Raw genomic sequence first — 144,179 nt, forward strand, 5'->3', positions numbered from 1 at the left:
CTATTTATTTATTTATTTAGAACTATTTATTCATTTTTTCTACTTGTAATTATTGGCACTTTAAGAGCATACTCATCGATTGTCATTTTAGGGCCATATATACGCTATTTATTACTACTATTACTTTATTACTTTTTTATTAAGAATTTTTATAGCATACTTACCTATTGTTATTTTATGGTCACATATTTACCACTGGATTTCATTGGATTAATTTTATATATTTTTTTAGCACTTCACTTTTTTATTCACTTCTTTTTGCACATTATTGTACGTATGAAATTTATTTATTGATGTTATGTATATAGGGTTTTATTATACTTTTTATACATAGACCCACTTTGGTTTCACACAGGTTTGTCATATATCAGACTTTAAGTTGATGATTCACTGATTCCAATATCAAATTACTACACATGCCTCTATAGGATATCTTACTAGAAGCATAGTATCCTACATATACATTCCCATAACACCCCACCAGGCAGCGCCAATCACTTCCCTTCCCCTTTTATTTCTACAAGTGCTCCCCTTCCAGGGTCGCATTTTTGAAGTGGGCAGCAGCTAGGTGCGGTGTTCTATTGTACATATATACCCCTCATCCTAAGCGCGGAACTACATACACCCTACTAAAGAGTTCAATCTTTGTTTCATCAGATCAGAGAATTTTGTTTGTTTCTCATGGTCTGAAAGTCCTTCAGGTGCCTTTTGGCAAACTCCAGGCAGCTGTCATGTGCCTTTTACTAAGGAGTAGCTTCAGTCTGGCCACTCTACCATACAGGCATGATTGGTGGAGTTCTGCAGAGGTGGTTATACTTCTGGACAGTTCTCCTCCCTCCACAGGGAGAAACGCTGGAGCTCTGTCAGAGAGACCATAAGATTCTTGGTCACCTCCCTGACTATGGCTTCCCCCCCCCACCCCCTCCGATCACTCAGTTTGGCCACGCAGCCTGCACTAGGAAAAGTCCTGGTGGTTCCAAACGTGTTCCACTGTGGAGGCCACTGTGCTCACTGGGACCTTCAATGCTGCATACATTTTTTTGTACCCTTCCCCAGTTCTGTGCCTCGATACAATCCTGTCTAGGAGGTCTACAGACAATTCCTTGGACTTGATGGCTTAGCTTGTACTCTGACATGCACTGTTAACTGTGGGACCTTGTATGCGCCTTTCCAAATCATGTCCAAACAACTGATTTTACCACAGGGGGACTCCAAACAAGTTGTAGAAACATCTCAAGGATGATCAGTTGAAACAGGAAGCACCTGAGCTCAGTTTTGAGTTTCATGGCAAAAGGGTGTGAATACTGATGTACATGTGATTTTTTTTTTTTTTTTTTTTATAAATTTGTAAAGATTTCCAACAAAGGTATTTCACGTTATTATGGGGTATTTTCGTTGGATTTTAAGGGAAATAATGAATTTAATCCATTTTGGAATAAGGCTGTAATATAATAAAATGTGAAAAAGTGAAGCACTTAAAATGCTTTCCAGATGCACTGAATATGTAAGGATATAAAAACCGTAAGAGTAAACAGACACACAAATAGCTTAAACAATTAAAAACCTTTACATACCCTAAGACGGACACAGCCTCTCCGTGATCCTCTCATCATTTTGTCTTTCGACTGTAAAAAAAAAAGGAAAAAGGAGTATTAAACAATCATGTTATGAATATTCCATCTACACAGCCAGTCTGTTACAGGGCCAGTGTATTTAAATAGTACAACTCCGCTTACCAATCAGATAAGATTACTCACCCACTTATCTGAGGTCAGGCATCACAAGCCAAGATCTCTCATAATAAAGATTACATCATGCGTAAGGTGCCCATGGGTGAATATTGGTAAGATTAGACAGTCAAGACTCAATTTGTACTTCAAGAGGAAGTAAACCCTCTGACACTTTTACCTATAGGTAAGCCTATGATAAGGCTTACCTATAGGTACTGTAAATATCTCCTAAACATGCACCGCTTAGGAGATATTTACCTTACATGCAGCCAGTGACGTCACTGGCGCATGCGCACTGAAGGAACGGGCGCTTGTGCCGTCCCTTCAGAGGCCCGTGACGTGACCGTCGGCTCCCGCGCACGTGCACGGGAGTGACGTCACCGCAGCTCCAGCCAAATCAGATGCCCGATGCCGCGATCCCGGAAGACGGGCGACTGGACATGTCGCCCGTCAGAGGTAAGGGGGCGGCACGGCAGGGGCTTGTTCTGAGGTAAGAATTTCATAATGAGCTAGTATGCTATGCATACTAGCTCATTATGTGTTTCTCTTGCAGGTTGAAAAAAAAAAATGTGGGGTTTACAACCTCTTTAATATGTCCATATGTGGTAAGAATATGTCCCTAAACAGAATCTTCCTGGATAGTTAAAGTGTACCTTGATGCAAAAGTATTTTTTTTTTTTTTTTTGTTTGTTTTAAACAAAGGAGCACCGCATTATCCCACACATGTGCAGTGCGGAGCCATCTGCGATTCCCCAGGAAGTCAGTTTCCATATCCAAGATGGCGGTGCTGAGGACCAACAGCACTAAGTAGAACTGGTTTTCTGTTGAAAACTTCAACTTGCCAAAATCTCCAACCACGTCACTTCCAATGACTCTCCAGCAGCAATAAATAAAGTACACGATATAATGAGTGGATTTTGTTAAGTCCACCCGCTAGTAACCAACAACATGGCTGCCTCCAAGGCAGCGACAACTTTTTTCCTCCTTACCCGGTATGCTGTCAAAACAGCCAACTCGTCATGTACCGTAGTGTATACGCTGCCGCTGTTTTGTGAAAACACCAACTCACCGAAATATCCAACTATTGCTGCTGGAGAGTCACTGGAAGAGACGTGGATGGAGATTTTGGCAGAGTACCGGCAGTGGTAAGACAGTGCTGGACAGAATTTGTAGCTGCTGACTTTTTTTTTTTTTTTTTATTTAAAAAGGACTGAAGGTTCTCTTTAAAATGCATGCCTAAGCAAAAAATAAAAAAAACACATTCTAATTTTGCATTAAGTATGGGAGAGCTTAAGGGGTGACATAGCAGACCTTTAAATAAGACCGGTGTAACGTGAGAATTACCTACCCCGTGAGAAAAACCTACCCCTCGTCACTTCCGGCCAGGAACAGCTGAGCAGCGCAGCAGTGCGCATGCTCACAGCCCCGGATACCTAATGGAAGAGCTGAGGATCAGACTAGTGCGCATGCGCACTAGTCTGAAACGATCTCGGTGTCCGTTAAAAAAACCTACCGACGCGGCGGTGACATAAAATAGCTGTGCTGCACTATGAGTCATCTCCGCACCTGTCCCAGTCACTTCCCTGATCTTGGCTAGTAAATATAAAAGCGGCTGGCGGCTCCGTGATTTATCTTTTCATACAGCCGCCGCCGCTTTTATATTTAGTAGCCGAGAGCAGGGAAGTGACCGGGACAGGAGCGGAGATGACTCATAGTGCAGCACAGCTGTTTTAATGTAACTGCTCGCGTTACACAGACTGCCGTGAACCGGAAGTGACGGGGGTAGGTTTTTCTCACGGAACACCGGAGTTCCAGCCTTCCCCTATTCTAATAAAGAAAACCATTTTATTTAGGTAGCTGTTCGATAGGTCTCCTCACTTCCTGTCTGGTAAAACTTGTTAGCCGAGCAGGGAAAGATGGAGAAATATATTTAAACCAAGGACTCAGTCATGGCCCTTAGGCTCTGAGGAAGAGGCATCGCCTCGAAACACGTCAACCTTTCGTCTTCACGAGACATTGGACTTGTAATATGGACGTTGCACTACGGAATTGATATGCTGGATTTTATCACATGTTTGTGAATAGTTATTTTTAATACTTCTTTAATAAAAGCCCACTGAGGATAATGCGCTAGGCTGGTGCACCCTTTTCTTTGTTTAGGTTTGCAAGATGGAGAAATCTCTCTGGGACACAAAAAGTAGTAAAACTATGAAAAGAAAGGAAAAAAAAAAAAAATAGCTGGACAGTAATTCCATTAATTCATAGAAAGGACAATCTAGTCAAAGGGGAACTTCAACCATATCCTAAAAGATTACAACAAAAGCACCTTCAAAAATATTAAATGTTGGGAATATACATGCAGATACCTATGGATAACTGCAGTTTTTTTGTTATAATTCCATATTTATTATTTTCAGAAGTATACAGAAAAAAAAAGAAATTGCTCCAATTAGCAAAGAAAAAAGGATTGCCCATAGGTAGTCGTCCAGGAATATGCCAGAGAACAGACATTTCTGACATGTAGGTTAACACGACAGAATAGTAATCATGAAAAAACATTCCTCACCCATGACAATTGCATGTTTTAATTCTAAACATACCTTATTTTTCAATTCCTCCTCATTCTTTCAAACGGTGGCCATTTTCCCTTTGGGCAGATGAATCCCTCACCCTATACTTCCTGGAACTCTGCCCAGAACTTTGAGTCTGCCTCCTGGAACATGTGACATTATCTGAGGACGGTTGCACTGGTGATGTAGCCTTCCCAGGATGCATCTGTGAGGCCAGGGCTAAATCACCAGTGCCTCACTCAACTAAGCAGCAAAAAAAAAAAAAAAAAAACACACACACACACACCAAAAATAGGTTTAATGAATGCAAGATGTTTTAATATAGAGTAACTCAGATAGTGGATGCATGATAGCTGCTGAGTAAAGTAAATCAACAATTTGAGGGAGTAATTTAAAGTTAAATTAAAATATTTCCTACAATAATCCCACTTTTCTGGTAGGGTGGAGCCCAAACTACGAGCAGAACAACCAGGATATAGCCTTGCTCGATAGATGCCTAAAAACAATTCCAGGGCTATATCCTGGTTGTCCTGCTCCCCGTAGTTTAGCCTCCGCCCCGCTAGATGTATGGGATGAAAGTATAGAAAAAAAATTATGTAGATAAATATTAAAATGATATATAAAAATAAAGTATATACCCCCCCTAATCACTAAGGTTTATAAACGCACACCTATTGATATGGTTTGGTCTTTGTATGCAATGTTTTTTGTTATTAATACATGGAATCTTTTTTTCTTACGTTATTTACGCATTATATTTTTCTGTAAATGTGTTTTATTTACATGCCTGCATGTACAAAAGGCGTGGATCCTGAGGAAGTGAACCTCCCGCGAAACACATCAATCCATAATGAAATAGTGTAAAGGCAGCGCTAAGATCCCCTATATTGTAAAGTGCTCCACTGTGTGCAAGTCCCCATTCACACTAGCGCGACTTGTCAGGACACTTGGTCGCCGGACAAGTCGCGGTGGGTCGCCTGCCATTGATTAGCACCGGACCCGTTCTAACAGCAGCGACACAAGTCGATCCGACTTAGAAAAAGGGTCCTGTACTACTTTGGGGCGACCTGGAGGCGACTTGCATTGACTTCAATGATATGAAGTCCGTGCATGTCGCGCCGAGGTCGCGGTGCACCGCGACTTCACAGGTCGCCCCGGCAAGTCCTGTCGCCCCTGTGTGAATGGGCTCTAAGTGCTGTGCAAAACTGCAATTACATATTCATCAAAACATATTGAATGGGCTATGAATAATACGTGCAATCCAAAAAAAGTGCTAAGTGCAAAAAAAGTACTCAAGTGCCTCAGCGTACTATGTAACTAATACCAGTTACACATATATCACCGTCTGATATAACCAATAAATAGTCCACAAGAGTATAGGATATATATGTTAGTCCCAAGTGCAAGCACTCATTGTGACAGTAAAGTGTGCATGCAGTGATGGTGGCACCCTCCGAACACTGCCAGACAGGAGAAAAAATGCAGACTCACCAGATGGAGTTGATCTTTGTTGGCTCATGTCAACAAAAGATCATGCAGCCCTTAAGATCTCCGTGGGCCGGTATGGCTTATCCCAGGTGGTGCGATTCCTGTGGGTGGTCTCAGAGGACAAGACAAGGAAAAGGACTCCTCATGGTGTAGTAAAAACCATTCTGTGTTTATTTAAAAAATATTAAAAACATGGCGATCACAGCAGACACAATTCAGGTTCAGGTTCAAATTCCAATTTATAGACCCACACTGTTTGCCGTGCTCTTACGGGGTCCCTCACGGTCTCCCGCAGCCTGTGTGGAAAGTCGCTCTGTTCCCGGAAGCAAGGTAAGCCACAGCATTTGCACATAATGGAGCACCTACAATATATATATATATATATATATATATATATATATATATATATATACATACATACACACATATACATACATAAATACTTACGATCAATCCATAATGCCAATATATGTACCAAACGGATATTCAATATGCATGTTACACACAGCTGTGGTTTTAATAAACAAATAAAGATTGCTGATCTGTACCCCTTTGTGGCATAATCTGGATACACAAACTATACAAATTTTCTTTAGATTTTTTTTCCTTTGGATAAAAAAAAAAAAAAAAAAAAAAAACATAATATGAGGTCAAACCTTAAAACATTTAAAGAGGTTGTACACCGAGAAAAAAATTTTTTCTCTTCTTTACATCCTGAAAGAGAAACCCATAATGAGCTAGTATGCATCGCATACTAGCTCATTATGAAATACTTACCTTAGAACGAGCCCCCGCCGTGCCGTCTCCTTACCTGTATGACGGGCGACATGTATAGTCGCCCGTCTTCCGGGATCGCGGCATCCGGCCATCTGATTGGCCGGAGCCGCGGTGACGTCACTCCCGCGCACGCGCGCGGGAGCCGACGGTCACGGCACGGGGCTCTGAAGGAACGGCACGATCTGCCGTTCCTTCAGAGCGCATGCGCCAGTGACGTCACTGGCTGCATTAAAGGTAAATATCTCCTAAACGGTGCATGTTTAGGAGATATTTACAGTACCTATAGGTAAGCCTATGATAAGGCTTACCTATAGGTACAACTTCCTGAGGAGGGTTTACTTCCTCTTTAATTTGTATGCAACCAGGCAGGCCCTTGCACTACAAAGTTAAAGGTAAATCTAAAAAGAAAACAAACAACAAAAGCCGAATAGTGTGTATCCAGCTATTAAGTCCCAAGTCCCCCTATTTTCCTTCCTCCCCTAAGTGTGTGTTCAGGGGGAGGGGGTGTTCGGGGATTTATTTGCTGCAAAGAAATGGTGACCTACAGTGTACAAAATTCACCAAGAAAATTAGGCTGGCCCCTAGAATCGATGAGACTCGGATAGGACAACTGATCAGAAATACAAATGGGTCTATATTGTTGCTTTTTAGTGGTTCTAAAGGCTCATGATTTTTTGCCGTCATGCATTCGATGCATAAAAGGTAAAAAAAAAACAAAAAACAAACAAACACACACACACACACACACACACACACACACACCTTTCCTGGGAAGCTCCCACTACAGCCCTCCCTAATACTTACCTAAGCCCCATCACGAGCCAGCGATGTGCACCAGAGCAGCGGCTCTCTGGGGACTCTCCCTCCTTATTGGCAGAGACAGCAGTGGGAGCCACTGCCTCCAGTGAGGAGAGGGTGGGGCCGATCCACAGCAGTGGGTGTGAATGGACACGAAGAGCAGCGGCTCGGGAGCGAGCCTGCATGGGTGCCCCCTGCTTGCTCTGGGGGGACTCAGGAGGGAGGAGCCAGGAGCACCAGCAGGGGACTTGAGAAGAGGACTGGGGCTGCTCTGTGCAAAACCACTGCTTGGAGTGGGCAAGCATAACATTTTAATATAAAAAAAAAAAAATTGCATTTATTATATCGCTTTAATGGCTGGTTCAGGCCACAGAAACAGTCCAAATGTGTTGCGGATGCATTTAGAAATAAGTGTTTTAATTGCGTTCCAATGCATTTTTGATTTGTTTTTTCCCCCCAATGTTTTCTAGTTTTTTTTTTTCTGGGTTATACCCTTTTGATGCATTTTTCATGTTTCAGTACAGTTCTATGTAGAAAGAAAAAAAACAAAAAAAACAAAGAAAGAAAGACCAACTGGACTGCATCTGGCGTCAACCAACCCTCAGAGAAAAGTTAAAGCAGAACTAAAAAAGCAACCCCCCCTCTATTTTGGAAACCTTGTCAGTTTTTGACAGATTTCCTCTAACTTTCTGTCCTATAGGCAAAACAGGAAGCGACAGGAAATCCCTGGCTGTCAACAGGATAACTAGAACTAGTATCACTACTGAAAGATTTCTCTTCTGGTGATAACCCAAAATAACTGGATTTTTGTCTTACCGTAAAATCCTTTTCCGAGGTTTACTGACGGACACAGCTGCTTATCTTCTTCACCTTTGGGTTATGCTGTCCCCTACAGGAGTAGGACACTAGGCAGGAAAAAAAACAAACAACACTTGACTACGCCTATGAGGGCAGTCCCTGGGGGGTATACTCCCACTTTCAGCTATAGCTACTCAGTTCTGTTACAAGCAACATCAGATGAAATCCAACTCCATAGAGGGGTGGGTACTGTGTCCCATCAAGGAAACTTCAGAGAAATTGATTTTACGGTAAGTCAAAAATCCCCATTTTCTCTCTTTCGTTCATGGACGGACACAGCTCATTATCTTCTTCACCATTGGGATGTTCCAAAGCAGGGGGTGGAAAAAAGCAACAAAAATTTCCAAGGCTAAACCGTAGCCAACCAGGCAACATGGAGTTCAACTATAAAACAACTGGAGCTCATCTGAAAAAAAACAATACACCCTCAAAGAGGACCAGGTCCTCTAAACAGCAACCCGCAAAACCTTGCGGCCAAAAGAAACATCCGCAGATGCCAACACATCCACTTTATAAAACGTTGTAAAAAAGTGTGCAGGATGATCAGGTGCCTGCCTTGCAAACCTGCATCACTGATGCCCGATGACGGAAGGCCCAGGAGGCACTAAGCGCGCCGTAACAGGTAAAGGAGGAAACTGACCCTTAATAGAATAGGCTTGAAAAAAAATCCATCTGGAAATGGTCACAGCAGAAGCAGCAAACCCTTTGAGGTCCTTCCATGAGTACAAATAGGGAGACTGACTTCCTAAAAACAAAACAAAAAAAACTCCATAACTGCCAGGTACACCTTGATTGCTCGAACAACAATTTCCTTAGGATGTTTCAGCCTGGGACACAGGGAAGGCATCACAAGGTCTTCATTCAAATAGAAATCAGAGATGACCTTTGGAAGGAATGACGGACAGGGACGAAGAACCATCTTATCTCTGTGAACTACCAGGTAAGGTGAACGTTAAGACAACGCCGCCAGCTCCGTCACCCTGCACGCAGAAGTAATAGCCACCAAAAAGGCCACCTTCTGGGACAACGTAAGTCGGGGAACTTCCCGAAGACTTTCGAAGGGAGGTTTCTAAAGCACCAACCACACCAAATGGAGGTCCCACAGCGGAAATGGAGATTGCACTGGAGGAGCCAAGTGTCCAACTCCCTGGATAAAAAAAAAAAAAAAAAAGGTACGCACCAAGGAATGTGTGGCCAATGGACGTTGAAAGAAAACGGTTAAGGCCCAAACCTGGCCCTTGATGGTACCCAAGGCCAGGTGCTGCTCAACCCGCCATTGGGGAAAAGCCAATATCCGAGCCACCGAAAAGGAGCGAGGGTGAACCCCAAGAGATTCACACCACGCAATGTACGTGTAACGGAACCGCAACCCCACAACGCGCTTGTGTGCTTCCGTCAGAATACTGCTTCCTTCAGTCTTGAACATAGCAGATATTCTAGCCAGCCACATACAAAACTAGCCTAGAATAGCTTGTATAAGATCTGGAATATTTATTGAACAAACTCACACCGAATATATACCCCACCAGGTCAGGTACCCAATTACATTATCCTATGCAGATGAAATTCTGTACAGAAATATTAACATATCTAAGGAACAAACAACACAAACAGTATTCTACTTTCCCACTACCAACCAATAGATGACAGTGATTAAATTGACTGGAGTTAACTAGCAACTTGCCGTCATCGAGCTCATGAAGCACAATACTCATTATTATTAGTAAACACATCCCCACAGTAGACAATAGGTGAGTTAATCAGCACAATCAACAATGTGTGGAAGACAGGTGGTTTAGCTGACAATTAGCATCTGCCATTAGTCTGAATGTGCGGAGCAGTCCCCTACTGGCAACAGGCAGCTACAGCATCTCACAAAAGTGAGTAAACCCCTTACATTTGTGCAAATATTTTATTATATCTTTTCATGTGACAACACTGTAGAAATGACACTTTGCTACAATGTAAAGTAGTGAGTGTACAGCTTGTATAACAGTGTAAATTTGCTGTCCCCTCAAAATAACTCAACACATAGCCATTAAGGTCTAAACCACTGGCAACAAAAGGGAGTAAACCCCTAAGTGTAAATTCCCAAAATTGGGCCCAATAAACCATTTTCCCTCCCCAGTGTCATGTGACGTGTTATGCCCCATACACACGTGCAGATTATCTGCAGACTTTTGTCTGCAGACTTACCAAAACCATATAATATGAGGTCAAACCTAAACACTTTCAATTTGTATGCAATCCGGCAGGCCCTTGCACTACATAGAAAAGGTAAGTCTGCAGACAAAAGTCTGCAGATAATCTGCACGTGTGTATGGGGCATTAGTCTTACAAGGCACCAGGTTGGACTAGGGAGCAGGTGTGTTAAATCTGGTGTTATCGTGCTCACTCTCTCCATACTGGTCACTGGAAGTTTAACATGGCACCCCATGGCAAAGAACTCTGAGGATCTGAAAAAAAGTATTGTTGCTCTACATAAAGATGGCCTAGGCTATAAGAAGATTGGCAAGACCCTGAAACTGAACTGCACTGCAGCATGGTGGTCAAGACCATACAGTGGATTACCAGGACAGGCCTCGCCATGGTCGACCAAAGAATTTGAGCGCACGTGCTTAGCATCACATCCAGAGGTGGTCTTTGGAAAATAGATGTATGAGTGCTGCCAGCATTGCTGCAGAAGTAGAAGGGGTGTGTGTGGGGGGGAGTCAGCCTGTCAGTGCTCAGACCATATGCCGGACACTGCATCAAATTGGTCTGCATGGCTGTCATCCCAGAAGGAAGCCTCTTCTAAAGATAATGCACAGGAAAGCCCGCAAACAGTTTGCTGAAGACAAGCAGACTAAGGACATGAATTACTGAGACCACGTCCTGTGGTCTGCTGAGACCAAGATAAACCTATTAGGTTTAGATGGTGTCAAGCGTGTGTGGCGGCAACCAGGTGAGGAGTACAAAGACAAGTGTATCTTGCCTACAATCAAGCTAGGTGTGGGAGTGTCATGGTCTGGGGCTGCATGAGTGCTGCCGGAATTGGGGAGCTACAGTTCATTGAGGGAAACATGAATGCTAACATGTACTGTGACATACTGACACAGAGCATGATTCCTCCCTTCAGAGACTGGGCCGCAGGGCAGTATTCCAACATAACGACCCCAAACACACCTACAAGATGACCACTGCCTTGCTAAAGGTGATGGACTGGCCAAGCATGTCTCCAGATTTAAACCCTATTGAGCATCTGTGGTGCATCCTCAAATGGAAGGTGGAAGAGTGCAAGGTCTCTAACATCCACCAGCTCCGTGATGTAGGGGCGCTACTAGAGTGTTAATGGACTCCATTCAGAACTTCTGTACCTACACAAAGCAGTTTAGCGCCTTGAGATCCAGAATTGGACATACCTTGCCTTCTTTCCTTGGAACAGTGAACAGGTTTGAGTAGAACCCCTGAAAACATTCAGACGTCAGAACTAGGACAATCAGCCCTTGGAGTAACAAGTCTTGCACTGCCCCAAAGAGAACCCATAGGCGATCTGGGGACAAGCACAGGTGGAAAGGGAATAACCTCTTCGGAGGATAAGACCGAAACTCGATCGTGAAACCAGACCGAATTACTTTGTGGACCCACTTGTCCTGTACCAGGGAGGTTTACGGATCAGGAAACCAGCAAAGACATCCCCCCCACCCTAGATATGGGTGAGGGCGCCCCTCCATGCAGAGGAAGACTTGTCCGCAGGTCTGGAAGAGCCCTCTTATGGCTTGCCAGACCAGGGGCCACTTGGAACCTCTGGCGGATGCCCTGAAGGGCTTGGATCCCTGGTCTTGAGACCCTGAGGGACAAAAAAAAAGCCTCCTATGGGCCGAGAAGAATGCCCCCCCCCCCCCCCCGTCTATGACGGGGCTTCTTACCCTTGGAAGCCTGCAGAAGAAGAGTACTCTTCCCTCCGTGATGCCCTTAATGATGTCATCCAAGGAAGCGCCAAACAGGTGATCCCTCACAAATGGGAGATTAGATAAGGCCTTCTTAGATGTCTGGCCCGCCGACCAGCATTTTTGCCAGATAATACGCCGAAGGATTACTACTGAGACCAACAGTCTAGAAATCAAGGGAACCACATCAAAGAGGCATCACAGAAACTGTAGCCCCTTGACCAACTGATCCGTTAGCTCCGCAAAAGCAGAAGGAAGTGGTTTCCCCTCCAGGTCCCGGCGTAAGTTTGGCCAAATCAGTCAGAGTTTGCGACACCAGGGCAATAGTAAAAACCGGCCAAAGCGCTGACCTGGCCACCGTGAGCATGTGGCAGGTCAGAGCCTTCGATCGCCTATCAGCCGGATCCTTAAATGCCAGGGACCTCACCACCGGAAATGAAGGTTGCTTTATTTAACCTGCGAGTCCACTACAGGTGAAACCATCCACTTTTTTTTTTAGCAGGGAATCCTCATAAGGATACCGCAGCACAAACCGCTTAGGGATTGCAAAAGTGCGCTTTGGACAACCCCACTGTTTTTTTTACAATATTGACAAAGTATGCGGGAAAAGGGAACCCCTTCGCCGCCTCGGAGGACCTGTGGGTGCCAAAAGAGACCGGCACCTCCGCCTATACCCTTTAGGTTTCCATCTAAATTATACACAGTTTTTTGCGTAATAAGCCAGTTAAGTTATCAATCATTACAAAATGTCCTCTTTAAATGGCACTGCACAAACAAGTGAAAGGATTTCCAGGCAATAAAATAATCATGCGATAAAAGCTGGGATGACACATCACATGGAACACTGAAGGGAAATGATTTTTGGAACAAATTCAGCCACGCAGATCTGAAGGATACACAAGGAGTTATTTGCTAGCAAATTAAATGTTAATGCAGAACCAGAAAACATGCTCCAGCCTCTGTTCTTCAATTCATCTGATGTAACACTAACATTACTGCAATACCCAGCAGTGACTTTCATCATTGCAAATCCAACAAAATAGATATTCTTGTGACATCTTCCACCGTAACTTCCAAACATGAAACCACTGCCTACAAAAGTAAGTAGGTTGTACTGGGGCAGTAACAAAATCGACTTAAAAGGGTCTATAAACCTCTGAAATGAAAAATAAACAAAGCATATCCCTCGAAAATGTATACTTGACTCAATCCTTTTTAAGCTGTGCAGTTTGTTACGTCAGATCCCATTCCCTGGCTTCTGGATATGTGTGTTTTAGACGGCTGTAAAGAGAGGGCTACAGATAAACAGTATTTGTTTCAGCTCTGTATCATTTGAGGCCAGTCACTTCACTAGGTATATGTAGGGGTTTGCCACCACTTTCGCTCAAACTTTCAAGGATCAATGCATAAATAAAGCAACCAGCAAAAAAGTATTCCCTGTATAGAGACAGAGAGGAAAGAGGCTATTTTGGTGACAAAGAATGACAACTGGGATACAAAATAAAATATTAGGTTACTTTATTTCAATGGAAACCGTTATCAAAAGGTTTCCCCGTTTAGCGTGATACCAGAACCACATCCATTGTGCATGTTAAACATACAAAGACGAAAAACACAAACACAATACAACATAGATAACCAGAACCATCTGGATGCCAGGCGATCATAACACACAGGAAATTACCACGGCAAGCCAACGCCGTACCCAAATTACTAAAAATGAGAAAGTGCGCAAGCTCAGCCCAAAGTTAGGACCAACCCTTTCCCCTGCCGCCAGGCCATTCACAAAACGCAGCGCACTTTCCGCATACGCAGTAGGGAACCGGCTGTGGTGCCACAAGGCCTTTGAAAACATCTTCTGATGACGAAACGCATTAGGAACGTCACGAAGCACGCACACGCCGTGGCCATTTTGAGATAGGTCTGAATTCTTTTGCCGACATGTGAGTGGTTATTTTTATTACCTTTAATAAATGTATTGCTTATTACACTATCGGAGTTCCCCCTTTCTTTTGGAGGATCTTTCAGTGTGATTGTTGGTGATTGCTAATGGACCTTAAGGAGGATATTGGAGCTGGCATTCTGTTACCATTTGTGAATGTGAGGAGCCGGGTGATTGCTACATACAGTGTGGACCCAAGGAGAACCTTACCACATGCCTGTCTGACCACTCTTTAATTAGAGGGTCTACTTGTTTCGGTAAGCAGTTTGTCTGTGTGGAGTGACCTTTGGGCTTAGATCCAATCCTGGGAGTGGGACCTCTCCTCCATTCTCCTATATCTTACTCACAGAGAGAACTCCCTTCTGGATATACTCTTCATTGGACTTAAGGACGGGCTGTCACATTTCTCTGGAAAGATCATATGCTTTTGAGCACTTCCTTTTATATATTGACTGTTACTAACATCAATTTGTGGCGCTGTACCCCTTTGTTGTAACCTCTCATCCTGGCACTTATATGGGGACTAACTCAACTTATTACATCACTAATAAGTTGTCCTCTGCCCCCCTTTACAACACCCCCACGGTAGTATCCTCTGCCCCCTTCAATGGTCTATCATTAACTCCAATGGCCAGAAAAGTTTAATATTCATTAATATCCTAACCAATGGAATCCATAAACGCTCTACCACTTGATGCACGTGAATGTGTGTGCAAGTGCAATATGCAGGCTTAGAGGCATTTAAGCTGCTTTTTCCTGCCAGGAGTAAAAGATGTTCAGGAGAAAAATTCGAATGACCTGTGTGCAAATTCTCCTTAAAGGAGAAGTTCACTTTCAGAACATGTTCCAGCATCTGCATCCTGGGAGTACACACATAAGAGTACTATGAGAGGTCAGTGTGTGGGAGGAGTACACACACAAGGTTACTATGAGAGGTCAGTGTGTGGGAGGAGTACACACAAGGTTACTATGAGAGGTCAGTGTGTGGGAGGAGTACACACACAAGGTTACTATGAGAGGTCAGTGTTTGGGAGGAGTACACACATAAGAGTACTATGAGAGGTCAGTGTTTGGGAGGAGTACACACATAAGGTTACTATGAGAGGTCAGTGTGTGGGAGGAGTACACACATAGGGTTACTATGAGAGGTCAGTGTGTGGAAGTACACACATAAGGGTACTATGAGAGGTCAGTGTGTGGGAGGAGTACACACATAAGAGTACTATGAGAGGTCAGTGTGTGGGAGGAGTACACACACAAGGTTACTATGAGAGGTCAGTGTGTGGGAGGAGTACACACAAGGTTACTATGAGAGGTCAGTGTGTGGGAGGAGTACACACACAAGGTTACTATGAGAGGTCAGTGTTTGGGAGGAGTACACACATAAGAGTACTATGAGAGGTCAGTGTTTGGGAGGAGTACACACATAAGGTTACTATGAGAGGTCAGTGTGTGGGAGGAGTACACACATAGGGTTACTATGAGAGGTCAGTGTGTGGAAGTACACACATAAGGGTACTATGAGAGGTCAGTGTGTGGGAGGAGTACACACATAAGGTTACTATGAGAGGTCAGTGTGTGGGAGGAGTACACACATAGGGTTACTATGAGAGGTCAGTGTGTGGAAGTACACACATAAGGGTACTATGAGAGGTCAGTGTGTGGGAGGAGTACACACATAAGGGTAGTATGAGAGGTCAGTGTGTGGGAGGAGTACACACATAAGGTTACTATGAGAGGTCAGTGTGTGGGAGGAGTACACACACAAGGTTACTATGAGAGGTCAGTGTGTGGGAGGAGTACACACATAAGGGTACTATGAGAGGTCAGTGTGTGGGAGTACACACATAGGGTTACTATGAGAGATCAGTGTGTGGGAGGAGTACACACATAAGGGTACTATGAGAGGTCAGTGTATGGAAGTACACACATAAGGTTACTATGAGAGATCAGTGTGTGGGAGGAGTACACACATAAGGGTACTATGAGAGGTCAGTGTGTGGGAGGAGTACACACATAAGAGTACTATGAGAGGTCAGTGTGTGGGAGGAGTACACACATAAGAGTACTATGAGAGGTCAGTGTGTGGGAGGAGTACACACATAAGGGTACTATGAGAGGTCAGTGTGTGGGAGCACACATAGGGTTACTATGAGAGGTCAGTGTGTGGGAGGAGTACACACATAAGGTTACTATGAGAGGTCAGTGTTTGGGAGGAGTACACACATAGGGTTACTATGTGAGGTCAGTGTATGGAAGTACACACATAAGGTTACTATGAGAGATCAGTGTGTGGGAGGAGTACACACATAAGGGTACTATGAGAGGTCAGTGTGTGGAAGTACACACATAAGGGTACTATGAGAGGTCAGTGTGTGGGAGGAGTACACACATAGGGTTACTATGAGAGGTCAGTGTGTGGGAGGAGTACACACATAAGGTTACTATGAGAGGTCAGTGTTTGGGAGGAGTACACACATAGGGTTACTATGAGAGGTCAGTGTGTGGGAGGAGTACACACATAAGGGTACCATGAGAGGTCAGTGTGTGGGAGGAGTACACACACAAGGTTACTATGAGAGATCAGTGTGTGGGAGGAGTACACACATAAGAGTACTATGAGAGGTCAGTGTATGGAAGTACACACATAGGGTTACTATGAGAGATCAGTGTGTGGGAGGAGTACACACATAAGGGTACTATGAGAGGTCAGTGTATGGAAGTACACACATAAGGTTACTATGAGAGATCAGTGTGTGGGAGGAGTACACACATAGGGTTACTATGAGAGGTCAGTGTGTGGGAGGAGTACACACATAAGGTTACTATGAGAGGTCAGTGTTTGGGAGGAGTACACACATAGGGTTACTATGAGAGATCAGTGTGTGGGAGGAGTACACACATAGGGTTACTATGTGAGGTCAGTGTGTGGGAGGAGTACACACATAAGGGTACTATGAGAGGTCAGTGTATGGAAGTACACACATAAGGTTACTATGTGAGGTCAGTGTGTGGGAGGAGTACACACATAAGGGTACTATGAGAGGTCAGTGTATGGAAGTACACACATAAGGTTACTATGAGAGATCAGTGTGTGGGAGGAGTACACACATAAGGGTACTATGAGAGGTCAGTGTGTGGAAGTACACACATAAGGGTACTATGAGAGGTCAGTGTGTGGGAGGAGTACACACATAGGGTTACTATGAGAGGTCAGTGTGTGGGAGGAGTACACACATAAGGTTACTATGAGAGGTCAGTGTTTGGGAGGAGTACACACATAGGGTTACTATGAGAGGTCAGTGTGTGGGAGGAGTACACACATAAGGGTACCATGAGAGGTCAGTGTGTGGGAGGAGTACACACATAAGAGTACTATGAGAGGTCAGTGTATGGAAGTACACACATAGGGTTACTATGAGAGATCAGTGTGTGGGAGGAGTACACACATAAGGGTACTATGAGAGGTCAGTGTATGGAAGTACACACATAAGGTTACTATGAGAGATCAGTGTGTGGGAGGAGTACACACATAGGGTTACTATGAGAGGTCAGTGTGTGGGAGGAGTACACACATAAGGTTACTATGAGAGGTCAGTGTTTGGGAGGAGTACACACATAGGGTTACTATGAGAGATCAGTGTGTGGGAGGAGTACACACATAGGGTTACTATGTGAGGTCAGTGTGTGGGAGGAGTACACACATAAGGGTACTATGAGAGGTCAGTGTATGGAAGTACACACATAAGGTTACTATGAGAGATCAGTGTGTGGGAGGAGTACACACATAAGGGTACTATGAGAGGTCAGTGTGTGGGAGGAGTACACACATAGGGTTACTATGAGAGGTCAGTGTGTGGGAGGAGTACACACATAAGGGTACTATGAGAGGTCAGTGTATGGAAGTACACACATAGGGTTACTATGAGAGATCAGTGTGTGGGAGGAGTACACACATAAGGGTACTATGAGAGGTCAGTGTGTGGGAGGAGTACACACATAGGGTTACTATGAGAGGTCAGTGTGTGGAAGTACACACATAAGGGTACTATGAGAGGTCAGTGTGTGGAAGTACACACATAAGGGTACTATGAGAGGTCAGTGTGTGGGAGGAGTACACACATAAGGTTACTATGAGAGGTCAGTGTTTGGGAGGAGTACACACATAAGGTTACTATGAGAGGTCAGTGTGTGGGAGGAGTACACACATAAGGTTAGTATGAGAGGTCAGTACACAGCTATACACGCACACACTGTAATGGTTTTGGAACTTTTAATGGAAAGTACAACATGTATGGTCAAAGGTCTGTCCATACTTAGATACGCCCACCAATGCCCCCGTCCCAGGACACACACGGGGCTCCGCCCACCGGCAGTCCAGTCACCTGACCGCTCTCTATACCTCAGGCTTAGCACTTCCACAGCTGGGCGTGTCCCACATTCACTGGGTGCGGCCAGCAGGACACAGAACACGTTGGCTAATACCCGCCCTCACGCTCATTGGCCAAGGCACATAGGAGGCGTGCCCTAATTGGCTAATGCCTCAGCACAGCTCTTCTCTTATTGGCTGAAATCGGACAACTCCGCGACTGTTACCCAAGAGCTGGCCGCTGTGCAAAGAGAAGAGAGTGCCCACCGGCGTGCCGCCAGCGCCTTCTACTCACCGTGTAATAGGAGAGGAGACCGGCGTTATAGTCCAACACGAACCAGCGATACTGCCAACCTTTCATCACGTTCGTCCATTTACTCAGCGGACCCTCCATGATAGACGCCATCTTGCAGTCGTGAAATAACAACACACGTCTCGGACGTACGTCTCGCGTCAGCAGCACAGAGGGCGGGGCAATTAGGAAAGTGGGCGCGGTTTTAGAATCCCCGGGTGGAGTCTGTGGGCGTGTCGCAGTGGTACAGGCCGTTGCTAGGCGATGCTCGGATGCTGTAAAGAGATGAGATGCTGAGATTGTTCGCTCAGTCTAGAAGAGAGACACGACATTCTGCTGACGAGATGTGACAATAAAAAGTCCTCCTTATCACAGGGTTCATACGGTCCTGGAAATCCTGGAAAAGTTTTGGAATTTTTAGATGACACTTTCCAGGCCTGGAAAGGTCATGGAAAATTAGGAAACACACTAGGTTTTGGAAAAGTCATGGAATTAAATTACTGTTGAGGAGTGGGGAGTGGATGCTTAAATATTTTATGATAATTATATTGCCACATACTGTATTTACATTTCGCTGTATTAGCGTCCTTCCGGGTCCGCGGTATGCGCGTGCTGTCATTGGCCAGCAGCAGCCGAAAAGATGACCCAATCAGGCAGCGGGGAGGGCCGGCCAGTGACTGACAGTAAGGGCAAACTGCGGACCCGGAAGGACACCTACCTGTACCAGTGCTATACGCTGAATGTAAAAATGCCCCCCCCCTCAGTGCTCTTTAGCCCCCCTCAGTGCTCTTTAGCCCCCCCCCCCCCCCACAGTGTTCTTTAGCCCCCCCACAGTGTTCTTTAGCCCCCCCAGTGTTCTTTAGCCCCCCCAGTGTTTTTTAGCCCCCCCGTGTTCTTTAGCGCCCCCCCCCCCCCGTGCTCTTAGCCCCCCCCCAGTGCTCTTCAGCTCCCCACAGTGCTTTTCATCTCTCCCCCCCTCAGTGATTTCCAGTTCCCCCCAGACAGTGCTCTCCAGTCCCCCCTCTCCCCCTGTGCTCTCCATCCCCCTGGTTTTCCATGCTCATCCCCCCACCTTCCAACAACCCCTGCAATGCTTTCCAAACCCCCTGCCCTTCAGCTCCTCCAGTGCTCTCTGCTTCCCCTGTGCTCTTCTATCATGTCTGCAGTCTCTAACCTTCTCTTGAATCATGTCTGCAGTCTCTAACCTTCTCTTGAATCATGTCCGCAGCCTCTGACCACCTCCTGTATCATGTCCGCAGCCTCTGACCACCTCCTGTATCATGTCCGCAGCCTCTGACCACCTCCTGTATCATGTCCGCAGCCTCTGACCACCTCCTGTATCATGTCCGCAGCCTCTGACCACCTCCTGTATCATGTCCGCTAAATGTACAGTGTGTGTCGTAAAACGTTTGACATTTCGAACATGGGAGAGGCAGCGTTGTCTAGCCACGCTAAGTCTGCAGCTGCGTGCTTGACAGCTTCCAATCCGATCGCTGGCTTTTTCACCCATACGCCTGAAGTGACACCGGCTCCCAGCTGCGGCAGCGGTGCTTCCATCTCATCCACTGTAAAACAAGGGACCATTTTGAGTCACGCTGTATCCAGAAACGAAACCCTGTACACTACAAAGATTGTCATTTATTTTAGTAAAAATATGCTGGGTGTGACATGGATTTTCTTCTTATTTAACATGTATACATAGACATTTCATGAAACATTAGGTCATGAATATTTACGTGAAGTCATGGAAAAGTCATGGAATTTTATTGGTGAAAATGTGTATGAACCCTGTTATCATCATTATTTAACCACTTCAGCTCAAGAAGATTTACTTTTAAGACCAGTCCATTATTCGGCACTGCGTTACTTTAACTGACAATTGCACAGTCGTGTGACGCTGTACCCAACATAAAATCGATGTCCACTTTATCCCACAAATAAAGCTTTCTTCTGGTGGTATTTGATTACCTCTGCGGTTTTTGTTTTTTGTGCTATAATTAAAAAATGACCGACAATATCGAAAATAAAACAATTTTTTACTTTTTGCTATAAAACATATCTAATAAAAATGTAAAAATCTAATTTCTTCATCAATTTAGGCCAATATGTATTCTGCTACATATTTTAGGTAAAAAAAAAAAATCCCAATAAGCGTTTATTGATTGGTTACACAAAAGTTATCGTATCTACAAAGTATGGGATATTTTTATGGAATTTTATTTTTATTTTTTACTAGTAATTTACTGCACTCCTAGCTCCTGTCGATTGCCCCCAGAGCAAGAAGCTTGCTTTGAGGGCACCCAGGCAGTCTCACTCCTGAGCTGCTGCTCTGCGTGTCCATTCACACACAGGGCTTTGCCTATCTCCTCTCTCTCCTCATTGGCTCACTGGCTGTGATTGACAGCAGTGGGAGCCAATGGCTCCAGCCATTGAGGGGAGAGAGTCCCCTAAGAGCCGAGGCTCTCATGCACATTGCTAATGGAACATCTATTTCAGGTAAGTATTCATGGGGGGGGGGGCTGCTGCACAGTGAAAGTTTTTTCCCTTTATGCAAAGGATGGATGAAGGTAAAAACCCTTGAGCTTTTAGAACCACTTTAAGTCTAGGTGTAGAGAAATAAGCCGTCCTAATTACCTTATTCTTTACTTTGGTTGGCTTTCACGGTCCCATCTTTTCTCCAATTCTCCCAGTTAAAATCAGGACCACGCCTCCCTATGTACAATGCAGGACTGTTTGTTCTGCACAGTTCTAGATGATGACAGCACACAACCACCAGCTGCAGCGCTGAAGAGAAAAGTCTTTGGGAGAACATTCGCACAGCATGGACACTAGGAGCACTTCATGCCACTACAAGGAATGAGGAAAATAATACAGCTTATTCCTCTAACCCCTAGACCAGGGATATGCAAACAGTAGCCCTCCAGCTGTTGCAGAACTACAAGTCCTATGGAGCATAGCAAGACTCTGACAGCCACAAGCATGACACCCAGAGACATGATGGGACTTGGTGTTTTGCAACAGCTGGAGGGCCACAGTTTGCATTTCCCTGCCCTAGACCTAAAGCTGAACTGTGGGGAAAGCAAAAATCCTCCCTATTACAGTGGGGCTGCCCCTGCACTACAAGGGTTAAATGCTCATTTAGTTCTAGGGTACCGAAAAAAAAAATTGCTTCCCTGATCCCTCACTCCTGCAGGCTCCCTACATGCTGCTAAACCAGTGCCTGCAGCCCCTTCTCCCTGTGCTCTAGCAGTCGCAGGTTCTTTAAAGGTTATGAAGTACAATGCGGGTCCCATAGCCCTGTATTGCACATGAGGATGCTGAGGTAGAGTCCACAAGCCAGAACATAGGGGAGAAAGGGTGAGCAGCAGCTTCCAGGGTTTAGGTAAGTGGTGGGAGGGGGGGGTTACTGCAAAGGTGATTGTTTTTACTTTTAATTGTTTTGCCTAGTGTGGACTTTAATAGAAGAAGCTTGGTTTATATGTTGATTATGCTACTGGTTGTTATATAATTAAATGGGTTTGCAGTGAATTGTAATTCTGTATGATGCTGTATAAGTTGATTCATGAACAGAGAAAGGCTGCCAGACAATCTGCTAATAGATTTAAAAATAAAACACAATTATTTAAATGATAGCTCTTTGCATGACAAGATATACATACATATATATATATATATATATATATATATATATATATATATATATATATATATACATACAGTATCTCACAAAAGTGAGTACACCCCTCACATTTAAAAGGAAAGGTGGAGGAGCACAACTTACAGTAAAATCCATTTCTCTAATGTTCATTGACGGACACAGCTCCTGGTATTCATAACCATTGGGTTATACTGCCCCCTACAGGAGTAGGACTATGGGCTACGCCTATGGGCAGTCCCAGGGGATATACTCCCTCTCTCTGCTATTGGTACTCAGCTTTGTTACAAGCAGTGTCAAAGAATTACAACTCCACAGAGGGGTGGGTGCTGTGTCCGTCAATGAACATCAGAGAAATGGATTTTACGGTAAAATCCCATTTTCTCTTTTATTCATTGATGGACACAGCTCCTGATCTTCATAACCATTGGGACGTCCCAAAGCAATGTTAAACATGAGGGGTGGGAACAGCAAAAAATTCCCAAGGCTAAACGGTTAGCCAACCAGGCAAAAAAAAAAATACACCCTCAAAGAGCATCAGGTCCTCTAAACAGCAGCCTGCAAAAATCTTGCGGCCAAAAGAGACATCCACAGATGCCAACACATCCACTTTATAGAACTTTGTGAAAGCGTGCACTGACGACCAGGTGGCCGCCTTGTAAACCTGCCTCACTGATGCCTGATGACAGGAGGCACTAAGCACCCGAGTAGAGTGCACTTGGCAAGGAAAGACGGAACCTCACCCCTGATGGAATAGGCCTGAATCACCATCTGTCTCATCCATCTGGAAATGGTCGCAGAGGAAGCGGACAACCCTTTCCGAAGCCCATCCAACAGCACAAATAGTAAGACTGACTTCGTAAAAAACTCCGTACCTGCCAGGTACACCCTAATTGCCCGAACCACATCCAAGGCATGCAAAGCAATTTCCTTAGGATGTTTTCACCTGGGACACAGAGAAGGCAACACAATGTCCTCATTCAAATGGAAGTCAGACACAACCATTGGGAGGAACGACAGGCAGGGGCGAAGAACCACCTTATCTCTGGGAATCACCAAGTAAGGTGAAGGACAGGATAACACCGCCAGTTCCGACACCCTGCGCGCAAAGGTGATAACCACCAAAAAAGCCACCTTCTGAGACAGGGTAAGTAAGGGAATCTCCCGAAAATTCTCAAAGGATAGCTTCTGAAGGGCAGAAAGCACCAAATTGAGGTCCCAAGATGGCAACCAAGACCACACTGGGGGAACCAAATGTCGGACACCCTGAAGAAAGGTACGCACAAGGGAGTGTGTGGCCAAGGGTCATTGGAAGAAGACTGCCAAAGCCGACACCTGGCCCTTGATGGTACTCATGATCCGGGTCACTAAGAAGGAGCGAGGATGAACCTCAAAAGACTCACACCATGACTTCCATTTATGATGGTAGATCTTCCTAGAAGTAGATTTCCTTGCTTTTAACAGCATTGGAATCACCAACTCAGAAAAACCTCTAACCATCAACACCTGGCGTTCAACAGCCATGCAGTCAAAGCCAGCGATTGTAGAGCAGGATGGAAGATTGGCCCTTGGTACAGCAGATCCTCCCTGGGAGGAAGCTTCCAAGGAACGTCAGCGACCATCCACACCAGTTTGGAGGACCAAGCCCGACTAGGCCAGTCCAGAGCCACTAAGACTACCGAAATCCCTTCTGCCTCGATCCTGCGTAGAAGTCCTGTGCAGAAGGTTGAGAGGAGGGAAGGCATAAATCAGACGATACTGGCCCCACGGGGCCACCGTGGTTCCTGTGGCGTCCGCCAGAGGATCCTGTGACCGAGTCACAAACCACTGCACCTTTCTGTTGAGCTGAGACACCAACAGATCCACCTTGGGGATGCCCCACCGGAAACACAACTAATGAAACCCCTGCAGATGAAGGGACCACTCCCCTTGGTCCAATGCCTGCCGACTGAGGTAATCCGCCTGCCAGTTCTCCACCCTGGGAATGTGTACAGCAGAGAGGGCTGGAATGAACCGTTCTGCCCACCCTAGAATTCCAGCTACCTCCAGAACTGCCAGAACACTTGTTGTGCCCCCCTGGTGATTGACATAAGCCACGGCTGTGGCATTGTCTGATTAAATGCTCACTGGACATCCCTGAAGACAATCCATCCAATGGTCCAGGCGCAGTCTGATCGCTCAGAGTTCCAAGACATTGATCGGTAGTCTGGACTCTTCCAGTGTCCAGATCCCCTGAGCAGAATTGTTGCAGAGGATGCCACCCCAGCTGGACAGGCTGGCATCCGTGGTGACCTCTGTCCAATACAAGAGGAGGAAAGATTTGCCCAGCCGAAGAGCCTAAGAAGGAAGCCACCATATCAGGGACTCCTTTGTTTCCTGTCTCAGCCAGATCTGATTGTCCAGAGACTGCAGATTCTTGTCCCATTTGGCTAGAAGCTCCCTTTTACAGGGACCTCGTATAAAACTGTGCAAACAGAACCGCCTCAAAGGTAAACACCATCAGGCCCAGCACCCGCATGCAAGTTCGGAGGGATGACCATCTGCTCGACAGCAGGTGACGAATTCCAGCCTGCAGTTTCTGGAGTTTGTCCAGAGGAAGGAGCAATCTGGCTAAGGCCGTGTCCAGAGTCAGAACTAGATAGTCCAACTTTGTGGACGGAACCAGAGCAGACTTCTGAAAATTTTGAATCCAGCCGAAACTCCCGTAGAGTTTGTATAGTGATTTCCAGGTTTTCCACCAGAGCAGTGGGTAACTGCGCTCGCAGACGGAGGTTGTCCAAGTAGCCCAGTACCACGATCCCCCGTTGGCAAAACAATGCTAGCTCCAGGGCTAACACTTGTGAAGACCCGAGGAGCAGAGGCGGGACAAAAGGGTTAACGCCACAAACTGATAATTCTCCTCTCCCACGGCAAAGCGGAGGAAGCACTGGTGACCGACATATTGGGATGTGAAGGTAAGAATCCTTGAAGTCGATAGAGGCAAGAAAATCCCCCTGATGCAGGGATGCCACCACCATGCAAATGGACTCCATCCTGAACTTCTGCACCCGGACAAAGCAGTTCAGCGCCTTGAGGTCCAGGATTGGACGCACCTTGCCTTCCTTCCTGGAAACTGTGAACAGGTTTGAGTAAAAAACCCTGAAAACGTCCTGAAGTCAGAACCGGGGCAATCAACCCTTGAAGCAACAGGTCTTGTAGCGCCCAAACAGACCCTGTAAACACTATAGGCAAATGACGGCGGGAAGGTGGTTACATTATCCTGACCGGACGTCATGATGGCGGCAGGATAATGCGCTCTGCGCGCCCCAGCGATCGGTGATGCGGCGTGTCACTCTGACACACCGTATCTCCAATCTCGGTAAAGAGCCTACTGACATAGGCTCTTTACCATGTGACCAGCTGTGTCCAATCACAGTTGGTCACATAGTAAATAGGAAGTGCCGTTGATTGGCTTTCCTCAGTTCTTCCCTGACAGGCACGAGTAGAGGAGAGCCAATCTGCGGCTCTCCTGACGGGGGGGGTCTGCACTGGTAATCAGAGCATTGATTACCAGTGCAGACCCTTGGGGGGGGTGCCACTAGAACCACCAGGGATGCCCACCCAAGACCCCAGGTAAGCCCACCCATGACCCCAGGGATGGCCACCAGGGATAGCAATCAGAGCTCAGGGAGCCCGCCAGTGCCCTCCCCATCAGTGCTGCCCGCCAGTGACCTCCCCATCAGTGCTGCCCACCAGTACCTATCTTTGCCATCTATTAGTGCCGCCTATCAATACCGCCTATCAGTGCCCACCAATGCTGCCTATCAGTGCCGCATATTAGTGCCACCCCATCAGTGCCTGTCAGTGCGGCCTCATCAGTGCAGGAAAAAACTTTTCTATTTTCAAAATTTTATAACATAAACAAAAAAAAAATGTTCTTTTTTTCAAACTTTTCGGTCTTTTTTTATTTGTTAAGCAAAAAAGAAAAAAACCTTGCGGTGATAAAATACCACAAAATGAAAGCTCTATTTGTGGGGAAAAATTACATAAATTTGGTTTAGGTACAGTGTTGCATGACCGCGCAATTGTCATTCAAAATGCAACAGCGCTAAAAGCTATAAATTGGCCCAGATGGGAAGAGGGAAAAGTGCCCGGTATTGAAGTGGTTAAAGGCCGGGGACTCTTCAATCGCAATCAGGGTTGCCTTGTTTAATCTGGAAACTGGAGGGTCCACCACTGGTGGAACAGTCCAATTCTTAATAAGGGACTCCTCATAGGGGTAACGCCTAGTAAATCGCTTAGGGACCCCAAGGGGATGCTTTGGTCGTCCCCACTTTTTAGCGACAATTCTGTCAAAATAGGCAGGGAAAGGAAACACCTTTTCCGCTCTAGATGGCTTGTGAAATCCAAAGAGAACCTGCGCCTCCGTCGCACCTGCAGCTGCGTCCTCCATCTTCAAGGTCTTACTCACAGATACAATCAGTGCTTCCACCAATGCCTTTTCATGCGTGGTTGCAGATGTGGAGGAATCCTCCTCACTATCTGAGGGTTCCGGGAGCGCGGTTGCAGACCCAGCAGGGTGACCCATGTCCGTGGTGGCTAAATTAGATTCAGGGTCTGATGAGGTAGGGGGAGACGGGGAGAGCTTTTTGCTAACACGTCGCCCGAAAGCCACCTCCACCCGGGACACAAAGGACTCCAGGATCGCCGTCAGTGCTCGATAGATGGTTGGGACCCGGAGGGCACTGCAGCCTCAGAGAGGGGATTAGGTGGCGAGATGTGCTCCAAAGACTCCATGAGTCAGCAGGGGGATCCCACAAAAAGAGTAAAACACTGCAAAGGTACAACCCCCACCGCGCTGTCAGCACCACCCAGTCGTCAGGCACAAAGCACCAGCGATCCTCAGCAGAGAGGGAGAGAACCCCACCAGATTCACCACCCAGCAGAAACAGGCACCTGCAGCCACCAGGATAATCTGCACTCCACGTGCGGCGATCAGGAAGTGAAAAGATCCAGGAGTCAGTACCAGGGGAAGAGGAGGGGCTCCCACCACCAAAATCTCTGCCCACAGGCCTCCACTGTCATGGCCGCCATGCAAAGAAAACAGAGGCTACAGCTAAATGGCGGCACCACACGTCTCCCAGGGCCCCAGGAGGGATCCCTATGTCTCAAGGATAGGCCCAGGCAAGATGGGGGGGCCCCGGCAGGAGCCCCCACCAGGTACAACCCCCCCCCGCACCGCCGGTGCCCCCATCGCCAGCATAGCGCCCTGCCCCCACCCCAGGAGGTGGACCACCAACAAAGCCCTAGCATAAGTGGAGGTAGGGTTGGGGGGACAGATGAAGAGAGGTGCCTGATGGGAAGGACGGGAACCCGGTGGTCCGACCATCCCAAGGAGGGGCCCACATCCACCCCAAAACCCTCCAGGGGGAGAGGGGAGGCAGCTACTCACCAGGAACCAGGAGGGCACCACTCCAGACAGAACCCCTCGCTTTTGAAATGGGGGAGCTGTCGGCCAGGAGTAACACTGCAACTTGGGGTGAGACCAGGTTGTATGCGACCTCGCGAGGCCTTTAACTCGCAGACCAGCCCCTGTCCGGTGGGGCTATGTCGCAGCCGACCTAGTACAGAACTGAGGTCTGCGCTGGCCACTAAACACTGGATCTAGATTTTCCAGCCCATAGTCCAGTCCGGCAGGTGATTGTAGATCTCACTGGAGAAAAATTTTCTATCTAAAAAGAAAAAAATTGCCAGGACCAGAGATCCCAGCAAGGAACTAGGTCCTTACTTCTGACTAGGCAGAAAAAAAGAGTACCTATAGCAGAGAGAGGGAATATATCCCCTGAGACTGCTCATAGGCGTAGCCAGATTATTTTTCTGCCTAGTCTCCTACTCCTGTAAGGGGCAGTAAAACTCAATGGTTATGAAGAGCAGGAGCTTTTTTTATTTCAGGTACTTATATAGCGCTGTCAATTTACGCAGCGCTTTACATATACATTCACATCAGTCCCTGCCCTCAAGGAGCTTACAATCTAAGGTACCTAACTCACATACATACACAGTAGGGCCATTTTTTTTTTTTTTATACAGGATCCAATTAACCTACCAGCATGTCTTTGCAGTGCAGGAGGAAACCGGAGTACCCAGAGGAAACCCACACAGGCACAGGGAGAACATGCAAACTCCAGGCAGGTAGTGTCGTAGTTGGGATTTGAACCACAGACCCTCTTGCTGCTAGGTGAAAGTGCTAACCACTACACCACTGTGCCGCCTGTACTGTATATATCCTGTATATCAATCATTCACCCTCCTCCACGCCTGTGATGAGATACTAGATCCAGTATATCTCCCTAGGTATTTATTAGGGAATGGTGTAACTGTATCCACTTACATAATGAAGGGCCACACATTTTTTATTGTTGACATTTAGGGGTTGATTAACAAAAACCGGAGAGTGCAAAATCTAGCGAAGCTCTGCATAGTAGCCAATCAGCTTTTAACTTCAACTTATTAAATTAAGCTTTGACAATAAAACCTGGAAGCTGATTAGTTTCTATCCAGAGTTGCACCAGATTTTGCACTCTCCAGCTTTAGTAAATTAACCCCTTATAGTGTATATCAACTTCTCAGAAAACATCATATATAATACTGATAAATATTAGATCATTTATTAGGTTATCACTGCAATTCCTTAGAGGTGCAAGATGCTCATGCCCATCTTAGACACTTTCTCATCTTTTCTTGCATGCATGTGGTTTGCTGTGATTGGCTGCCTTGGGTCTTCACCAACCTATAGCAGCAAGCCATCTGTTTGAGAATTAGTTTGAGGAGTAGAATCTAATTACAGGTGAAGCCACATGGGTCCAGCACATCACCTGCCTGGATACCTGTTGCTTTCTCGATTCCTCCTGATACATTTCTACAGGTATGCCGGATATTCTATTTAATTCCAATATATATGAAGATCTCTTCTTTTGTTAACATTTATTATCTATGTATCTTACATTTCTGAATGACTAAGGATTGTATTTGAATATTATGGGGCATTTATTTTATTGCATCTATATTTATCTTTAGTGTATATTGTATGTAATGTTTTTGAGTATGTAAAGTATGTGTGTTTTCCATTGTACTGCAATCTCCGTTGTAGCAGTGGACCTTATAATGTATCTGGGGGATCCTCTGTGTCATAAAGTATAATTATCATACTTTATATTTATATACACATTTTAGATGTATGAAATGCTCAGATCTGCTTATATATGTTTGGTTACATTAGGAATCTTGTGTAATTTTCTATCTATACCTCAAGAGCCAATCCTAGGGACCCTCAGTGGTACATGTACTGATGATATAGAATGTGTGGCTCTCTGTACCTATTAGCTCTTTGTGATTTATTAATACTGAACTGGGCAGCACAGTGGTTCCAAGACACTGTATGTTGCATGTTCCTCTTGCGTTTGAATGGATTTCGTTCCACATTCTGAAGACAAGGACAAATTGTACAAATTGACTATGCACATGTTTTATCACATTCTACATGCCGGACCCACGTCCAAGAAATTGGGTAGGGTTCAAAGCATAATTTGGTGACCTACCTTGTAAAAAAAAAAACGCTCAGAAAATTCTATGTAAAGGGCTATCCCTCATATTAGACATGATGCTCAGAGAGCTGACTGAGAGTCATATATGGCTGAATGAACATATGCATACATACATTACATTACTGATGTCCTGCCTTGTATACGGTGTCAGTAGTTCCTTTTTTATGTGAATGATTGCTAAGTATGAACTGCACTAGTACAGAACTAGACAACATACTGCATGTAATTCTCATAGGCAAATATTTTCCATAAAATATGTTGGTACATACAGCATAAAAGTATTATTATAAATGGCTTACACCACTTTAATGGAAATAAATCCAAAGATAAAGACCCATTCACCCCTTTATTTATTTCCTAAAAAGTGAGCAGGTGATTGATACATAAACACAGTATATATTGCATTGCTGATAATTTACGAAGCATTATGGACAAACATAGAGTACTTGTAATCAAACTACATGTTAAAACTAGCTTCAGATAAAGTGACCGTACTATGGATTATTTGATAAATTATGACTTCAATAAAGTATTACATATTTAAATAAGGTTGCTAAACATTGTAATAACTGGTAACCATACTTCAGATTCCACTATTTATTAACTTAAATCAGTTAGAATAATTAATGGGTATTTTGGTTGGTTGATGTGGTTTATGTACTTTGCTTTTAGACTTAGTACATAAAACATTACAAATTTAACTTAAAAAGTGAAGAGCAATGTGTAACGTTCATTAATACATAGCATTCTGTAAACAGTAACTGTTACGTGTTCTGAGTGCTGATAACTGATGAAAGGTAAAATCTGAATGGTTGCTCCGAGATATGGCACTATGCACATCATCATTATTTTTTCACTTCTTTATTATAATGCTACTAAACCCACAGCAGTAAAATCAGCCTGTATATGCAGTAAAGCATGCTTGTTATACTTGCTGTGGAACCTAAGGGGTTAACCGTCTGCATTGTGTATAAAGTCTGCTTGATCCTGTCTTCTCTGATCCTCCTCTTCTTCCACTGACTCCAGTCCATTTCCTGATAGAACAGAGCATTAGGGGACAAGCTGAACATGCTCAGTTTGGTGTGTATTGCTAGAGAGTTTTTTTTTTTTTTTTTGAGAGTGCATGTGATCAGCACAGGGCCAATCAGCACTGTCCAGACAGAGGGTCAGAGGTCCTGCAGCCTCATAGAACAATCAGGGGAGAATGAAAACTCTTTCAACAAGCTTTACCCAGACACTGACAAAAGTCACTAGACTGCTATATACTGCTGTTGAAAAAAGGGTATTTAGCAGTTTATATTTACTAAAATAATTACATTTCCATCTTCTGTGTACTGTGCCATAACTGTGGGATCCTGGTGGATGCTGAAAATCGCTTTATTAGACATCAATGAGCGGTTGTCCTGCTGCATTATGAACGCAGGAGATTGCTTACTCGGCATGGATGCCAATCAGAGAACCCTTTGCATTTTCTCAGTGAATGCAAAGTGCTCTCTTATTGGACAATATGGGTTCCAGCTTCCATGGGGATCCCAGAGTTATGGCACATATGAAAAAAATTGACATATCGAAACTTAACTTTAAAAATGTTTGGTGGAGGCAGGCAATGAGTACACACAAAATATATTTATTTTACAGAATACATTATAGAAATTGTTTAGATTTAACTGTGCTGCAGCTTGTACTGTTTTACCAGAGAAAGCAGAGCGCATTCCTGCACGATTATAAGTAGCAGAGTTATCAGCTTTTGATCTTTCCATATGCTGTATATCTTTGTTTCAACAATTACTAAATCCTTGCTCATTACTACTAGCAAAAGGTAAGCAGCACACACGTATCACAATCTAATGATGACGTCACCACTGGATGGCGTTGTCAATTATATAATAGTATATTTTCATTCTGCTTACCAAGCAATTCAGTACCAGCTGTTACTCATATTACAGTAAAGCTATCATTATAAATCCCTCTTGACATGCTGTAAATCAACGCGTCAGCATTTGTTTATTTTTTAAATTATTCATTACACTTTTGCCAGGCACAGATATTGGTTTTAGTGGTAGACTCCTATTTTATACCTAACACAGGTTATTTTGACAACATATTTTAGAGACTTTCAAGTAATGTCTCCATCCATTGAAACCTTAAATTTAAATGTAAATAAATGTAAATGAGAATTAAATCTTAAATTAAAATTAAACTGAAACCTTATATTCAGATTTTTATGTGACATGATATGGCATTCCTATCTTGGATAGAAGGTTTATCTCATATTATATTTTTCTACTTCTTTCTTGCCCTGAACAAAAACATGCTGCTCTGGGATTTATCATGCCAAACATGATTTGGTCCCTGACTACCAGAGCAGAGCAAGTTCAAAAAGAGAACTGTAGGAGGAAGAGGGTGCAGGAGATGTTGAGAGGAGTCATAAGACACTCATAGGTGTGCGCAAAGGATATGCCAAGTGTGCCTGGGCACACCCTAATTACCCAGTGTGGCTCATATTCCCCCTGATTACACCCCTGATTTTTCACCAAATAAAATAAAAAAAAATCAAATTTTTTATTTTTTCTGCAAAACAAATATTAAAAATAATAAAATTGTAAAAAATACCCTACTGACACTGACACCAATCTCTGCCCTTATGACATTGTCCACTGCTCTACTGACACCGTCAGTATATATACACAAACACACATATGTATACAGTATGTGTTTGAGCTTTGGGGTGCACACCCTAATACAATAGGCTGTGCACACATATGAAGGCACTTTATAGTTCAGGAATCTTGAAACCTTCTCTGCTTCCTCTTGTTCAGTTGTCTGTACAAATAAAAGGTAGCTCTACACATAAAGTAGACAATATGCTGCCTCCAACAGCATACAGTGGGTACGGAAAGTATTCAGACCCCCTTCAATTTTTCACTCTTTGTTATATTGCAGCCATTTGCTAAAATCATTTAAGTTCATTCTTCTTCCTCATGAATGTACACATAGCACCCCATACTGACAGAAAAACACAGAATTGTTGACATTGTTGCAGATTTATTAAAAAAGAAAAACTGAAATATCACATGGTCCTAAGTATTCAGACCCTTTGCTGTGACACTCATATATTTAACTCAGATGCTTTCCATTTCTTCTGATCATCCTTGAGATGGTTCTACACCTTCATTTGAGTCCAGCTGTGTTTGATTATACTGATTGGACTTGATTAGGAAAGCCACACACCTGTCTATATAAGACCTTCCAGATCACAATACATGTCAGAGCAAATGAGAATCATGAGGTCAAAGGAACTGCCTGAAGAGCTCAGAGACAGAATTGTGGCAAGGCACAGATCTGGCCAAGGTTACAAAAAGATTTCTGCTGCACTTAAGGTTCCTAAGAGCACAGTAGCCTCCATAATCCTCAAATGGAAGACGTTTGGGACGACCAGAACCCTTCCTAGAGCTGGCCATCCAGCCAAACTGAGCTATCGGGGGAGAAGAACCTTGGTGAGAGAGGTAAAGAAGAACCCAAAGATCACTGTGGCTGAGCTCCAGAGATGCAGTCAGGAGATGGGAGAAAGTTGTAGAAAGTCAACCATCACTGCAGCCCTCCACCAGTCGGGGCTTTATGGCAGAGTGGCCCGACGGAAGCCTCTCCTCAGTGTAAGACACATGAAAGCCTGCATGGAGTTTGCTAAAAAACACCTGAAGGACTCCAAGATGGTGAGAAATAAGATTCTCTGGTCTGATGAGACCAAAATAGAACTTTTTGGCCTTAATTCTAAGCAGTATGTGTGGAGAAAACCAGGCACTGCTCATCACCGGTCCAATACAGTCCCAACAGTGAAGCATGGTGGTGGCAGCATCATGCTGTGGGGGTGTTTTTCAGCTGCAGGGACAGGACGACTGGTTGCAATCGAGGAAAGATGAATGCGGCCAAGTACAGGGATATCCTGGACAAAAACCTTCTCCAGAGTGCTCTGGACCTCAGACTGGGCCGAAGGTTTACCTTCCAACAAGACAATGACCCTAAGTACACAGCTAAAATAACGAAGGAGTGGCTTCACAACAACTCCGTGACTGTTCTTGAATGGCCCGGCCAGAGGCCTGACTTAAACCCAATTGAGCATCTCTGGAGAGACCTAAAAATGGCTGTCCACCAACGTTTACCATCCAACCTGACAGAACTGGAGAGGATCTGCAAGGAGGAATGGCAGAGGATCCCCAAATCCAGGTGTGAAAGACTTGTTGCATCTTTCCCAAAAAGACTCCTGGCTGTATTAGATCAAAAGGGGGCTTCTACTAAATACTGAGCATAGGGTCTGAATACTTAGGACCATGTGATATTTCAGTTTTTCTTTTTTAATAAATCTGCAACAATGTCAATAATTCTGTGTTTTTCTGTCAGTATGGGGTGCTATGTGTACATTCGTGAGGAAGAAGAATGAACCTAAATGATTTTAGCAAATGGCTGCAACATAACAAAGAGTGAAAAATTTAAGGGGGTCTGAATACTTTCCGTACCCACTGTATGCTAGCTTTTATTTCTTAGTCACATGACAAAAAATCATACAACATAAAGAAATAAATCTAAAAATAAAAAAACATTTAAAAAAATCACATGATAAAATATGAATATAAAAAAAAAAAATCACATGACATCACACAAAAGGGAATCAGACGATGTGTCTACAGCATCATATAGAGTGGACCCATCATAAAGTACTTGTATGTAATTTCAAACTACAATATGCAGGTAAATATACATATCTGTAGCTAATTAAAAAAAAACTAAATAAATCCTAGTATAAAATTGAGGCAATAGTCTTGTGCTCTATAAGTGTAATGTCTGGTACACACTATTAGATCATTGGACGAATGATCGTCCTATTTTATTTTTTGTATGTTAGTCTCATATCGAAAATGAAGAGTTTACTAAAGTGGCAAAAATTCTTGTACAACACAGTAAAAATTTGAAAGTGATGTAATGTGTTGTAGTGATTTATATTGTGTTTTCGAACGACAACTGTACTGATTAAACGAAAATCAAAATCTGGTATTGTACAAGAACATTTTTCGTGCTTGTCCCATCCGATAATATATGATGAACTGTCATGATTGGCTCCCGAAAGTTGTGTTCTAACAATAAGATTATCGTACGATTGCTTTGAACGTGGTATTTTTCTGATCGTGTGTATGGACCTTAAAGGAGATGTACAGCCAAAGCTTGTTTGGCTGTATGACTCCTATGGATCACAGTAGTGTAGTCTGCACTCCTGTGACCCGTTGTCAGCAGAGAGCGGGCTGAAGTCCCCTCCCTGCTTACGTCACAGAAGTCAATCCAGGCTCCGCGTGATCGCCACAATGGAAGTCGGGATCCGCCAGGTGCTTGGACCGACACCCGGCTCAGCCTCTCAGCAAGCAGCTGAGAGTCTAAGCCGTCCGCTCTGCCCCCTCCACATCCCAGAGCTCCAGTGAGCCAGGAGGGGGCATAGCAGAGAGCCGGTGACTGACAGTCAGCAGCTCTCTGCTCACAAAGCTGTCAGAACTGAATAATTGGCGGTATTCGATCGCTCAGTTCTCAGTGTAGAGGCGCCGGGGGACAGATGCAGCAACCCAAACATCCCTTTTAAGTGACCAGAAGATTATTGTTCATTTCAGTGGTAAAGCAGTTACTATCACAAGTAAAAAGTCTGTCCCCCACTCTGATGTAGTGGAGCCAGATCCCTGTTTGTGTGTAAGCAACGGTCCTCACTCCTTGTGAGTTAGAGATGGAGTCTTCCACCCAGCAGGAAACAAAAGCTTACTGAGTGGAGGGCTCTTGCTCTGACTCGTAAATGGAATCCATTCACACTTGTGTATTGCTGCAACGCACGCTAAAATGCACCTGTTAACTTTTGTTCCACAATGCATGTCAACGTACCTGTTATATGTGAAGTGTGTTGTGGTGCCATGTATTGCGTATGAAACCCTAATGCACTGTGCAGTACAGTTAGAGTGCTGAGTCTCTACATAAACAACCCCCCCCCCCCCCGTTCCAGGCCATCAAGCACAAAATTGCCATAGTCCTGGGAAAAGGCATCCACATTCCGATGCAGGCTCCAAGGTTTATGCACCACTTCATGGTTGCTGCTTTATACCTATCATAGTCATCTTGATCTGGTCCCAAAACGCAGTACACTTTTTAAAACTTTACTGGCAGAAAGGGCTGTACCAATCTAGTCCTGCATACTCTAGGCCAGCCCTGAAATTTTCCACTCGCCTGCTCGCATTTTGCGAGTGGAAAATGATCGAGGGCAAGTGTGGGGCTGCCTCGGGAGCTGTTCTCCCAGCGATCGCCCCCGGCTCCTTTGACAGACAGAACACTGTTCCAATGCCAGGACGTGTGACGTCTATCCTAGGAGCCACTCCAAGAGGCGGGACTGTGTGTGACGGCGAGCATCCGGCAATTCAAATGAAGGCTGTTACATTGGGGCGATCCCCGCTCTGTGATGATCCGACTGACTTTCCTCTTCCTCTCCTCTCTCTTCCCCTGCACTGGTCAGAGTGCATTGATGGGCACAAGTGAGGCTGCATTGATAGGCACAGGTGAGGTTGCATTGATGGGCTCAGGTGAGGGGGCATTGAGGAGCACATGTTAGGCTGCTTAAAGAGTACCTGTCACTGCATATTGCTATCACAAGGGATGTTTACATTGCTTGAGACAGCAATAAAAGTGATCAGATTTTATTTTTTTTTTAAAAAACCTGTGTTAAAGTTAAAAAAATAAATAAATAAATAGGAAAAAAAATAAAAATTTTTAGCCGCCCCCGTCGCCGTTAGCTCGTGCACGAAAGAAAACGTATATGGAAGTCGAGCCGCGAATTAAATCACTGTTCAAACCACACATGTGAGGTATCACCACGATCGCCAGAGCATGAGCAATAATTAAAAAAACTCTAAACTGGTAACCGTTAAAATTTTTTAAAGCATCGCCTATTGCGATTTCTATTGACCTTAGTTTGCGCCATTCCACGGGTGTGCGCAATTTTAAACCTTAACATGTTGGGTATCTATTTACTCAACGTGACATTGTCTTTCACAATATACAAAAAAATGGGCTAACTAGTTTTTTTCAAATGCAGTGAAATGTGATTTTTCGCAATTTTTTTAAAAAATGGTGTTTTAAAGACCACTGCGCAAATACCGCGTGACAAAAAATATTGCAATGACCGCCATTTTATTCTCCAGAGTCATTTCTAAAAAAAATATATATAATGTTTGGGGGTTCTAAGTAATTTTCTAGCAAAAAATACTGATTTCAACTTGTAAACAAAAAGTATCAAAAATAGGCCTGGGGCTTAAGTGGTTAATGGGCACAGGTGAGGTGGCATTAATGGGCACTGATCAGGCTGCATTGATTGGCACAGGTGATGTTGCATTGCTGGACACTGGAGAGGCTGCATACATGGGCACTGGAGAGGGGGCATTAATGGACACAGGTGAGGCTGCATTAATGGGCACAGGTGACGCTGCATTGATGGGCACAAATGAGGCTGAATTGATGGGCATAGATGGGCCCTGATCAGGCTGCATTGATGGGCACAAGTGAGGTTGCATTGATGGACACTGGTGAGGCTGCTTAATGGGCACAGGTGAGGCTGCATTGATGGGCATATGTGAGGCTGCATCGATGGGCAAAGGGGAGGTTGCATTGATGGGCACAGATGAGGCTGCATTAATGGGCATTAATGGGCACTGATAAGGCTGCATTGATGGACGGGCACAGGTGAGGTTGCATTGATGGCCACAGGTCAGGTTGCATTGATGGACACTAGTGAGGCTGCATTCATGAACACTGGTGAGGGGGCATTGATGGGCACTGATGAGGTTGCATTGATGGGCACTGGTGAGGCTGCATTGAAGGGCACTGGTGAGGCTGCATTCATGAGCACTAGTGAGGCTGCATTCATCGGCACTTATTAGGCTGAACTGATGAGTCTGCAGTGATGGACACTAGTGAGGCTGCACTGATGGGCCCTGGTGAGGTTTCACTAATGGGCGCTGATGAGGCGACACTGATGAGGCTGCACTGATGGGCACTGATAGGCTGCATTGATGGGCACTTATGAGGCTGCAGTGATGGGCACTGATAAAGTTGTTATTAATATTTATTTTTGTAACTTCTACATTCATGCAAAAACATTTAACAGTTTAAATTTATGAGATAATTTATGAGGACGTGTTTAGGGGCGGAGCAAGGTAGGTGTTGGGTGGGGCAACTGGTGGCGAGTAACCCTTAAAGCCTGGCTAGTAGCTCAGGACTTGAAATTTTGAGGCCACCCTTTAAAGTAAGCAACATTTTTATATTCCGCCAGAAAGTCCTCAATATGATCGTTAGGTAACATCAGCTGTATAAAGTCACCAGCACAGATCTCACCTTCATTGGCATAGAGAACAGTGAAGAAGCAGAGGGTTGTGTTCCAAAAATTGGCCTAATCAACATCCCAATGTAGGGAGTTAATGAAGTTTGTCCCTGAGAGTATGTAACTCAAAAGTTGAGTCCTGGTCAGTGACTGTTGGACAATATAATACCAGAAGAAGAAGATATGAGGTGGCAAACCGTGGTCTGTCAATCTCAAAAAGAGGACCAACTAAGGGCACTGAGGACTGAAATTGGTATAAAATGTAAATTTTATTGGGCACGTATGCCTAGAAATTCAAAAATAATTAGAAAAAGATATCAAGGTGGTGTGGGGGACACTGAATGACAATACAGTATAAAAACATTAAAATACACAAAAGCACATGTGCTATAAGGACTCAAAACATGATATCTGAACACATTGGAGGAACATCAATAAATGCAATGATAGCTCAATGCGGCTTGTAATAAAGGCCAGCAGGCACAACTTATTGCATAATGACCCAATGTGTAAGAGATACAATATCACAGGACCGAACATGCACCAACACACTCTGTGAGTTGATTGCCGTGTACGGTGATGTGGGAGGACCTCTCAAATATGAACTATGAGCTCAATGTCCCACTATCTCTGGCTGATCCAAAAATAAAGGTTCCATGAGATGAAAAGATTAATAGATGACTCTAATGAAGAAACATGATAGTGCTTGTTGCTGGAGCAGACAGGATCTGTGATGGATCCAGAAAATGAAGTGTGGTCACAGCACCAATAGTTCGTAACGTGGGGACCCCTCTGTAGAGGTCACGGATCACCGTGGAAAACACAATAACTGTTTGGGGCTTCAGAAGAGTCAATAAAGTAGTTGTATATAGGTCATAAAGTAGCTGGATCCAGTATTAGGAAGGCTTCAATTAGCTCAGATTCACAATCCGGCAGGGGAGCCGTTGTGGTCCCAATGGCGGGACCCAGTCCCCAGAGTGAAAATTCACAAGCGGCTATTACCTGCAACGGTGATGACTCGATGAATCAGATGAATAGAGCCGCTCGGTCGGGGATAAAAGCTGCGGCGGTCCGTGATTTGGTCCGGTTGCCCAACTTGTCCAATCCGTGGTGCCGTCAGTACGGCGTTCACCCCGTGCATTGAGCTACACCGGCACCGACGGATAGACTTCCAGGTCGAAGGTGACCAACTCACGTCACATCCGGTTTGTCGGTTTGCCGGGTGCATACAGGGGAACAGCCCAACAAATGAATAGATGGAAATCCTCAGACATAAGGACAGGCAGTAGCACAATGTGCGATGTGGTGGACGCTAAATACTGACGCGTTTCACCGACTACAACGTCAGTTTCAGAGCTAATGTGGACCTGGGTGGCGCCATATTTTATAGCAACCATAATTGGTCATAATTAGTTTGTTAAATACTGATGTGCATAGTAGGCAGGTCTAATGGAGTAACGATTACATCCTTCCTCCACCAGATGTCACTGCACCAGCAAATCAAGCAAATATACCTTTATGGCGTCATCCATTCCACCAGCGTCATGGCCACATCTCCGCATAGCTTACAACAATATATACATTTGTTTACTTCTTAGAGGTTGACAACAGGAGTCATCTTGCCCCTATGAACACCATATACCATGCGCAGAGGTGACCATAATATTAAATACAAAACAGTACAAGCTAAAAACGCTGCAACAGTAACAGAACATGATACATGTACACATAAAAAAGAATATATATATAAGTACATCGCTGTTTCCATCGAGGCTATGTGTTCCTTGGTAGTAAGTCAGAACCAATTGTTCCCTATAAACATAGGGGCCATACATAGAAAGATGGAGGAGTCCATAGTTGTGAGAAGCTCAAAATGAACACAATTATGGAAAGGACCCAGAAGAGCACAGGACAGAATATAGTGTACAAAGATAAAGGGAGAAAAAGGTCCCAGAGGTTCCCCCGAGGGGGATATGGGAACTTGTTGTATATTTGCCCTATACCTGAAAAGGACGTTACAGGAATATAATTAAGTCAAAGAGGATCCATGGGGATAATATAGGAAAGAAATATAATATGGACCAAGGGTTCCATAGAGGTAATATACCATGTGTAAGACCTCTGCATGTTAGATGGTAAAGTCTGTACCCCCTCATCTCTCCATTCTCGATACAGCAAGAATAACACCCAACCACGAAAGTCACGGGATTAAAAAGGGTTGTAAACTAAACTCAACGATTAGTCCTTGGGGCACCAAGAATCCCATTTTGTAGATCCACATTTTTTCTTTTTGTAAAAGGACATTATCAAAATCCCCTCGTCTTGCTGGTAAATTTAAGGCATAAATGCCTCTTACCCTTAGGCCCTCGGGGTTGGCATTGTGGTGTTCGAGAAAGTGGAGGGGCACAGTCTTATTGTCCACCTTCTTTTTGATATCCGCAATATGTTCCGCAATACGTGTCTTTAACTGGCGTTTAGTCTTGCCAATATAAGATTTATTGCAGGGACATATTAACTGGTATATCACTCGTTCAGTCTGGCAATTGATGAAACTATTGATTGTGAATTCCTTTTGTCCATCACAGCTCCTAAAGGTTTTGGATTTGATTATCGATTTGCATATGGAACAGCGCCCACAGGGGAACATCCCTTTCAATCGAGGCATAGAAGTCAACCAGTTTTCACCACTCTTAGATCGAACAAATTCCGAATGACATAAAGTGTCCTTCAAATTCTTGGCCCGTTTGGCCGTTAACAGGGGCCGTGGGCCCACTATTCGCTCAATTAGTGGCGATACAGTTAACACCTGCCAATGTTTTGAGAGGACTGTTCTCACCTGTTCCCATTGGGTGCCGTAGGGAGTTATGATGCGTGGATATGTTGTTTCACCAGAGCATGAACTTACTTGAGCACTGTCCTGACCACCCAACAGGCTAGATCTTTGTTTAAGGGCAACCTTCTTACGTGCTTTTCTTATTGTTTTATGTGTATATCCCCTTTCTCTGAACCGTTTATGGACCTGCTTTGCCTCCGTCTGATAGTCTGCAGGGTCGGAGCAGTTTCTTTTCAAACGAAGAAACTGCCCTACACGTATACTTTCGATAAGAGGTCTGGGGTGATGACTGTCGGCTACCAACAATGTGTTGGCAGCCGTATCTTTACGATAGGTCGTGGTTTTGATCCTTCTGTCCTCAAGTGAGATTAACAGGTCCAAGAATGGTAAATGATTTGGGGTTACAGTATAGGTAAGTTTGATGTTCTGATCATTCCCATTCAATTCATTAATGAATTGATCGAGTTCAGAGGAGGTACCGCCCCAGAGGAGCAGGACATCGTCAATGTACCTCAGCTACATGAGAGAATGGCTGAGGTACATTGGGGATGGATATACTACCTGCTCCTCCCAGAGTCCAAGGTGGAGGCACGCGTAGGCCGGAGCCCACGGAGCCCCCATCAAGGTGCCCCTAATCTGTTGATAAAATGAGTTTAGGAATTGGAAGTAATTATGATGTAACAGAAACTCCAGAAGTTCCACAACAAACTCGTTGTGAGCCCCATTTCTAATCCCGCAAACACCTCAAGGGACCTAAGTCAGTTTGTGCAGGTTCACACAACTCTCGGGACACATCATCACTATACCAGTTCTGCAACACAGTATCAATCACTTCATCTGGGGTTTCTCCTTTTTGGAGGAGGCCCTGAACCTTTGAGCTTTTGAATAAGCAAGTCCCAAAATATGGGCAGTCTCACCCAAATAGCAAGTCATGAAGCAATCCTGGGATCACTCCAACTCTTAATGTAGCAGTTCCTGCTGATGTGGACAGGGTAATACAGGCCATTGGATAGTCTTTGACAACCCCATGTACAGAGACCACCCCAATCTTTTTCCTGGGTATCAGCTTTCCCCAGTAACAACACTCCCTGAGTCGAGGATTGACACCACATTTTGTCTAATAACCCGCACCACACACTCAAGCGGACTTAAATTGTTTATGGGACCAGCGACAAAAGCATACATGGAGCCGCATAGAGCCATGTCACATTCCATTGGCTCCCTCCATTGGCTCCCTCCGCTTAGGACACTGGGCCATATGGCCCAACTGGTGGCAGGACCAACAGCGAACCTCACGGGTTTGCCTTTCCCCCTGCCAACTCTCAGGAGGGTTTGATTCTAGGGTGTTTCTGGCGGGAGTGTCATGCACCCAAGCAGACACCATGCGTTCCACATGTGCTATCTTGGCACTGGAATGCGCCTGGTCTGGCCCAGCTTTCTGGTTGCAGAAGCACACTCACATAAGCTTTCTGCGCAGCTGTACTATTCGACCGTGGCAGCTATCTCATCCAGGAATTGGGGTTCCGACTGAGCCACCTATTGGTGCAGGTCCATGGGAAGACCATGCACCACATAGGCAAACTTGCACCACAATCTTAGCGGGTGTCATTTCCTCAGGTTTCAGCCAATCCTGGAATAGGTGCATTAGATGATACAGCTGCGCACAGGCAGGCTTAGCCTTGTCAGAGCGCCAGCCAAAAACTCGGCTCACCCTTAAAGCAACAGTCACTCCCAGCCTGGCTAATATTTATGCCTTTAGCGATTTATAGTCCAGTGCTGACTCTGGGGTCAAGTCACAGCATGCCTGTTGGGGATCTGCAGTCAGGAAAAGAGCCAGCACATCCGCCCAATCTTTCTCAGGCAGTCCTTCCCTTGTTGCAATCCGCTCAAACATCGCCAAGTAAGCTTCCAACCCACATCCAATTCGCAACAGTGTGAACCCAGCGTCAAGACAGCGCAGTGAGGCTTCCATACAGCATTCAGGTCTCCTGAGAACTGATAGCAAAACAGCCATCAACCAGTCTCCCTGACCAGCTGCTTAAAACACAGGACTGAAGGGAAAGTAGCTGGCCTCTTCATTAACCTTATATTAACCTACCCCAGGCTGACTCTACAGTATTTACTCGGGTTATCTTTGTGTCATATTAAAAATAGTTTGATGATCCGAATCATTTAGGTGTTGAAAATATGTAAATAAAAGAAAAATCAGGAAGGGGCAAATACTTTTTCACAGCACTGTGTTATATATATGTATATATATATATATATATATATATATATATATATATATATATATATATATATACATACTGCATATATATATATATATAAACAATAATGTTTGTTTTTTAGAAATATGTTTCCTTTCGTACTCTGTATTGCTTCTTCGATGTATTTTTTGAAAGAATATTAAATAATAGTCACAAAAGTAATTTTTCATCAGTCTTTCTACTATCATGTTTGTAGTGTTTTTATTCATATATAACCTGTATGAGTGTATTTTCCTTAGGTATCTGGGATCCAGAATCTTCCTTTCATACCATGAGGTGGTGCATGCTGTTGACAGCTGCTGTCTTGGCTGTATCTGCAGACCCTATAATATATTTTCGAGAGCAGTTTGAAGATGGAGGTAAGAGGTATTTCGGGGAAATTCAGTAAAGCCCTAATGGCACTTTTCTGGCGGTATGGCCCTTTAATATGCACCAAACAATACAATCCCTTCCACCAGTTTTTTAGCTTTACTGAAATGTACTTCATATTCAAGTAGTTCTTAAAGCGGAGCTCCACCCACAAGGGGAAGCTCTGCTTGTTTGCACTCCCCCCCCCCCTCCACTGCCACATTTGCCAATTTTTGGGGGGGAGGGGGAGCAGGTGCCTGGTTTTGACAGGTACCCGCTCCCACCTCTGGGTAAGATCACCGTGGCAATCTCCAAGTATTTCCGGCCCCTCCTCCTTCCACCATTCAGAAAGCGCAGTGCGACTCGCACATGTGCAGTAGAAAACCGGCTGTGAAGCCTGAAGGCTTTACTGCCGGTTTCCCTTAGTGAAGAATCAGCCTGGGATGCCAACATCGCTGGATCCCTGGCCAGGTAAGTGTCCTTATATTAAAAGTCAGCAACCACAGTATGTAGCTCCTGGCTTTTCATTTTTTTATTGCCCAGGCTGGAGCTCCTCTTTAAAGTAGAACTATAGGCAAAATTTTTACATTTTGGATAGAGTAAGGGAAGGTTATAACCCCTGTCAGATTTTTTTTCCGCCATCTGTGTCCCATTGCAGAGATTTCCCTTCACCTCTTGTCCCATAGCCAAACAGGAAGTGAGAGAAGAGGAAATCCCTGCAAATTAAGAGAATTTCTAAGGGACCCCCAGGGCACCAGAACTAGTGTCCCCATTGGAAGATTTCCCCTCTATCACTTTTCTGGGGACAACCCAAAAAATGGGATTTTCTTTTATTTTTACTTTTATTGATAATGGTATACAGGACAAAGAGAGAGGGTGAATCTCCTTAATGAAGGCACACACAGCAATACAAACTGGCAAGCAATCTAATCCCTCTCCACTCGATCCAAAACTAAAAAAAAGGTTTTTGCCTTTAGTTATACTTTAATGTCACCACTTTCACAGTGTGGTTCTATTACTGCACCAACTTCAAAGGGTATAAATCTAGTCATAGATAACGAAATTGGAGATAATTAACCGCTTGCCGACCAGCCGCCGTAGTTCTACGGCGGCAGGTTGGCTCTGTCCCGCGAAATGATGTACCTCTTTGTTTCATTGCGGAGCTTTCCCTTCACTTCTTGTGTCGTAGCCACTCAGGAAGTAAGAGGAAATCCCTGCAAATTAAGGGAATTCCTTCTGGACCCCTAGATCACCAGAACTAGTGTCCCCATTGGAACATTTTCCCTCTTTTACTTTTTCTGGGGACAACCCAAAATTTGGGGATTATCGTTTACTTTCACTTTCAATGATAACGGTAAACAGAATAAATAGAGAGACTGAATCCCCTTAATGGGTACACATGCAGAAAAAAAACCTGATAGGTGTTCTAATCCCTCTCCACTCTATCCAAAATTTAAAACAAAGTTTTGCCTTTAGTTATAATTTAAGTTGGCATACAGAGATTGGCAGAATGTCTGTCTCTGTATGCTGTGTAGCAGGTGGCATATTTGCCCCTGGTACTTCTTCAATACCTGTTGCTAAGGACACTGTTAGCTTCAAAGCCAACAGCCTCCTAGCAACTGTGACACTGGCAGTGGGTGGAGCCTGACTGGGAAGTTGCAACACTAGTTTACCATCAGGTCCGCTTTCTCCTTCTGATTCATAGTAGGCAGCGGGTGGATTCTATAGCCAATAACAGGCTGTCTATTAGTTATGGATATGCCCACTCTCTGCTGTTGATCCCAAGGGGAGTGAACCTGATGGGGAACTGGGTTCTGTGGATCCCATCAGGCTCTGCCCAAGCATCTGTAAAAATTATCAGCCATTGAGCTGTCTTCTCGACAGCTGCAGTTACAGGAGGAGGTTTAGTTCCACCAAAGATGGGCACCCAGTGTGCCTTCTCACAGGTTGCATACCCCATATTAATTTACTTGTTTAAAGGGTAAATACATTTTTTGGCCACACTGACACTTGTTAAGGCACGATGCAATTCTAATGAGTGTCTTAGATGCTCTTTATAATTTTCCCTGCCTAAGTTATAGCATATAGCATTGTACCAAATGTATCACTCTGTACAGTTGTGCAAGCCCACATATCTATTAATATTAAATCCAGATGGATGGTGGTCCTATTTTCCAGCCGTCGGGCGGATCGAATAAAAACGGACAGGTGGTGTGTCTCCACCCAATTTCCCCAAAAAGGAGAGCGAGGCTGTGTCCGCTCTGCACAGCGGAGCCGACAAGACCTGTCATCCACCTGCTCAGCGGGGACCCACCCCCCCGCTGAGCAAGCAGAATCCACAAGACGGAGGCGCCCGTGTGAAAAGGGCCTTAGGCAATTCCCACAGACTGCAGTTTATCAGGTACAATGTAGAGGTTACTGTGCCTGCACACTTTGTGAGATCTGGCCATTCTTTGATATCTATGCCATGTTTAAAGTGAGCCTGTCAATAATTTTAACCTTTAAAAACTTTTAAAAGTTAATGTTCTTCTTAAAAGGCATGTAAAAACTAGCAATGAGTCATTCTTTTTTGCTCCTTAAGGTCCTGTAAACTATTGGAAACTCTTTGTTATATCTTTTTGATAAGTGCAAAACAATTACCTTTTGATCCTGCTAGAAATCTTGTCAAGTTATAACTGATTGTGCTTTCTGCCTGTGCTGTAGTCTTATTAGTTATGTTGTTCCTAGTTATTGCTGAGGACTACAGAACCCTTCCACTCTATGTTATGGGAAGAGAGGGGGAAGTTTCTGTTGTCGTCTCCTACGGTGACAACACTGTTTCTCCTTAAAGTTAGATGAATAAGCGCTGTCACCCTAGGACAGGAAGTGTGTTTCTGGTAAAAAAAAAAAGTCTGAAAAATGATAAGTAATACAGCCACTGCATCTAGGAACTCATAAACTGTAATATATTTCATTTTTGTTCCTGGGTTTAGATATTCTTTCAGAGCACGCAAGCTAATATGTTTGTTAGCCAGAAAAGATAATATAATTTATTGTCATTTTATACATACATCAAAATTTATCAGAATACTCTTTACAACAGCAATAACATATTTCTCAACACAACCACACATACATAATTCTAGCACATGCCCACATACCTGTTTAAATATAAAAAAATATATACTGTAAAATGTTTTTTTTTAAAAAAAATGAAAATTCCACATAAAAATTTCTAAAACGGTGTACTTGGTGGGTTTATGAACAATACAGCCCTAGGGAAAAAACAATACTTTAAGCGATTAGCCTCCTGTTTTTGAATTTATGAATTAGTTTCATATTTTTAATAAGAGTTTGACTTCAGGAATAAGCCCTGACAAGCAGGGGGAAGCCACCCCTGCTGGGAAAAGACACAGTAAATATTGCTTGTGGCTATATTACATGAAAAAATCGGACATGCTGGTTGTACCCAAGTTGATTGATTGACCAATTTGGGTACAATTAGCCTGCCCATACATGGTTCGAATCTCGGCTGGTCCCTGCTGGCCAGCTTTAGAAAGATGGGCCAAGTACATGTAATACTTTGTCTTATTGGTGTAAGGTTCTGGCACTCTCAGTGCCTCCTATCACATTATTTCCGGGTGATTTCCATCTACCTAGATAGAAGAAACACATATAGGTGTGTTTCCCTTTAAGACTGATGCTGTCATCACTCAGCGCCGGACTAGATGGCTATTTAAATCGCCGGTTCTCACTCACATGTGTTCGTTCAAACACCCTTACCTGGATGCTAACTTGGCTTGAAGCTTTCGTGCTTGCAAGCATACCTCGCTGACGGAACCTCGCTGCGCTGATCCCTGTATCCCGCTTCTGGATCATCCGCTCCTCCTGAACCAACCTTCGGCTGTATTGCTATTAGTGCTAAGTACCCCGCAGGGGAATCCTCTATAAACTTATACTAAGCTTACACTATCTAGCTCTGCATAGTAAAGACTATTTATCACATCTGCATATCTAGATTGCTAGCTCTTAAGACTACTGCTACTTATTCCTGCACTGGGTTGATCTCTCTTGTATGTCCACCTTATACTCTGTCATCTGCTACAAAAAGGGGGGTGGACCTGGCGCACAACTAGGGAGGTGTGTGTCCAAAAAACTTCTACAAGCTCCAATGACAAACATGTACTAGTCCACTGAGCACAATAGCTTTATGTTATAAATAGAAAAAGTCCATAAGAAAAGTCCATCTACATACGTCTCCGTGTACCACACTCCGCAGGCTGCTCTGCAAGCAAGTAGAAGGGACTTGTGATGAGCTGCAGGGAGAAAACAGGCGCCACACTGAGTGCAGTATATCAGGATCATACGTTTAATAGACACAGTGAACAGGTACTCACACATCCTGAATCCGGACATTGGGATCATCATTCCACTTTGCAATACTGCCATGTTGTTTTTATTACACCGCTTGTGAGTACCTGTTCACTGTGTCTATTAAACGTATGATCCTGATATACTGCACTCAGTGTGGCGCCTGTTTTCTCTCTGTCATCTGCTACCATACATGATTGCTAAACCTACCTGCATCCATCTGCTACTGTCTTATCTTCAAGTGTCTGTCACCTACCACCTCCACTCAACCTGTCTCTTAAATCTTCATCACTGTGTTACTACATACATAAAGTCACTCTAGGAACCAGCTTGTTGAGTGTGTGTATTTACTAGCTGAATTAAAACCTTCCACACATGATGAGTCATTGAGGTTGGGAATGGTATCTCAGCATCTCTCTTACATGACTACTGAAAGTGGAATATTTCTGCAGCTGAAAATCCACACCATACATGAAACGCAGGAGCGTTACAATTGGTAAGTTATAGGTGTGAAAAAATGTAAAGTGATACTTCCTAAATGTTGCCTATGGACCAGTCTGAACTATCCAGGCATCATCAGATGGAGGATCAGTCAACCACACCTCAATGAATCCTTAGCAACCTCTGGAGGAACCCTAGGGTTCCACAGAACCCTGGTTGAGATTGAGAATAGCTGCTCTACACTGTAGAGCAGCGTTTCCCAATTGGTGTTCCGCGGACCCTGGGGATCCACGAGAACAAAATTGGGGTTCCGCGACGGGTTGCCACTTCCAAGATGGCCACCGCCCGCTGTTACCAAAAGGTTGGAAACAGCAGAAATCGCGCAACCGCGATCTCATAAGAAATCGCGGGAGCAGCATCTGAATCCAGCCATGACGTCAGCCCTGCATTCAGCCAGCCCGCCCGCCTGCACTAGTGCACACCCTGCCATGATCAGCCAGCCACTTAGAACGTTCATCCATGAGAGAGCCCGCTCAGCAGTCAGTCAGCCCTGCCATGATCAACCAGACACTCAGAAAGTTCATCCATGAGAGAGCCCGCCCAGCAGTCAGCCAGCCAGCCCTGCCATCGGCCATTTACTATCACTCGTGGTATAGGAGTGATAGAGAGTGAGGTTCATTGCTAAAGCTCAGTTAGCTTCATTATTGTCAGATAAAAAGGCTCTGTCAGTGTCCAGGGACATTGAAATTCTCTGTTGGGGGCATTGAAATTCTCTGTTAGGGACATTGAAAGGCTTTGTTAGGGGCATTGAAATTCTCTGTTAGGGACATTGAAAGGCTCTGTCAGGGATATGGGACATTGAAATTCTCTGTTATGGACATTGAAAGGCTCTGTTAGGGACATTGAAATTATCTGTTAGGGACATTGAAAGGCTCTGTCAGGGACATTGAAATTCTCTGTTAGGGACATTGAAAGGCTCTGTTAGGGACATTGAAAGGCTCTGTTAGGGACATTGAAAGGCTCTATCAGGGACATTGAAATTCTCTCTGTTGGGAACATTAAAAGGCTCAGTAAGGGACATTGAAATTCTCTGTTCGGGACATTGAAATTATTTGTTAAGGACATTGAAAGGCTCTGTCAGGGACATTGAAAGACTCTTTGGGGGGCATTAAAAGACTGTCAGGGGCATTGAAGTTTTCTGCTCGGGACATTAAAAGGCTCTGTAAGGGACATTAAAAGGCTCTATCAAGGGCATTGAAAGGAAAGACTCTGTCAGGGGCATTGAATGACTCCGTGAGGGGCAAAAAAAATGTTAACTGTATTTTTCAAAGTGTTCAAATCTTTTTACTTCACATCCAACTATAAAAAAAACTGGCTTAAGTTCAGTTCTTTCTAAGAGTGTTATCAAAATCAGCATCCTTTTCAGTCAGGTTGTGAGATCTGTATTTTTCAAAGTGTTATGGGGTTTTTTTAACAATAAACAACTATGAATTTGGAAATCTGGTTAAAGCAGGGAACTCTTCAGAGAAAAATTATTACTACTTCTACCTGTTCAGCAATTATAGAAACTGAAAAGATACAACTAAAAATCCAGGAAACATGCCTGAAATAGTTGTATCCACTGTTCCTCTAATAGCAGCAGTGGCGGTTCTACATTAAATTGCTCCCCGAGCAAGACTCCCTCCCGGCGCCCCCCCCCCCCAAAAAAAAAAAAATAACATGACAACATAACAATAAATGCAGAGTGCCACAGCATTGCCCCCAATAAATGCAGAGTGCCACAGCATTGCCCCCAATAAATGCAGAGTGCCACAGCATTGCCCCCAATAAATGCAGAGTGCAACAGCATTGCCCCCAATAAATGCAGAGTGCCACAGCATTGCCCCCAATAAATGCAGAGTGCCACAGCATTGCCCCCAATAAATGCAGAGTGCCACAGCATTGCCCCCAATAAATGCAGAGTGCCACAGCATTGCCCCCAATAAATGCAGAGTGCAACAGCATTGCCCCCAATAAATGCAGAGCGCCACAGCATTGCCCCCTTTCAATGCAGAGCCCCACAGCATTGCCCTCTTTCAATGCAGAGCGCCACAGCATTGCCCCCTTTCAATGCAGAGCGCCACAGCATTGCCCCCTTTCAATGCAGAGTGCCACAGCATTGCCCCCTTTAAATGCAGAGCCCCACAGCATTGTCCCCTTTCAATGCAGAGCGCCACAGCATTGCCCCCTTTCAATGCAGCGCGCCACAGCATTGCCTCCTTTCAATGCAGAGTGCCACAGCATTGCCCCCTTTCAATGCAGAGTGCCACAGCATTGCCCCCTTTCAATGCAGAGCACCACAGCAATGCCCCCTTTCAATGCAGAGCCCCACAGCATTGCCCCCTTTCAATGCAGAGCGCCACAGCATTGCCCCCTTTCAATGCAGAGCGCCACAGCATTGCCCCCTTTCAATGCAGAGCGCCACAGCAATGCCCCCTTTCAATGCAGAGCGTCACAGCAATGCCCCCTTTCAATGCAGTGCGCCACAGCAATGCCCCCTTTCAATGCAGAGTGCCACAGCAATGCCCCCTTTCAATGCAGAGCGCCACAGCAATGCCCCCTTTCAATGCAGAGCGCCACAGCATTGCCCCCTTTCAATGCAGAGCGCCACAGCATTGCCCCCTTTCAATGCAGAGCACCACAGCATTGCCCCCTTCCAATGCAGAGCGCCACAGCAATGCCCCCTTTCAATGCAGAGAGCCAGCGTTCCCCCCGCGAGACCCGTCCGTGCACTTACCTCACTTCTCTTCCGTTCAGTCCCCGGATTCCTCGCGTCTCCTCAGTCCTCCCGCGGCGCCTCCTCCTCGGCCAATGGCGTGGGGTTTGCCTTTCGGCCAATCAGGAAGCAGGAGGACCCTCTCCCTGATTGGCCAGGAGGAGGATCAGTGTGACAATAGCGAATTTTCATTCGCTATTGTCACACAATGGGCGGGCTCGGGGGGGGAGCAATGCTCTGCGCCTCGGCTTGGCTGCGGCAGTGGCGGTTTTAGGCATGGGTGAACGGGGCTCGGGCGGCCCGGTACCATTTGATCCACGGACCGGTACCGGTCCGCGGCCCGGGCATGCCGCCCCCCACGTGTCATGAAAAAATGCCGCCCCGGGCGGCTTCCCCGTTCGCCCATACCTAAAACCGCCACTGAATAGCAGAGACAAGTGACAAGTCCAAAAAAAAGAAAAGCACACAATGCTAGCCTATCATCTTCTCAAACAAAGAAAGGAAAATATGATGATAACTACTTGTCATTTGGATTCACAAGTGCCAGAAATGAAGATTGTCCTGAAGCACAATGCGTACTTTGCAATAAAATATTGCCAAACAGTTCATTAGCACCTGCTAAATTACGCCGTCATTTTGAACAAAACCACGCAGAGTACAAAGATAAAGACATTGACTTTTTTAAGCGAAAGCTAAAGGAGTATCAGAAGAGTAAACAATTTATGAGCAAAAAATTTCAAAATGCTAATTAAAAAGCCACAGAGGCTTCTTACAGAGTGAGTTACCGCATAGCACTTGCAGGAGAAGCACACACAATTGGGGAATCACTAATAAAACCATGTGCAAAAGAAATAGTGTCATGTATTTTAAGTGAGAAGTTGAGTAAAAAAATTGAAGCTGTGCCACTTTCCAACAACACAGTTTTGCGCCTTATTCATGATCTTGCTGATGACATCCATACTGAACTAATTTCTCGACTGCATCAATGTGATGGGTACTCACTACAATTAGACGAAGTCCACAAATGTTGCAGGACTTTCAATTTTGTTGGTTTTTGTTAGATATCATTTTGACAAACAGATTAAAGAAGACTTGCTTCTGTGTGAAACTTTGAAAACTCATACCACTGGTGAGACCATATTTAACTGTATTCAGAAGTTCATGGACACACACGGGATAAATTGGGACAAATGTGTAGATGTGTGCAGTGATGGTGCCAAAGCATTGGTTGGGATAGTGGCAGGTGCTGTGACACGATTAAGAAATGTTGCAAAAAACAGCACCAGTTCTCACTGTGTTCTTCACAGACATGCACTGGTAGCTAAAAATATTTAAATCTCACTTAAAACTGTGCCAGACTAATCAGTCCAGATTATTAATTTCATTAAAAGTCAACCATTAGAGTCACGACTATTTAAAATTATAAGTGAAGATATGGGTAGTCACCACTCTACTCTGCTTTTGCATTCAGAAGTCCGTTGGCTATCACAAGGTAAAGTCCTTGATAGAATGTTTGAATTGCGTCAAGAGTTGTTTGCATATTTCCAGGATCACAAATTTGGATTATCTGATTGATTAATAAACACTCTGTGGTTATCCAAAGTAGCATGTCTTGTAGACATATTCATAAAATTAAATGACGTATGTTTATCACTCTAAGGAAAAAACACAAATATTTTTAATGCAAGAGATAAACTATTTTCACTGTCTCATAAGCTGCAGTTTTGGACCTCATCTGTTGGGCAAAATAATTTGAACTCTTTGCCAACACTTAAGGATTTTCTTGAAGAATCAGAAATTGAACTTGAGCTTGCCCTAATATCTGAAAATCACATTTCTCGGCTCTGTAGAGAGCCCGTTTATAACACAAGACAAGAATGCATTATGCTCTTTACTTTTTGCTCTTACCTCAGTCCTGTAGACTGCAGTTGGTAATGCATATTTCTTATATCTGAGTTGTACTTCATGATGTTCCATGTTGTAACTTTTATTGTTTACTTATTATTACTGTTCTTCGGGCCGTATTTACGGTCCAGTGCTGTGCTGTTTATGTGCCCTATTATATAAATAAAGAATTTGAAAAAAAGAAATTAAACTTGAGGATGAAATTTGCGAATTGTAGATCATCTTCGCCATTTAATCACATCTAATATTCAGTATTTTCCATTCTTGAATGAAAACAATAATGACTGGGTTCAAAATCCATTCATAAAAGACAAGCCAGACAATTTTTCTGATGTAGATTTTGAGAATCTGATCGATATAACTTCTGACAGTCAACTAAGCCAAAAATTGAAAGAAGTTACCCAGAATTGTCCAAGCGGGCAATCAAAGTTCTGTTGCCATTCGCCAGCACATACTTAAGTGAAACTGGATTCTTGCTTTACTCTGCAACAAAAACATAGTATCGAAATCGACTTGATGCAACTGCAGAAATGCGAATACAATTGTCAACAATTGAACCAGATATAAAAAGAATTTGCCAGCAAAAGAAAACATTACACTCTGCTCATTGAAAGGTTTGCGCTGGGCTGCGCTGCATCGCGCTACTCTATGGCACACACACCCACAGGTCTGTGAACCAGTCAGCCAGCCACAGGCCCTGCCTGACTGTACCAGCTTGCCAGCCACAGGCCCTGGGCCAGTACCTGCCAGCCACACATGACACAGGGTGCCAGCCAGCCAGCCACCAAAGGGTGCCAGCCAGCCACCAAAGGGTGCTAGCCAGCCACCCACCCACCACAGGGTGCCAGCCAGCCATCAAAGGGTGCCAATTGCCAGCCACCCACCAGTGTGCCAGCCAGCCACCAAAGGGTGCCACTCACCAAGGGGTGCCTATCACCCACCAAAGGGTGCCAGCCAGCCACCCACCCACCACAGGGTGCCAACCAGCCGCCCACCACAGGGTGCCAGCCAGCCAGCCACCAAAGGGTGCCAGCCAGCCATACACCCACCACAGGGTGCAAGCCAGCCGCCACAGGGTGCCAGCAAGCTAGCCAGCCATCAAAGGGTGCCAGCTGCCAGCCACCCACCACAGTGTGCCAGCCAGTCACCAAACGGTGCCACCCACCCACCAAGGGGTGCCAGCCAGCCATCCGCCAAAGGGTGCCATACAGCCACCCACCACAGGGTGCCAGCCAGCCACCCACCCACCCACCACAGGGTGCCAGCCAGCCAGACACCCACCAAAGGGTGCCAGCCAGCCACCCACCCACCCTAGGGTGCCAGACAGCCACCACAGGGTGCCAGCAAGCCAGCCACCAAAGGGTGCCAGCCAGATACCGACCAAAGGGTACCAGCCAGCCACCCACCACAGGGTGCCAGCCAGCCACACACCCACCACAGGGTGCCAGCCAGTCACCAAACGGTGCCACCCACCCACCACAGGGTGCCAGCCAGCCACCCACCCACCACAGGGTGCCAGCCAGCCAGACACCCACCAAAGGGTGCCAGACAGCCACCACAGGGTGCCAGCAAGCCAGCCACCAAAGGGTGCAACCAGATACCGACCAAAGGGTGCAAGCCAGCCACCCACCACAGGGTGCCAGCCAGCCAGCCACCCACCACAGGGTGCCAGCCAGACACCCACCAAAGGGTGCCAGCCAGCCAGCGACCCACAGGGTGACAGCCAGCCAGCCACCCACCACAGGGTGACAGCCAACCAGCCACCCACCCACCACAGGTTGCCAGCCACCCACCACAGGGTGCCAGCCAGCCATTAAGCCACCCACCACAGGGTGCCAGCGAGCCACCCACCACAGGGTGCCAGCCAGCCACCCACCAAAGGGTGCCAGCCAGCCACCAAAGGGTGCCAGTCAGCCAAAAGGGTGCAAGCCAGCCATCCACCACAGGGTGTCAGCCAGCCAGCCACCCACCCACCAAAGGGTGCCAGCCACTTATCACCGCAAGGTGCCAGCCAGACATTTTGTTTAAGCCTATATTAGTGTCTTTTTCAAGTTTCAATGGAGATGGATGGAGATAGAAAAATTAAAAGTGTGGTCTGGGACTATTTCTCTTCTCCATCTCCAGCAGCACTGTTTAACATCAGCAGCACTGTGCAATACTTGCAAAAACAATGTAAGCATGGGATCAATAACTGCAAAAAACAAAAATACATCTAATCTTTGGGCCCATCTAAGAGCTCATCATGTTGAATTGTATAATGCAGGACAGAAAAAATTAAACGAATCACAAGGTGAAACATCACTATCCCAGGCAACAATAACAGATATGTTTCAGGAAAAAAAACAGGTGGCTAAAATCTGATGGAAGATCCCAACTGCTGGACAGAGTAATCACAAAGAGGATGGTCACTGATAACCAGCCATTTACAATAGTGTCTGACTCTGGATTTAAGCGGTTGCTGTCCATACTTGATCCAAGGTACACACTGAAGAGTGACAAATTTTATCAAACTGAAATGCTGCAAAAGATTCACCAAAAGGTCGTTGACAAAGTAAAGACTATGCTGCAACCAGAGAATGCTGGCAACTCACTCTCATTCATGACTGATTGCTGGTCAGGACAAATAGAATCACTAATGAGTCTTACATGCCACTTCATTGACAGCGGATGGACAAGAAGGCATTTGGTGTTGAATACAAAAGTGATGCAAGGATCTCACACTGGGGAGTACATTAGAGAAATGTTTCTAGGCATGCTAGGAGGATGGGGAATCACCAAAGACCGAGACAGCGGAGCGAAAATAGTTAAAGGTATGAGACTTGCTGAAGTGTCAGACCTCAGTTGCATGGCACACACCCTCCAACTTGTGGTAAATGATGGTCTGTCAAACCAGAAAGCTTCGCTTGACATTATTAGCATGCTGAAGAAGCGCGCAGGCCATTTTTCACCATTCTATTCTTGCCAAGCAGCGACTGAGATGCATTCAGGAAGACCTTGGCCTACCCAAAAACAACTTGATACAGGCTGTTCCAACACGATGGAACTCAACACTACACATGTTACAAAGGATGCTGGAGCAGAAGCAAGCTCTCACTATATATTCTGGTGAATATGGACTTGGAGAACATTCTTGTCCTACTGCTGATCAGTGGGACATAGTAGCCAACATTATTGAGACGCTCCTACCCATTGCGGAAGTGACACTAGAGGTGAGTCATTACGATTCATCTGTGTCCTCTGTCATCCCATGTGTGAGAGTGCTGAAGATGCTTCTTCAGCAGAATGAAGGACCCAACACACGTGGCATTAAAGCATGTAGGCAGGCCATGAGGGATTGCCTCACCAAACGGTTTGAGAAGCATGAGGAGAATAAAAATGTTGTGCATGTCTTTTGGATCCTCGATACAAGAACCATTCTTTCTCTTCTGATAATGTATTGGCCAAGGCAAAACAATGGCTGACAGAAGATTTTCAACAGAAGGTGCAGGAGGTTCCTCCTGACGTAAAGAAAAGTCAAGAAGAGAAGGTTTCTGATGTGCAAGAGCAGGATGCAGGAGAAAAATGTCCAAAAAGACAACGAACAGAAGAGAAAATTCACTGTGGGCAAATAAATGCCATGTTCAGCGTTTTATTGGGGCCTCATGCGGAGGATTCATCAGAATCGGCAATAATGAGCCTGGATGATGAACTTCATCTCTATTTGAAGGAACCAGTAGTTGACAGAAGTAGTAATCCTCTTCAATGGTGGAAAGAAAATTAGGCACGCTACAAAAGACTTGCTTCACATGCTAGACGATACCTTTCTGCTCCTCCTTCCTCGGTAACAAGAGAGCGTGTTTTTAGTGAAGTGGCAGCAATTTATGAAAAGAAAAGAAGCTATTTAACTGGTGAACATGCTAAAATGTTATGCTTTCTGCATTATAATATTGTTCTACCTCACTGGGAGTATTGATTTGAAAGTGTAGTAGTAGTGTCTGTCCACCAGTCCACTGAGTCCACTCCAATCCGCTGTATAGCTTTTGTCTAGCTATTTTTCTAGCAGTTTTACACTGACTGCACTGCGCTGCAGTCAGTGCAAAACTGCTACAAAAAAGCTAGACAGTGGATTGGAGTCAGTGGACTACTGCTGCAGTAGTGCGCCACTCACTGCTGCAAAAATCTTAAATCACTACTGCCCTCGTGCAGTCGTGATTTAAAATGATTGCAGTGAGTGAGTGCCCTACTGCAGCGGTAGTCCACTGACTCCAGTCCAATCCACTGTGTAGCTGTTGCCTAGCTTTTTTTCTAGCAGTTTTGCACTGACTGCAGTAGTTACAGTGAGTGCCATACTGCAGAGGTAGTCCACTGACTCCAGTCCAATCCATTGTCTAGCTGTTGCCTAGCCTTTTTTCTAGCAGTTTTGCACTGACTGCACTGCACTAGTGATTTAAAGTTATTGCAGTGAGTGAGTGCACTACTGCATCAGTTTATTATGCATTAATGCACAATCAGAATGATGTAAAACTAAATATCCCTGCAATTGAAGTTTTCTTATCAGTTCTCATGCAGTTAAGGTGTGAAGAACGAGCCCTTAATATTAAAAATGTTAATAAATATAGTTTTACATGTGTCGAAATTTGTGTTTATTTTGCAAAATTTTAAATGTACAAAAATATCGGCCAATATCGGCAGTTACCGATATGCGATGGCCAAAATATCAGTATCGGCAACGAAAAACCGATATCGGTTGATCAATAGTTTAAACCCTTCAGTTTCACTTATGCTATTTATGTTTTTTTTTTTTCAGATGAGTGGCAGAAAAGGTGGGTTGAATCCAAAAATAAATCTGATTATGGCAAGTGGCAGCTGAGTGCTGGGAAATTCTGGGGTGATCCTGAAAAGGATAAAGGTAAGCTACACGTGACAATTATTGGACTCAAAGAGCAAGGAGGGTGCGTATAGTGAAGTAGTCCACAAGAACCAATCAGATGTCATTTTATTGTTCACAGTGAAGAATTACTTCTGATTGGTTGGGATGGGTAACACACTTTGGCCTTCACTTTATTACTGTGATATAATTTCGGACATTTTACCTCTTGTCTCTATATTAAAGCCCAACTTCAGCCAAAATGTTTTATTTAGTTTTGGATGTAGTAAGGAAGGGGTAGAGCCTTTTTTTAGGCTTTTATTGCAGTCTCTACTGGCGAAATTTTCCTTCATCGAGTAAGTAATAGAAAATCTCTCAGATGGGGAGACAGACAAAAAGACAATTTTAGGAGAGTGAGGAAAAAAATATAGATTCTGTTTCATTGGTGTCTGGGCCTTCCTGTCCCTTCGATGATGACACTCCCCATTTCTTGTATGGAACAGCTGATGTCTCAATAAAGAGAACCTGTCAGTAAAATTTGAGGGGTGGTGGCTTTAAAGGTAAGTTTAAAAAAAAGGAACATATATAAAGTAAAACAACACAAACAGCGCGCTTGCACAGAAAGGAACCGGCTGTGAAGCTGCAAAGGCTTCACTGACAGTTTTCCTTACAAAAAATGGTGGCGGCAGCACCTGGAGCCGATTGAAAAATTAACTAGGGTGTCTTCATTGCGAGTACCCTGGACAGGTAAGTGTCCTAATATTAGAAGTCAGCAGCTACAGTATTTGTAGCTGCTGTCTTTTAATTTTTTGGTGGGGGGGGGGGGGGGGCTGGAGCTTTGCTTTAAATAGATAACCTGTAAAGGCTTTTAAACCATTGCCTAAGGACAATTTTAGGTACCAAAGTTGGTTGCAGTTTGTTGTAAAAAATTTTTTTATTTTTTTTTAAAAATTGGGTAATATATTAGGTTTGATTTACTAAAACTGGAGAGGGCAAAATCTGGTGCAGCTGTGCATGGTAGTCAATCAGCTTCTAATTTAAGTTAAGCTTTGACAAAAAACCTGGAAGCTGATTGGTTTCTATGCAGAGCTGCACCAGATTTTGCACTCTCCAGTTTTAGTAAATCAAACCTAATATATTACCCAATTTTTTTTTTAATTTTTTTTAGTAAATCAACACCGTTGTGTTCATGTGAACTCAAATTCATTTTAGTGTATTTTTTACTGAAAATTTGCATTTGATAAACATGTACTAATATAATGTGACATAAAAAAACTTCAAGCTACCACCATTTTCATCTCCAGGATCTGTTTTTGCTGTATGAAAATATATAATGTTTGGGGGGGGGGGTTAACTAACCTTAAGACCTAAATACTGTATTTTAACGTGTGCAGAAACTGGAAAAAAAGCTGTTAATGTACATTTAGATCTTCTAAAAAAGAAAGTAATATGCCAGGATTATATATTTTCCATAGCATATCAGAACTGTTGAAACATTTAGGCCTCATTCACACAGCAAGCCAGTCATGGTGTTTCAAATATTTTGAGTCGAACTGGGATCCGAAGTCTGTTGGACAGCCGCAGTCAGTAAGTCTCTACAAAACAATGACAGGCTTACAGTGGCCACAGCTGTCCCTGGGACAAAGTACTTGCATCCAGGTACTATCATCTGTCTGTAACCACAGCTATTTTCTCCCTATGCCAAATACAGGCAAACGCCAGCGGACATCTGCAGCCACTGTCAGCCTGTCATTACTTAGTATTTGCTTGCTGAATGCAGCTGTCTGCACACCCCTGGGAGACTGGCTGCAGTTTTCCGCAAAATACTTGCAGCAGTATGGCTCTTTAAATTAGGCCTTATTCAGTATTTTTTTTATTTTTTTTCGTGTGCACGTAAATATGTGAAAATAATTGTATTGTTAGTTTAGTATTTTTTGCCTTTACCTTAAAAAGCATTGTTTAAAACACAAGTTAAAAGTATACCTTTTAAATGTCATTGCTGCCAGGTATACAGACCACTCAAGACTGGAAGTACTATGCTCTATCAGCTCGGTTTGAGCCAATCAGCAATGAGAACCAGAGTTTGGTGATACAGTTCACTGTTAAACATGAGCAAGGAATTGATTGCGGAGGAGGCTATGTGAAGTTATATCCTGCAGATACAAACCAAGAGCAGATACATGGGGACTCTTTATATTGTATTATGTTTGGTGAGTAGTTCCTTTATGAGAAGAATATGCTTCAAAAGTAAGCTACCCTTGATAGCGTTGAGTTTGTGACATGAGCCAAAAAGTGGCCGTAGGCATGCAAATCCCTCAGCAACAGGCCGTGACAAATCTATTCATTACTAATCAAATGATATGGTTCATGAACTGCGAGATGTTCCTTCTTCTCCATAAAAAAGGTAATGACTGGTCATTGGTTTAGAAGAGAGTGAAAGAAAAATTGATGATGATTGAAAATTCTTAGTATCATTATGCTGTTAATCTTACATAACCAGATTGTCATAAAAATTATTTTAATCTGTTTTACATCTGTCAGGCCATGCACTGCCCACCGGAAAGTAAACCTGGTCCAGCCTAAAAAGTAACAAAATAGTAGCAACAGGGCCAAAGTGCAAGCACCTTGCAGTGCATGCTAGTACCTTTTTTAGTCTTCAAACAGATATAGTTACATAGTTACATAGTTACTGAGGTTGAAAAACGACACCAGTCCATCCAGTCTAACCTATGATGTGTGTGTTTAAAGTTAACAGTATATTGTACATTGACATCATATCCCCTCTCAAGCGTCTCTTCTCCAGAGAGAATAAGTTTAATGTTTGTAGTCTTTCCTTATAGCTGATGTCCTCCATTCCACTAATTATCTTTGTTGTCCTTCTCTACACTCTCTCCAGTTCCAGCACATCCTTCCTGAGGACCGGTGCCCAGAACTGGACAGCATACTCGAGATGCGGCCGGATGAGAGTCTTGTAGAGTGGGAAAATTATCTTTTTATCTCTGGAATCCCCTTTTTTATACATGCCAGTATTGTGTTGACTTTACTTGCAGCAGCTTGGCATTGCATGCCATGGCTGAGCTTGTTGTCTACTAGGACCCCCAGTTCCTTTTCCATGTTAGATTCCCCCAGAAGTTCTTCTTCTAGTGAGTAACTTGCTTTCGTATTTCTGTCACCCAAGTGCATTACCTTACATTTTTCAACATTAAACCTCATTTGCCATGTAGTTGCCCACCCCATTATTTTGTTCAGATCTTCTTGTAAGGTTTCCACGTCCTGTGAAGAAGATATTGCCCTGCATAGCTTAGTATTGTCCGCAAATACTGAGATTGTGCTGCTCATCTCATCCTTTAAATCGTTTATGAAAAAATTAAACAGGATTGGTACCAGGACAGATCCTTGGGGGACCCCACTTTCCACACCCGACCAATCTGAGTACTCCCCATTTATCACCACCTTCTGGAATCGCCTCTGAAGCCAGTTTTCATTCCAGGTACTCACCCTATGGTCCAAACCTATGTACCTTAGTTTGTACAGTATGCATTTGTAGGGAACTGTATCAAATGCCTTTGCAAAGTCCAGATACACTACATCTAAAGGCCTTCCTTTATCTAGATGGCAGCTCATTTCTTTATAGGAGGTAATAGATTGGTCTGGCAAGAACGATTCTTCATAAATCCATGCTGATTACTACTAATGATACAGTTTTTATTACTAAAATCGTGTATATAGTCCCTTATCATCCCCTCCAATATCTTGCAGACTATTGACGTTAGGCTAACCGGCCTGTAGTTCCCAGGGATATATCTCGGCCCTTTTTAAATCTTGGTGCCATGTTGGCTTTTCTCCAATCAGCTGGTTTCATTCCTTTCAGTAGACTCTCCTTAAAAATGAGGAACAATGGTCTGGCTATCACCTGGCTGAGTTTCTTAACCCTCTGATGTAAGCCATCTGGTCCCGGTGACTCATTTATAATACGTTTTTCGAGTCTAGTTCTGAGTCTGTCTTCTGTTAACCATTAGGGTACTTCCTGTGACGTGTGATTAACTTTTACATTACAGTCTAGGTTACTGTATCCCCCCAATTCTTTTGTGAAGACTGAGGAGAAGAATTTATTTAGAACTTCTGGCTTCTCTCTGTCCTTTATAGCCAGATTCCCTTCATCATCCTTTATGGGGCCAATATGTTCTGGCCTCACTTTCTTACTAGTTATATACTTAAAGAATTTCTTGGGGTTTTTCTTACTCTCTTTCGCTATGTGCCTTTAGTATTCTATCTTAGCCGCCTTGATTGCGCTCTTACATTGCAGTTGCATCCTTTGTAGTGCTGGAATGCTGTCAATGACCCCTCTGCTTTGTATTACTTGAAGGCCTTTTCTTTTGTTTTTATATGCATTTTTACGTTGGAGTTTAGCCACCCAGGGTTTATTTTAGCTCTTTTAAACGTATTCCCTATCGGAATTCACTGGCCAATAACTTTATTAAGTATTAAGATTTATTTGTCCTTGTGGAGCCTATAGGTTCCTATCGCAAGTTTCAGACTAAAGGCTCGCACACACGATCAAAAAATTGTATGAACAATACTGCTTTTAAAGCAATCGTGTAATAATCTGATTGCTAGTAAACAGCTTTTGAAAGCTGATCAGGACAGGTGGTGCGAAAATATCAAATGGGACAAGCACAAAAATGTTTCTCGGACGATACTAGATTGTACAATTTTTATTCAATCAGTACAGTTTTCGTCTGAAAATAAAATACAAATATACTACAATACAATACATCACTTCCAAATTTTTATTCTGTCGTACAAGAATTTTCCTGACACAAGCATGACAGCATACACGTATGGGTATAGGCTTATAAATAAGTCGGTTCCCCTAAGGCGACGTTCTCTTTTTGTTCCTCAAATGCTCAACCGGTTATAACTATGGAAACACTATTTTTATATTTGCCCTCACCTTGCTGGATTCATCTGGCCAGCCGCACAGGTTCAGTCTCTCTCCTGTGATGAAGCTCCCTCCATTTGGGTGTAAACCACCTATACAAGGGAGGCCTCCCCCAGCTCCAGGTAATGAGGTGCAAGATACTGGTCTCTGGATGCAGGTAAAACAATTCTGCCTAGTTGTTTGTTGGGACTGATCTAATCTCTCCTCCCTGGTGAGGTATGGCTCCACACACTATTTGTCAGTCTGGCGCTCTGTGGGTATTTTGTTTCCCTTGCAATACACTGGCATTGTCGTTAGGGCTGCTGCCCCCTTCCAAAATGGCTCCTTGTCTACTTCCTGTGGCTGTACTGCAGGCTGCCCTTTTCAGATGGATGTGTGGATGGGGATGGCGCCCGGCAGACTTGCGGTCGACAGGGAGCAGCAAAATGGTGTTGGGATAACTTACGGCTCAAGGTAGTAGCGTCCAGTAGCCCTGGGCGGCTGCCTGGGGTGTATTGGTTGCCACCTGTTCAGGAATCGAGCCTCTCCCATCACTTTAGAGCCAGTCAGGGATGTGTGCTGCACAGGTAGGTTAGCTAAACCATAGGCAGTTATGGTTTGTCATGATTATTATGCGGTTAATATGTCAGGCTGCCAAAGTAGGGTAACTTGCTGTTATAGTCCTGTTTGTTTCATTAATGCCTCACAGGTTTTGTTTTGTCTGCAGTACTGCTAGTGCATGGCCTGATATACAGGTGTTGCTGTGCAAAGTTGAGTGTTTCCTATTAACTCAACGATGCCTGGCTCTGCAAGTTGGATTACTGTTTAATGCTCTAATACCTGGGTTTGCTGTTTTTAACCTTTGCAGAGCAGTGGCCTAGTGTAGGTTATCCTGCCAGAACTATTGGTCTAAGGTATATTAACCCTTCCTTGTGCTTCTTATGATATAGTAATGCTTCAGTATTAATGACTCCCATGCATTGTATTGCTGCTATGCGTTTAAGGTGTGCTTTTGGCTGCTAAATGTTAATGGCTGCTATACGTTAGGGGCTGCTAAGTGTTTAATGATTGTTATGCATTAACCTGTTATGTCTAAATGCTGAAGTGAAGTTCAGTACTCTGCTTAAGTTTACAGTGCCTTAAGTAATTTGTCTATTACACATCTATTGGTAATTATTTTTTTCTTAGGGATTAATCCTAGCACACAATAGCATATAGGTCCATTTGCTGCTTAAATGTCTGCAGATAGATGTGTGGGCGGCCACTGAAAGTGTATTAATGCTAATGTCCTAGTCCTAGCCAGTACTTCCAGGCATTTATTATGACCAAAAACCTGCAGCTCATATCCTTGAGGTATGAGCAGACCCAGAGACCAGCCGTGATCATTAAGGTGAGGGTCAGGTATACTATCCTCAAATAAAAAAAAAAGAGTGCGTGGGCAGTATGGATGGTAAAACTTTCCAGCCCGTAATACCTTCACCACTCCCCAAAGGAAAAGAGGCAATTTGTTCCTTCAACTGGTCCTCTCTGGCTCTGAAAAACACTGCTATACAATCAAGGTGCTGCCAGGAGGGGCAGACTAAAGGAAATTTACAATAAGGACCATCCTGGGCGGCGGTATGGGAAGTGTGGTTAGCTGACTTGCCCACCAAGATGCTTTGCTAAGTTGCATATCAGGCGACCATAAACAAAAGGGCAAATGTTTTAACACTATTCAAACTGACTAGGTGGATCTCTAGTCACTAATGCTCAGGTACTAAGTTAATTGGACAGCTAAGTTTGTTTTAAGGGTACCTCTGCCTCAAAAGCAGCGGGCCAAGGAGCTTTCATTAGATTGGCCAGATGTGTCTTCATGCTAGCAGGGGATGTGAGATTCTTTCTATAAAAGCCAGCTTTACTTCAGAGGCAGTTGGCCAAGTGTAAGGTAAACCGGATTTCCTTCACCAGAAGGCCAGTACGGACTTTCGCTCACACCCGTGCACATTGCACACCTGCACTCACCAATTAGCATTTGGCTCCCAGTGGCCTATTTAAACTGCTCTAGTACTGTGAGCAGTTGCGGAATGGTCTTCAGCTTGTTCCCGTGGTTCTGAGACCTGATCTGTTGTTACTTCTCACCTGTGTATGACCCGGCCTGCCTTTGTACTTTGCCTCTACCCGTGCTCCTGCTCTGTTGCTTACTACCCTGGTCTTGGCTTGCTTAAACGGATCTGATCTGCCTGCTTACCCTGTACCGCGCTGCCCGGCTGTTATCGACCTTGGCTTATCTTCTGGACTTGCTTGCTGATTCTGTACCTCACTGCCCGGTTTCCGCTGGCTACTGCTCCCACGCTTTGGTGCCAAGCTGCCACTGCACCCTGTTCCAAGGACTGCAACTACCAGCTGTACCCACCTATGGAGTGAACAACACCAGCTAGCCGCTACGGCACTCGTGCCACTCCTTGCCTTACACTCTCTGTTCCCACCTTCAGGAGTGTCAGGCGGGAGGAGTAAGAGAGGCCTCCACAACATTCCAATCTTCACCAGGTACGCGATACCAAGGAACCTTCATCAGACTAGTCAGAAGTGCCAGTCTGCCAGCGGATAATGCAACATCCTTTCCAGAGGCATGGGAACAACAATATGGATTTGGAAATGAGGTTTATTCTACCATTAGGTAGTGTTGTGGGGCCTGCGTGGGAGTTCACTTCAGTAGCCAAGGCTATATGGTTTGCAGCAGAAGAGTTGAAGGCAAACTAGACCAGTAATAAGTCTCTGTGGTGTGTGATCCCTGAGTGAAATTAAAGTGACCAGCGATATAGTATGCTGTTCCTTTAGTATTCTGTGTGGTTATTCAAGCCCTATGGCTTAACTCACTCACTGCATATGCCTCTTTCTAAAGAGAATTTACTGCTATTCAAGATGGAATCAGTGATGTATAGATTTGGGACTAATCCCTTAGGCTAGTCACCTAGGCCCAGAACAAAGAGTTGGTGTCAGTGCCTCAGAAGAGCTATAGAAGAAATTGAAAAAAATAGTCTGCTCATCGCTAAGAGCAGCAAAAATCCTGTCACTCAAATTTACCCAGTAGGAGTTATTGCAGGAATTTATCACAAATTTGGGCAGAGGAGGTTTAGGATCAGTGGGGCCTGTGCAGTAGGGAAGTCATTGGAATTTTCTTTCCACTCCTTCAACTCCACTAATTCCCACTATGTTTTAAAGCTTTAGGCAAATTTTACCAAATCTTGTTCCAACAGTGAGCCATTGATCCAGTGTTCTTAGTCGAAAAGCAGATTTAGGCAGGAAATGGAGCGAAGAATCAAAATCCAAAACTTCATATGGAGTTATTGAGAACAATCACTCAAACCATCAGATAAAGCAGCTGTATTTTCCTCTAGATGTAGCTGATGTGTACATACGCTTTTCAGTATACCCATGCTTCTGAGAGTTTTACTTCAGATCCATTCAACAACCTTTGGTCTTTCCACATACTCAAGACATTTTTCCAGAACACTGCTTCCAGTAGTGGCCATCTTGTGGAAGCATGTTTCATAGCTTGACAACAGCCTGCGGATGGCTCAATATCCTCCAGGTCCTGGCAAATTCTGATTCAGACTCAGATCAAATGTGAACGGATTATCAGCTGGGGAAGGCCAACTCATCTCATTATAATAATGACATTTTGGACACTCAGGAGAATAATGTAGAGTTGCCCTCACAGAAGGTGACAGTATTAGGTTCTCACTTGGGGAAAGTCTTAGCTCCATGCCATCTGTTCATATCCCATGGTCTTAAATGATCGAGGAGTAGTCTGCAGTAAACCATGCAGTCGGTTGGACTCACTGGAAGATTGAGAACATTATAATTTAAACTTCTAAGGTAATGGAAGATTTGCTTCCTACTCCAGAGAAGATGACCCCACATATGAGACAGGTCCCGTTGGTGGTGGCTAAAGACAGTTAATCTTTTCAGCTTTCATCAGCTTCCTGTCAAATGAATCATCACAATCTATTTACTTTCTTGGTATTCACCTCAGTGTCCTCCTAGCTTAAGGTCAATGATATATGCTAATGTCTCATAGGTAGACGAGCATACTGATAATTGTTCAATTAGACATCCCAACATGTTTCAAAATCTTGTATAATTTCTTCATCAGGGGAAAAAGGAGAGTACAGGATTATTTCTTCTATAAATATAATACAAATATATTAGTCTTGTACAGCATGCATGTATAAAGTATATTACAAAAAAAAACCTATCCACATGTGAGTTATGCAAACAGGTCAACCATACTTACAACATTGGAGTGTGTCATTGAGAGTATAAATCAGCTGTGATGTTTAAAGAGAGGACATTCTGGAGAGGTCAGATAATCATATGATGCTGAAAAATGTATTGTAAGGTATTATGACCAAAAAGAGCCAATCAGTAAGGTGGCAACAATTTAGTTAAACATAATAGAGCCCATATAGGGCAGTATTGAATCAGTTAATATTGTAAACAGATATATGTTACAAAATGACTATGTAGGTATGTTAAAATGCACCCAACGGTTACTCACGAGGGGAAGGAAAGAGAGAAATATAAAAAAGTATGAAATGTTGTGAGGGCAATGAAGTATATACCCCGATACTCATAAATCACAGAATATGACAGCACAGCTACAGCTTACCTCCAGGAAGAAAGATGGTCAAGAGAAGGATATTGATTCCTCCATAGCCCAACATCAGTGGTCAGCTAGTGGGGAGGGTCCAAAGTAGCTTAATTTACATTAGTGTGGATTAATATTTTCACCTGAAATGAGTAAAGGTCAGATGGTGTGAATAAAAGATCCTCCTAGGGAAATATGAGGCAGTTGGGAGCCATCCTGTTAGTTCTGGGTCTCCCATGGCGATCCCCCGATCCCACGGCTCGGCTGCATGGTGACGTCGACACGTCACAGGGAACCAAGCCTCGAACCATTGGTGAGGTCTGGAATGCAGGGAGGGGACGGCGTCAGGAGAAGACATCGTCCCTCCCACATCAGAGGCAGAATCCTCTACATACACAGGCCCCTCACAGGGAGCCTGTGTGTGCAGGGGAGCAACATATGGGGTGCAAAGCAGCACATAGAATAAAGCAGCCCACAGGGGGGGAAATTCAATTAGCAGAGACTGCGGACAAAGCCATGCTGGCTGCACATATCCTGTAGGGATCATATTATTGTATCCCCCAAGGGTAAATATCGTTTGGGCTTGGGCTGAAAAGGCAACATATAAAACGATCAATTGAATGGCTAAGGTGACACTTGAAATTAAAGCAGTAGGGAGAGTGAATATCAATTGATCTTGATAATAATAAAAAAAATAATAAAAGAAGCCACCCTAATATATATATTCTGTATTGGTTAAGTCTCTCATCCACCATAAAAGAGGAGTGGGAGAGAAGGAATGACCATCTCTCACAAAATGACACACTGCAATAAATAGATAAAAATAGTAAGGGAACTGCAATGGTAGACTAGTGGGTATGTATCCTCACATGTAGATATTACATTGGTGGAAAAATCAAAATATGGACTTATTTAAGGATATAAATAAAGAGCAAATGGACAAAAAGAGGGAAAGGGAAAAATATAGAGTGTAAGATATGAATTGGAGAAATATGTGAAGACACAATTGCATAGTAAAGAAATCAGTCTAGTTATAAAACCCTATTAAAGCCCCCTGAGGTATAGCCTTGGAGGAACGATTTAAAGTTACAGGCCTCATTAAGACCAGGAGGTGAGTTAGCATCCAGGTTGGAAATCCATCGCAGCTCGCACTGGAGGAGAATCTTGTTAAAGTCTCCTCCACCCGGGCAGGGATGGATTCGATCAAGCACAAGGAAATAAAATTGAGGAAACAAGCCCCCATGTACCTGTAGGACATGTTGTCTCAATGGGAGTTCTGAATTATTTTGTTTCATGCTTAGTACGTGGCGGTAAATACGTTGCCACAGTTTTTGTATTTTCTTGCCCACGTAAAAGCAACCGCATTCGCATTGGATAAGATATACTACCATTGTAGTTTGGCAGTTGGCAAAATGTTTTGCAATGAAGATGCATTGGGTAGACGTGCTTGATATCTCCGGTCAATGTAACGGCAGTGGGAGCAAGAACCACAGGGGAAAGTTCCCTTGATCTTGCAAGGATCGCTGCATGATTGACCTAGATATTCACTTTGTTTCACCTTGTCTCTAATAGAAGAGGCTCTCCAAAAAGTGATAAGAGGTATTTTGGGAAAAAAGGGGCCCACAGTTGGATCAGATGTAAGTAAATGCCAATACTTCTTAAACACTAAATTCAATTATTTATGTTCATTGGAAAATGTAGTAATAATCCTAGTCATATTGTCATTCGTAGGTTGAGGTTTGGGGAAGAGGAGATCATGCCTGGGTAGATTTTGGACCCATTTAAATGCTTTTTTGAGGCACTTGTGGCTATATCCTCTTTCTAAGTATCTTTTCCTCAGGGAAAGATTCTTGTGTAGTGAATATACGTTTAGCCTTCGAGTATTGGCTGTATGGAATAGATGTTATCAATGGTCGTGGATGAAAGCTATTGGCATATTGAATACTATTTCCAGCCATAGATTTTCAAAAAAGTTCACAGGAGAGCATTAAATTTACAGTTTTGGATATTTTAACATCTAGGAATGTGACCATCTGTATAAAATATTCCATAGTAAATTTCAGATTGAGTGAATTTATGTTAAGGGTTTTAAGGCAATCCCGTAATAGGTCCTGTGAGCCATCCCAGAGAACGAAGATGTCATCTATATAGCGGCACCACATGAGTATGTGGTCAGCAAATATAGAAAAACAGTTGTCACCAAACAATGTACGTTCCCACTCCCCTAGGTACAGATTGGCATAGGCATAGGCCGGGGCACAACAAGTGCCCATAGCCACGCCCTGTACCTGAAGGTAGTGGGAACCCACAAAAGACAACATGTTATGTTTTAACACGTGTTCCAGGGATGCTAAGGTAAATTCATTAAAAGGGTGTTCACGATCATCAGTTTGGGAAAGTACACGTTTTACTGCCATCAGACCCAAGTCATGGGGTATTGAACTATACAGCGCTTCGACATCTATATTCGCAAGAATAGTATTAGTAGATATATGTATACTGTACAACATCTGTAATAGATGTATCGTATCATGTAAGTAGGATGGTAGGCTGGCCACAAATGGCCTAAGATGTTCATCAATAACCTGACTCAGGTTCTCTGTGATGAATTTCATTCCCTGAAACTATGGGTCTGCCCAGAGGGTTTTTAAAATCCTTGTGGACTTTTGGCAAAGTATAGAATGTGGGCATTTTAGCATAGGTAGTTCACACAAAATCCCACATTAGTTTTGAGATTATATTTTCGTAGTATGCTGTGTCCACTGATCTATAAAATTCAAGATGGGATTTATCAATGATTAGTTTTTCGATTAGTCTATACCAATCTTGGTTGTTCAAAACTCGATAACACATGGCAGTATATTGTTCGTTGTCCATAAGGACAATGTTTCCTCCTTTGTCTGCTGGTTTGATTGTGAGTGAGTGGTTCTGTGACAATGATTGTAGTGCTATTTTTCCTTGTGGGGTCAAATTGCCCCCTTTGTTATGATCAATTTTTAAGAAGGAACTTCCCAGAAGTTGAAGCAGTGGATCTACTAACATCCAGATGGGTCGGCAGGTTAGCCTATATAGGCATCAGACCCAGTGGTCTCCAAGCTCCTCATCAGGATCCTTAGTCGTCCAGCTGTGATGAGGGCAATAATGTCCTGGTGGCCACGTTGCCCTTAAGTACAGTCTTTGGCCGAAGAAACTCCTATTCTCCGTCCTGAGATTTCAGACCTTACACGGTGGGGCCAAGTGTATCCAAACTCATCCAAGTTAGATCTAGCAGCTGGGAGACCAAGTATGGAAGGCTCATCTAGGGGTCTCACCTTTCAGTATTTGAAACCCTGTGGAAGCCAGGGCACCTGCTACAAACTTCAGGTATACTAGAACATGGGAAACCTTGCAGAATTTAGGGATAGAATCCTCTGTTCCCAACTGTAAAGGATATCTGGCAGTCAAGTCTTGGTCAGGTCATCACTTCCTTAGATCCAAGGACCGCCGCACATCTTGGTAAACCAATTCCAAAAGGCCTGTACAGATCATTCTTTCCCCTTAGAACTTGCAGTGCAACTAGTGTTGGGAAGGTTGTCCCACTCCTCCATTCTTCTGAGCAAGACTTCCTCTATATTTTCCGTGACACTAAAGCAGTATTTCCTAAAGCTATCACGTCTGGGAGAAAGTTTTCAGATAGCCAAGCATCAAGCAGTAAACTACCTTATTGCTACCATTATCAAACAAAATAGCTCTAGTTTCTTCTTCTCCATCACCATACAAAGGTCTGCATCCTTGCATCTGGAATAGGACATCGCCCTTCCAGCATGTCCAAACTGAAATGTTTAAGTCACCACAAGCTTGGGTAGTGGACTCAATGTGGAAGAAATACATGGAAGTGGTCCTTCTCTAGAAGGTCAGACAGTGACCTCTTCAGGCCTTGCGGTATCAGAAGAAGACTTTCACTGTCCACTAGGACGATGGCATCATCTCGGGTCAAAGTAGCCTAGGGGGCTTATAGGGCAAAGATGAATCCATAAATCTAGTGCAGAGCCCACATTATCAGATGGGTGGTGTGCTCATGGACAGAATTCATAGGTCCAGAAATATTTTTACAGGATACCAACTAGGTTGATATACTAAAAAACATTTTTAGCCTACTACAAAGTTAATCAAGCAACATTGGAAACAGGGGAGTTGACTTCAGTTCTAAACGAGTCTAAGGATATGTTGATTTAAACACTTCAGCATGGCCCTCCCTTGGCTTTGTTGGCGTGCTACATTCCATACGTGTATGCAGTCATGCTTGTGTCAGGAAAATGGAAAATGTTATACATACCTGACGGTAATTTTCCTTTCCTGATGCACAAGCATGACAACATACAGGTCCCCTTGGGGGTTTCGCATTTAAGTCTAGTTAAGAGAATGCCGCCTCAGGGGAGGCGACTTATTTATATAGTATAACCAGTCCTGATTGGGCGAGGGGCAGAGCCTATACTCATCGTGGCATTTGAAAGCTGAAAAGCAGGGGTGGATCCTAACATCAGGAAGGGGCAGGATTTAATCTCAACTTGGAGATAAATTCCCTGTAAACAGCCTGCAAGGGTTCCAGAGAAACCCAGACATTTAAGTACAAACTAACACAGATTCTTGCAGGAATTACAAGGCTTCTTTTCTCTGAAAGGATGTTTGGAGCTTGCAGATACCTCAGTCATGTAACTTAAAGCTTGTTTGGCTGTACTTCTGTGGATCACAGGAGTGCAGTTCATTCTGCACTCCTGTGACTTGTTTTCAGCAGACAGCGGGCTGAAGCATGAAATTGTCCAAAATGTCTTGGTATGCTTACACCTTAAGAGTTCCCTTCACTGGCACTAGAGGCCAAGCCTGACATTGCTTTGAGCACTGGTTCAAATCATTTGGTGGAGGGGGGATTATGGTGTGGGGTTGTTTTTCAGGTTGGGCTTGGCCCCTTGGTTCTAGTGCACAAAGCAAGGTCCATAAGGACATGGATGAGCAAGTTTGGGGTGGAGGAACTTGACTGACCTGCACAGAATCCTGAACTCAACCTGATAGAACACTTTTGGAATGAATTAGAGGGGAGACTGTGAACAAGGCCTTTTCCTCACCAATGCACTTCGGGGAGAATGGTCAAACATTCCTATAGACACTCTCCTAAACCTTGTGGACAGCCTTCCCAGAAGAGTTGAAGCTGTTATAGCTGCAAAGGGTGGGCCGACTCTATATTGAACCTTACAGACTAAGACTGGGATGCCATTAAAGTTCATGTGCGTGTAACGGCAGGCGCCCCAATACTTTTGACAATATACTGTATTTTGTGCTAGTCTGAACCAATATACTGTCAGTATGCTATAATAATAATTTCTTGAAGTCAGTGCTTTAACACCTCTCGCATGGTTTCATGGCATCATGGTGTTTGGATTATGGAAATAGAATAGATTGGTTTAACAAACTTTCACACCTCCCGTCATATCCTTGAACAATCAGCATCTACCATGACACATACATGCTGATTGGTAATTAAGGTGAGTAAGTTACCAGTGTAGCTGTACATGCTGGGAGATGTTCTTGACATTCGTTAAAACGTGAGAAGAAGCTACTGATGGGTAGAGAAGCATCTTCATTGCTTTAGAGCAAGTCCAGTTGGATGTGACTAAATACTACTTGCTTAACCATGGAAGAAAGGAAATCTTTACAAATCTTCAATTATAATATTATCCAATATAATAAAAATTGAACCGCTTCAGTGCGTTTTTTCCTAATTTTAATTAATATTGTGGCTCCATTATATGTGGCAGTGCCTTCCAGAGAAAACATACTACTTACATGAATCCCTTGCCAGTAGTTCTGATGTCACTAACACAATCTAACAGAAACACATAAGAACTATTTTTGAGCTGGCTATACACGGTTCGAATCTCAGCCAGTTCCTGATGAACCAGTCAAAAAATGTTTAAAGGGTTACCACATCCACCCTCCTCCTGCCCAACATCCTACGAATAAAAACTTGAAGGAGACAAGCAAAAAATTGTCAACTGAACTGTGTCTGCATCCAATCAGACGCAGCTGCTGATCAGGTATTCTAGTCCAGCAGGGGGATATGTCCATTCACTCTGTATAGCATGGAGGTTGGAGGAATCTGTTAGATTTTCTGTGTATATCCAACTTTAGACTTCAAGCAGGAATGTGTTTTTTTTTTTTTTAGTGGGAAAGGGTTTGAACTCAAGCCCAAATGCTAAAATAAAATTGTAATGTAATCTTTGACTCTGGTAAAATCCCTCTTCACTTTTGGGATACGAGAACAGGATATGAGGGAGAGAGGGGTCAACAGGATAAAAAGGCTGTCAGAAATATAAAAATTCAGAGGTTTAGCCTTTCCCCAAACTGATGAAGGCATGCTTTGTACAACACATTGAAAATGAATGATTTTTTCCTAACAAAAATACTTTTTTTAAAATAACTGTCATCCTTCTGGCTCTCCCTCTCTGATAAGTGGAGCTTATTACTTTATTTTTTTAAATGCATTCTGAGATGTCTATGTACTACATCACAGGAGACGGTTTTACTGATGGGTACAAGAGTGTGACAGAATTCAGCATGTGTGCAGATGCGTTGCAGGTTTTTGGGACTCAATGGAGTCATTTAGTACCTCTGTGCATGTGCAGGGGGTTTCCCACATATTCATGCATGTGTCAAGCTCCAGTACCAGAATGTGTGTGCATATGCAGGAGAGTCAAGATGGCGGCACAGGGTGCGGGAGAAGAGGGGCAGGCCGGATATTGGAGGACTCTTTAAACTAATTGTGTGTGTGTATGTATACATATATATATATATATATATATATATATATATATATACAGTGCATTGCGGAAGTATTCGGCCCCCTTGAACTTTTCGACCTTTTGCCACATTTCAGGCTTCAAACATAAAGATATAAAACTGTAATTTTTTTTTTCTTGAAGAATCAACAACAAGTGGGACACAATCATGAAGTGGAATGAAATTTATTGGATATTTCTAACTTTTTTAACAAATAAAAAACTGAAAAATTGGGCGTGCAAAATTATTCAGCCCCTTTACTTTCAGTGCAGCAAACTCTCTCCAGAAGTTCAGCGAGGATCTCTGAATGATCCAATGTTGACCCAAATGATTAATGATGATAAATAGAATCCACCTGTGTGTAATCAAGTCTCTGTATAAATGCACCTGCACTGTGATAGTCTCAGAGGTCCGTTTAAAGCGCAGAGAGAATATTTACAAAAATGTGAGGGATTTACTCTTGTGAGATACTGTAACTGCCATTTCCTAAACTTTGCTCCTAATGGAAATTGAGCTGTAATACCAAGGTGTTGGGCACTAACAATTAGTCTGGAGATTAGGTCCTATAAGTATATATATATATATATATATATATATATATATATATTTTTTTTTTTTTTATGTGAATGAACAATATGTAAGGTGCTGCTTAAATTGTTAGCCCTATATAAAATACCTTTAATACATAAATATACAGTATGAAAATTGATACATACCTTCTATTGTCACATTTTACAGGTCCTGACATATGTGGTACAATCCACGAGAAAGTCCATGTTATTCTGAATTATAAGGAGAAACCTCACTTAATTAAGAAGAATGTTACATGTAAGGTATGGAACTCTAATGTGATGTTTTTAGCTATCAGTAATGATGGCATTCTGATTTCAATCTAAGGTTGGGGAGGAGGCATCTACCCACTGATCCCAAATGAGACCTTACATTTATTTCAAGGGTTTCTCAAGGGTAAACGTTTGAGAAAGGCTGAGGTAAAGAATGAATGAGCCCTAGCAGTTTTTGTAACATTGGGACACTGAGTTTGCCACCTCATCCATTTAAACCAGGACACACATTAATTACACAGGTTCTGTGGCTGATTAACCACTTCAGCTCCGGAAGGTTTTACCCCCTTAATGACCAGGCCATTTTTTGTGATTTAGCACTGCGTTACTTTAATGAAAAATTGCGCGGTCGTGAGACGCTGTACCCAAATACAATTGATGTCCTTTTTTCCCATAAATAGAGCTTTCTTTTAGTGGTATTTGATCACCTCTGCGGTTTTTAGATTTTGCACTATAAACAAAAAAAAGAGCGACAATTTTGAAAAAAACGCCATATTTTTTACTTTCTGCTATAAAACATTCCCAATAAAAAAAATTTAAAAATCTAATTTTTTTATCAGTTTAGGCCAATTTGTATTCTGCTACATATTTTTGGTAAAAAAAAATCCCAAAAAGTGTATTTTAATTGGTTTGCGCAAAAGTTATAGCGTTTACAAACTACGGGATAGATTTTTGGAATTTTTATTTATTTATTTGTTTTTATTAGTAATGGCGACGATCAGCGTTTTTATAGCGGGACAGACCGGGCCCCTAACTGACATTTTTTACACTTTTTGGGGACCAGCGACATTGATACAGTAATCAGTGCTAAATATTATGCACTGTTACTGTATAAATGACACGGGTTAACACTGGGGGTGATCAAAGGGGTTAAGGTGTACCTAAATGTGCTTACTAACTGTGTATGGGAATGGTTCTGTGACAGGCACAAAGAGATCGAAGTTTCAGCTTAGCTGAAACTCCTGATCTCGCCCTGCCTGTCTCACAGAAGACTCGCCTGCATTATTTACATAAGCAGGCGGGTCTTCTGTCAGTTTATCTGGCGATTGCGGGAGGGAGGCGGCCCGCCTCCCGCTGTGTCTAAATACAGCGGGAGCGTGGCTCCGGTGGCACGCGCCGCCGAAACCTCATGCACGAAATCACGTAGTACTACGTGATTTTGCGCAGCCAAGCTGCCCTGTCGCAGTGATACTACGGTGGGCGGTCAGCAAGAGGTTAAGGTGGTAATCAAAATCACTTAGTGCCTTATGTGCATTATATCAGCCTCAGAACCTGTGTAATTAATAAGTGTCCTGGTTTAAAGCGATACGGTAGCAACCGTATGGGAGATGTCCTTTCACTTTCTGTCCCAGAGACACAGCAAATAGAGAGAATGAATTTCCTCGGGGGGCACGAACCGCAATAAAAACCTGACAGAGGTTCTAACCCTTCTCCACTATTCAAAACAAAAAAACATACACCTGATAAAAATGCATTATTTTTTATTTTAGTGCTTTTTCTTTCTTCTGTACAGCATGATGAAAGCACCCACTTGTACACATTAATTATCCGTCCAAACAATACATATGCAGTGAAGATTGACAATGAGGTGGTGGAAAATGGGACTCTGGAGGATGACTTTGGCTTCCTACGGCCCCGTAAAATCAAAGACGTGAATGCTACAAAGCCTGCAGATTGGGATGATCGACAGAGGATTGAGGACCCCAATGAGCTAATGCCAGATGTAAGAAATATAGGAATTATTGTTCTTAAAGCTGTAAAAGCAAATCTTTTAGCAAAGTTACTATATTCCCTGTCCTTCCAAAATGTACTATATTAGCAATAAAACAAATTCTTAGTGTTTAAGCACATGCCATTCTGCAGCACAATTTATGCTGTAAAGCAGGACAATAGAGAAGATAAACAACACCCTTCTTTTTCCAAATAATGGATGCTTTGTAATTCTGTGCAGCCAGCTTTGTCATTCATATAGTGGTGTCACACTGCAAAGCCAGGAATTTGTTATTTCATATAGCAGCTTAGCATTTTCCTGTTTTGTTCAATGCACCATTAATGAACATCATCTTTAATTCTAACCTGTGATCTCCAACCTGTACTTAAAAAAACAAAAAACAAATATACAGTGTGTAGCACCCTACAGGTAGGTGCTAGGTAAAACTATAGTGGGCCTTGTCTGCCCAACAGCAGGGCTGTGATTTATCTAGTTAGGGTGTCAGGGCTTCCAGATGTGCCTGCTGAAGAGAGAAGTAACCCCACTGGCTCCTGTGAGAGGCTTCTCATAGGGCAGTGTGGGAAGCCCAATCAGGGGACACATCCCAGCTTGTAACTACCCCAGAAGGCAGATTATGCTGCATGGGATTCTGGGAGTGGGTATAAGTTTTGGGGGAAGTGCGTGGCACGGTGTCTTTGGCGGGAGCAGAGTCCCAGGAGGGAGAGTGCGGCTGCCTCTCCTCCTGTCTGAGGAAGGTGGATGTCTCGGGGTAAAGGGGGTACCTAGGTTGAGGACCCTGAAGTTGTAAAGGGGGGTACATAGTCAGTGGACCCTGAAGAGTTCAAGGAGTAAAGGGGGCACCTGCAGACTGGGCCCTGAATTGTATTGTGTGTGCCAGTTACAGTGATAGTTATTCGGAAATTCTACAAAATACTACCTCAAGCTGTGCCAGGCGGGGGAAAGTATTCAGAGACTTACAAAGTGTCAGGAGTTCTACAGTTCTCAGTCTTGGATCTACTGGACTATAGGTTGGGGATTCAACACTTCTCCTGTAATACAGAGTGTTCTCAGAGTCAGTGAGCGTTGGCTGGCGCCGACTGGCGTCAAGGAAGCGCCAATGGGGATTTTCAGGATCGAAGTCCCAATTGTAATTAGTTCAAGCCGAATGGAGTATCCCACTCATTCCCTTCTCCCATCCCCTTCATTTATAATAAAAACCACGAACAAAGATGCCGGAGGTGTCGCTGCTTCAGTTGTCACACCCAGGGACTCAGCTCACATGGGCTGGAGAGGATTCCGGTACTAATGGCAGACCCATATCAGGCCATAGGCCTGGAAACCTTGCTACATTTGGGGGCTCGTCCGGGATTTTGCCATTAGCTACTGGGCCAGTTGCCCTTGGCAACGGCACAAGAAAAAGTCCAAAAAATCAATTTTTGTGTCCGGAATTGCTACATCAGCATCAGGCCGGGTGTGAGACTGCAACTGCGGGAGGCAGGGAGAGTGGACTGAGACTAGAGGCCCACAGAGAGGGATGCTTGTGGCAATGCAAATGCTCCAGGAAAGACTGTAAAGTGACTGTTAAGTGATCCATCTTCATATGGATTATGAGATGTATTCTGCTGTCAGGAAGTGGAAAGCAGGAGACAGGATGCGTGAATGCAGTAACTGCCTGATAGCAAGGAGTCCTAGTGTGGACAGTGCAAAGGGCGTCAAGGGTCCAGGGAAGGAAAGAGAAGTAGACGCCGGAGGTCCTAGTGTGGACAGTGAAAATGGAGGCCGGGGGCATGGGAAGGGAGGTGCCAGGGGCCGGGTGGTGGTGCAAGCTATGTGGAAGAATTTTGACCACGCATCTGACAGCGGGACATTTATTCTTTATGGCAGGTGCACACATACTGTGGGGATTGTAGTCGGCCACGCTGAGGAGGACCGTGGAGCTAGTCCCGGAGCCAGTATAGAAGATGTTAATTGCACATGTGTGGCAAGGAAGAGGAGTATCGACCGTGCAGTCGGTGGCGGGATGCTGCTCTTGCCGAGCAAGAGAGGGCGGCGGATGTATGTCTAGCAAGTGACATACTCTGCTTTGCAGCTACTTCCCAAGTGTTTGCAGCGCAGCAGCAAGGCAGGGGAAGAGTTACAGTACTGCGCAGGAAAGCGCGCCACGAGCAGATCTGCCCAAAGGGAGGAGTCACCGCCCAAAATGGAGAATGGGTGGAAATAGCGGGCCAATACTTCTGGCCAATCCGGAGCAACCCAGGGGAGTCTACTAATATCCCCTCTTCCGTGCGCAGCCGTGCGGGAGACACGTGAAGGAGATATGCCGTAGAGTGTTCGAAGAGTGTTCCCACTACAGCTACAACTGTGGCCGAAAATCCTGCGGAGAGTCGAGAGCAGATCTACCCGCCCGATCCTCCGCTAGTTTGGGATACCGGTTTCCGGATGCTGCCAAACGGTGAACTCACGTTGTGTACCGGAGGAGGTCGGGAGTTCCTGGGAGTGGTATGTCCCCAATGTGCCACTATTACTCTGATGGTGCAAGCGTGGGTTCAATGTGGGCAATGCAGTGATTTGCTGCTCAGGGCAGAGAAGAGCGAGGGCCGTCCCAAGAAGCTTGCAGTTATGTGGGAGACAGGCCTCACTCAGGAGATGACGGGGAGTGAATCAAAGTTCCTCCGCGGAGCAGGTAGAGGCATCTTCAGGCTGATGATGCAGATGGAGGCCCTGCCTGCAGTTGGTGGGCTTCCAGTCTGCGGGAAGGGTTTCGGTCGCAGAGCTCCCTAGGGAGGGGATCCGTGTCCACTCAAACAGTAGGGTCCTGGCCAGAAGCACGGTCGGTCAGGGCCATCACGGAATCCGCCCCTATAAGTATTCCCCAGCCTGTCCAGACCGAAGTAGCCCAGGTGTCTTCCTACCCCGTCAGCAGTGAGGGTTAAAATTGCCCCGCTCGAGTGGACTCCCCATCCTTCTATCTGAAGAATGGTTCTGTGGAAGAAGGTATGGATGACTGGGGATCCATTGAGGAGACTGAATGGGAATGGGGATCAGAGACAGGAAGTAGCTCCCAGGTCCCGAAGTTGTTACACCTCTAGACCAGGAAGCCAAGGAGGCTATTGAAAGAGGGGAACTGGCTCAACATTTGGAGTTCTGTGAGGCCTATGTCACAAGGGTCCCAGACCTCACCCCACCGGGAAATATTGCTAGGGCCAGGGATCAGAACACTGCCTATGAGGAGATGATCCAAAGAGTACATACCCCGTTTCTCCACCAGGGAGAGGTAACTGGAAAACCCTCCCCAGACTGTCGAGAATGCAGAGGTGGATGCAAAAGAAAGTTGCCTTGGAGTATGGCTATGACTACCCATATGCTCCAAGGGAGGTCATGCTGTTAGTTGAAAAGTTCAGGGACTGGTGGTGCGATGAACTTTTCTGGGACTATCTTTTTGTCCCCAAGCCGTACCGAGATTCTCCAGAGGAAGGATTGAAAGAAAAATTTAAAAAGGTCAAGGTTCAGTGGTATTATGGGCTCGCCATCTACATAGATAGGGTGGAGGTCCGTCGCTCAGATGGCTCCAGACAAGCCTGGTCCATCTGGGTCAAAAATGAAAATGGGGAATATGTTCAAGTAGTTCACCGGAGTACTATATCTGAGAGAAAACAAACTTACTAGTATTCACCATTGGCTAGAGGAGGAAGGAGAGACTTAACAAGAAAATTTGTGTGGCTGGCTGGCTACCACAACTGACCAAGGAAATCTTTTGTTCATAAAAAAAATAGAGTGCTGAATTCAAGTTGCATCTGCTAAAGGGAAATAGACCCCTTGGGCCATCGGGCCAGTGTCTTTGAAAAAGTCAAGTGTTGTGTTGCTAGACTTTTTGGGACCATCAGGGTCTGGGTCTTTTGAAAGCTAGATTTTGCATGCTGGATCCTTTGGGCCATCGGGCCGGGATCTGTTGTGGATTACAAATGGCTGTGTGAGATTTCACCCACAGTCTACCCAGAAGAAGAAATTGTTGCAAAGTTCGTGAGGGCCAAGAGCTTTGGTGTGGGGTACCCTGCTGGACCCCTGTGATGTTTCCCTGACTCAGCAAGACTGTGGGTCATGAGAGACTGTGACCTGCCCTGTTTCCTCACTGGAGTGCTCAAAGAGACAGCAGAAGGCGCTGTATTTCACTTCAATAAAGAGGACCCTGATTAGACAGCTAGTGTGAGGGGATCAGCTCTTCCAAGTTAAAGGAGGTCCCCGGCGTGTCAAGACACTGGCTGCATGCAGGTTGAATATCTCCTAAACTGTGTAGGTTTAGGAGATATTAATTGTACCTACAGGTAAGCCTTATTATAGGCTTACCTGTAGGTAAAAGTCAAATAAAGGAGTATACTACCGCTTTAAGCTGGCCATACATGTTTATTTTTTTCTTGTTTAGCTAGTGGGTCCTTGCTGAACCAGCTTAATTTCGATCAGTGTATCGCCAGCTTTAGGCTACAAACACATGTAAATACAAAAGATCATCCATTGCCCATTTTACTCCAGCCATGCTACTCTCTCACTGAGAATGCTCTACCAGGGAAGACACAGCTGGAGGAATCAATGCGGCTTAATAGCCGGTTAGGACTGAGCTAGGAATGCAATGCATGGGTCAGATGCATGCAAAGTCACACTTAAAGCAGTTGTATCCTCAAAAAAAAAAAAAAAAGAAACCATGCTGGATAAAGGCATAATGAGCTAGTATGCATCGCATACTAGCACATTATGAAATACCTTAGAACGAAGCCCCGACACGGTCGCCCAGACACTGCTGAGGTAGCTGACATGTTCCCTCGGCATCTCTTCTGGCTTCAGCGGCTCCAGCGCTGTGAGTGGTCGGAGCCGCAATGAGGTCACACCCGTGCATGCACACGGGAGTTCACTTTCCTGCAAGGAGCCGTCAAGGAGCTCTGAAGGTCCGGCAAGATACGCCGGACCTTCAGAGCGCATGTGCCGATGGTGTTAGTGGCTGCATGCAGGGCGAATATCTCCTAAACCGTGTAGGTTTAGGAGATATTAATTTTACCTACAGGTAAGCCTTATTATAGGCTTACCTGTAGGTAAAAGTTAAAAAGCGGAGTATACTACCGCTTTAAAGTGGATGTAAATCCTAACATATACCTAGTGAAGATGAAACAAATATCCCTACATAAGTTTTACATGTATATCTGCAGTCTTTAGCTTGCTATATTCTTTAGAAAGTGAACATCATGTTAAAATGTTTTCTTCCTGTTCAAGCAGTGGGAGCGGAGTCTTTGCATACACTGTGTGACAGCTAATTGGAGGAAAGGCACCCCCCCCCCCTCCACATAAACCAGCTCTCTGCTAATCTATTTCTAGCACCCACCCCGACACAAATTTCCAGCTGCCTTTATCTCCCATGTCGGAGAACTTGTCAGAAGATATAATGCTGATAACAGAAGACCAGAGCAGCAGAAAAACACAGGACTTAGGGCTTTGTAGAGAGATAAGTAAACACTACAGATATATGTGCCTAGGTAAGTTTTTATGAATCGGGTTTACATCCACTTTAACAACTATTCCGATGTGTGTGTGATTGCGCTGGACCGATAGAGGTGAAAGTTGGTTTCAATGGAACTACCGTAAGGTGATTTTTCCTTCTAAGAAGCAGATCTGTGGTTGAAATATAGTAGGTGGACTCATTCTGGTATTAGGCTGCTACCTCTCTGATAGCAAAAAAGGAAGCGCTCGTCAAACGGAACATTTTTGGCTGTGTACTGAAGAGTGCCTTGTACAAAAGTTCAACTCACTTGAAGGACTTTTTGAAACATTTAATGATTAAGAGTAGAGTTGGGCTGAACACCCCCCTGTCTGGTTCACACCAGAAATCTCAAACATTGCAAAAGTTCAGACCCAAACCGTGAACCCTATTAAAGTCTATGGGACCCAAACTTAAAGAAAATCAAAAGTGCCCATTTTGAAGGCTTATATGCAAGTTATTGGCCATAAAAAGGATATGGGGGCCGTGTACTGCCCTGGGGACATGTATCTATGAAAACATTTTTCTTTTTAAAGATTGTTTTTAAAGGAGCAGTGAATTTATTGATGCTTAAAGTGAAACAATAAAAATGAAAAAATCCTTTAACCACTTAAGCCCCGGAGGATTTGGCTGCTCAAAGACCAGGCCCTATTTTGCGATTCGGCACTGCGTGAATTTAATGGACAATTGCACAGTCATGCGACGCTGTACCCAAATTAAATTGACGTCCTTTTTTCCCCACAAACAGAGCTTTCTTTTGGTGGTATTTGATCACCTGTGCAATTTTTATTTTTTGCGCTATAAACAAAAAAAAGAGCGACAATTGTGAAAAAATAACAATATTTTTCTAATTTTTTATATGAAATTCTCAAAAAAAATGTAGAAATCAAAATTTTTTAACATTTTAGGCCAATTTGTTTTCTGATACATACCAAACTACCAAACTATTAAGCTGGAAGATTCACCTGGATTCTTCCTGAAGTAGTATTTTATCTTTGTCTCCCCCTCCTTTCAGATAGTGTTAATTGGTAGATGGCTGCACATTTGAAGCCTTGTATTGAAGAATTATGATACTGCTGAAAGTGCATAGCCAGGGGAGATTCCTCATATTCCCCTGTTATGCTACTTAGATGTTCTCCAATTCTTCTCCTAAACTCTCCATGGGTTTTCCCTATATATATCTTTTTGCAGGGGCATGTTATTTTATATATTATCCAGGCTGAAGAGCAGTTCAGGAAAGAGTTTACTTTGTAAGTACATTTTATTGTGAATCCTGAAACTCTTTAATTTTATCTACATATGGAACAATGTCCACATGTGAACATGCCTTTTGGAAGTGGCTGTAAGTCTGAGCAAGGGGTTTTACTTCTCTTATACTCACTGCAGAGTAGGGTATGTCCTATTGATGGTGCTTTACTAGCAATCATCCAAGGTTTATCCCCTATAATGTTCGATAACCTTCGATCTAGCATTAAGATGGGCCAATGTTTAGTTAATAAACCTCTTAGTTGGTCCCAATGGGTGCCATATCTTGTGACTAGGCCTATTGTGTCCAACTCTTTCTTTCCTTTTTCCTTTCTACCATGTTTTCGTTGTAAAATGTCTCCTCTGTCCTGTTGTAAATCTCTAAGTCTGCTATTTTCTAAAACTGATTTTGTCCTAAACCTGTCTTTTAATTCTAGACTTTCCACATGAAAATCCTTTATTTTTGTACAGTTCCTCCTACTTCTCAGATATTGGCCATAGGTGATTCCTCTAATCAAAGGCCAAGGGTGACGGCCTTTCTAAAAGTAGTGGTTTCCATTTTTCCACCCACTTTTCTCATTTTTAAATCCAAAAATTCCATTTCATACTTGTCCACTTGTAAGTAAGAAAGATATTTCTGTCAATCTCATTTAGTATGGGGATAAATGTAACACTGCTCCTCCACGCCACCAGGACATCATCCATGTACCATGCCCATAATTTAACTTTCTCCTTAAATGCCTGGTTAATGTGGACCTCTTATTTTCCCCACCATCCTAGATGTAAACATGCATAGGTGGGGGCACATGCAACGCCCATCGCGACTCCCCTTGTCTGGCGATAGTATTTTTCATCAAACATAAAAAAGTTGTTACGTAATATAAGTTCCAAGAGTTCAATTAGGAACTCATTATGTGGGCTTGACAAGGGGTGTCTCAATTCCAACCATTCAGGGACTGCAAGTACCCCCATTTGGTGGGGGATGGATATATAGAGTGATTCTACATCCACTCCTGCCAATATGCAATCTTCAGGTAATTAAAGGTCCCTTAATTTCCCAAGTAAATGTCCTGTGCCCAAGATTAAAGGCAGCCACCATTAAAATACATGAGATTTAGGATGCAGAGAGTTTTGGAGCCTAAAGCTACAAGAAGCTTAGATCTGAATGGGGCCTTACAGTGAATCCAATTTCAGAGGGGTGCAAAAAGCACAGTTTTTTAGCTAATGAAAGTAATAGCAGTCATCTTGTTTAACTTGCTCTTAGAAAAGACTTTTGCGTTTACAATTTCAAAGTGGCTGACACCTTCATTTTAAGTAGCTATTGACTGTTCTATTCTGGAATGGATTCTCCCCGCTGTAAGCACTTTTTTTTCTTACATTTTACTGCAGCTGAAATTAGCAGTGTAGGGAGATTTGCTGAGGACAGTGTCAGCATAGCATCCCAATTTACATAATTAACAGAAATGTCCTATTAGCTGCTTACTGTAAGTTTATTCCTTTGTTAGAATAATGTGCAGAGTTTGAAACAATTAGCTACAGTGGAATGTATGTACATATACTGTATATGTATTGTATAGTTATATGAAAATATGTTTACAGTACATTTCCAGAGAGTTCTATTAGCTCTAAGCTATTTAAAAAAAATAACCCATTGCAATTTATTGTGTCTATTTACATAATAAGGAAATATTTTGTTACATTTCACAAGTATTTTGTCAGAGGAAAAATAAAGTGATTCTTAAGGTTCTAATTTTTATTTTTTATTTTTTCAAATAACAAACATATCATATTTACCTGCTCTGTACAATGGTTTTGCACAGAGCAGCCTAGATCCTCTTCTTCACCGGCCCCCTTTGGCCCTCCTGGCTCCTCCCCCTTGACCAGTCCCACCAATAGCAAGCCGTTTGCTATGGGGGCATTGGTGCATGCTCGCTCCCGAGCCCCGCTCTATGCGTCCATAAGAAATATAGAGCCGTGGCTCAGCCCCACCCCCCACTCTCTCCTCATTGGCTCACTGGCTGTGATTGACAGCAATGGGAGCCAATGGCTCCTGCTGCTGTGTCTCAGTCAATGGACCCGGGACAGCCGAGGCTTTCGTGCACATCGCTGGATCGAGAGGGGGCTCAGGTGTGTGGTAGTAGTAGGGAGGGGCTGTAAAAAACCTTCAGCCTTTAAAGCCTACAACCCCTTTAAAGTACAACTAAAGGCAAAACTTTTTTTTTTTGGATAGAATAAGGAAGTCCTGCCAGTTGTTTTATTTTTTTTGTGATTTGTGTCTAATTGTGGGGATCTCCCTTGACTTACTGTCCAATAGTCAAAAAAGAAGTCAGAGGAAATCCTTTCAAAATGAGGGAATAACTGCTTGTCACTAGGGTCACTTGAACTAATGTTCCCATTGGAAGCTTTCCCCTATTCCTGTTCTGATGACAACACAAAATTGGGGATTTTCTTTTATTTGCACTCTCAGTAATATTAAACAGAAAAAGAGAATCTAAAACAAAAGTTTGGTTTAGTTATATTTTAAACTATATGCTGGAAGCTAAACTGTGCTCTCTAATTCCAAACAAGAGATTAAACAGCATAAACATCTGTCATAAGTAGAACAGGATAAGAAAAGAAGAATTCCAGGCGTTGGCATGTTATACAAAGTTACATACAGTAGGTCTAGATTGGACCAATATAACTATGTATATGACATATATGGCCAATGCTGCTGGAAACCATTGACATAGACACCACTATTCCAGTGATCTCCACTCACATCCATGTCCTGCACCAAGCAGCTGCTCTCCTACATTGTGAATACAAGCGGTTAGCCGCTCGGCACAGACACCATGTAAATACCTTGGATTTTTCTTTCTTACTTTTTTTCCGTTTCAGTTTGTTTACACCCTTCTAAAAAGCTTACATAGCCTAAAGCTTGCCATAAACTAGTAGATCTTCAAATGCATGTTTATTACGTACAATTGTATGAAAATATGCAGGAAAATTCCCAGAACATTGGATGACTTGACAAATGTCATTCAAAAGGACTTCAAAATTTACAGTAATTTGCATTTAGCATTTGGTTTTGAAGTGAATAGACTTTACAAAGTGAAAATCACAAACAATGTTAGAAATTTTGTTAGTTTGAGAAAATAAATTCCATCCTGCTCATGATTTTCTTGTCACTGTGGACGCAAAAAACGACCCAAAAAGAACATTTTCAAACTACGTTCTACTAGTGTATGGCCAGCTTTACTGTTTTCTATAAATTTAGAAAGCTCATAACATGTAGCATATACGTTAGGAAAGCCTTTAAAATTTCCACTCACCTACTCGCATTAGGCGAGTGGAAATAAGCTGAGGGCGAGTGTTCAGCTTGGGCGGGAGGCGGGTCTGCTTGGGTGGGAAGGAGGGCTGGCTCAGCTTGGATGGGTCCGCTCGGCTCTGACGGGGAGGCTGTGCGGCTCGGCTTGACATGTCTTACAAGAAGGGGGAGTGGGAGGAGAAGAGGATCCTGCCAGTTCCACAGCAGAAGCTCTTTCTTATCCATGCAGGCTTTTAGCGGGGGGGGGGGGGGTAAGTTGTAGCTGCTCTTTTCCAGCAGGGGTAGGGGTTGGGTGGGGCAACTGGTGGCAAGTACCTCTTAAGACCTGGCTAGTAGCTCAGGACTTGAAATTTTGAGCCCTGCATTAGGATTTTGTATTTTCTGTTTGTGTTTTGCAGGACTGGGATGAGAGAGAGCTGATTGAAGATCCAGAAGCAAAAGAACCCCATGACTGGGACTCTGCCATGGATGGGCAGTGGGAACCACCAATGATTTCCAATCCAAAATACAAAGTAGGCAATTTTATACAGATCATGTGACTTCTAGATAGGGCTCACCAGTAAATAAGCTAAAAAAAAAAAAAAATTCTATTTTGTAAAACTATGAAAAAGTGTTGGTACTAAGTTTTTCACAGGCACTGATCAGATAAAGATCTGTATTGTAAATTTCTATGTGACTGATAAACCAGGGAGAATAGATGGGAAGTTATACAACATAGGATCCTCAATGTACAATCATATTACCATCCTACTGACTCTGTTAGATTGTTTGTAAGGCAGATTACAGAGAACCCAGAGTAAAGTTGGCCATAGATAGATCAAATTCAGACGGTTCTCCGGGGACTAATGAGCGATTTCTCTCAAACTGGCTTGTTGAAAAACTTTCCTTCGCTCAGCAATCTAGCCAATAGGCTACAATGCTGTTCAGTGTATTCTGACAGCAGAGGAGTTCCCACTGTTAGAATACATTAACACAGAAGATTCGGGGGGAATCTGCTTATTTATTTTTCAGCGGGCTGATCAGGAAAATCTGATCCATGTATGGCCAGCCTAAGTTAACCAAGTGATCGTTCTGATTTTAGCCTAACTGCAGCAATTACTTGATGCCATTGAGCTCACTGATTGCTTTCACCTATTGGCCACAGTTGTGCTGTAGGCTGGGTTAACACTGATGGGAATCAAATGCGTGTTTCTCCGCATCCAATTCAAATGACAGGAGAGTGTGACCGGCTCTCAGTGGAGCCAGCTCACACAACTCCGGGGGCCCACGCTCTGCATTGGAAAAGGGTCCTGTGCGTCTTTTGCTCAGTTTCAGGTGTGAATTCTGGCAAAAATTCGAACTTGATTCGCACCTGAATCAGTGAACAAGGACACACCAGACCCCCTGCTGTGACCCGCGGCCGCATCAGTGTGAACATAGCCTTAATGTTCAATCTTGACTAAAGAGAACCTTTAATGTTCTGCATCTGCTGGGACAGAGATAAGGGATGTAGCCTAGGGGGGAACTGAGCCAGGGGGAAGGGGGCATTCACCCCCTGAGCTAGTAGTAAGATACACTATATTGTCAAAAGTATTGGTAAACCTGCTTTTACACGCACACAAACTTTGATGATACCCCACCCTATTGAACCCTACGGACTAACAGTGGGATGCTATTAAAGTTGATGTGTATGTTAAGGAGGAAGGTGTCAGAATACTTTTGACAATTCAGTACATATATATATATACTGTATATATATATATATACGCACCCATGTGCACACCCTAATGTAACAGGCTGCCCACACGTATGGGTAAGGGATATAGCCCAGGGGAGGACTGAGCTGAGGGGGAAGGGGGGCATTCGCCTCCTGAGCTAGTACTAAGATATGTTGGGCTTGTCAGAGCATTGAGGGACCTGCAGTCAGTGACACATGTTGTGTATTATATAGCTATCTGCTCCCTGTTCAGGGTCTTGCAGGGTAAAGTCTTCCAGCACCAATTTCCTGAGTCTTTTAAAAATGTGATCAAGCGCTGCCAGCCACAAAGAAAGCTGATGCTGTGTGTCACAATAAGCTATGCCCTTTATGAACACCCACCATGGCTACCAAACAATGCAATATCCATTCCATGGTACATTTTCTTTATCCCACAAATATTTGTCCCTGCCACGAATGGGCTAGCTGGTTGTGTTTAGCCCCACAGGCCAAAGATCCACATTCCTCATTATAATTCCAACAAAATATTAAGTGCAGCCACAAACCTCGTGAATCCAGTGTTTCAATACATTTTATTCATCCCAGTAAAAAGGCTGACAGAACTTGTTGCTGCAAGATACTGACTATACCTTGAGACAGAAATATCCTAATCTTCCTTGGTGAGTCCTGGTTTTAACAATGCTAGAAAACAGTCTAATGCAAGAGATATCAAAATATATTATACAATACTATTATCTAATATTCCTATAATCTGAGTCATTTGATTATGTTTCTTATCTCAATGGACAGGGAATATGGGTACCAAAAATAATAGATAATCCAAACTACCAAGGGGTGTGGGTTCAGCCAGACATGGACAATCCAGATTATGTTCCAGATGACACATTATACAGATATGACGAACTTGGAGTGATTGGCTTAGATCTCTGGCAGGTGAGTTCACAATATGCTCTGTTGTCAACTACTACATAACATTTTTTGGCCAAGACTGTAGGTACAAACAAATTCACCCAGTTGAATCTGCTGCTGGCTTTTTACAATGTTTCTTTCTGGAACTCCAGCATTAATATTCCTGTGTCAGAGTATTTGGGTTGGGTTTTAATGTTGGCAGGATTTGACCTTACATTATTAAAGTGTGCACTATATTACTGAAAGTATTGGGACACCTGCCTTTACATGCACATGATTTTTAATGGCCTCCCATTCTTAGTCTGTAGGGTTCATAATTGCGTTGGCCCACCCTTTGCAGCTATAACAGCTTCAACTCTTCTGTGAAGGTTGTCCACAAGGTTTAAGAGTGTGTCTATGGGAATGTTTAACCATTCTTCCAGAAGCACATTTGTGAGGTCAGACACTGATGTGGATGAGAAGGCCTGGCCCACAGTCTCCACTCTAATTCATTCCAAAGGTGTTCTATCAGGTTGAGGTTGGGGCTCTCCCGACCTCAATTGTCCAAAATGTCTTGGTATGCTGACGTCTTAAGAGTTCCCTGCACTGGAACCAAGGGGCCAAGCACAACCCCTGAAAAACAACCCACATCATAATCCCCCTCCACCAAATGATTTGGACCAGTGCACAAAGCAAGGTCCATAAAGAAATGAATGAGCGAGTTTGGGGTGGAGGAACTTGACCGGCCTACACAGAGTCCTGACCTCAACCTGAAAGAACACCTTTGGGATAAATTAGAGAAGATACTGCAAGCCAGGCCTTCTCAACTACATCAGTGCCTGACCTCAAATGCGCTGTCATGAATCTGGTCTGTGTATCAGATTTAGGGACCATGCTCTCACACCTGTGTGTTTAAGTAATCTTCTCTCAGCATGGCTCCACCCCAGCCTTTAGCAGGAAGGCCCCTTTCACACAGGCGGTGCGCCGATCCCCACTGAGCAGGTTGATGACAGCTCTGTCTCCACTCTGTGTGCAGAGATGGAGCTGTCACAGCCCCGCTCTCCTCTATTGGAGATCGGATGATAACGGACCGCCTGTCCATTTTCATCCGATCTTATCCGATCCAATCCTCCAGACAGATGGAAAATGGGGTTTCCATCTGTCCGCATTTCACGGACAGGATCGGATCGGATAGCAGCGGAGATGTCACTGCTGACATCCGCTGCTCCATAGGGCTGCATAGAGCATCCGATCAGGTTCGCCTTAAAAACTGACAGATGGACCGGATCGGAAAGCCCGTGTGAAAGGGGCCGAAACGCTATATTAACCCATGCACTGCAAGCCAGCTTTGCCCGAGCAACAATTGTGTGAAGGTGTGGTTCTTGCTGTGTTCTCTACGTCTGCTCTCCATGTACTGACTTTGGCTTGTTCACCTGGCCATCCCTGTCTGCTTGTTGCCCCGACCTTCGGGTCCTCCTTCTGACCATCCTTGTCTACTTGTTGCCCTGACCTTTGGCTTGTTCTTCCGACTATCCCTTGTTGCCCTGGACTGCTGCTTCCTCTCCATCCACCAGAGCCAGCCATGAGCATGAACTGGGAGACTCTGGGGGCTGCTACCTGGAGTCAGCTGCAGCCAAGTCTATCCTTACTATCAGAGGCTCTGGTGAAAACCTGCTGGCTCATAGACTCCGTTCCCTGGGGAATCGTATGCGCTTGTTCCTTGTCCAGAACCGTGGCTGCAACCCTGCGCAGCTGCTTCTCTGAGCCAGCAACCCTCAGCAGTCAGCCGTTGGGTTCACAACCTCCGCGGTGCGTTACCCATCACTTGGTCCTGCAGGTGACGCTGATATGCGCTTCTGGAAGAATGGCCAAACATTCCCATAGATTCTTTTTTAAAAACCTTGTGGACAGCCTTCCCAGAAGAGCGGAAGCTGTTATAGCTGCAAAGGGTGGGCCAACTCAATATTGAACCCTATGGATTAGGACTGGGATGCCATTAAAGTTCATGTGTGTGTAAAGGCAGGCATCCCAATACTTTTGGTAATATAGTCTATCTTTGTGCCAAATTTTTCTTTTTGGCTTTGTATGGCATAAAGGAAAAATTAGAGCCCCTGTGAGGTTTTTACTGTTGTACATGTTCCCGCTACAGGGCAGCAAGTGAAGGTAAATCTCAGAACACAGAGGGCGAAATACCCAACAGGGGTTTAACCAATCCAAAATAGAAATACATTTTGTTGCAAGCAGACCAACATTCCCCATCCATCTGATCAACCTTCTATCAATTTAAAGTGGAATTCATCTAATTTGAAACCTGTTCTGATATAGCGTAGGGATTAGTTAAACCCCTGTCAGCATTTTTGCCCTATGTGTTCCCTTACCCCAGACTTACACTTTAAGTATTCTACACACTATTGTGAGGCACTGGCTGACAGGCCTGTGGATGGTGTATATGTGTCACCTAAGTCTCTCACCTACACATGAAGAGGGGTGCCAAGATTGTGTCTGTTATACATAAAACTAATCTTTTTATTATCTCACTTTCCTATGAAACTTCGGTCTAGAGCCTGGAGGCTTTCTAGAGCTTTGGGTGGGATAAAGACTCCACCCCTAGGTTCTCATATTTGAGGTGACTGATGCTCAGGTCTCTCTCTGTCACTCCCATTGCTGTGGAAGCTTTCTGCTGGGTGAAAAGGCTGACTGCTGACAAAACACTAAACGGGATATATGCACTGCCTATTTGTTTGAGAAACCCATGGGGGAGGGAGGGGGGGGGATTTAGTTAGTGACTTGAAATAGCAGATGTTTTGGTTTGCTTTATGCTGTGGACTTGCTGTACAAAGCCTTCCTGGGCTGTTTTGAGGTGTTCCTGTCTTGTGCATGGTTTACCACTACCACTACCATTTGGGCATGACCCTCTTATAACATCTATTGCAATTGTTCATATGTGATACATGGGGTATTGATCAAGAGATAAAGTGGAACTATTTTCCACGTTGGAAACTTTCTCTGTGGAAATACTCATTAACTCACTATTTTAGATAGGTAGCAGCTCCATTGTTGTGCAGCTTGCATAAATCAGCCTTACTATTATAGTATAAAACAAGCATGTTAAATTCCTCTTGAATAACTACATCATTTTGTTTTCTTTAGGTGAAATCCGGCACAATTTTTGACAACTTCCTCATTACAAATGATGAAATTTTAGCTGAGGAAATTGGAAATGAGACGTGGGGTGTAACCAGGGTAAGGAACCATGGAGTCAGGGTCTTATATCTGCACGCAAATAAAACTGTTGTCACTTGACATGTGCAATTCGTTTCAGTCTGAATATAAATTCGGACAAATTTTTGCTTATTCAGAGATTCGGATGTATCCAAATTTTTGGAAGAAATAGTAACTTTTTTGTTGAAATTCATTTAATTTTGTTTTGTATATTCGTTTTCTAATGAATTCCAAATTTTCAGAATGATTCCAATTCGGATTGGTCGAAAAATGATTGACTAATTGAAATTCTGTGTGAAGAATAGCTGGTTGTTAAGGAGCAGGCTGGGAAGTTGGCCGCTGTGTCCTTAACAACTGATGACTCATCAGCTGTCAGTGGAATGCCGGCAATGAAAACTTCTGAAACAAAACAGTGTTAGTTCCCCCCCCCCCCCCCAATCCATACCACACCATAATTTAAAAAAATCCATGCTAGGCCCTTCTCCGAGCATGCAGCCTGGCAGGCCAGGAAAGGGGGGGGGGGAGATAACATCACAAGGGGGGGGGTCACCATATGACATCAGGTGACTCCACCTCTTAGTTATTTAAGAAATGTCAGGTTGAGCAGCAGGCAGACAAGGAGAGCCTTCAACGAGACCAGGGGGATTTCTTTGGGTCTGGCAGTGTGGCGGGCATCGTGATTGATGACGGATCTACACCAAGGGACATTTTTAAAAAATGTTTTAATAGGACCTGTCAAAAACTCGTGTTGTGTATTTATTAACTTTTTATACTTTTTTGGTAAATGGGTAGGGGCACTATGTACCCCATACTCATTCACATAGGGGGTGACAGATTCCGATAAGCCCCCTGCCCGCAGACTCCCACAACCACTGGCCAGGGCCTCATCAAAATGGGAACAAGATGCTTTGGAGCAGAGCCCCCCTGCCCCAAAGCCCCCCTCCATGTTGAGAGCATGTGGCCTGGTATGATTCATGCTCGGATCCCACTCCGTTTTTTTTGTGGGGGTGTGACATGGATCAGGGAGATCAGAAGGGCCTGGCAAGGATCGGGGGGGGGGGGGGCATGGTGTTTATTTTCTGAATCTTTCATTGCCGGCATTTTTTTTTTACATTCAGCTGTCAGTGGGGAAGCCCGCTAACAGCTAATGACTGACTCATCAGTTGTTAAGGACGCGGTGGACTGCTTCCCGGCCCGCTCCTTTACAATCAGCTATTCTTCTCACAGAATTTGATCAGTCGATCGTTTTTCGACCAATCAGACTTTGAATTGTTCTAAAAATTTGGAATTCACCAGAAAATTTGATATTAAACTAAACAAATTCCAAAACGAATCAACAAATTAAAATTAGTAATATAATGAATCTTTTCGGAACTAAACAAAACAAATTTTTCATTTCTGCACATGTCCAGTTGTCATCTGTAGCAACCAATCAGAAAACAGATATTGTTAGACAACCCAAAATAGAAGATACATTTTGATTGGTTTATTGTGTTTATACTTATTGCTTATGCAATATAATAGCTAGAGGAAAAATCCATATTATTGGAAAACTCGGTCATAACTGCTTCTTTTGAAGGTCTTTTTAGCAATTTGCTCTTCCTTTTTTTTGCCTTGGACCATGGTAATCCAGGAAGCATAGGCTGTGGAAGCATTAAATGTGAAAGGTTCAGTTCTCACACACCAAACACTTTTACCACCTAACCGGGTTAAGACAGTCAAATTCAAGGTTGGGAGTAAAATTTAAACTGGCCATACACTGATCGAAATTCAGGCAGTCCAGCAAAGACTGGCCACATTTTGATCAGTGTGTGGGCTTCCCTGCTCAACAGAGATTGATTGTTTATTCAATTTCTGTTGATGGGACATGTCGGAATTTTTTCCATCAGTCAATGGCTGAAGCAAATCCACTGCAGCTGCTGATCAGTGTATTTTGACAGCAGTGAGTACTGCTATTAGAATACAGTGTACTGGTATGGAGAATTCCTCTAATATCTTCATTTGGATGGATACATGTGATAATAGAGATGGGTGGATTTAAGTGTTGCTAAACCCAGGAGCCTGCATTCACTATATCTGGTCTCTCCGGGAACATAGAAATGCAATTATTTTAGTAAATATAAACTGCTAAATAGCTCTTCTCATCAGCAGTATATAGCAGTCTTATGATTTCTGTCAGTGTCCAGCCGAGCACTGGTTAAAGCTTGTAGGAGGAGTTTTCATTCTCCCCTGACTGTCCTATGAGGCTGCAGGACCCCTGACCCTCTATCTGGATGGTGCTGATTGGCCCTGTGCTGATCACGTGCACCCTCCCAAGAAAAAAAAAAACTCTCTAGCAATACACACCAAACTGAGCATGTGCAGAGTGACTCTAAAGGCTCTGTTTTATCAGGAGATGGATTGGGGACAGTGGAAGAAGGAGAGGAGAAGACAGGATCAAACAGCCTTTTGTACACAATACGCAGGATAAACCCCTTAGGTTCCATAGTGAGCATAACAAGCATGCTTTACTGCATATACAGACTGCTTTTACAGTTGTGGGTTTAGTAACACTTTAACACATGCAGTAGCTAGTATATATGGGTGGATTTACCAGATGCAGGAAGTTTGAAATAAAACAACTTTGTAGCTTTATTTTAGAATTAGAATGTAAAGAGCTTCCTGTAATAGAAGACTTTGAATATTTGTCTCTCTAAAGTTAGGGGTTTAGAATTTCTCCACAAAGCATTGTAGTTATTTCCCCTGACTCCTACACACCGAAAATGTCAGCATCACAAACTTCACCTGAAAAATCAGCCGTGCAGAAAATTGTCGGCTGCACAGTGACTTCATCTAATCTGATGTTTTTACTATTCAGGTATTTTGACAGTCATGGGGTTGGTGTGGGGAGAGATTCCTCCATCAACGCTGTTAAGTGTGAATGGAGGAATCTACTGATTTCTCTCCTTCAGCCTGCAATGCTTACCAAAACAAAGCCTGAAGCCCCGTACACACGATCAGATTATCGAACGATCTGTCGTCCGTTTTTTGTGGTATGCTAGTCTGATGTGGAAAGTGAAGAGGTTATTTTCATATGAATTTTCCCGTACGACAGAATTACAGAATTCTACTTCAGAAGTGATGTCATGTGTTGGATTGCTTTGTATGCGTTCTTTCGTCTCTGAGCATGCCTAGTCCTGCTCTTAAGATTTTTTTCCGTCTAAATCTGTACTAATGAGACGAAAATCGGACGTTGTTTTGACGGACGACAAAAATTTTATGGCCTGCACATCAGGATTTTGTCAGCCGAAAAGTCGGAGTTGGCTGTCGAAAGCACCATACTAACAATCCAAAAATCGACAGATTTGTCCTCGGACAAATTTTCCCTACAGATTTTCTTATCGTGTGTACGGGCCTTAAGTGTAGTAGGTCTAATGCCCAGTACACACGTGCAGATTATCTGAAGACTTTTGTCTGCAGACTTACCAAAACCATATAATATGAGGTCAAACCTAAACACTTTCAATTTGTATGCAATCCGGGAGGCTCTTGCACTACATAGAAAAGGTAAATCTGAAGACAAAAGTCTTCAGATAATCTGCACGTGTGTACGGGGCATAACTTTGGTGTCAATTGGACTGCCCAGTCCTACTTAGACACCCTGTGCAACTGCTGTAAGAAAAGTGTGCAGGTATGACTGTAAAAATGGAAGTTTGTCGATACAATGTCTATATGACTGAACATCTACTTTTGTGACTGAGCTTTAATTTCTTACAGGAGCCTGAATTGAAGATGAAAACAATACAGGATGAAGAGAGGGATGCCAAGGACGAAAAGAAGCAGAGATTTAAGAAGCTCGAGGAAGAGTTTAAAATGCTTGATGAACTGGAAAGGCAGGAAAATGAGAGGAAGTCAAAACTACGTAAAAGGTTACGAAAGCAGTATGGACTGGAGCCACAAGTGGAACAGCCACAGCTGCCAGAGCCTCCACATCCCAAAGATGAGTTGTGAACACCAACCCAAGAAAGAAGAATTATAGAAAGATATGTGTTGGGGCTTATTTAATAATACGGGGCAAAAGGCTGAGGTGATCAGTAACCACATAAAAACAAGCAGGAACATAAATTGCTCAATCTAGGATGTGATGTTTGACCAGACATCACTGTGCTTTGCACTGTATTACCAAATAAGCCCACTTCTCGGGGATGTCAGATGTCCAGAAACCTATGTTTTTGTTAATCTGATGCAAATCTGAACATGTATTTGTTAGTGTCCTTCCACATAGAGAGAAGGTTTTCATATACCACACAACACTCTATAATGTGTCATGCCAACCTGCCTGAACATTACTCCTTACATATATGATTACCATGTTAATATATAATATCATTGTTGCACCGTTACAATATTGTAAAACGGGCATTACACTTAGAAAAAGATTTCTTTTCTCTAGCGCTCATTGACAGACGTAGTCCTCGGTGATACACCACCTTCGGGTTATGTTGCCTCCACAGGAGCAGGACTAGACAGGAAATTAAAAAGCTCTGGCCACAACCCAGGGGCAGTCCCAGAGGGTATATCCTCTCTCTCTCTGCCTCAGCAAATCAGTTATTTTCTGTCTAGTTAGGAGTAAGGACCTAGATACCTTGCTGGGATCTTAGGTCCTGGCAAGAATTTTTTCTTAAAGGATTTTTTTAGACAGCTTTTTTCTCCAGTGTTCCTGTGAGATCTTCAAGCAAGAAAGCTGAACTGGGCGACGGGCTGGATGTTGAGATCCGGTGGTCACCCCAGTTCAGCCTACGAGCGCGTGCAGGCCATAGCTCCGCGCTGGGTCGGCCGCGACAAAGTCCCATTAAAGGACTGTCCACGCGAGTTAAACGTCTCGCTGAAACGCCAAAGACCATGAGTCACGGCGTCCGTATCGGTCGACAGCCCTCCCGCCCCGGTGGAGAGGGGTACTGTCAGGAGTTGGTGCCCGCCTGGTTCCGGTATGGTGAGTAGTATGTTCCCCCTTTCCCCCTGACGGGTTTTGTGGTGAACGCGGGCCCCTCTCTGTATGGTAAGATAGAGTCCCTTTCTATCCTACAACATGACACAGATCCTCCTACTTTGAGTGTGATTTTATGTGTGCAAAAAGCCAGGAGGCTTGGTTTGGGAGCTAACAATCTAATTGTATACATGTTTTAAAGATGTAATCTGTGGCATTCTGGGAATCTTATGGGTTAAGAATAAGCTACCTACCAGTCAGAAGCCACGGACATGTAGACTGCCTTCCTAATCAGATCTCCAGCTATCAGCAGGCCTCCCGAACGGCCATGCGGTCCGCCAGGGCCGGTACCGCCAACCACGCCATATCCCCATGCAGTGAGAGTGTTGTGTGCCCTGCAGCACACCGCTATTCAGTACGGGCCGCCGCCATTTTTTTTGCTGGATCGCACGGGCCGCCATTTTGGCGTAGCCTCGTGTCTCCAGCATGGGGGCGGCCATGTTTGAGGTGATCCAAACAACTCGTGGAGCTTGGGGGAGGCGCCGGAAGGCGTACAGAGGGGCGGAGCCGCCTCCTTTCTTCCTGGGCAGCCAGCCAAAAGACTTCCTGTTTGTTAAGACAGCGCTGTAACCTGTTGCAGTTAAACTCTGAGCATCAAGTGGTGAGCCTGGGGGTTTATCTCTCTCTCTCTCGATCGATAGGGATCCCTAGCAGGTAACACTAAGGGGCTTTTGTGGCGCTGGGGGTCGAAAAAAAAAAAAAAAAAAAAGGAAAAGTTTTTTTGAATTATATTATCCAGGAAGTAACTGGAGTTATCATGGACCCTGCCACACATATTCCCCCACCTGTTTCCCTCGAGGGGGCCACGGGACCCGCCGGTGCACAGAGTATAGAGTCATTTACAGCAATTTTGGAGTCTATGGTGGCTCGGGTGGAGGCGGCCTGTCAGGGACGGGGGTCAAGGAAGCGACCCCCGCCTACCCCTATACCATCTGACACCTCTGACTCAGATTCAGAGGTGGTCACGGCAGTTGCAGGTTCCTCTGCAAGGGCTGTTATCCCAGTTGAGGCTTTACCGGCAGAGGCAACTGAAACAGAGATTCCTTTTGGTACTAATAAGCCCATCAAGACGATGAAGGCTTTTCCTGTACCTAAATGTTTCGGTAATCAGATTAAAGGAGAATGGGAGCATTCTAAACGTACCTTTACTATTTCCAAGCGTATTGCTAGACGCTATCCGTTTGAGGAATCCATCATTAAGAAATGGACGGTACCACCAGTCGTGGATCCGCCTATTTCCAGGCTGAATAAAGCCACGGTTATTCCAGTGGAGGACACTTCGTCCTTTAAGGATCCGGTGGATCAAAAGATGGAAGCAGAGTCCCGCACCATCTTCTCTCTGATAGGGTCAGCTTTTAGACCAGTAATTGTTATTGGTCTAGTTTCCCAGACACTTACGGAATGGGCGAAAATGGTACGCCAAGATCTTAGGGGAAAAGATATTCCCCAGGAGACATCTGATTTGATGGAACAGATTATACAAGGGCTACAGTTTATCTGTGACGCAGCCTTGGACACTACTCCCTTATTAGGGCATGCATCTAAGACAGCGGTGATCCTCAGACGTGTGCTGTGGTTAAAATGCTGGTCAGCTGACCTAGGTTCCAAGAAGACCTTGACAAATCTCCCCTTTCAGGGGAATCGTCTATTTGGGGCCAACCTAGATGAAATCATTAAGGATGCCACTGGGGGCAAGAGCACTTTTTTGCCACAGGCTGCTAAAGCTAAGGGACCTCGCAACAAGCGAGGACCTTTCTTTACCGCCCATAAAGGGCGCCCGGCTGGTACTAGCGGGAAAGGCAAGACTCCTCCAGGAGGGTTCAAGAGGGGCTGGTCGGACAAGCAAAGGACCAACCCAGCCAAACCCGAAGCTAAGGAGTACACAGCCTGAAGGTGCGCCCCCACCCGGTTTCAGGGTGGGGGGACGTTTTCACCGGTATTCAGGACATTAGATCGAGCATCAACCACTACTACCGGTGCGATTCTTCCCTTCCAACATTTAAGTACTACAGGAAGCGGTAATTACCGTTCCCTGAATAGATCTTTTCCTTTACCTTTTCCTAAGATTAGTCCCGATACCTCACAGGAATCGGATCTGGTTGACCAGGTAGGCCAAGTAGCCTCTAGTCGGGTGACTTCGGTCCCTGAGGTATAACCAGAAAAGATCACCTTTTCCTGATAACTATCAGGTATCTGATAAATGTGTGGGAACAGAAAACGACCAGACTTTCTCGGATGGTCGGGGCCAGATACCTCTAGGGACGCCTGGTTCAGATCCAATCAGCGCCAGTGGTCCTAGAAATTCTAGGCTGGCCTCCTCAAGCCGGCCTGGCCGACTTGGACATGTTAGTCGTAGACGTTCCGTGGGAACTTCGTCTCAGGGAGTGTCTATGGTCTCAAGGACCAATTTACCATCATGCTTTACAGTCGCTGGGTTTAATGGCCTGGCCATTGAGACCCAAGTACTGAAGGACAGAGGTTTGTCAGCTTCAGTCATTTCTACCCTTATTAAAGCAAGGAAAGCGACTTCCAGCAAAGTCTATTATCACACATGGAAAACTTATATTGCGTGGTGCGAATCTTTAGGATTTCCTCCACGTACCTATTCGGTGTCTCGAATATTGGCCTTTTTGCAACAAGGGGTTGAGCAGAAGCTAGCCTTGAGCACCATCAAGGGTCAAGTTTCAGCATTAGCAATCTTCTTTCAGAAGCCTTTAGCTACCAAATCCTTGGTGCGGAATTTCATCCAGGGGGTGCGGCACCTGGCTCCTCCAGTCCGCGCGCCCTTACTGCCGTGGGATCTTAATTTGGTTTTGTTGGTTCTACAGAAACCTCCTTTTGAAAACATCAGGGAGATTCCCTTGCTAACTTTATCCCAGAAAGTGGCCTTCTTGGTGGCTATTACTTCTGCTCGCAGGGTGTCAGAACTGGCTGCATTATCATGCCAGTCCCCATACCTAGTGATTCATAGGGATAAGGTAGTACTTCATCCTAAGCCATCTTTTCTTCCTAAGGTGGTTTCAGATTTTCATCTGAATGAGGATATTGTACTACCTTCCTTGTGTCCTCAGCCCAAGCATCATCGGGAACATGCGTTGCATTCCTTAGATGTGGTTCGGGCAATCAGGGTATACCTGAAAGCTACGGAATCTTTCCGTAAGACGGATTCACTTTTTGTGATCACGGATGGCCCCAGAAAGGGTTTGCCTGCATCTGCCGCGACCATTGCCAAATGGATTAGACAAACGGTGGTACAGGCTTATTCTATTAAGGGTCAGAGTCCTCCGTTCCCTGTTAGGGCGCACTCCACTCGAGCGCTCAGTACTTCCTGGGCCTTTCGCCATCAGGCGTCAGTGGTCCAGGTATGTAAGGCGGCCACCTGGTCGTCAGTACATACCTTTACAAAATTCTATAAAATTGATGTGACGGCATCGGCGGATGCCTCATTTGGCCGCAAGGTTTTGCAGGCCGCAATTTGAGGAGACCGGTGGTCTACCTCGAGGGTTTTTTTCTGTTTTGAAAAAAAAAAAAAAATTGTTTTCTCTTTTTTTGTTGAGTCTCATCATTAAGGATGAGCATTGTAAACTTCTAGTTGGCACCGGTTGGGCCTTCTAGATTGGGATTTGATTTCCATTTTCCCACCCCTCAGTTGTGATACTGCTCTGGGACGTCCCGAAGGTGGTGTATCACCGAGGACTACGTCTGTCAATGAGCGCTAGAGAAAAATGGATTTTTGTAAAATCTTACCGTAAAATCCTTTTCTCTTAGCTCATTGACAGACGTAGTCCCCGCCCCTCTGTTTTTTTGAGTTGGGTTAAAATCTCTAAAGACTGCTTTTTCACATAACTGATTTGCTGAGGCAGAGAGAGAGAGGATATACCCTCTGGGACTGCCCCTGGGGTGTGGCCAGAGCTTTTTAATTTCCTGTCTAGTCCTGCTCCTGTGGAGGCAACATAACCCGAAGGTGGTGTATCACCGAGGACTACGTCTGTCAATGAGCTAAGAGAAAAGGATTTTACGGTAAGATTTTACAAAAATCCATTTTTTTATTGAGTACTCCTCCCCCATGCCAAAATGCTGAAGTAAAATAGAAAAAAAGCCTGTAGAGAAAAAAAGCAATTATACTATCCTTACCCCCCTTCTGGTGCCCACATGGCCCAGTTGATTTTCATGTCACTATAATTCCAGCAAGATTTTTGAGGGAATGCTGAGCACTAGAAAGCTTGCAAGAAGGTGTTCCTTCTCGAGTATCCATCATTCCTTGGATTTCTCTCAAATGATATAGACCTCTGCCACCGTAGATCAGGGGTAAGGTAAGTATTTACTAATCATTTTTTACCCCAACAACCTTTTCTGTACTTTTTCACAGACCTTTTGCATGGGGGGAGCATAAATATATAATTTGACCTTACTTGTAGTGTAAAGTCAGCTTTAGGGCTGAACTCAATCTAAAATTACTTTTCCAGTTTTAGTGAGAGTTGGAAAAGGGACGGGTCTCTATTGCTCCCATTGCTTTTCTTTATGACCTGATTTTTGCTCTCACCAAGCTGGAAACTAATATTTTTTACAGTTGTCACCAGGACAGCAACTTTTACAGTGGAGACACCTGTTACGGATGTCTTTAAATTTTTGTGAGGTTTACTTCTATTTGCTGTTATGTCTGTGGAACAGAAGAAAGGGGGAAATCTCAAAAGCAGGGACATAGGCAGCACTAAACAATTGTTTCTCTATCCAAAATTATGATGGCACTGCAATGCAACCCACATGGTACATTAACATGCATTGCCGAAATAAATGGTACAGTAAAACATGCATTTTACTGTGTTATTGCAATGCGCATGTGTCAAAACAGCCTGGGAAGTAAATGTTGCTCATAGTAACCGATCAGTTTACAACTCCTAGTCGAGTGTTGACCTGCTTTGGCGCACCTTACCTCTTAATAAAATTGAATGGCTGCTGTCATCTGAAAATGGAGAAATGATAAGTGTCCAATTTTCCTATAAGCCAGCCTCCTACAGCCCTCAGCTCAACACAAGATACACTCTAACTGAGATGGTGGTGATTTTAATCAATGTCAGTTATTCTCAGGCAGCATATCTGTTGCTCATTTTATAAAGCTATGTTTTCCGTATGTAAAGAAGATCTCCACCCAAAACTTAAAATGCTTTAGCGGTAAAGCACTGGTAGTCGCTATAGAAGTTTAAGTGACCGATTCTATAATGGTAATGGTTAATTACACAGATAACTTGACACCTACTGCTTCACCAAAGATTTTGTTTTTCATTTCAGGAAAAGACTTAAATTAAAACTATATGCAAAACTTTTTTTTTCTTTTTCATTTTGGATAGAGTAAGGGAGGGTTATAACCCCTGCCAGATTTTTTTTTGCCATTTGTGTCCCATTGCAGGTATTTACCTTCACTTCCTGTCCAGTAGCCAAACAGGAAGTGAGAGGAAATCCATGCAAATTAGGAGAATTCCTTGGAGACCCCCAGGTCACCAGAACTAGTGTCCCCATTGGAAGATTTCCCCTCTGTTACTTTTCTGGGGACAACTCAAAATTTGAGATTTGAGTCTCCTCAACGGGGGGCACAGACAGCAATACAAAAAAATTGCAAGCCTTATAATCCCTATCCATTTTATCCAAAACTAAAAAAAATGTTGCCTTTAGTTATACAGTACTGTAATTTTTCCTGTAACCCCAAAGAGGCAGCTGTTTTATGTTCCATCTCACTAGACGTTTTGTAAATACAGTATCGCTAGTACCTATTGAATCTGGTAGGCCAAGTATATATGATAATCTTTATTATGGCTGCCTCTATGGCATGCATTATTTAGGATTAGGAAGTGTATTTTTTCAGTTTGGCATACATATTAGTGCCGGTTCACACTAGTGCGGCTGCGGCGATCGCATGTTATATCGGAGCGCACTGCTCCTTCATTACATGCGATCGGCTGTGCGGTGCGAATTCTGCCATACAATTTGTATGGCTAAATTCGCACTGCACCCGCAGCAAAGTCGCACATGACCCTTTTTTTTAGCCGCATCAGGATCGGATCGTACAGTGGTTCACACTTGTGCGATCCATCCTGTGCGAACTGTAAAGTTAGCACTGCGATATGCGATCAAACTGGGGGTGTCGTTAACATTTCATTGACACCCCCAGCACATCGCATATGACAGTGTGAACTGCCAAGGGTGCGTTTGCGATGCGGGAACAGGCTGCGAATTCACAGCCTTCCCGCATCGCATAAGTGTGAACCGGCACTTAGGGTTATTATCCAAAAATATGCAATATTGCACTGTTATCATTTATTTATTTATTTGTAGTAAAAGCTGAACTCCAGGCAAACAGTTAAATACATAGATTATATATATATATATATATATATATATATATATATATATATATATATATATATATACATATAAGCAGTTTGATTTGTAAAATGGTTTGTATCTCTGTTTACCCAGTCCTAAGATTTGCACAGTTCTGTTGCAGAGCACTGCCCTTTATGATAGGGTAGAATATATTTTTTTCTATTGCAGCTCAGAATGACTAAGGCCCCTTTCACGCATATGGTCCGTTTTTCATTCATCCGTTGACGGATGAACAACTGACATCAATGCATCTCTATGTAAAAACGGATGATAACGGATGATCATCCGTTAACATCCGTTTCCATCAATGTCCGTTTTTTGGAATGGATGAATGCCCTATTTTTCATCCGTCAAAAATACGGATCGGACGAAAAACGGATGTAAACGGACAAACGGTCTGTTTTTCATCTGTTTTTGCATCGGTAGTGGATGTAAAAAAAACAGATGAAAAAACGGATGAAAAACGGGTGAAATACGGATGAAAAAACTGATGAAAAGCTGATACATTTTGACGTGACTGAACTGATGAACTGAACGGACCATATGTGTGAAAGGGGCCTTACAGGCCTTGTTCTTCCCCCACCCAGTGACTGGACAATGAAAGAAAAGCAACAGACGGATGAGCTCATCCCTCTATCACTCAGCTCTCTCCTCCTAGTTGCATGCTTACTGCACCGCAGCAGTAATATTGGATAATTTTTCTGCTTTTCTCTTCCCTAAACCCTGCTGTAAAAGGAGACTTCAGCAGGCTGAGACCACGTCAAAGTAAAGTACTGTATTTATACTGCTTGTATTTAAGAAAAATCTAAAATCTAATTTGAGAATGTGTTCTCAAATTATTTTGTGTCCTTTACATACAGTATGCCTAAAGTTCAGCTTTAATATATATTTTTTTGTATACTAAATATTGAAAATGCAAAAAATCAGAAAGAGTAAAACTCAAATATAAGGTGTCACTGTTATATTTTAAATTATCAACTGGTTTGAAAACATTTTTAACCTAATAAATTACATTTTTATCTACAATTTGCAAGGTTCATCTAAAATATGACTTTATATAGTATATGACTATAAACACTAAAGGACAACAAAAAGGACTGTTCCAACACATTTATATCTACAGAGCTTTGAATAGACTTAAGAACAAAAAAATAAATGACTGGCTCAAAACTAAGTTTACAGTTCCATGTGTATCATTTTCATTAAATGTGTATATTTTTCACTAAAGATAGAATGCTAACATTTTCAAGCAAGACCTGATTTTAAATGACATTAAACAAGATATGGGAACTGACTATGAAATATGGGGGCTAGACCCATCCAATGCTTTTTGTCATGAGTACTTGCTTTTTGTTTATGAGTACCTGATGATGTCCTCTGACGAAACTTGTTGGGCCGGTCTAGGCATGTGAATATCACCTCGTAAGGAACACCTGCACCAGGCAGGGATAGCCGGTATCAAACACAGTTACAGTATACTTTTTTTTTTTAACCAAAACCCTCAGGATCGGGCACCAACTATTGTGATTGTGATAACTTGCCTTGAGGATACATTTTAATAAATAATATATTAAATAGTGCCACGCAGTATTAGATACAATAAACTATTAAATTATTACTAAACCCACAAGAGTAAAATCAGTCTGTATATGTAGTAAAGCATGCTTTTTCTACTCACTGTGGATCCTAAGGGCTTAATCCTCTGCATTGTGTAAAAAGGCTGTTTGATCCTGTCTTCTCTGATCTTCTCCTCCTTCCACTGACTCCTAATACTTTCCTGATAACACAGAGTCTATGGAGTCAGGCTGCACATGCTCATTTTGGTATGTATTGCTAGAGAGGCTTTTTTTTTATTTCTTGGGAGAGTGCATGTGATCAGCACAGGGCCAATTAACACTGTCCAGACAGAAGATCAGGGGTCTTGCAGTCTCATAGGACAGTCGGAAAACTCCTCCTACAAGCTTTAACCAGTCCTCCTCTGGACACTGATAGAAGTTACAAGAGTGCTATATACTGCTGATGAGAAGAGGTATTTAGCAGTTTGCATTTACTAAAATAATTGCATTTCCATGTACTGTGTACCGTTGGAAACCAGATATAGTGAATGCAGGCTCCTGGGTTTAGTAACACTTTATTGAACTTATATAATGCCACAAATCATATATCCAAAAAAACAAAAAACAAAATCAACTGTACAAGTCAACAATAATTATGAAATAAAAATCATTCAATTATCAATATTATCAATATATTTATTATATTGTTTGCTTGTAACATGTAGGAACACATAGTTGCATGACAAGTCAAAACACTTTTCAATAGGTGCCTCAAGTCACAGGTTCCTGTACTATTCGACTTCAGTGGGTCGACCTGTGGTGGCAGAACGCCGGGGCCCAGTCACAAGTGCGACCTTTGCTACCCTTGTAGTTCCGCCACTGGAACTACAGTTAATCCAGGAAACATTGATCATGGTAAGAACAATGTCAGATGCATGATAACTAAAAATAGAGGATTAACTTTATCATGATGAGTGGATATCACTATCTCTTCTCTGTTATACTTTGTAATACAAGGCCACACCACAGCTCGCTTTTATGGCTCATTCATAATATGCCCGCAGTAATGTGGAGACAGCAGTATTGCTTCCTAATTAAACAGCGAGAGCTCCTTGATTTGACTAGAACTGGTCATATGAGTTTGACAGGTCATGGGACCAGATTCTGTTCCCAGCATTTTTAGAATGCATAAAGGTAAAAAAACCTTCAGCATTTATAACCACTTTTATCAAAATTTCCCTGTGTGCTATGCATGAGGGGTTAGCTGTAATAACAGAGCATTTTAGGTGGCCTATGCCTACAACTGCTATATGAGGGTCTACCTAAACAATCCACCCAAAACATTTTTACCTAAACCCTCAAACTGCACAGTCGCTGGTAAATCACACTAATCTATCAAATTAGATCTGTAATACTGTTTGACTATACGTGTATGAACAGCATTACCAGTCCGCATTCATCACATCCTAGTGTCTCTGATAACATAACAAGCTGTCTTGCAATGAAAAAAAAAATAGGACTATCCATCCTTGACCAGCGGAACTGGTGATTGGACATTTATCCCTATATGTATGGCCATTATGAGCTGTAGTGGTTCTTTAAAAAAAGGATGAATCAGAAACAGAACTGAACAAAGCTGAATTTTACTGACTTACTGAAAAAAAAAATATAACATTGTTTATATAATTTGAAGCTCTTATCCTAAGAGTCCATTCACACTGCCGCAACTTGTGAGACGACTTGTGTGCCCTCAAGTCGCCCCAAGTCGTTTGACATAACAAAAGCAATGTTAATCAATGAGTGCCGTCTTAATTGGCACTACTGAAGTCGCTCCGACTTCTGAAAAGGGTCCTGTACTACTTTGAGGCGACTTGTATCCGACTTGTCCCATAGACTTCAATGGGAGTCGCCTCCTTATCTTATTTGAAGCGACTTGTGATCCGACTTGTGATCCGACTTTCCATTAAAATGGTCCTGAACAAGAAAAAAAGAGCATTTTTCTTATAATTTTTAGTAGCACAGGCATATGGCTTCTCTCCACCTGGGCGTTTTTGTTGCAGGCATTTATCGGGCATTTTTAGAGGCAGGAATTTATTTTTTTGGATTAAGAGTCTGGGGGGTCTAAAAAGTGTACCTGTGAAGTTTCAGCTCTATAGCATGTCCAGAACCAGAAAAAAAAAGAGAATTTTTCTTATAATTATTAATAGAGCAGGGTAATGGCTCCTCTCCACCTGGGCGTTTTTGTTGCAGGCATTTATCAGGCATTTTTTGGGCGTCTTTTGAGGCAGGTCACAGTGGCGATTTTGGCTCTGAGGAAGAGGGTCCTCCCCCGAAACGCGTAAGCCACATCAGGTTTTGGGGACGCTATCCAGCAGTAGAGAAGTGTCCTGGAAGCGAGCGGTGCCCATTTCCTATATGCTTGTTCATATGCTACGTTTGTGAGTATATTGTGCACTACCCTTCTTTGATTTTAATAAACTTTTAAGTTGTAATGCACAAGCTCGGTGCGCCCTTCTCTTGTTGTTTTCTTAATGGCAGGCAATGCCAAATAGGGAACTCCCACCGTCAGATCATGTATCTTATTAAGAAACTTAGATGTAATTTAGAGTTTGCACACTAGGCTCCAATAAATAAAATAAACCAAATTCTATTCTGCCAACATATACATCCTTTCCTCACATTCATTACCATTGATCTGTACCCTGACACCCATTTATGGCAAAGGAAATTACTCGACCTGGAAACATCCAAGCACATAGATCTTTTCTTGCAGTAATAGAAACTAGACAGTGATATATAGATTTTAGTATATACAGTGGGTACGGAAAGTATTCAGACCCCCTTAAATTTTTCACTCTTTGTTATATTGCAGCCATTTGCTAAAATCATTTAAGTTCATTCTTCTTCCTCATGAATGTACACATAGCACCCCATACTGACAGAAAAACACAGAATTGTTGACATTGTTGCAGATTTATTAAAAAAGAAAAACTGAAATATCACATGGTCCTAAGTATTCAGACCCTTTGCTCGGTATTTAGTAGAAGCCCCCTTTTGATCTAATACAGCCAGGAGTCTTTTTGGGAAAGATGCAACAAGTCTTTCACACCTGGATTTGGGGATCCTTTGCCATTCCTCCTTGCAGATCCTCTCCAGTTCTGTCAGGTTGGATGGTAAACGTTGGTGGACAGCCATTTTTAGGTCTCTCCAGAGATGCTCAATTGGGTTTAAGTCAGGGCTCTGGCTGGGCCATTCAAGAACAGTCACGGAGTTGTTGTGAAGCCACTCCTTCATTATTTTAGCTGTGTGCTTAGGGTCATTGTCTTGTTGAAAGGTAAACCTTCGGCCCAGTCTGAGGTCCAGAGCACTCTGGAGAAGGTTTTTGTCCAGGATATCCCTGTACTTGGCCGCATTCATCTTTCCCTCGATTGCAACCAGTCGTCTTGTCCCTGCAGCTGAAAACCCCCCCCACAGCATGATGCTGCCACCACCATGCTTCACTGTTGGGACTGTATTGGACAGGTGATGAGCAGTGCCTGGTTTTCTCCACACATACCGCTTAGAATTAAGGCCAAAAAGTTCTATTTTGGTCTCATCAGACCAGAGAATCTTATTTCTCACCATCTTGGAGTCCTTCAGGTGTTTTTTTAGCAAACTCCATGCGGGCTTTCATGTGTCTTACACTGAGGAGAGGCTTCCGTCGGGCCACTCTGCCATAAAGCCCCTACTGGTGGAGGGCTGCAGTGATGGTTGACTTTCTACAACTTTCTCCCATCTCCTGACTGCATCTCTGGAGCTCAGCCACAGTGATCTTTGGGTTCTTCTTTACCTCTCTCACCAAGGCTCTTCTCCCCCTATAGCTCAGTTTGGCTGGACGGCCAGCTCTAGGAAGGGTTCTGGTCGTCCCAAACATCTTCCATTTGAGGATTATAGAGGCCACTGTTCTCTTAGGAACCTTAAGTGCAGCAGAAATCTTTTTGTAACCTTGGCCAGATCTGTGCCTTGCCACAATTCTGTCTCTGAGCTCTTCAGGCAGTTCCTTTGACCTCATGATTCTCATTTGCTCTGACATGCATTGTGATCTGGAAGGTCTTATATAGACAGGTGTGTGGCTTTCCTAATCAAGTCCAATCAGTATAATCAAACACAGCTGGACTCAAATGAAGGTGTAGAACCATCTCAAGGATGATCAGAAGAAATGGAAAGCACCCGAGTTAAATATATAAGTGTCACAGCAAATGGTCTGAATACTTAGGACCATGTGATATTTCAGTTTTTCTTTTTTAATAAATCTGCAACAATGTCAACAATTCTGTGTTTTTCTGTCAGTATGGGGTGCTATGTGTACATTCATGAGGAAGAAGAATGAACTTAAATGATTTTAGCAAATGGCTGCAATATAACAAAGAGTGAAAAATTTAAGGGGGTCTGAATACTTTCCGTACCCACTGTACATACATTGATATTGAAATCTATACAAGCAGCTCACAGAGCCTAATTTCCACACCACTGCATAGATTTCCTTCTATTTCAGATGCCACTTCAAGCGGCACCCAAAGCAAACTCCTTGTTATATACAGTATACTGTATATACAGTAAAACTTTGGATTGCGAGCATAATTCGTTCAAGAAACATGCTTGCAATCCAAAGCACTCGAATGTCAAAGCAAATTTCCCCATATGAAATAATAATGGAAACTCAGATGATTTGTTCCACAACCATTTATTCATAAGTCCTTCAGTCTATGGTCCATATAAAAAGTTTATAGCAATGTGTAATCATAAAATAATAAAACAATATGTGTCAGCGCTGCTCTAATAATAAAATCTCACAAACAGATAGTCAAACTAATTACATCAACACTAATATGCAAATAAAGTGCTACAGTGCCATAAAGTGCAGCAAAAGTGTCTTAGTGCAGTAGTGCCAATAAACAATATAGCATTCAATAAATTAAGCACTCCTATAAAGTTCATAAAGTGCTTGTGGTGCTCCAATAAAGTAATCAAGTCCAAAAAGTGCTTCAAAAGTGCTCATCAAGGGTGCTCCCCTCCAGTGTCCCCAATCACCAGAAAAACTTTGAATTGGAGCCTGTATCTCTGTATTGGTAATCCAATGTCCGTCTGAGTAGGGGGAAACTGTGCTGGATAATTGCACTCTGATGTTTTGCTGAGCATTAGTTCTCTGTGACCAAAATGAAAAGAAGAAACTCCATAGTGTAATATGTATAAAAAATCTTTATTCAAAAAATATATCCACTTACATAAAAAACGACAGCCTCTGCCATGGCTCGGTGCGGCATATTAGTGTTGATGTCATTGATGTGATTATTTTGACTATCTGTTTGTGAGATTTTATTACAAGAGCAGCGCTGACACATATTCTTTTATTATTTAAAGGCAGAGGCACTTTTTTGTCAGCAGCAGCTTGTATGCTTATACATCCATTTTTCACGTTTTATTCAAACATTATCCATAAGCGCGAGGTTCTTTTTTTGATTTTTAAATGTGTAACCATAAAATGTCTATCCACAAATGGCACCTCCAAAGGGGGGCAAAATCCAACAGGAACTACAAAGTATAAAAGAGAAGAGAGGCGCCTCTAAGTGTAGCAATATGGTTACATTTATTGAAGGTACAATAGTTATCAACTCACATAGTTGATGAATTAAACAGGCACATCTAAGTATGCAGGCATCCGGGGTAAAGCTGTCCACATAGACCACCAGGGCCATCTTACTGAATGGGCATGCTGGGCAGTTGCCCGGGGGCCCCACTTGCCCAGGTGGCCTCACCTCCCCAGCGACCCAGCCCCAGCCCCAGCCAAGCATTAGCCCCGATTCCCGTGTGCATCCCGGTTCCGAAAATGAGCAGGTGGCAAGCGACTGTCGGCCCTGCGCTGCTGTCAGGCTACTTGGGCTGTGGAGGCGGAGCCCACAACTGCAGGAATGCCTGTCCACCTCCACGGGAACAGACACACACAGGACAGTAGAGTCTTACTCCCATCCATGTGTGTGTTCACCGGACCCAGCCGCTGATCTTGGAAGCTGTCATTGGCCTTGCACTGCTGTACCAATAAATATTGCCTTATCGATAATTTGTATTTTTAATCTCGTGGGTGATTGTGTAGGCAGGGCCCCAGTGCACTGCATTACCCGGGGCCCTTTAATGCTCTTAAGATAGCACTGTAGACCATCCTCCGCACCACCAGCTCTCACTGCCGGCAGTCTGCAATCGTGACCGGGAAGACTACCCTGCAGTAGAGCGATCTGAAAGCGAGCTTAAAGGTGGAGCGCAGTGTGGAAGGGACGACGTCGATGGGGGTGCGGAGGATGGTCTATGTGGAAAGCTTTACCCCCCATGCCTGCATATGTAGATGTGCCTGTTTTAATCATCAACCATGTTAGTTGTTAAATGTTTTACCTTTATTAAATGTAGGCATATTGCTACAATTCAGGCGCCTCTCTTCTCTTTTATACTCAGTTGTGACGTAACGCTACTTGTATATCAAGACATTGCTCATTAATCAAGTCAAAATGTATCAAAAAAATTTGCTTGTCTTGCAAATTACTCTTAGACCAAGTTACTCTCAATCCATGGTTTTATTGTATGTCCAAATCAGAGGTTAGTAGTCTCTCCTTGCCAGTAGACCCTAATATTGGCATAAAAAATGTATACTTGTAATTCACGAAAAATACCACTAGAGGGCTTCCAAACAACCTTAAGGTCATAAAGTACTCAATGATAATTCCAAATCTTTACCCACTATACACACTACACATATTCCATATTCTATATATCCCATTTATATTCATATAGTACTCAATGAGAATTCCAAATGTTTTCCCACTATACACACTATCCATATATCTGCCGGTTCAGACTTTTGGTTAGAGTGTACAACTGCCAGTCCGACAACAGCTGGTCTCACAACCGGCTTCTGTTAACTGGACATGCTGGAAAATCAGTGTGTTCTGGCGAGGGGTCAGTTCCCCAGTCAGAACACAAAGGCACAGCAGGGGAGATCACTGCACTAACAAAACGTGTGTTAGTATGATGATATGTCAGTTTTTTTTCATTCAGCCTGCTGGATTGAATGACAAAACTGTGTGTACCCAGCTATAGGTAATGCGGTGCATGTTGACTCCCAAAGGAAAGAGGCTGGTCACCAGTGCCGCTTTATTAGGAACAGATGATAGCCCATGAGTCTTATTGAACAAATTTAAAAAATGCAGATAATAATAAAACACAGTTTTCAAATATAGTACATTACCTGGATGTCTTTTAAGAACTTTTGCCAAGCCTTCAATTTTTTTTTACAAAAATTGTAACTGAGATTTCTCTGAAAATGTAGTAATATACATAACATTGTGAAGTAGGAGGAAAGGGTAGGCTCAAGTCCAATTGTAACTACACAAAATAATAATACATAAAGCTTGAAGGTAAGTGGTTTTAAAGGCTCAAGGTTTTTTACCTTCATGCATTCTATGCATGAAGGTAAAAAAACCTTCTGTGTGCAGGGACCCCCTCAGTCCCCCTAATACTCACCTGAGCTCCCTCTCGATCCCGTGATGTGCACAAGAGCTGAGACCTTCTCCTGGGTCTCTCATTCCTCATTGGCTAAGACAGCAGCAGGAACCATTGGCTCCTGCTACTGTTATTCACAGTCAGTGAGCCAATGAGGAGAGAGCAGGGGGTGTGTCTTATGGAAGCATAGAGTGAGGTTTGGGAGCAAGCATGCACCAGTACCCCCCAGAGCAAGCGGCTTGCTGTTTGGAGCACTGGCTGAAGCGGAAGTCAGAACTGCTGGTGGGAGACACAAAAAGAGGAGGATCAGGGCTGCTCTGTGCAAAACCACTGCACAGAGCAGGTAAGTATGATAAATATATATTTCTTTAAATTAACCTATAATTACTCTTTAATTGTTTGGGAAATACCTGAGAAGAGGCTGCTTTGCTCAAAACCATTGCACAGAGCAGGTAAGTATGACATAGTGGTTATTAAAAAAAAAGGAACCTTTACAAACACTTTAATGAAGTGCAAACCATATAAATATATTCCAAAGTGCAAGTGGAAAACACATTTAAAAAACCCAAACTGCAAATAGTGAAGCAAAAAGAACAAAATAATAATATAATAATAAAAAGTCCTAAATCCAAATCCAAATTTATTAAGTACTCTTGAATGTGCAAAAAAAAATACCATCCAAATAAATCAACAACTGGTGGAGTCAATGAAGAAACACGAGCCTCTTACCAAACAGTATGGACCATTCAATGAAAAAATGGTCAATAGTGCCTTAAAAGCGATAATATCCAACTCACAGTTGGATTTTGGGTAATATTTTAATTAAGGACGGGGAAGAGTACTACCAATGGGTCTTTTTTAATCTGAATATCAAATATTCTTCTGGAATAGGTTAAAGACCCTAGTCCAAAAAATCGACTACACACAGGGCAAGTCCACCAGTAATATAGGACATCTCTGACAGGCTGACACCCTCTAAAGCAATGGTCTGAGAGTCCTGGAGGTAAGTGTGCGAGCCTGGAGGGTACCAAGTACCACCTAGTTAGGACTTTTAAAGGAGAAATTGCAGGCCAAATCTGCATCCAATATTCCTCTGTCTTGTTTCTCCTCAGTTTCTCCTCCTACTTGATGACATGTGAGTGCTTGGTTGGAGAGGAGAAATAATTAAGATGAGAATAAAGTATAATTTCGGGATATGTCATTACAAATGTTTGAAATTGGTTAGTTTTGTGGAGAGATCCTTGTAATGAATAAGTGTTGTGACCCAATATCGAAAGGCAGAGGCGTAACTAGAACCTTCAGGGCCCTGATGCAAGAAACCATGAAGGGCCCCCCAGACCCCTGGCCCGGGCCCTTACCTTCAAGCCCAGGGCTCTTCCCACTAATCCTGGGTCTCTTTACTATCGTTGCATGGCCTTTTATTACGGTCCCGCAGCAGGATCCTTTCACAAGTTCTGCAGTGGGCCCCCTTCCTGCAATTTTGGGGCCTCCCCACAGTGGTGCAATGCCAGGGCCCGGTCGCAAGTGTGACCTTTGCGATCCTGGAAGTTCACCCATTGGTTTGCTACCGGGCCCCCTGGAGCATGGGGCCCGGTAGCGATTGCAACCCCTGCAACCCCTGTAGTTACGCCCCTGTCGAAAGGACCTAAAAGATTCAGTGGAAGGTACTTGGATTTATAACAAGACAAAAAGATTTCCAAGCTCTTCTTACCGACCAATCTGTGACCAACCAAATTGACCTGTCCAACAGTACGTGTTAAAAACAGGGGTTTAGTTGCATACATTTGCAAATACATGCGTAAGCCACAGAGCCCCGTCAAGGCACCCCATTATCTGTGGTCCTAACTCTGTCCCAACTCTGTTGGACAGGTCAATTCGGTTGGTCGCAGATTGGTCGGTAAGGAGAGTTTGGAAATCTTTTTGTCTTGTTATATGCATTGCCCTTCCAATGCTCCTTGCTGTAGAGACCAGTTACAAGTGTGGACAGTAACCAGTTGTTTTTGTTATAGATTACTTGGGATTTATCCCTGATAGCAGGACCTGTGAGGATTGTCTCTTTCTTGAGAAAGGAATAAGCCATGGTAAAACTATGAGTTTTCCACCAAGTAAAAGTGACCAGAGATTCTAATCCCAGGGCTCCTCTGTATACTGCAGTCCTAACTCTTGATTTGAGCTTCTCCAAGTTGGAGCATACTGTATATAGCAGTCTATAATTTAAGGGCAGGTATGCCTGGAGGGAGCCTACTCCTCTTTAACCGGTTGCCGACCGCCGCACGACTATATACTGCGGCGGTCAGCCCCGGCCAGGCAGAGTGACGTATCGATACGTCACTCGCCTGTCACTGACTTGCGAGCCTATTGCGGGCGGGCGCGCGCCCGCCGCGGCTCGTTCACAGACAAGTCAGTGCGTGTGACCGGCGGACTCGATGTCCGCCAGTCACACTACGATCGCTCCTGTGAAGGGAGAAAGACAGAGCGGCTTGTGTAAACAAGCTGCCTGTCAGTTCTCCCTGTGTAAAAGTGAAGATCTGACCGTTCTACTATGTAGAACTGTTGATCTTTGCTTTTACACCAATAGCAATGTCCCTGCACAGTTAGAATCACGCCCCTAGGACACACTTAACCCCTCCCTGTCCAATAAAGTTAACCCCTTCCCTGCCAGTGTCATTTTTGCAGTAACAGTGCATATGTATAGCACTGATTACTGCAGTAATGTCACTGGTACCCCCAAAAGTGTCAAAAATGTCAGTCAAGGGTCCGATCTGTCCGCCGCAATGTCGCAGTACCGAAAAAAAAATCGCAGATCGCCGCCATTACGCGTTAAAAAAAAAAACACCAAAAATGACAAAAATCTTTCCCTTTGTTAGTAAACGCGATAACTTTTGCGCAAACCAATCAAAATACGCTTTTTGCGATTTTTTTTACCAAACATAGGTAGCATAAAACAAATTGGCCGAAAAATGTTAAAAAATTTTGATTTTTACATTTTTTTTGGGGGAATTTCATATAAAAAAATGTGAAAAATATTGTTATTTTTGCAAAATTTACGCTCTTTTTTTGTTTATAGCGCGTGATCAAAAAATCACACAGGTGATCAAATACCACCAAAAGAAAGCTCTGTTTGTGGGAAAAAAAGGACGTCAAATTCGTTTAGGTACAGCGTCGCACGACCGCGCAATTGTCCGTTAAAGTCACGCAGTAAAAAATCGCAAAAAAAACCCTGGTCCTTTAGCAGCCAAATCCTCCGGGGCTTAAGTGGTTAAAGGCATGGGGAAGCATTAAAAACCCAGCAGGAGCACAATGGCAGCTGAAGGCATCCAATGTGTCCCCATGCCAAATCTAGCAAACAAGCTATACAAACAAGCTATACAAGAATGTCAACCACCCCAATTTATACCTAGCCTTTGCAGTAGGGTGCACATAGAAGAGCTTTGCAAATCAAAAAGAAAAAAATTCTAGCACACTTACCAGCTAGCTTGCAAAAAAATAAAAAATTGTCCCTGTCTAAAAATTCATGTTAACCACTTCAGCCCCGCCCACCGAACATTTACTGCGGCACTCTGCCGCTGCTGGGCAAAGCGACATAGCCCTACGTCGCTCGCTGAGGTGCCTGTGGGGGGCCCCCGCTTGTTCCCTGGGGAGCCAGCGCGTGTGACCGGCGGCTTCGATGGCTGCCGGTCACTCACGATCCCCCGCAGCAGAGCTGAGAAAGACAGACAGCTGATGTAAACACAGCCGTCTGTCATTCTCCCTTAGATTATCACAGAGGCTATGGGATCCTGCTATGTAGGATCGCATGTCTCTGTGATGATCCCACAATCCACGCCCCCTGACAGTTAGAATCACGCCCCTAGGGACACACTTAACCCCTTGATCACCAGTAAAGTTAACCCCTTCCCTTCCAGTGTCATTTTTACAGTAACTGCATATTTATAGCACTGATTACTGTAGTAATGTCACTGGTACCCCCAAAAGTGTAAAAAAATATCTGTTAGGGGTCTGATCTGTCAGCCGCAATGTCACAGTCCCGCAGAAAAAAATTGCAGATCCCCGCCATTACTAGTTAAACAAAAAAACTATAAAAATGACATAAATCTTTCCCATAGTTAGTAAACGCAATAACTTTTGCGCAAACCAATCAAAATACGCTTATTGCGATTTTTTTAACCAAAAATATGTAGCAGAAAACAAATTGGCCTAAAATGTTAAAAAAATTTAGATTTTTACTTTTTTTTTTTTTGAGAATTTCATATAAAAAATGTGAAAAAGATTGTTATTTTTTCAAAATTGTCGCTATTTTTTTTGTTTATAGCGCAAAAAATAAAAATCGCACAGGTGATCAAATACCACCAAAAGAAAGCTCTGTTTGTGGGAAAAAAAGGACATCAATTTCCTTTGGGTACAGTGTCGCACGACCGCGCAATTGTCCGTTAAAGTCACGCAGTGCCGAATCGCAAAATAGGGTCTGGTCAGGAAGGGGGTAAAATCTTCCGGGGCTTAAGTGGTTAAAGCTGAATCCCAGATAGATTTTTTTTTTTTGCATTGGTCCAGCTTGGATCAATGTGTGTATACATATACCTTGTGCAATCAGAGAAGGCTTTCCATTTATTGAGAAAAATGTAAAGCATTCTCTGAATGGTGCCCGTGCTATCCATACCACCCCCTGTGGTTAATATGCAGCAGGGTAGCCACTCAGAATGAGATCCGGAGGGAAGAAAGGATAAGTAGTAAATGTTAAATAAGGAGCCAATGCGCTACCAATGGGTATATGACGTAAAGATGAAATAATAAGGAGTGGAAGTGTAGAAAGTGGTGGTAAATGGAACATGGGTAATGTAAGGAAAGAGCAGCCAATTAAGAATAACACAGATAATGTTCTGTTTACATTAGTGGCATTTTAGCCTACTCACACTGAGAAAGAGCGCCAATTTCTTTGTTCCTTTTAAGGATCAGTAGTAGCTACTACAGTGATTCTCTGCTTTCACAGGGATCGGCCAAGTATGGAATAAGTATACTTACGTTGGTCCAAGCTGGACCAATGTAACTATGCAAAATAAAACATATCTAAAGTTCGGGATCCAGGATACAGCTTTCACTTTTATAGGAAGGCAGAAAAAAGTTTTCAGTTCCACTCAAAGGGGCAGCATCGCTGGCTGTATATAGTGCGAATAAGGGCTCATTCACAGGGGTTCTGTGGTTTATGCAGTAAGAATGAGTGTCTTGTTTATGCAGCTGTAGCTGCCTGTAGGCAGCCTACACTATATTGCCAAAAGTATTGGGACATCTGCCTTTACACACACATGAACTTTAATGGCATCCCAGTCTTCGTCCGTAGGGTTCAATATTGAGTTGGTCCACCCTTTGCAGCTATAACAGCTTCAGCTCTTCTGGGAAGGCTGTCCACAAGGTTTAGGAGTGTGTCTATGGGAATGTTTGACCGTTCTTCCAGAAGCGCATTTGTGAGGTCATAGTCTCTGCTCTAATTCATCCCAAAGGTTTTCTATAGGGTTGAGGTCAGGGCAGTCAAGTTCCTCCACCCCAAACTCGCTCATCCATGTCTTGTGCACTGGTCCAAATCATTTGGTGAAAAGTGGGCGTGGCTGTGGTAAAATGTGGGCTTAGTCAAGCACTTGGCAGTGGGAGGGTCTTAAGGGGGGTGGGAAAACAAAACCCATTTCCCCCATCCCATCCCAGGTCCATCTATTCCACCGATCCCATTACGGCTCCATCCATTCCCCAAATTCCATCTCGGCTCCATCCATCCCCCCCGAACCCATCCAGCTTTATCAATTACCCCAATCCAATCCCGGCTTAATCCATTCCCCCGATCCTATGCCGGCTCCATTCATTCCCTCAATCCCATCCCAGCTCCATCCATTCCCCCAATCCCATAACAGCTCCATCTATTCCCCTGATCCCATCCTGGCTCCATCCACCATCCCGATCCCATCCCATCTCCACCCATCCCCCCGATTCTATCCCAACTTCATTCACTCCCCTGATCCCATCCCAGCTCCATCCATTCCCCGATGCAATCCAAGCTCCATCAATTCCCCCAATCCAATTCCGGCTCCATGCCTTCCCTTGATCCAATTTCGGGTCCATCCATTTATCCATTTAATCACAAGCACAATATCTCCTGCGCTTGGAAAAGTGCCCACTCCAGATGAGTAAGCTATATCTCCATCCTGGTTCTATATGGATAAATGTGGTCTTGCTGGGGGAGTCTGGAACACTGAAACACTGGTAAGGTAAATCCTTAAAATGCATCAGCCTATTGGACCATAATTTCTGTCACACAAGTTGATGAATATTGATTGAACTGCTGGAATTTGTGATGAGCTTTTAACAATAGTCTATTATGTGAGTATAATACTTACCACTTTTTACTCAAATAAAATATTTGTCTTAGTATAAGGCATTAGGTCAGTGCACCCCAGGCTCCATCCATTGCCCTGACCCCATCCTGGCTCCATCCATCCCCCAATCCCATCACAACTCTATCCATCACCCAATCCCATCCCATCTCAATCCATTCCCTCCGATCCCATCCTGGCTCCATCCAATCCCCTGATCCAATCCCGTCTCCATCTATCCCCCGATCCCATCACAATTATACTCATCCCCCAAATGCATCCCAACTCTATCCATTCCCCTGATCCCATCCCAGCTCCATCCTTCTCCCAATCCCATCCCAGCTCCATCCTTCCCCCTGATCCCATCCCGGCTCCATCCTACCCCCTGGTCCAAGCTCCATTCTTCCCCCTTCTCCCATCCAGGCTCCATCCTTCCCCCTAATCCCATCCCAGCTCCATCCTTTCTCCCTGATCCCATTCCAGCTCCATCCTTCCCCCTTATCCCATCCAGGCTCCATCCTTTCCCCTAATTCCATCCCAGCTCCATTCTTCCCCCTGATCCCATCCCGGCTCCATCCTTCTCCCTGATCCCATCCCAGCTCCAGCCTTCCCCCAATCCCATCCTTGCTCCATCCTTTCCCCCCCTCACCCTCTTCCCCATGCCTCCCTCCTCTGCAAGTTTAATGTAAATAGAAATCATCACAGACATCAGATCAGCCGCGTTCTTGCTGAGTGGTGTGCAGCTCCCCGCCTCCTCCTTTGTGCACAGGAAAACACCGGAGGAGGAAGGGCAGGTTCAATGCAGACGGGGAGAGATGCCGGCTGCCATACAAAGACAGTGTAGCTCGCAGCGTGCAGCATCCGCACATGCTGCAGACGTTCCGGGACTGAGCCCATGACCCCGGGACATGGATAAAATTCTGGGATGGTCTCGGCTAATCAGGGATGGTTGGGAGGTATGGAAACATAGATTGCCTCTACGCAGCTACTGCCGCCTCAACAAGATGCACATTCTTGCTGTACAGACCACAACACCCATGTGAATGAGGCCTAAAGCAGTGATCTGAGCAACTTGCTAATATTTTAAAATATTGGGGACCCCCATGGCTGGGATATAATAAGCTGGATATACTGTAGATCAGAGTATATGAAAGTTATATAAATGTTAAGATAGTCTAAGGCCCCTTTCACATGGGGCGGACTCCACCAGGGGTCCACTTGCTCAGCGAGGGATCTGTTCGCTAATCCCTGCTGAGCAGGCGGATGACTGGTAAGTGTCCTCTTTGCATATGTAGAGCACACACAGACACAGCCTGTTTTCCTCTATGGATGGTCAGATATAAATGGGCCGCCTGTCCGTATACACCTGAATGCTATCTGATCCGATCTGCTAGATGAAGGGGAAATGGAAACCCCATCAGTCTCATTTTAGCCGATCAAATGTAAGTGGGTGTAAACTGACACATTTACATTTACATCAGCTGCTTCATAGAGGAGAATGGAGGGTTTGATCGGGTCTGCCTAAAAAACAGACAGGCAGACCCAATCGGACCGCTAGTGTGAAACTGCATTTAGGCCTCATTTACACAGGTGTACTTAAAGTGGAGCTCCACCCAAAACGGAAAGCTCTGTTTGTTTGCACCCTCCTCCACTGCCACATTTGGCACAGGGGGGAGCGGGTACCTGTTTTTGACAGGTACCTACACCCACATCTGGGGAAGATCGCTAATTGGCGATCTACATTTCTGGCCCCTCCTCCATATCCCTGCTGCTTTCTGGGACACAGAGAGGTCCCAGAAGACAGCAGGACCATTCAGAAAGGGCAACGTGGCTCGCACATGAGCAGTAGGAAACAGGCTGTGAAGCCGCATGGCTTTACTTCCTGTTTTCCTTTCTACAGATACTGGCACCTGCCCTGAATGACGAATCGGCCCGAATGATGAATCGGCTAGGGGTGCCGACATTGTGGGATCGCTGGAAAGGTAAGTATCCTTATGTTAAAAGTTAGCAGCTACAATATTTGTAGCTGCAGACTTTTCATTTTTTTTTTTTAGAGACTGGAACTCCTTTTTAAAGGGTAACTCCACTTTCTTGTGGAAAAAAATAGTAAATAAAAAAAATAATATAGCATATACAAGTCATATTGTAATTGAATGTTATTATAAAATACCTTTTCTTTTTAATCTGCAGCTCTGTAATTTCTGTAAAATGCAATATGGCTACCTGGAGGTTTTCTGTACACAGAATGTGTACTGACCACACCCCAGAAAGATCATTTCCTGCTTGTGTGATTGGCTGACTGATTTTCCCAGAATTGTGCCTAAGATTCAATTCAGATTTCAGGCATCCCTTGCCACAAAAATGTCATTTTTGATTAAATACTTCCACAAGGAAATCACGTCTAAGGGCCCTTTTCACACATATAGACCGTTCGTCTGTTTTTCATCCATTCGTTGACCGATGAAAAATGGACATTAATGCATTCCTATGGAAAAACATGTGTAAATGAATGATCATCCATTTATATCTGATTTCATCCGCTTCAGTCAACATCTATTTTTTTGAACGGATGAAAGCCCTATTTTTCATCCTTTAAAAAAGGCTTGGACGAACAACAGATGAAAGCGGATGAAAAATGGATAACAACGGATGAAAAGCGAATGACAATGGATGTAAAACGGAAGAAAAACTGATGACAATGGATGAAAAACTGATGTGAAACTGATGTTGACGGAAAAAACTGATGACAAAAAAATGTGACTGATCTGATGAAATGAACGGCCTGTATGTGTTAAAGGGGCCTAAGTCCCGATTCACGCTGGGGCAACTTGTCAGGCGACTTAGCCACCTGACAAGTGCAATGGAATCGTTTTAATTGGAGCAACTCAAGTCGCTCCGATTTAGAAAAAGATTCCTGCACTACTTTGGGGACGACTTGCATTGGCTTCTATTAGAGAAGTCGTTTGCAAATCACGCTAAAGTTGAACTGCACGGGGCGGCTTCAGAGTCGGGCGACTTTGAAGCCGCCCCAGTGTGAACCCAGCCTACGGGGATGCAGGCCCTGCAGCCTTCCTCATTAGTGCTCTGCAGGTGCAGAAGCTGGTTGATAATTGGGAAACCACTCCCATTACATTCACAGGGATTTAAGAATAACGAAAGGTGGGAATATGCAACATAGTTTGTCGAAATCCTTGTAATGCACATACAGTAGATCACCCAGAGCAAAATGTTTTTTTCTCAACAAAAGTGGATAAACACTTTAACCACTTAAGCCCCGGAAGATTTTACCCCCTTCCTGACCAGGGGGTATTTTGCGATTCGGCACTGCGTGACTTTAACGGACAATTGCGCGGTCGTTCGACACTGTACCTAAACGAATTTGACGTCCTTTTTTTCCCACAAATAGAGCTTTCTTTTGGTGGTATTTGATCACCTGTGCGATTTTTTGATCATGCGCTATAATCAAAAAAAGAGCGACAATTTTGCAAAAATAACAATATTTTTCACATTTTTGTATATGAAATTCCCCCCAAAAAAATTTAAAAATCAAATTTTTTTTACATTTTTGGCCAATTTGTTTTCTGCTACCTATGTTTGTTGAAAAAAAAATCATAATAAGCGTATTTTGATTGGTTTGCGCAAAAGTTATTGCGTTTACTAACTAAGGGAAAGATTTTTGTCATTTTTGATGTTTTTTTTAAAGGAGTAATGGCGGCGATCTGCGATTTTTTTTGTGGGACTGCGACATTGCGGCGGACAGATCGGACCCTTGACTGACATTTTTGACACTTTTGGGGGTACCAGTGACATTACTACAGTAATCAGTGCTATACATATGCACTGTTACTGTAAAAATGACACTGGCAGGGAAGGGGTTAACTTTATTGGAGAGGGAGGGGTTAAGTGTGTCCCTAGGGGCGTGATTCTAACTGTGCAGGGATGTGGCTGTGTGTGTAACAGCAGAGATCAACAGTCCTACATAGCAGGACCGTTAGATGAGTGCTTTTACACAGGGAAGAATGACAGGCGGCTTTGTTTACATCAGCCGCCTGCCTTTCTCCCTTCACAGCGGACGATCGCGAGTGTCCGCCGGTCACACGCACGGAGGTGTCCGTGAACGAGCCGAGACGGGAGCGCGCCCCCGGCGGGCGTGCTCTTCGGCTATTGGCTCCCAGGCTAGTGACGTACCGGTACATCACTTTGCCTGGCTGGGGCTGACCGCCGCAGTATATGTACTTGCGGCGGTCGGCAACCGGTTAAAGTGGTGTACCAGCTTGGGAAAAAAAAAATGTACAGCTACAAATACGGCTACTGCTGGCAAGTACTAATGGTGGGTACTGTTGGCTGGTACAAATGGTCAGTACTGCTGGCTGGTACTGCTGGTGGTTACTGCTGGCTGGTTCTGCTGGCTCCTCTAGGACACAAACAGGGTGTTGACAGGAGCGGCGCTGGAGGAAGCATGCGGCTGCAGTAGGCGAGCAGAGCCGATGCTTCCCTAATGGCTCCTGTTACACGTGGAACACATTTAATATCACTCCGCCTCTGACAGGAGCCGGAACTATGCAGGAAGCATTGGTTCCGTTCTTCACAGTAATGCTCGGGGATTCAGCCTCGGGCTGCTGAGGCTGACAGCTGGAATATCGCGTGGCACTTGCCGGTGTCAGCGGGCCGCAGCCCAAATGCGGGAGACTCCCGCACCTCGTGGGAGACTTGGGATGTCTGCATTTGGGACCACGCACCCGCATGGCTGTCTAGCTGGAAACAGCCACTGCATCCCAATTGTCATAATGGGACTTCCTGCAGTGGAATGCATGGGACACCGATATACCCGTGTGGGCACTTCAGTATTCCTAAAGGGGAACGAGGCCTTAGCAGAATTTAGTAGCTGCTTTTGCATAGATTGAAATGCACATTTTAGGCCTGGGGATCAGTTAAAGCGGAGTTCCACCCTAAAATTAAACTTACCTCCATCTTCATGCCCGGGGTCACCTGAAAAACAAATGGATAATCGCAATTTTTTTTTTTTTACTTACCTGGTTTAGAAGAAAATATACTTACCTTACTTCCTCTTCCTCCCCTTGGACGCCACGGCGATTCGTCACTTCCTGGCATACAATGATTCCTGGGAGCTGAACGTCATCGTTCCCAGGAATCAAGGCGACTGCACCGGCCCCGACGTCAGTTCCGGTGCAGGCGCCGTCATACCTTGCTAAACAGCTTCTGGGCATGCCCAGAAGCTGTGCAGGGATGAAGCTGCAGCACCGGAAGTGACGGCGGGGCCGGTGCAGTGCATTGTGGGACCGAAGAGGACGCAGAAGAGGACACAGAAGAGGATCGCGCTGGCTTCAAGCTGCCCACACCTGAGATGGCAGCTCTGGACAATACATTTTCAAGGTAAGTATTTCTTCTAAAAGGTAAGTGCAACCCGGGACAGATCAGAGGCTAGCCATTGTGGAATGTACTAACCCTGACTGTCCCGGGGGTATTTTTATTAAAAAAAGTATTCCCAGGGTGGAACTCCGCTTTAAATACCCCAAACAAGATATATTGTCTGAAAGCAGACACTGTTGTAGTGCAATTATGCATTATGGTAGTTACAATTTCCTATGTCATATAATACTAGTGCAACTGTTTACCAATCCCATACACTAACATTAGATTGATAAAAGATTCCTCACATCTGTGGAAAATATAGGACATGGCTTTGTGTATATACCAAACATGGGAGGTTTTGTATCTCTGCACAGATCCTGGAACACTTCCAGTCATTAGAGGTGTCAGAGCACACAGAGCTGTGGGTGAGGACACTGCCAGGGACAGAGCAGTCACTTCTCCCGCACTTTTTACTTTTATTCTGAACTATGTGAGATATTTGTGAGGGAAAATGTCATGGCAGGACCACTGACACTGCATGTCCCCTCAGCTTCACCTCAGACACCCTCTCTCCCTGACTCCCTCCTCCCACTGCCGCCTCTTCTATATGGCTACGCCCCTCTTATTTCTTACCCCGCCCGCTGTCTCTGCTGGCACGCCCCGACCCCGCCCAATGTCCATCCCGTCCCTGGTTCAGTGGATGATGGGCGGATCGGGCCGGAAGCAGCATGGCGGCCACACTGCCCCGGACACAGGTAACCCGGACAACGGGGGCGCGGGCGGGGGGACTCGGGGTGTCTGAGAGGAATGTGTTACCCCGAATGGGGAAGAGGGGGAGGGGGCGCCGGACAGGACCGGGAGACTCCGCTACAGAGAGATACTGATTGTATACAGAGGGATCTCCTCACTATACAGAGAGACCCCCCCTCATCTCCTCACTATACAGAGAGACCCCCCCCTCATCTCACTATACAGAGAGACCCCCCCTCATCTCCTCACTATACAGAGAGACCCCCCCCTCATCTCACTATACAGAGAGACCCCCCCCCCTCATCTCTTCACTATACAGAGAGACCCCCCCCCTCATCTCCTCACTATACAGAGACCCCCCCCCCTCATCTCCTCACTATACAGAGACCCCCCCCCCTCATCTCCTCACTATACAGAGAGACCCCCCCCTCATCTCCTCACTATACAGAGAGACCCCCCCTCATCTCCTCACTATACAGAGAGACCCCCCCTCATCTCCTCACTATACAGAGAGACCCCCCCTCATCTCCTCACTATACAGAGACCCCCCCCCCCCTCATCTCCTCACTATACAGAGAGACCCCCCTCATCTCACTATACAGAGAGACCCCCCCTCATCTCCTCACTATACTGAGAGACCCCCCCTCATCTCACTATACAGAGACCCCCCCTCATCTCCTCACTATACAGAGAGACCCCCCCCTCATCTCCTCACTATACAGAGAGACCCCCCTCATCTCCTCACTATACAGAGACCCCCCCCTCATCTCACTATACAGAGACCCCCCCCTCATCTCACTATACAGAGACCCCCCCCTCATCTCACTATACAGAGAGACCCCCCCTCATCTCACTATACAGAGAGACCCCCCCCCTCATCTCCTCACTATACAGAGAGACCCCCCCCCCTCATCTCTTCACTATACATAGACCCCCCCCTTCATCTCTTCACTATACAGAGAGACCCCCCCCCCTCATCTCTTCACTATACAGAGACCCCCCCCTCATCTCTTCACTATACAGAGACCCCCCCCTCATCTCCTCACTATACAGAGAGACCCCCCCCCCCTCATCTCTTCACTATACATAGACCCCCCCCTTCATCTCTTCACTATACAGAGAGACCCCCCCCCCCTCATCTCTTCACTATACATAGACCCCCCCCTTCATCTCCTCACTATACTGAGACCCCCCTCATCTCACTATACAGAGAGACCCCCCCCTTCATCTCACTATACAGAGAGACCCCCCCCTCATCTCCTCACTATACAGAGAGACCCCCCCCTCATCTCCTCACTATACAGAGAGACCCCCCCCCTCATCTCCTCACTATACAGAGAGACCCCCCCCTCATCTCTTCACTATACATAGACCCCCCCCGTCATCTCTTCACTATACAGAGAGACCCCCCCCCTCATCTCTTCACTATACATAGACCCCCCCCTTCATCTCCTCACTATACTGAGAGACCCCCCCCTCATCTCACTATACAGAGAGACCCCCCCTTCATCTCACTATACAGAGACCCCCCCCCCTCATCTCCTCACTATACAGAGAGACCCCCCCCCCTCATCTCTTCACTATACATAGACCCCCCCCCTTCATCTCTTCACTATACAGAGAGACCCCCCCTCATCTCCTTATACAGAGAGACCCCCCCTCATCTCCTCACTATACAGAGAGACCCCCCCTCATCTCCTCACTATACAGAGAGACCCCCCCCTCATCTCCTCACTATACTGAGAGACCCCCCCTCATCTCACTATACAGAGAGACCCCCCCCTCATCTCCTCACTATACAGAGAGACCCCCCCCTCATCTCCTCACTAAACAGAGAGACCCCCCCTCATCTCACTATACAGAGAGACCCCCCCTCATCTCCTCACTATACAGAGAGACCCCCCCCCTCATCTCCTCACTATACAGAGAGACCCCCCCCCCCTTCATCTCTTCACTATACAGAGAGACCCCCCCTCATCTCACTATACAGAGAGACCCCCCCTCATCTCCTCACTATACAGAGAGACCCCCCCCCCCTCATCTCCTCACTATACAGAGAGACCCCCCCCCTCATCTCTTCACTATACATAGACCCCCCCCTTCATCTCTTCACTATACAGAGAGACCCCCCCCCTCATCTCTTCACTATACAGAGACCCCCCCCCTCATCTCCTCACTATACAGAGAGACCCCCCCCCCCTCATCTCTTCACTATACATAGACCCCCCCTTCATCTCTTCACTATACAGAGAGACCCCCCCCTCATCTCTTCACTATACATAGACCCCCCCCTTCATCTCCTCACTATACAGAGAGACCCCCCCTCATCTCACTATACAGAGAGACCCCCCCTCATCTCACTATACAGAGAGACCCCCCCTTCATCTCACTATACAGAGAGACCCCCCCTCATCTCCTCACTATACAGAGAGACCCCCCCCCCTCATCTCCTCACTATACAGAGAGACCCCCCCCTCATCTCTTCACTATACAGAGAGACCCCCCCCTCATCTCTTCACTATACAGAGAGACCCCCCCCCCTCATCTCTTCACTATACAGAGAGACCCCCCCCCTCATCTCTTCACTATACAGAGAGACCCCCCCCTCATCTCCTCACTATACAGAGAGACCCCCCCCCCCCCTCATCTCCTCACTATACAGAGAGACCCCCCCTCATCTCCTCACTATACAGAGAGACCCCCCCCTCATCTCACTATACAGAGAGACCCCCCCTCATCTCCTCACTATACAGAGAGACCCCCCCTCATCTCACTATACAGAGAGACCCCCCCCCCCTCATCTCTTCACTATACAGAGAGACCCCCCCCCCCTCATCTCCTCACTATACAGAGACCCCCCCCCTCATCTCCTCACTATACAGAGACCCCCCCCCCTCATCTCCTCACTATACAGAGAGACCCCCCCTCATCTCCTCACTATACAGAGAGACCCCCCCTCATCTCCTCACTATACAGAGAGACCCCCCCTCATCTCCTCACTATACAGAGAGACCCCCCCCTCATCTCCTCACTATACAGAGAGACCCCCCCTCATCTCCTCACTATACAGAGAGACCCCCCCTCATCTCCTCACTATACAGAGACCCCCCCCCCCTCATCTCCTCACTATACAGAGAGACCCCCCTCATCTCACTATACAGAGAGACCCCCCCTCATCTCCTCACTATACAGAGACCCCCCCCCTCATCTCCTCACTATACAGAGAGACCCCCCTCATCTCACTATACAGAGAGACCCCCCCTCATCTCCTCACTATACTGAGAGACCCCCCCTCATCTCACTATACAGAGACCCCCCCTCATCTCCTCACTATACAGAGAGACCCCCCCCTCATCTCCTCACTATACAGAGAGACCCCCCCTCATCTCACTATACAGAGAGACCCCCCCTCATCTCCTCACTATACAGAGACCCCCCCCTCATCTCACTATACAGAGACCCCCCCTCATCTCACTATACAGAGACCTCCCCTCATCTCACTATACAGAGAGACCTCCCCTCATCTCACTATACAGAGAGACCCCCCCTCATCTCACTATACAGAGAGACCCCCCCTCATCTCACTATACAGAGAGACCCCCCCCCCCTCATCTCCTCACTATACAGAGAGACCCCCCCCCTCATCTCTTCACTATACATAGACCCCCCCCTTCATCTCTTCACTATACAGAGAGACCCCCCCCCTCATCTCTTCACTATACAGAGACCCCCCCCCCTCATCTCTTCACTATACAGAGACCCCCCCCTCATCTCCTCACTATACAGAGAGACCCCCCCCCCTCATCTCTTCACTATACATAGACCCCCCCCTTCATCTCTTCACTATACAGAGAGACCCCCCCCCCTCATCTCTTCACTATACATAGACCCCCCCCTTCATCTCCTCACTATACTGAGACCCCCCCTCATCTCACTATACAGAGAGACCCCCCCCTTCATCTCACTATACAGAGAGACCCCCCCCTTCATCTCACTATACAGAGAGACCCCCCCCTCATCTCCTCACTATACAGAGAGACCCCCCCCCCTCATCTCCTCACTATACAGAGAGACCCCCCCCCTCATCTCTTCACTATACATAGACCCCCCCCTTCATCTCTTCACTATACAGAGAGACCCCCCCTCATCTCTTCACTATACATAGACCCCCCCCTTCATCTCCTCACTATACTGAGAGACCCCCCCCTCATCTCACTATACAGAGAGACCCCCCCTTCATCTCACTATACAGAGACCCCCCCCCTCATCTCCTCACTATACAGAGAGACCCCCCCCCCTCATCTCTTCACTATACATAGACCCCCCCCCTTCATCTCTTCACTATACAGAGAGACCCCCCCTCATCTCCTCACTATACAGAGAGACCCCCCCTCATCTCCTCACTATACAGAGAGACCCCCCCTCATCTCACTATACAGAGAGACCCCCCCTCATCTCCTCACTATACTGAGAGACCCCCCCTCATCTCACTATACAGAGAGACCCCCCCCCCTCATCTCTTCACTATACATAGACCCCCCTTCATCTCTTCACTATACAGAGAGACCCCCCCCTCATCTCACTATACAGAGAGACCCCCCCCTCATCTCCTCACTATACAGAGAGACCCCCCCTCATCTCCTCACTAAACAGAGAGACCCCCCCTCATCTCACTATACAGAGAGACCCCCCCTCATCTCCTCACTATACAGAGAGACCCCCCCCCCTCATCTCCTCACTATACAGAGAGACCCCCCCCCCTTCATCTCTTCACTATACAGAGAGACCCCCCCCTCATCTCACTATACAGAGAGACCCCCCCTCATCTCCTCACTATACAGAGAGACCCCCCCCTCATCTCCTCACTATACAGAGAGACCCCCCCCCTCATCTCTTCACTATACATAGACCCCCCCCCTTCATCTCTTCACTATACAGAGAGACCCCCCCCCCTCATCTCTTCACTATACAGAGACCCCCCCCCTCATCTCCTCACTATACAGAGAGACCCCCCCCCCTCATCTCTTCACTATACATAGACCCCCCCTTCATCTCTTCACTATACAGAGAGACCCCCCCCTCATCTCTTCACTATACATAGACCCCCCCCTTCATCTCCTCACTATACAGAGAGACCCCCCCTCATCTCACTATACAGAGAGACCCCCCCTCATCTCACTATACAGAGAGACCCCCCCTTCATCTCACTATACAGAGAGACCCCCCCTCATCTCCTCACTATACAGAGAGACCCCCCCCCCTCATCTCCTCACTATACAGAGAGACCCCCCCCTCATCTCTTCACTATACAGAGAGACCCCCCCCCTCATCTCTTCACTATACAGAGAGACCCCCCCCTCATCTCCTCACTATACAGAGAGACCCCCCCCCCCTCATCTCCTCACTATACAGAGAGACCCCCCCCCCCTCATCTCTTCACTATACATAGACCCCCCCCTTCATCTCTTCACTATACAGAGAGACCCCCCCCCCTCATCTCTTCACTATACATAGACCCCCCCCTTCATCTCCTCACTATACTGAGAGACCCCCCCTCATCTCACTATACAGAGAGACCCCCCCTTCATCTCACTATACAGAGACCCCCCCCCCTCATCTCCTCACTATACAGAGAGACCCCCCCCTCATCTCTTCACTATACATAGACCCCCCCCTTCATCTCTTCACTATACAGAGAGACCCCCCCCTCATCTCCTCACTATACAGAGAGACCCCCCCTCATCTCCTCACTATACAGAGAGACCCCCCCTCATCTCCTCACTATACAGAGAGACCCCCCCTCATCTCCTCACTATACTGAGAGACCCCCCCTCATCTCCTCACTATACTGAGAGACCCCCCCTCATCTCACTATACAGAGAGACCCCCCCCCCTCATCTCTTCACTATACATAGACCCCCCTTCATCTCTTCACTATACAGAGAGACCCCCCCCTCATCTCACTATACAGAGAGACCCCCCCTCATCTCCTCACTATACAGAGAGACCCCCCCTCATCTCCTCACTATACAGAGAGACCCCCCCTCATCTCCTCACTATACAGAGAGACCCCCCCTCATCTCACTATACAGAGAGACCCCCCCTCATCTCCTCACTATACAGAGAGACCCCCCCCTCATCTCCTCATTATACAGAGAGACCCCCCCCTCATCTCTTCACTATACAGAGAGACCCCCTCCTCATCTCTTCACTATACAGAGAGACCCCCCCTCATCTCTTCACTATACAGAGACCCCCCCTCATCTCCTCACTATACAGAGAGACCCCCCCCCCTCATCTCCTCACTATACAGAGAGACCCCCCTCATCTCCTCACTATACAGAGAGACCCCCCCCCTCATCTCACTATACAGAGAGACCCCCCCCCTCATCTCACTATACAGAGACCCCCCCCCTCATCTCCTCACTATACAGAGAGACCCCCCTCATCTCACTATACAGAGAGACCCCCCCTCATCTCCTCACTATACTGAGAGACCCCCCCTCATCTCACTATACAGAGACCCCCCCTCATCTCCTCACTATACAGAGAGACCCCCCCCTCATCTCCTCACTATACAGAGAGACCCCCCTCATCTCACTATACAGAGAGACCCCCCCTCATCTCCTCACTATACAGAGACCCCCCCCTCATCTCACTATACAGAGACCTCCCCCTCATCTCACTATACAGAGAGACCCCCCCTCATCTCACTATACAGAGAGACCCCCCCTCATCTCACTATACAGAGAGACCCCCCCTCATCTCACTATACAGAGAGACCCCCCCTCATCTCACTATACAGAGAGACCCCCCCTCATCTCACTATACAGAGAGACCCCCCCCCCTCATCTCCTCACTATACAGAGAGACCCCCCCCCTCATCTCTTCACTATACATAGACCCCCCCTTCATCTCTTCACTATACAGAGAGACCCCCCCCCCCCTCATCTCTTCACTATACAGAGACCCCCCCCCTCATCTCTTCACTATACAGAGACCCCCCCCTCATCTCCTCACTATACAGAGAGACCCCCCCCCCCCTCATCTCTTCACTATACATAGACCCCCCCTTCATCTCTTCACTATACAGAGAGACCCCCCCCCCTCATCTCTTCACTATACATAGACCCCCCCCTTCATCTCCTCACTATACTGAGACCCCCCCTCATCTCACTATACAGAGAGACCCCCCCCCTTCATCTCACTATACAGAGAGACCCCCCCCTCATCTCCTCACTATACAGAGAGACCCCCCCCCTCATCTCACTATACAGAGAGACCCCCCTCATCTCCTCACTATACAGAGAGACCCCCCCCCCCCATCTCCTCACTATACAGAGAGACCCCCCCCCTCATCTCTTCACTATACATAGACCCCCCCTTCATCTCTTCACTATACAGAGAGACCCCCCCCCCTCATCTCTTCACTATACATAGACCCCCCCCTTCATCTCCTCACTATACTGAGAGACCCCCCCCTTCATCTCCTCACTATACAGAGAGACCCCCCCCTCATCTCACTATACAGAGAGACCCCCCCTTCATCTCACTATACAGAGACCCCCCCCCCCTCATCTCCTCACTATACAGAGAGACCCCCCCCCCTCATCTCTTCACTATACATAGACCCCCCCCCTTCATCTCTTCACTATACAGAGAGACCCCCCCTCATCTCCTCACTATACAGAGAGACCCCCCCTCATCTCCTCACTATACAGAGAGACCCCCCCTCATCTCCTCACTATACAGAGAGACCCCCCCTCATCTCCTCACTATACAGAGAGACCCCCCCTCATCTCCTCACTATACTGAGAGACCCCCCCTCATCTCACTATACAGAGAGACCCCCCCCTCATCTCTTCACTATACATAGACCCCCCTTCATCTCTTCACTATACAGAGAGACCCCCCCTCATCTCACTATACAGAGAGACCCCCCCCTCATCTCCTCACTATACAGAGAGACCCCCCCTCATCTCCTCACTAAACAGAGAGACCCCCCCTCATCTCACTATACAGAGAGACCCCCCCTCATCTCCTCACTATACAGAGAGACCCCCCCCCCTCATCTCCTCACTATACAGAGAGACCCCCCCCCTTCATCTCTTCACTATACAGAGAGACCCCCCCTCATCTCACTATACAGAGAGACCCCCCTCATCTCCTCACTATACAGAGAGACCCCCCCCCCTCATCTCCTCACTATACAGAGAGACCCCCCCCCTCATCTCTTCACTATACATAGACCCCCCCCTTCATCTCTTCACTATACAGAGAGACCCCCCCCCTCATCTCTTCACTATACAGAGACCCCCCCCCCTCATCTCCTCACTATACAGAGAGACCCCCCCCCCCTCATCTCTTCACTATACATAGACCCCCCCTTCATCTCTTCACTATACAGAGAGACCCCCCCCTCATCTCTTCACTATACATAGACCCCCCCCTTCATCTCCTCACTATACAGAGAGACCCCCCCCTCATCTCACTATACAGAGAGACCCCCCCTCATCTCACTATACAGAGAGACCCCCCCTTCATCTCACTATACAGAGAGACCCCCCCTCATCTCCTCACTATACAGAGAGACCCCCCCCCCTCATCTCACTATACAGAGAGACCCCCCCCTCATCTCTTCACTATACAGAGAGACCCCCCCCCTCATCTCTTCACTATACAGAGAGACCCCCCCCTCATCTCCTCACTATACAGAGAGACCCCCCCCCCCTCATCTCCTCACTATACAGAGAGACCCCCCCCCCTCATCTCTTCACTATACATAGACCCCCCCCTTCATCTCTTCACTATACAGAGAGACCCCCCCCTCATCTCTTCACTATACATAGACCCCCCTTCATCTCTTCACTATACTGAGAGACCCCCCCTCATCTCACTATACAGAGAGACCCCCCCTTCATCTCACTATACAGAGACCCCCCCCCCTCATCTCCTCACTATACAGAGAGACCCCCCCCCTCATCTCTTCACTATACATAGACCCCCCCCTTCATCTCTTCACTATACAGAGAGACCCCCCTCATCTCCTCACTATACAGAGAGACCCCCCTCATCTCCTCACTATACAGAGAGACCCCCCTCATCTCCTCACTATACAGAGAGACCCCCCCTCATCTCCTCACTATACTGAGAGACCCCCCCTCATCTCACTATACAGAGAGACCCCCCCCCCCTCATCTCTTCACTATACATAGACCCCCCTTCATCTCTTCACTATACAGAGAGAACCCCCCCCTCATCTCACTATACAGAGAGACCCCCCCTCATCTCCTCACTATACAGAGAGACCCCCCCTCATCTCCTCACTATACAGAGAGACCCCCCTCATCTCCTCACTATACAGAGAGACCCCCCTCATCTCCTCACTATACAGAGAGACCCCCCCTCATCTCCTCACTATACAGAGAGACCCCCCCCTCATCTCCTCATTATACAGAGAGACCCCCCCCCCTCATCTCTTCACTATACAGAGAGACCCCCTCCTCATCTCTTCACTATACAGAGAGACCCCCCTCATCTCCTCACTATACAGAGAGACCCCCCCCCCTCATCTCCTCACTATACAGAGAGACCCCCCTCATCTCCTCACTATACAGAGAGACCCCCCCCTCATCTCACTATACAGAGAGACCCCCCCCCTCATCTCACTATACAGAGACCCCCCCCCCCTCATCTCCTCACTATACAGAGAGACCCCCCCTCTCATCTCTTCACTATACATAGACCCCCCCCTTCATCTCTTCACTATACAGAGAGACCCCCCCCTCATCTCACTATACAGAGAGACCCCCCTCATCTCCTCACTATACTGAGAGACCCCCCTCACCTCACTATACAGAGAGACCCCCCCCCCTCATCTCTTCACTATACATAGACCCCCCTTCATCTCTTCACTATACAGAGACCCCCCCCCCCCCCCTCATCTCCTCACTATACAGAGAGACCCCCCCCTCATCTCCTCACTATACAGAGAGACCCCCCCTCATCTCCTCACTATACAGAGACCCCCCCTCATCTCCTCACTATACAGAGACCCCCCCTCATCTCCTCACTATACTGAGAGACCCCCCCCCTCATCTCTTCACTATACAGAGAGACCCCCCCTCATCTCCTCACTATACAGAGAGACCCCCCCCTCATCTCCTCACTATACAGAGAGACCCCCCTCATCTCCTCACTATACAGAGAGACCCCCCTCATCTCCTCACTATACAGAGAGACCCCCCTCATCTCCTCACTATACAGAGACCCCCCCCCCCCTCATCTCCTCACTATACAGAGAGACCCCCCTCATCTCCTCACTATACAGAGACCCCCCCCCCCTCATCTCCTCACTATACAGAGAGACCCCCCCTCATCTCCTCACTATACAGAGAGACCCCCCTCATCTCCTCACTATACAGAGAGACCCCCCTCATCTCCTCACTATACAGAGAGACCCCCCCTCATCTCCTCACTATACAGAGAGACCCCCCCTCATCTCCTCACTATACAGAGAGACCCCCCCCTCATCTCCTCACTATACAGAGACCCCCCCTCATCTCCTCACTATACAGAGACCCCCCTCTCATCTCCTCACTATACAGAGACCCCCCCTCATCTCTTCACTATACAGAGACCCCCTCATCTCTTCACTATACAGAGAGACCCCCCCCCTCATCTCTTCACTATACAGAGAGACCCCCCCTCATCTCTTCACTATACAGAGAGACCCCCCCCTCATCTCTTCACTATACAGAGAGACCCCCCCCCCCTCATCTCTTCACTATACAGAGAGACCCCCCCCCTCATCTCTTCACTATACAGAGACCCCCCCCTCATCTCTTCACTATACAGAGAGACCCCCCATATCTCTTCACTATACAGAGAGACCCCCCCTCATCTCTTCACTATACAGAGAGACCCCCCCTCATCTCTTCACTATACAGAGAGACCCCCCCCCTCATCTCTTCACTATACAGAGAGACCCCCCTCATCTCTTCACTATACAGAGAGACCCCCCCTCATCTCTTCACTATACAGAGAGACCCCCCTCATCTCTTCACTATACAGAGAGACCCCCCCTCATCTCTTCACTATACAGAGAGACCCCCCCCTCATCTCTTCACTATACAGAGAGACCCCCCCCTCATCTCTTCACTATACAGAGAGACCCCCCCTCATCTCTTCACTATACAGAGAGACCCCCCCCCCTCATCTCTTCACTATACAGAGAGACCCCCCCCCCTCATCTCTTCACTATACAGAGAGACCCCCCCCTCATCTCTTCACTATACAGAGAGACCCCCCCCTCATCTCCTCACTATACAGAGAGACCCCCCCCCCTCATCTCTTCACTATACAGAGAGACCCCCCCCCCTCATCTCTTCACTATACAGAGAGACCCCCCCCCCTCATCTCTTCACTATACAGAGAGACCCCCCCCCTCATCTCTTCACTATACAGAGAGACCCCCCCTCATCTCTTCACTATACAGAGAGACCCCCCCCTCATCTCTTCACTATACAGAGAGACCCCCCCCCCTCATCTCTTCACTATACAGAGAGACCCCCCCTCATCTCTTCACTATACTGAGACCCCCCCCCCCCCTCATCTCTTCACTATACAGAGAGACCCCCCCTCATCTCTTCACTATACAGAGAGACCCCCCCTCATCTCTTCACTATACAGAGAGGACCCCCCTCATCTCTTCACTATACAGAGAGACCCCCCCTCATCTCTTCACTATACAGAGAGGACCCCCCTCATCTCTTCACTATACAGAGAGACCCCCCCTCATCTCTTCACTATACAGAGAGACCCCCCCTCATCTCTTCACTATACAGAGAGACCCCCCCCCCCTCATCTCTTCACTATACAGAGACCCCCCCCCCTCATCTCTTCACTATACAGAGAGACCCCCCCCCTCATCTCTTCACTATACAGAGAGACCCCCCCCTCATCTCTTCACTATACAGAGAGACCCCCCCTCATCTCTTCACTATACAGAGAGACCCCCCCTCATCTCTTCACTATACAGAGAGACCCCCCCTCATCTCTTCACTATACAGAGAGACCCCCCCCCTCATCTCTTCACTATACAGAGAGACCCCCCCTCATCTCTTCACTATACAGAGAGACCCCCCCCTCATCTCTTCACTATACAGAGAGACCCCCCCCTCATCTCTTCACTATACAGAGAGACCCCCCTCTCATCTCTTCACTATACAGAGAGACCCCCCTCATCTCTTCACTATACAGAGAGACCCCCCTCATCTCTCCCGGCGGCTATGCAGAGTGAAGTTGCAGGGAGAGCCCCGCTCATCTCTCCTCACTATACAGAGAGACAGGAGAGTGCGTTGCTGGGTCTACCAACTTCTATAGAGGAGCCCCTGACACCTACTGACTTCTCAATAAGACCTCAGAGCTGTGTTTTGCCTTGTGAATGGGGAAGATAGAAAACCATTATTATATACAGCGGGCAAAGGAAAGAATCACCGACCCTTTACAATATTCATATTTTGTTGCATTGTAGCCTGAAATGAAGACAGATACAGTTTTTGTTTTATCCAGCCGTATTCACCCAGTGCAACTTAAAACATCCAAGTGAAAGCTATAACACCATGTAAGAAAAAATAAAGACCATTCAAAAACAAAATCACTGAATTGGAAAAAGTATCACCCCCCCCCCTCCTAGAAATGACTTGTAAACTCATTCAGATGTAACTAATCACCTTCTCAATGACACTCACAGCTATCTGACCTTCAATTGTGATCAGCATGAAAAGAGCTTTCCAGATAATTCCTGTCCCTGGTAGGGCTGGTTCACACCACAAAAATGTTCTCCAGATCTCTTCCAGATGCGTTTCTGCATGCACATTTTTGACTCGTTCGGTGCATTTTTTATGCATTTCTGGATGCATTGCAGCTGTTTTTTTTTTTTTTTTTCTTCTTCACTTTACTGGTGTTTACTGCATTTTTGATGCATTTTACCTGGAGGTGCACCGAATGGAAATTTTGGTGCTGTAACTGAAAATTTAGGATACACTTTGCTGAAAACTAAAACCAGAAAAGACCGTTTTTACCACTTTCCACCCGCATTATAGCTGAAAGACGGCTACAGCATGGGCTTCCAGTGACGGGAGGGCGTCTATAGAAGTCCTGCCATGATCGCACAGGGGGCACATTGGGCAGTGCGCTCTGTGATCGTCAAGTCCTTTGGACTCGGCTGATCACAGAACAGGATAGAGGGCAAATCACAGCGGCCCTTTACTATGTGATCAGCTGTCGGCAAATGACAGCTGATAACGGAAGTAAACAGAAGCGGGTTATCGGCTTTTTTTCTCCTCATGATCAGTGTGATAAAAGAAGAAAGCCAGTTACCGGCTTCTGTTAGAGGGACATCTGTCCCACCAGTGCCGCTAAACAGTGCACATCAGTGCAGCCTCATCAGCGCACATCAGTGAAGGAGAAACATTTTGCTAAATTTTATAACGAACTATGAAAAATGTGTTTTTGTTTCTTTTTTCAAAATTTAAGAGCCGGTTCACACTGCCGCGACCTCTAAGTCGCCTCATAAGGGGCGACTTGTTAGCGCGACTTCGCGCGTATTCAGCGCGACTTGTATGATAGACGACTTTGTACAACTTTGTATTTGGCCAATCAGAATATGATGGTTCTGGGTCATGCTCAATCACACAAAAAAAGTTCTTACAAAATTGTCGTTTTTGATAGAGAGCCAATTATTGAAAAAATTATTGGAAAAAAAAAAATGAGATTTCTTTGGATTTAGTGTCTGGGTGTCTAAAAAGTGTTCCTGTGAAGTTTCAGCTCTGCAGCATGTCCAGAACCATAAAAAAAAGATAATTTTTCTTAGAATTGTTAGTAGCACAGGGATAGGGCTCCGCTCCTTTTACACCTGGGCGTTTTTGTTGTAGGCATTTATTCGGCATTTTTTGGGCGTCTTTGGAGGCAGGCATAACATTTGAACTTCTGTATAGGGGTATATGTACACACACACATATATGTATATATACACATACACACATATAAGTGTGATAGGAGCGGAGCCCTATGCCTGCAAATAATTTCATTTTTTTCTGGTTCTGGAGTCCAGTGGGGAATGTGGTGAATGCCAGGCTAATAAATTTCCTTCTTCTTCATGGAAAGTCGGATCACAAGTCGCTTCAAATAAGATAAGGAGGCGACTCCCATTGAAGTATATGGGACAAGTCGGATACAAGTCGCCTCAAAGTAGTAGAGGACCCTTTTCTGAAGTCGGAGCGACTTCAGTAGTGCCAATTAAGATGGCACTCATTGATTAACATTGCTTTTGTTATGTCAAGCAATTTGGGGCGACTTGAGGGCACACAAGTCGCCTCACAAGTCGCGGCAGTGTGAATGGACTCTTAGTTTTTTTATTTTGTTTGTTTAGCAAAAAAAAACAACAAAAAAAAACCATGGTGATTAACAGCCCATTCAGACTGGCGCGATCCGACTTCGAGGGGCGACCTGTGAAGTTGCGGTGCACAGCGTGCACCGCGACTTCGGCGCGACTTGCAGGGACTTCACATAATGGAAGTCTATGCAAGTCGCTCCCAGGTCGCCCCAAAGTAGTACAGGACCCTTTTTCTAAATCGGAGCGACTTGTGTCGCTCCTATTAGAACGGGTCCTGTACTACTCAATGGCGAGCGACCGACCACGACTTGTCAGGCGACCAAGTCGCCTGACAAGTCGTGCTAGTCTGAATGGACTCTAAATATCACCAAAAGAAAACTCTATTTGTGTAAAAAAAAATAATAATAATTGTTTGGGTACAGTGTAGCGTGACCGCGCAATTGTCATTCAAAATGTGACAGCGCTGAAAATTGGCCTGGGTAGGAAGGGGTTAAAAGTACCCAGTAAGCAAGTGGTTTAAAAAAAAAATGAGTTTTTGGTATATAATTGTTTTCTATTCAAGTTGTTAAATAGTATGAATTTAAATTAATATAAATTTGTTGTTGGCCATTATTGACACCTTTTAACACAAGAAAAGCTCACGAAAAATGCATTCCTTATAATTCTGTGTCTTCACACTGGTCTGTTGCTCTTCTGTTGTGATGTTAAAAATCAAACACACCTCCTCCTTTGAGATGCATTGAAAACAAATTAATATCGCACCTGTGTTAATTTTTTGAGTCACATGACCTATGAAAAACAAACCATATGCACAGTTTTTGCTGCCAGTATCGGAACCTTTTTCTTTACCGGCAAAATGCCGAAAACACTGGCCGATATGTCTTGGCAGTCGAAATTTGGGTTCTTCTCTAGTTTTACCACATTCCAGTACAGTTCAGTGCAGGAAAAATGCAGCGTGCTCTACTTTTTCTTTTTTTTCAGGAACTGGAATGTCCCTGAACTGACCACACTGGTGTGAACTATGCTATTGGAAACCATATGATCTATGAGTTTTTGATGCAGAAAAAAAACACACTGGACTGCATGTGGTGTGAAACCGCTCGTAGTGCAACTGAAGCAAACAATCAACTATGGGTGGCAAGGCACTGTCACTGGGATCTCCAGGATAAGGTTGTTGACAGGCACAAGTCAGGAGATGGATACAAAGGCTTTATCAATGCCTAGAATCACAGTAAAGTCTGTTATTAAGAAGTGGAAGATAATTGGTACAAAACAGACCATCCCGGGGTCAGGATATCGCTCCAAACTGGATTAAAGAGCCAAAAGAAAACTGGTCAGAGAGCTTACCAAGAGACAAAGAGTGGTTATTGTGTGCATGTGACAACAATATCATTCTCCACAAATGTGGCTTGTATGGGAGGGCTGCAAGAAAAAAGTCACTCTTCAAGAAAGGCCATGACTTGGCATTGCCAAAATGCACCTTGAGGAGTCTGAGGTCACATGGAAAAAGGTGTTCTGGTCAGATGAGACTCAAATTGAATTATTTGGCCTCAACGCCAAACGATATGTCTGGCGGAAATCCGATACAGCTCACCACTCAAATAACACCATTCCTACAGTAAAGCATGGAGGTGGTAATATCCGGTTATGTGGGTGTTTCTCTGCAGCAGAGACTGGAGCACTTGTCAGGATAGAAGGAAGAATGGATGGGGAAAAATACTGTCAAATTCTTGAGGAAAATCTGCTGCCCTCTGCCAGAAAGTTGTCCATGGGAACAAGGATTACCTTCTAACATGACAATGACCCAAAGCACAGAGCAAAAATGAGCACACAGTGGTTGAAGGAGAAAAGGTGGATGTCCTTGCATGGCCTGATCAGAGACCAGACTTAAACCCCATTGAAAATCTGTGGAATGATTTGAAGACTGCAGTCCACAAACGGTCACCATCAAATTTAACTGATCTTGAGTGGTTCTGCAAAAAAGAGTGGGCAAATATTGCAAAGTCTAAATGTGCAAAGTTAGTAGAGACAAATCCCAACAGACTAAAGGTTGTAATTAAGGGAAAAAGTGCTTCAACAAAATACTGACATAAGGGGGTAATCCTTTTTCCAACTCAGTGATTCTGTTTTTTAATTTCGAAAAGAAAAAAACAGTTTTCTGATATGAAAATAAGGAGGAATATGTTGGTGTTCTCTTTCAGTTGGATGTTATAAGTTGCACTGAGTGAATACAGCTGGACAAAACAAAAACTGTTTCTGTCTTCAATTCAGGCTGCAAAGCAACAAAATGTGATTTTAATTGGGGGGGGGGGGGGTTGATTATTTTCTATACCCACTGTATGTGCAACAGCAGTGAATGTTGTTCAATCAGTGCGGAGAAATGCAGGTCTCTGCACTATATATAACGAATCCCTAAATGTCCCCAACGTTTCCACATGTAGAGAGTGAAGTTCTGAGCAGACAGAACCCTGGATGCAGATTCTTCTAGTGTTTTGTCCTGCTATTCGCAATAGACCAGAATGAACCAATGTGCATGGGCCCATAGGATGTAATACTGCGGTGTTGAGATCATTGTACCCCCCCCCCCCCCCTTGTGTATGAGCCCCTGAGTAACATCAGTTGTACTTAGTAATGCCGTGTGTGGATATGTGACTGTCGTGTGTCCTTGGGGTTAGGGGGTCTCCCCCTGCAGGGAGGCATATTAGTCTAATTTTGTAGATTAAAATTAAAGTGATAGATCTGTAGCCTGGTGAAATTAGGTAGTGTGTCCATTTGGGCAATCAGTGGTTTTTCACTTTTACCTTTTAAAGTAGAAGCCCACCCTAACACTAAAATCCCTGCATCTACAGACATCCACGATCTAACCCGAACTTACATAGCCCTGTAAAGAAGAAATCAGTATACAGGTCTTTCTCAAAAAATTAGCATATTGTGATAAAGTTCATTATTTTCTGTAATGTACTGATAAACATTAGACTTTCATATATTTTAGATTCATTACTTACAACTGAAGTAGTGCAAGCCTTTTATTGTTTTAATATTGATGATTTTGGCATACAGCTCATGAAAAAACAAAATTCCTATCTCAAAAAATTAGCATATTTCATCCGACCAATAAAAAAGTGTTTTTAATCCAAAAAAAGTCAACCTTCAAATAATTATGTTCAGTTATGCACTCAATACTTGGTCGGGAATCCTTTTGCAGAAATGACTGCTTCAATGCGGCGTGGCATGGAGGCAATCAGCCTGTGGCACTGCTGAGGTGTTATGGAGGCCCAGGATGCTTCGATAGCGGCCTTGAGCTCATCCAGAGTGTTGGGTCTTGCGTCTCTCAACTTTCTCTTCACAACATCCCACAGATTCTCTATGGGGTTCAGGTCAGGAGAGTTGGCAGGCCAATTGAGCACAGTAATACCATGGTCAGTAAACCATTTACCAGTGGTTTTGGCACTGTGAGCAGGTGCCAGGTCGTGCTGAAAAATGAAATCTTCATCTCCATAAAGCTTTTCAGCAGATGGAAGCATGAAGTGCTCCAAAATCTCCTGATAGCTAGCTGCATTGACCCTGCCCTTGATAAAACACAGTAGACCAACACCAGCAGCTGACATGGCACCCCAGACCATCACTGACTGTGGGTACTTGACACTGGACTTCAGGCATTTTGGCATTTCCCTCTCCCCAGTCTTCCTCCAGACTCTGGCACCTTGATTTCCGAATGACATGCAAAATTTGCTTTCATCCGAAAAAAGTACTTTGGGCCACTGAGCAACAGTCCAGTGCTGCTTCTCTGTAGCCCAGGTCAGGCGCTTCTGCCGCTGTTTCTGGTTCAAAAGTGGCTTGACCTGGGGAATGCGGCACCTGTAGCCCATTTCCTGCACA

The 144,179-nt window shown here is 44.7% G+C and overlaps 2 protein-coding genes across 3 annotated transcripts in view; one reads left to right on the top strand and one right to left on the bottom strand.

The window, feature by feature from the left end:
- OSBPL9 (oxysterol binding protein like 9) overlaps positions 1 to 18,906 on the bottom strand; it is a 260,826-nt gene extending 241,920 nt beyond the window's left edge. For both annotated transcript variants that reach the window (XM_082265508.1, XM_082265507.1), the window contains exons 1-2: positions 18,757 to 18,906; positions 1,575 to 1,625 (exon numbers count right to left, since the gene is read on the bottom strand). In XM_082265508.1, the coding sequence (XP_082121634.1) occupies positions 1,575 to 1,625; positions 18,757 to 18,867 (162 nt within the window). In that variant the 5' untranslated portion in view covers positions 18,868 to 18,906. The remainder of the gene's footprint in view (positions 1 to 1,574; positions 1,626 to 18,756) is intronic.
- Positions 18,907 to 24,940: 6,034 nt separating this feature from the next.
- On the top strand, positions 24,941 to 97,128 carry LOC309562236 (calreticulin-like; the record flags this gene model as incomplete). The annotated part of the gene is made up of 10 exons (XM_082266357.1): positions 24,941 to 25,157; positions 43,729 to 43,848; positions 58,075 to 58,176; positions 60,141 to 60,344; positions 75,237 to 75,331; positions 76,854 to 77,063; positions 87,526 to 87,639; positions 89,613 to 89,756; positions 92,862 to 92,954; positions 96,690 to 97,128. The coding sequence occupies 10 exons, from the start codon at positions 24,941 to 24,943 to the stop codon at positions 96,921 to 96,923; spliced, it is 1,533 nt and encodes a 510-aa protein (XP_082122483.1). The 3' UTR covers positions 96,924 to 97,128.
- Between the last annotated feature and the right edge of the window lie 47,051 nt (positions 97,129 to 144,179).

This window comes from Pelophylax lessonae, assembly GCF_965119305.1.
Source record: "Pelophylax lessonae genome assembly, chromosome: 8".
NCBI lineage: Eukaryota > Metazoa > Chordata > Amphibia > Anura > Ranidae > Pelophylax > Pelophylax lessonae.